Source organism: Nelumbo lutea, chromosome 5, assembly GCF_056320005.1.
Source record: "Nelumbo lutea isolate HS-2025 chromosome 5, American lotus-T2T, whole genome shotgun sequence".
Lineage (NCBI taxonomy): Eukaryota > Viridiplantae > Streptophyta > Magnoliopsida > Proteales > Nelumbonaceae > Nelumbo > Nelumbo lutea.
In genome coordinates, this window is record NC_142688.1 from 25,956,710 (window position 1) to 26,100,888 (window position 144,179).

The 144,179-nt window shown below is 39.8% G+C and overlaps 6 protein-coding genes and 2 long non-coding RNA genes across 14 annotated transcripts; 5 read left to right on the top strand and 3 right to left on the bottom strand.

Annotated features, from left to right (window-relative positions):
- Positions 1-9,234: 9,234 nt before the first annotated feature.
- On the top strand, positions 9,235-17,727 carry LOC148851162 (auxin response factor 5-like). Of its 2 annotated transcripts, none has more exons than XM_088947731.1 (15): positions 9,235-9,805; positions 9,958-10,233; positions 10,528-10,640; positions 12,030-12,128; positions 12,267-12,323; positions 12,478-12,630; positions 12,736-12,820; positions 13,022-13,112; positions 14,190-14,354; positions 14,471-14,593; positions 14,840-14,915; positions 15,041-15,176; positions 15,256-16,556; positions 16,866-17,056; positions 17,399-17,727. In XM_088947731.1, exons 2-15 carry the CDS (start codon positions 10,131-10,133, stop codon positions 17,553-17,555), a joined length of 2,850 nt encoding a protein of 949 aa, XP_088803857.1. In that variant the 5' UTR covers positions 9,235-9,805; positions 9,958-10,130; the 3' UTR covers positions 17,556-17,727. The 2 variants fall into 2 exon arrangements, with proteins under 2 accessions (XP_088803857.1, XP_088803856.1); XM_088947730.1 differs by having other exon boundaries at positions 9,397-9,657; positions 9,806-10,233.
- A 6,896-nt stretch (positions 17,728-24,623) lies between these two features.
- On the bottom strand, positions 24,624-27,090 carry LOC148851163 (putative methyltransferase At1g29790). The gene has a single exon (XM_088947157.1). The coding sequence runs from the start codon at positions 26,399-26,401 to the stop codon at positions 25,148-25,150; it is 1,254 nt and encodes a 417-aa protein (XP_088803283.1). The 5' UTR covers positions 26,402-27,090; the 3' UTR covers positions 24,624-25,147.
- Positions 27,091-58,892: 31,802 nt separating this feature from the next.
- MSRA5 (Peptide methionine sulfoxide reductase family protein) lies at positions 58,893-64,795 on the top strand. 2 transcript variants are annotated; one of them, XM_088945360.1, is made up of 4 exons: positions 58,893-59,415; positions 63,712-63,824; positions 63,908-64,052; positions 64,223-64,795. In XM_088945360.1, exons 1-4 carry the CDS (start codon positions 59,119-59,121, stop codon positions 64,418-64,420), a joined length of 753 nt encoding a protein of 250 aa, XP_088801486.1. In that variant the 5' UTR covers positions 58,893-59,118; the 3' UTR covers positions 64,421-64,795. The 2 variants fall into 2 exon arrangements, with proteins under 2 accessions (XP_088801486.1, XP_088801487.1); XM_088945361.1 differs by having other exon boundaries at positions 58,896-59,415; positions 64,259-64,795.
- A 2,914-nt stretch (positions 64,796-67,709) lies between these two features.
- LOC148851165 (uncharacterized) lies at positions 67,710-71,485 on the top strand. 2 transcript variants are annotated; one of them, XM_088947160.1, is made up of 3 exons: positions 67,710-67,917; positions 68,013-68,078; positions 71,135-71,485. In XM_088947160.1, the coding sequence occupies exons 1-3, from the start codon at positions 67,870-67,872 to the stop codon at positions 71,180-71,182; spliced, it is 162 nt and encodes a 53-aa protein (XP_088803286.1). In that variant the 5' UTR covers positions 67,710-67,869; the 3' UTR covers positions 71,183-71,485. The 2 variants fall into 2 exon arrangements, with proteins under 2 accessions (XP_088803286.1, XP_088803284.1); XM_088947158.1 differs by lacking the exon at positions 71,135-71,485 and adding an exon at positions 69,011-69,414 and having other exon boundaries at positions 67,754-67,917.
- Positions 71,486-80,559: 9,074 nt separating this feature from the next.
- Positions 80,560-85,724, top strand: LOC148851166 (peptidyl-prolyl cis-trans isomerase Pin1). Its single transcript, XM_088947161.1, has 2 exons — positions 80,560-81,017; positions 85,335-85,724. The coding sequence occupies exons 1-2, from the start codon at positions 80,786-80,788 to the stop codon at positions 85,457-85,459; spliced, it is 357 nt and encodes a 118-aa protein (XP_088803287.1). The 5' UTR covers positions 80,560-80,785; the 3' UTR covers positions 85,460-85,724.
- Positions 85,725-88,653: 2,929 nt separating this feature from the next.
- On the bottom strand, positions 88,654-92,136 carry LOC148851167 (uncharacterized). Its single transcript, XR_016099795.1, has 2 exons — positions 91,506-92,136; positions 88,654-88,921 (listed from the first exon to the last, which is right to left on the bottom strand). It is a non-coding gene; the product is annotated as an uncharacterized LOC148851167 (long non-coding RNA).
- Positions 92,137-102,774: 10,638 nt separating this feature from the next.
- Positions 102,775-118,856, bottom strand: LOC148851168 (zinc finger CCCH domain-containing protein 6-like). 4 transcript variants are annotated; one of them, XM_088946715.1, is made up of 6 exons: positions 118,254-118,653; positions 115,023-115,270; positions 104,245-104,454; positions 103,969-104,093; positions 103,710-103,873; positions 102,775-103,604 (listed from the first exon to the last, which is right to left on the bottom strand). In XM_088946715.1, exons 3-6 carry the CDS (start codon positions 104,353-104,355, stop codon positions 102,889-102,891), a joined length of 1,116 nt encoding a protein of 371 aa, XP_088802841.1. In that variant the 5' UTR covers positions 104,356-104,454; positions 115,023-115,270; positions 118,254-118,653; the 3' UTR covers positions 102,775-102,888. The 4 variants fall into 4 exon arrangements, with proteins under 4 accessions (XP_088802841.1, XP_088802840.1, XP_088802839.1 ...); XM_088946714.1 differs by having other exon boundaries at positions 102,775-103,873; positions 118,254-118,856; XM_088946713.1 differs by lacking the exon at positions 115,023-115,270 and having other exon boundaries at positions 118,254-118,621.
- Positions 118,857-132,747: 13,891 nt separating this feature from the next.
- Positions 132,748-133,524, top strand: LOC148851169 (uncharacterized). Its single transcript, XR_016098802.1, has 3 exons — positions 132,748-133,159; positions 133,279-133,306; positions 133,380-133,524. It is a non-coding gene; the product is annotated as an uncharacterized LOC148851169 (long non-coding RNA).
- The last annotated feature ends 10,655 nt before the right edge of the window (positions 133,525-144,179 follow it).

The window sequence follows — 144,179 nt, forward strand, 5'->3', positions numbered from 1 at the left end:
CATCAAACATTGTTGAGTTCACATCTCCTCCCCACAATGCATCCCCACTGTATTGGGAACATCTCCCAATGATGACATTATTAATTCTGGTATATCATGGGGAGATGTTCCCAATACATGATGGATATGCTCTGTGGGGCGGTCCCTTGTGGAGAGGAAACGTGATCTCAACATTGTTGACAAGTTGTCCCAGTGGGACTCACATTGCAAAGCCAAAAGTACACATGTCCGTTTTATAATAATTAAAACTAACTAGATAATAGCTGATCACCTAGAAATTATCTTCGGAGTAAATAAATAACAACTTCGCCACAGGTATGGAGTTGGTAATTTGGATGAATTAATCAAGCAAACAACCTATGTGCAACTCTTGGAAATTTCCCCCACGCCAAAGATTTCGAACTTTCAAAGTATTGATATTGTAAAGAATATTGGAAAAAAATTAAAGTACACATGGCAATGTACTTAAAAATGCATAGATAGAGTGGAATGGTTAGGGAACGCAGAATACATTATGAAAATTCATATGAAATCCTACAAAGGAATCAACAAGTTCAATTTTTGGGACATGACTGGCTATAAATAATTTATAAGGCATAAAGTTCAAGTATCGATATGATTCATATGAAAAAATCAGTATTGATCGAGCAGTTATAAGCTTCGATACTCTCACCAAGGTTTACATTCAGTCCACAAATACTGCTCATCCAGTATTATTAATTAATATTGACTGATGTATTAAACTCTACATATTTGAGGTATCGGCAAGACAGCAACCTACGTATCATATGATACGATGAAATGTTTATCACTATTTTGAACCTTTTCTACACCCTACATTACTGTAAATACATATAAAATGTAAGGCTTTTTTATTATATATATTTGTATTTGTGCACTTTCCAAACTCAATAATAGAAGAAATATGCTTTAGGAAATCACATCTAATATATATTAAAATAATGATTTTAGGCCAAAGCCCATGTGGCTCATTTATATTCAGACACCTATCATTCCAAAGATTTTAAAAAAATGGACATGTGTCAAATTCTGATCAGTGGTAGTTCAACAATAGAGTCCACTAGACACGTGTCAAAATCTTATTAGTGGTAGTTCAACAAAAGAGCCCATTAACATGGAGAGTGGAGCCTACCACCATGCATAATTGTGAGAAGTGGGAAGCTCCCACTTTCAATCATTTCCTAAAAAAAAAAGGAAACTGTGTTATTAATTAATGTTAACTATTAAACTAATTAATTAATTCGAGCTATTGATTATTAATAATAATTATTGTTAATTACTAATTAATTACTATTAACTACTTCTAATTAATTAATTCCATATATTAATTACTAATAATAATTACTCATTGATAATAATTAATTACTGAAAATTATTTCTTATAATAATTACTGCTAATAATTAATTAATGATAATTTATTACTCACAATATTGCTCATTATTAATTTGAAATGATGATTAATTAACGATAATTAAGAAATATTTTCATAATCATAATTAATAATTCGGAAATAATCATTTTATATTTATATTAACTCATATTAATTATTTTGAAAATAAATATTTAATGTTAACTATTTATATTATAATTATTATCAGAAATTATAACTCATACATTTATGTGAAATAATTAATTATATTATTATAAGTAATTATAATTAATAACATTATATTAGTTAGTATAATTATATTATTATTGTTATCAATAAATATAATTAATTATTTACAATACTAATGATGATAATTATTACTTCAGAATGTTAATTAAATAATGATAATTAATAAGTATTTTAATAATGTTAATTATTAATTGGGATATAATCATTTTATATTAATATTAATTCATATTAATTAATTTAGAAATATATAATTAGTGTTATTATTACAATTAATTAAAATTAATACTACTATTATAATTAATTCATTTATTATTGTCCAATAAATACTTCATTTAATGAAAGTTAAATTATAAAACTTTTTATTATTCAATATTGTTAAACTTAAAGAATTATAAAAGCAAATATTATTTTATGAATTAACTAAAAATCGCATTTATAACAAATTAATTACTTAATAAAAATTAAAATAAAATAAATAATAATAATAATAATACTTTAATATTACTTATTTCAAAATCAATATACACATAATGAGAAAATATTATAGTTAATAATAATATACTTATTATTATTATTACTGATTTCATAATTATTAATATATTATTAATCTACTAATAATATTAATTATTATTAAAAAATGTTAATAACAAAATATAATTACTTAAAATTATTTGCTGAAATTACCCATTTTAATTCGGATAGATAATTAATTAATAATTTTAATTTCTTAAAATTATTATTTACTAAATAATTTTAAATACTCTTTGACTAATGAATGTATTTTTGAATAATTAGTTTTTTATGTTCAATAAATTTTTTTACAAAAATCCAAATAATTTTTTATTTGCAATGCTAACCATTTTATTTTTCTCTTATTCAGATTTTCAAAAGATAAAAATAAATTAATTAATGATATTTTCCATTTTTTATCAAATTGTTGTCATTGATGATGATGAGTCAACTTTTTAAAAGGGATGAGTACTAATAATAACTAATGACTTCTAATTAATTAATTTCATCTATTAATTACTAATAATAATAACTCACTGATGATAATAGTTACTTATAATAATTACTGCTAATACTTAATTACTGATATTAAATAATTACTGATAATATTTCTCATTATTAAATCATATTAATTATTTTGAAAATAAATATTTAATGTTAATTATTTATATTAGAATCATTATCAGAAATTATAATTCATACATTTATATGAAATAAATAATTATATTATTATTAGTAATTATAACTAATACTTATATTAATTATTATTATTAATTATAATTAATTATTACTAATAATAATGATTTCTGATAAAATTTAATTACTGATTATAATTACTTATTGATAATTAATTCCTTAATTATTACTAATAATAATTATTATTAATTATTAGTAATTTATTAATAATTATCATTACTAATAACAATAATTATTACTTCAAAATGTTAATTAATTAATGATAATTAATTAGTATTTTAATAATATTAGTTATTAATCGGGATAAAATCATTTTATATTTATATTAATTCATATTAATTACTTTATAAATTTATAATTAGTGTTACTTATTTACATTATTATTATTATAAGTAATTATAATCAATACTATTATTATTCTCCAATAAATATTTCATTTGGTTAAAGTTAAATTATAAACTTTCAATTATCCATTATTGTTAAACTAAAAGAAATATAAAAGCAATTAGTATTTCAGGAATTAACTAAAAATAATAATTATAACAAATTAATTATTTCATCATCATCATCATCATCATCATCATCATCATCATCATCATAATAATAATAATAATAATAATAATAATAATAATAATAATAATAATAATAATAATATTTAATATTACTGAGTTCAAAATCAATACACATAATAAGAATATATTATTAGTAAATAATAGTAATAATAATATACTTATTATTATTACTGATTTTATAATTATTAATATATTATTAATCTATATTACTCAATAAAGACATGGAATAGAAAAATATTCAAATTGCTACTAAATGAATGAACTAAAAATCTATGAATATTCTAATTGACTTGAATTTGACACATCAACATGCCCAAAATTATAATTTCAACCTACATTTCCTATTTGTATCTCCCAATTCCCCTAATTCAAACATACCATTATGTTATGCACATGTTTCCCTACCTTTTTCCTAAAGATAAATTCTAGCAAGTCTATGTGTGTTGTGGGGAGCTTAGACTTAAAATCCGTAACTATGATCAACCAAAAGAAGCGTTGCCACCTAACTTGGGGGTGACTTCCATATTTAGGATGGTTCCATTATTCTCCTTTCTTTCATGTTTATTTTGTTGGATTGGCTTTGGAGTCTTGATTAAATTATCAATTGATTGTAGCCATACATGATGATTTGATTGTAGTCATATATCTTTCATCTCTTATTTCAAAGGATTAATGCATCTACAAATGTTGTTTGGCATGAATTGTTTTTCTTAGCAGCTCTTTGAATGATTTTCTTCTTCTTTGCCTCTTTGAATGGATATCATTTAAATGTTTTTTACCCTTTCATATGTCCCTAAATATTAAACAGTATTGGTGATATTGTTGTAAATATTCATCTAATTTTACTATTTTATAAATAAATTAATTATTAAAAAGTTATTGATACTTTTTTGGGAGTGGGTTTCTCAATAGGTCATTGATTTTTTATTGTTAAATAGTAAGTTTCAAATTAAATGATAGTGTAGTTGCCCCTTACTTAGTATGGGGTCATTGTCTAGATAAAACATGGTGAGTCTCTTAAATCAAATAAATAGACTACCCTAAATGTCTATTATAAATAATTAAATAATTAAATAATTCAAATTAAATCAAATAATTACTTGCTAAAAATTATTGAATTAAGTAAATAATAATAACAATCAATTATTTATAGAAATAATTAATAACAATAATAATCATCAAGTACTTAGTTAAGTAAATACTAAAAAATGAAATAACAAACATCAATTATCATTAATGTTTATTGAAAGCATGCCCCATAATAATTACTGAATACAATAATTAAACCTTAAATAAGAATCAATATTCATTAACAGTCATTAAAATTATTAAGCCAAATCAATAATTTTTATTCTTAAATGCAAAATATGAGTTAATAAATCTATTATATAATAATTATAGTCGGTTGGAAAAAATATTTTAAGTAAATATTTAAATAATTACAAATTTAGTTAATATTATTACTATATAACAAAAATTTTAAATTAAATACTAAAATAAATTAATAATAATAATAAGAAGAAGAATAAGAATAAGAATAATGGTTAAATTAAAGTAATAAATAGTTTGAGTTGAATTTAGTGACCCGTATAATTTTATAGGTTTGACATATAAGGGTCAATTTATGTGGTCCCATAGACTGTATGAGTGTCTTAAAAATGGCAGTTTATAAACAATAATAAAAAATAGTAACAATAATCATTAATGTTTATTCACATATCTATCTATCTATCTATCTATCTATCTATCTATCTATCTATATATATATATATAATTAACTTGGTCATTCACTAGTTAATGGTAAAGCAATATTAAATTTAATGATTAATTACTTTTTTTTCTTTTTTTATATCTTTTCTTGAATTTTTCTAGTTGTTTCCACAAATTAAGTATCTAGATATCCATGCATGAATGATGCTATCTAGGGGTGCTAATGGAATGGTTTTGAGTTGAACCCTGTCCAAATCAAAATCAATTTGGATGATTTGGACAGGCCAATAAGACATATTGAATTGGACCAATTCAGGCTTAATGATCCAAAGTATTTATTGGGTTGGATTAGACTTGATCCATCCATAATAGATTTATATTAGATTAGGTTGGATTGAACCAATGTCCGGTCCATTGATAGAAGATAAGAATACAGGTGTCAATAGATCAGGTTTGGATTAAAACCAATCTGAACAAATTGAACTGTCCAGATTGAAATATCTGGTCCAAAATGGTCCAAATTGGATCTGATCCATTTGTAATGAACTCATATTATTGGGTTGGACCAAACCCTGTACCCCTAATGCTATCAAAACAGCCCAATGTGGATGAAATGGCACTAAAATTCAGTCATTCCACCAGTGCCCTATGCAGGTAGGTTATACGTGTTCTGTGTCTACATCTACAAACCAAATTTGGATCTATCTTTTCTTAGGTATCTTATTTTGTTGGTAGGGCGAAGTAACTAAAGACTTGCATAAACTCGTATTTACTAAAATTTCTTGTTTTGTCATTTATTAAGAAGGATATTATGCATACATGTCGCTCGTATATATTAGTGAAGATTATAATGGTTGGTTATCAGATAGGTTAGTGTTGGTGTGTTTCCTTTTGTTTTGTGGTTGTTGGTCTCAGCTGTTTTTGGACTTTCTCTTTGTTGTTTCTTTGAATGAATTTTCTTACTACCAAAAGAAACTAAAGAAACCGGTTTAAAATTTTGAAGTAATTAGCTGTAATTTGCATTTTGAGTGACTGAATGTGTTGATGTTTTGACAAAGGACCCAATTGACAATTCCAGAGTGAGCTTGTGACCCGTAAAATGAACCAAATCATGGCTTCAGGTCTTAGGTGCAATAAATAGCTCCTCTTTATTGGGTGAAAGAAGTAGGGAACCCCACTAATCTGAAAAGCAGAACCACTTTCGTGGGGTTGGGCTTTTCTTGTTAAAATCTGCACCTTTTGTGGTTGAAGATGACGTACAACTTTCTAATAAGAAAAACCTGGTGTGAGCGGTGACCCTGTTTTTCTATTGAAGCAAGCAACAAGTCATAGAACTTCCCATACTTCATTCAAAATTTCAAACCCTAGGACTCCTATATCAGCTATTTATTTCAAGAGCCTACCTATTTTGAGTGAACTGCAAACAAGTCATACCTCTTAAGTCTTAACCAATTCACTAAGTAACTTAATCAATAATCCAACGTTTTCAAAAGAGTAAAAGAGTATTTATGGTGGGAAGTTCTATAAAGGGCGTGGTGTGGTTCAGTATCTAACCAGATTACCAGGGCAAATGCGGGGCATCCGTAGTCCCAAAACAATAGGGCCCTTGAGGCGTTGACCCTTCTCCAATGTGGTTTCAGAACCGGGTTGGAAAAAGCCCGGTGCTGGTCGGATCATGGTGGGCAGCCACAGCATTTTCAATTTTTTTTTTCTTTATTATCTTCGGAGCGGGATCCACCTTAGTATTGCAAATCGAATTTCTTTTAATACACAAAACGAGAAAAAGAAGAAGAAGAAGAAAAAAACACTTTCTACAAGAAATAGCAATCTTTCCCACTTGCAAAGGTATAAACCTTGGAAGTCTTGTAATTAATTTAAAACTCAAACCGGAGATGCATGGCCAAGTAGAAAACTGTCAAGTTGAGACCAAAACTGGAAAACCTGAAAAAGCAAAAGAGGGCCCAGAAAAAATGAGTAAACTTACTACAAGTCAATAGTCTATCTCATCATCATCATCGAAAAACAAAAAAGTAATCTACCTGTTTGCTGAAATAAAATATGTGGGCCTTGTACAAGTGAAGACGGGGAGAAGCCCTCAAAGCAGGCTTCAATTCCGGCCTACATAAGGGGATAAAAGACCCCAGACCCCTCCACCCCAATAGGTAGATGTAATTAGAGTGAGTGGGACAAAATGTTGTTCTATCTCATCTGAACCACATTGTCCCCTTGCATCTCTACATTATTCTGCCTTCATGTTCTCTCTTTCTCTCTCTCTCTCTCTCTTTTGTTGGTTCAGCTTTGTATGTCAGTAGCATCACAGGGGGAGGACCACACAATTCCTCTCTAACCCACAAAATTACTGCTTTTGTTCTTACACTAATAACAATCCTAATCATCTTAATCATTTGCTGCTCCTTTTCTCATGTCCTCCTCCCTTTTCCTTTTTAACCTTTTTACCCCTCTTCTATATACATTAAATTTTTAAGATCAACAGATGAGTTCTATATCCTAAGAGGTTATATTTATTATAGATGTATTTCCTATTTTTCATAAAAACATATAGTTAAATAATTAATACATGAATAATATGGATTTTTCATTATATGGAAATGCTTATTTTTTGAAAAAAAAAACTTTTTTAACCAATGTTTTGACTATACCATATACATTTGATCGAATTTTCAATCTTTTTTTTTTTAATTCTTGAATCCAAAATGTACTGTATTCGTACTTGTAGACTGTATTATTTAGTAACTACCGTTGGGAGTTGGGAGTTGAGAGTTGGGACCATAGAACTGTAGAAGCAGGAAAAAAGAAAAAAATCGGGTACCCGGGTGGAAGAGTGTAACTTAAGTTGGATTGTTTGGGATGTAACTAGTCAAGCCATCTATTGTGAAATATTAATGAGTTTCCAGCCTTATCTTACTTTATAGCTTTATAGTTATTTTTTCAGACTTTTTTGGAATAAAAGGATGGTGCTTTGCACTTTAGATACTCTTTTTGCGAAAATTTCGCTAGGTCGACCCCACATGATAGTATACAACACAAGCTACAGTGAAAAGGTACACAAGCTTTAAAACCTTCGAAGTGAGACTAGTCATGACTCATGAGTGGGGTGGTTCGGACTGGGAGCTATCTACTCAATTGGGCCAAGTCAAAGACATTTCTTCTTGGTCCAAGACCAGGCCCACTTGATGGAAGAGTCGTTGTCATCTCATCCTTATATCCATCAGATCTCTGAGACTAATTCACATGTGGGCCACTTGTCATAAGATGAACGGTTGTGGAATTTCGAACAGATTATTATAAATGCATGCACTTTTAGTGGAGAGTGTTTGTTTGGTTGTTACATTTTTGTTTTCTTTGTTTTTAAAGTTCCAACGCCCTTAGATTTGTGTGGGCTTGTGCTACGCATAACATAACACAGTTTTCCTTGCCTCACTGCCATCATGATTCATGAGTCTTGTATATATATATATATATAATTTCTCTACTCCGCGTGCCGCTCGACTTCAGCGCCAAACACGGATCGTCCGATCGTATTTCACATCCACACGCATGCGCTTATTCAGATTTCACCCCACAATATCAAAGTTGAATCCAACGACCAAAACTGTCATAAGTTTTAACATAACTATGGAATGTATGTATGTATATAGATGGAGTATGAACTGTAGACTCCATTGGATTAGAATCTTTGATGTCAAGCATGGATTAGCAGGTAAGTCAGCGTAACTCTTGACTTGGGTTGGGTTGCTTGATATCTTGGTAAGAATGTTTTTTTTTTTTTGGTGGAGTTATTGGTCAACAGATCGTGGGGTGGTGGGGTGGGGGGAGAAGAGGAAAATGTTGTTGAGTTGAGATGAAGCAGTGGATAGGGTTTCATGTACATAGCATGAGCATGAGGCGTGCATGCATACGAAGGACGCATCCGTCGGCGTCATAAGAAAGGGAGGACAACGTGTCGACTTTAGACGACGTACACCTCCTATTTATTTGTCGTGAATCACACGCGTGACGAACGGTCAAATTTCAGAAGCGAAAGCCAGGAGCCACAGCACTGTGTAGAGAGAGTATAGAGAGAAGAGAGAAAAGAAACTGCCATCAGAAGACAAAGAGCAGGTGAAGATCGGACCGAAACCGAAACAAAGGTCGAGATCGAGAAGGCCAACACCCTGCAAGCCTCGTAAAACACGTGCTAAAGTGCGCCTCCTTGACATTCTTTCCTACCCCACCCGGCCACCCCCACTTGTTTAAACTCTCTCTCTCTCTCTCTCTCTCTCTCTCTCTCGTACTGTTTTCGTGTTCTCTTCGTCTTCTGCTTTTTTTTTTTTCTTTTTTGCTTTCTCGCTCTTGCTCCCAGTTTAAAGCTGCAAAGGATTCTCTATAAACAGGAAGAGTGCGTATGATAAGAGAATGCGCACTGTTTTCTGTTCGGATCAAAGAGAAGGAGAGAGACGGAGGCTTATTGTTTCATTGACAGGCAAAGTTGGGAGAAAGGAATCAACATCATCACTCTTCATTGAAAGGTCGGTTTCTTTTCTCCTGGCACAAGATAAAAAGAAAAACAAGCACTCGAAAATTCGACCACTCATGCTTCGGTCCGCGTGCGTGATGCAAGCTTGCTTTTCTCTGATGGATTGTCCAAGACCAACTTAGATTTCAGTACTTTTGCAGGTTATGTTCCTAGTTCCTGGATTTTGAGTGTGGTGTTTTGTCGAATTGGATATTGCTTCTTCCCTGCTCTTTTGAAGAAAGATGAGATTTTGTGGGGTGAGTAGTGGAGTTCTCGGTTTTTTTCTAAAGAAACGTTAGATTTTGTGACGTAGGTTGGGGAAAATACTACGTCTTTTATTGGGAAGAAAGATGAGATTTTAGGACGTGGGTTGGTGTTTTATGGACTCAAATCAAATGAGGCTGTTTTGCAACTGTTATTTTGACCGGCGATGGTTGGAGTGAAGATGAGTTCTGCTTCGTGTTCTCTGATTTGGTAGAGATAAGCATGGCCTCTGTCGAAGAGAAGATTAAACCAGGAGGTTTGATAAATGGGACGGCAACTCTAATGGAGGAGATGAAGATTCTGAAGGAGTTTCAAGATCAGTCTAGTAAGTTCATTTCACAAAATGTGTTTTTGTTTTACATATAGTGTGCTTTACTTGTAAAGTTGTTTTGGCTTGCCTAGTAATAAATGCAGCTTCGTGGATATGAGCTTGCAATCATAAATGACAAACCAATAAGTTTGAGTTGGACATTTATGTTAATAAGATCAATCTCTCTGTACTTTTCCTTCTGCATCTGTCTTCGTTAAACTGTTCGGAGCTATCTCATGTTCATCACCCACTCTTCCATTTTGGTTTTCCAAAATTAGTTTTAATAGGTTTGCCTCTCGGTCGTTTCAGGTGTGAAGAAGACTATAAATTCCGAGCTTTGGCATGCTTGTGCTGGACCTCTCGTTTCTTTGCCTCAGGTCGGGAGCCTCGTATACTACTTCCCCCAAGGACACAGTGAACAGGTTTGCTCTCATCTGTTTCGTAGAATCATGTTTCAATGCTCTCTTGGAGATTATATACCGTCTAACAAATAAAGTTGACCAGAGGATACTATAATGTGATTATAAGGAACGACATTCATAAAAAAATGTGATTATAAGGAACGATTGCTGTATGACATTTAAGAAAGTAAATACGAAGAGATGTATAAAAAATCAAACATGATTAGAGACATACAGAGTGAGGTTAATATGGAGTAATATTAAAAAAAAATGCCAATTGTGCAATGCAATCATCATTTATGATTTAAGAGTTCTCCTTGTGCAAAATTTTGATGAATTAATGAAGAGCGAATAGATGGAGATGAGATTAACTTCATTGACCTTGACATTATCATGGTTGGTGAACTTCTTCCACTGAGGTTTGAAAAATACCAGCCTAAAAATTTCAAACCTGTCCAGGCTTCTTCCTTCCTTCAATCTTTACCAAATAACCCATTGTCCCTGTATTTTTGTCCACCATCCGCCCAAAAATTTCAATTCCCTCGAGGCTTCTTCCTCCCTTCATTCTCTATCATATGATCCATTGTCCCTGTCCTTTTCACCATAGAGGCCTCATCATCAGATGAGAATCATGCATTTAAGATACAATATGAGTCAGAACCCTGAAAGCAATTGTTTAGAAATTTCCAATTGGTTCATTTTGACATTAGGCACTTTTTTTCCTTTTCCTGACTGATCAACTAATACTTTTTTTTTTTTTTATCAATCTTAGCCGACTATTCAATTAGTCTTCTAAAGACTTTGTCTTTCTTGAACCACATTAACAAGGAACATCTGAGTGTTGTACCCTAATTAGGATTAAATTATGCCTTACCTTTTCTAGAAAGGGGGGGAGGGGGGGTTTCAATTGCCTTAGTTGTCCCCAGATGTATGTGGGTAGTTGTAAGTTGTAAAGTTCAATGTCATATATATAAAGACGAATATATTTCTATAAATATTTGTTTTTCAAGTTCAGCCCTCAACATTAATTGATCAGCAACATATGCAGAAGAATAATTAAGAAATACAAGTAAAAGGTAGAACCATCTAAGGCTTTAAATCTTATGATCAACCAAATGAATCAACTACCTTCTTCCCTTTTGCTTTGAAGAAAAATGCAAAGTATGAAATTCTATGGTTTGTCATCATTTTAACTCAGTTTATTTTGTCTTGTAGTATACTGTTGCTTATGTACTTAATTCTAAGTTCCTTGTCGTTGATACTTGACATAATCAGGGTTTGGTTTTCATTCTATTACATGCTTCAATTAGTTACATCAACTCATTTTTGAGTGGTGCTGACCCCAAATGGTTGGAATGAAGGCTGAGTTAAGTTGATTTGAGTTATCTCATTTTTAAGTTGTGATGGCAGGTGGCAGTTTCAACTAAAAGAACAATAACCTCACATATCCCCAACTACCCAAGTCTTCCATCCCAGTTGATGTGCCAGGTTCACAATGTTACATTGCATGTATGTGTTGTGAAATTATACTTCCTCAGTCTGATTTTATTTATTTTCTTTTAAATTTTGATTTATTGACCTGTCTGTGTGTTCTTGGAAGCTCTTTTTCTGATTTCCTCATCCTACTAAATGTAATTTCATCTTCAGGCAGACAAGGATACGGATGAGATCTATGCTCAAATGAGCCTGCAGCCTGTGAACTCTGTAAGCCAGTTGAAGTTTTCAATTACTAACAAACTACAATTTAATGCTGTTATAATTGAATGACTAAAAATTTGGGGTTCCTGAATGTAAGAGGCTCATGAATAGTTGACTTTTGGATAACCTTTATGTCTACAAATTCTTGTTACTTTATCAGGAAAAAGATGTATTCCCTATTCCAGATTTTGGATTAAAGCCAAGCAAGCATCCCAGTGAATTCTTCTGCAAGACTCTGACTGCAAGTGACACAAGTACACATGGTGGCTTCTCAGTTCCCCGAAGGGCAGCAGAAAAGCTTTTCCCACCATTGGTGAGGCCTTTACCTTGTTGAATAAGAAGCCTCATACTCTACTGGCAATGATTCATGGTGCAACCAAAAATTATAGCCATCTTATCCTTTTATTCTGTGTTCCAGGATTATACAATGCAGCCTCCAACTCAGGAACTTGTTGTCCGAGACTTGCATGACAATACATGGACATTTCGTCACATATACCGTGGTAAGGGTGATTTTTGAGATATTTTCTTTTTGTAATTCTTGTGCTTCTGCAATAAGATTTCTTTTGACATTTAGAAGGCGTAAGATGATCCCCCTGTGATTAATCTGTAGCATTTATACTTGTTCAATAAAGTTTTTAACTTGCTAGTGTCTATTTGTAATTCTGTCATATCAAATGATTTTTTTTTTCCCTCCAATGTAGGGCAGCCGAAACGACACCTCCTCACTACTGGTTGGAGTTTGTTTGTGGGTGCAAAAAGGCTTAGGGCTGGTGATGCTGTTCTATTTATCAGGTAATAACTAATGCTTCTGGGTGTCTAAGTTGAATTACTGTCTTTCATAAACAGATGAACTTCAAAACTGATATCAAATTTGTAATTTCATGTCTCTTTCCTTTCCTGTGGGAGAGCTAAATTTTGATTTGCAACCTTTTTGCTGCATTAACATTATGTTAATGATGAAGCAATTAGATTATGCCCACGATGTTTCTTCTTAGACCATTGAAGCCATTTATTTAGACCTACCAAATTAAAAGGAACTAATAACTTGATAGTCCCTGACTCCCTGATCACAAGGCTTAGTGGTCTTTTGGTTAGGTGACTTTACACAGGCAGCAATGCTAAAGTTATTTGGTAATCAATGTCAATGTCTCGATTTATTGTAACTGGGGAAAATTTGCAACTTTGATCCAAACACAGACCATGGCATATTTCTTGCTTCCCAAGTTGATTTGTCAGGGAGAAGAGGAGTGTGGATATTTTCACTGGAAAATATATAGATATTTCATGTCAATAAGACTTGTTGATTCTAATCAACATTTTTTTTTTCATGAATGTAATTTTCAAATTTGCTTCCTAGTTCTAAATTGCTGTCTTCAAGTATACAATTCTGTAATATATTCCAATATATTTCATGCCAATAAGTTTTGTTAATTCTAAACAACACTACATAGTTAATACTTGATAGAATTAAGGGATTTGTTTGTAAGATTCTAAAAAGTTTTTCTTCAGGGATATAATTTAATACTTATTTTTATACTTGAAAATTTCTATTTGCTTTAGCACATCAGGTCAAGTTAATGAAGTATATATGGTAGGGGTAGATACTTGTTCCAAATGCATGATTTTCAATCTTTATTGGAAATTCCATGAAGTCCAACCTATTGATGTCTTATGGTGGCATTTATACTTAGTTTCACGTTTAAATCCTTTTGCCAACTTTTATATGGTGGTTGAATGGTTCATTATCTCATTTATTCAAAGCACTGTGACATAATAGTTAGATTGAATTGTTTCTTGTATGGCACCAAGTGCATAGTGGCAAATACCTTTTGTCTCACTGTAGTGTATTCTTCTTGTTTGACAAAAAAGAGATGAGAAGTCACAGTTATTGCTGGGTGTGAGACGTGCAAACCGTCAGCAAACAGCATTGCCATCTTCTGTTCTCTCAGCTGATAGCATGCACATTGGAGTCCTTGCAGCTGCAGCTCATGCTGCTGCTAATAGAAGCCCATTTACCATTTTCTATAACCCTAGGTATGCTTGTTCTCTCTCTCTCTCTCTCTCTCTCTCTCTCTCTCTCTCTCTCCTTATATTTTTTTCATCATATTCCTTATATTTTTAGCATCATTTTATCTTGTGATTCTGTTTAGGGCATGCCCTTCTGAGTTCGTCATTCCCTTAGCTAAATACCAAAAAGCTGTATATGGCACCCAGGTGTCAATTGGGATGAGATTTGGAATGATGTTTGAAACAGAGGAGTCAGGCAAGCGCAGGTAATTGTTTAAATTACCAATCTTCCACATCCCACACTTCTTCCATCTCTGCCTTTTATCTTCATATACTTCTTGTATCCTGTTTGTAACTAGTTTTGTTTTTGTTTATTTTTTCAAGTCTTACCACTGTTGGAAAATGTAAATGGTCCCTTTCTATATGTTGTTGTTACTAATATATTTGTCCTGGTTATGATCTATGAGTATTTAATAGAGTTACATGGATTAACATTCTCTCCTTTTCTGCAGATATATGGGCACAATCATTGGTATTAGTGACTTGGATCCACTGCGGTGGCCTGGTTCCAAGTGGCGGAACCTACAGGTAAGTAATTCTAGTCCCAAAATACAAAATTTAAACAAGCTTGTGGTTCTGAGATTTCTTGAACCATGAATACATGGACTTGGTTTTGTTTTGGTACTTAACTGAATCTTTTGTCCCATAATCAGGTTGAATGGGATGAGCCTGGATGTGTTGAGAAGCATAACAGAGTGAGTTTATGGGAAATTGAGACCCCCGAAAGTCTTTTCATTTTCCCTTCTTTCCCTTCTGGTCTTAAACGACCATTACATCCTGGATTTGTAGGTAAGTACATGATCTTTGTTCTTTTGTAAGTAGGTGAGTTTTTGAGATTTTCTTCAATTGGCTGTTGGTGCTCTACCAGGAGCAGAGACTGAATGGGGAAACCTGATCAAAAGACCTTTTACACGGGTAGCAGGTGGGAATGATTTCCCATGCCCCCCAATTCCAAGTATAGGCTCTGAGTCACTCATGAAGATGCTACTTAAATCTCAAAGTGTTAATCATACTGGTGCCTTTTCTTCTGTTATACCACCTTGTGTAGTTAAGGCAGCTCCAGTACCAGAGGCAGAAACATTAAAACAGACATTAATCCAACAGAAACCTCATGTTGTTCCCTCAGAAAATTCTTTGCTGCAAACAAGGAACCCTCATCAGCAATGCCTTCATCAAACACAGATGGCAGATAGAAATTTTGCATCACAAACACGTATATCTGAAAAAGAGCAATCTCTAGATAAATTTGAAAATCAGTTACCACCGAAGATCCATACTGAGGAATTGGAAGTGGCACCTGTAGTTGCAACTAATCAGCTAAACCAGTTGACTGCCTCAGGAAAGTGCAGTGAAGACAAATTCATTGGGAGTGCTTTGAATCCTCAGAACCTTGCAAACCATCTATTACTATTGAACCAGGCTACACTTCAGTTACAGTCGGGTACCCTCCCACATATTGATGCACCACCATTGGACACAAATAACCTGAACAATTTACTCCCATACCCAGGTCTCCTATCATCTCAGCACTTGGATGCTGATGATTGGATGTTGCAAGCTTCCAATTCTCAGTCTCTTACTGGGATTTTTAAATCACCAGGACCTCTATCTGGATGTGATAAACAAGATACTTCAGTTATCTTCCCAGAAGCGGTTAATCCCATCTTGCCTCCTTTGGGTCAGGAAATGTGGGGCACGCAGCTCAATTATCTTAGGTATCTATCTCAAGGAGATCAGCTTACTACATGCACTCATCAAGATATGACTGCTCTTCCAAGTATTTCTAATTCATGTGGGTTAAGAGATTTCTCTGAGGAGAGTAACAATCAAAGTGAGCTTTATAATGGCTTTCATTTTGATGTGAGCAACTGTGGAAGTACTGTCATGGATCCTTCTGTGTCAAGCTCCATGCTGGAGCAATTTAACACATTGAAGGATGCCAATTTCCAGAACCCTTCTGATTGTCAGGTTGGTAACTTGAGTTCAAGCCAGGATGTTCAGTCTCAGATAACATCTGCCAGCCTTGCAGACTCTCATGGCTATTCTCTGCAAGAGATACCAGACAATTCGGGTGGCACATCTTCAAGCAATGTTGATTTTGATGAGGGTAGTCTTATGCAGAAAAGCTCGTGGCAACAAGTTTCTGCACCTCTGCGGACATATACAAAGGTATGTAACTGGAACCTCATACAAAATTTGTCATTTAGGATTGGATCTCCTTGGAAGAACATCAATCCACTGGGGCATTGTCCAGACATTTCTTGTACATATCTGAAGAGCCATTACCTGCTACCTAGTGTGTTGTACATTTGTCAACTTGCTAAATGGCTTTATACCGACTCTTTGTTTAGTACCTAAGGGCTATTTGTTTCAGATGATCATACTGTCAACTTGCTAAACGGATGATGATCTGGTTTCTTGTCCAAAAACATTATTTATTTGTATTCTTCAATTACTGAATTAATTTTGGTATGCCAGATCCAAAAGCTGGGATCAGTTGGGAGGTCAATTGATGTTACAAGGTTTAAAAACTATGAGGAACTACGATCTGCAATTGCCTGCATGTTTGGACTCGAGGGACTGCTTGATGACCCAAAAGGGTCAGGGTGGAAACTCGTGTATGTGGATTACGAGAATGACGTTCTTCTTGTAGGGGATGATCCATGGGAGTAAGTCTGAAGCTTCCTATTGCTAGTTTTTTGTAGATTGAAATTGAATGTGCAGAAAACAAACTAATTTTCTCCATTCAAACCTTAGGTGCATTTACTTGTGAAGACGAGCGTATTAAAAAAATGATCACAACCACACCATCTTAGATTTTTCTTGACAAACAATTTTTTATCCATTCAAAAGGCATACCTATATATAGCATGATTGAGGCCATTGAAGCCATTTTATTAGGCTTACTTCATTTGGTGTTCGTAGAACTCTGAAAGACTGCTTATATATAGGCATGATTCCAGTGTTATAGTCTCCCGTGATCCTGAGCAAGTGGATTTTTATGTATACAGGGAGTTCGTTAGCTGTGTCCGCTGCATCAGAATTCTGTCACCATCTGAAGTTCAGCAAATGAGTGAAGATGGAATGCAACTCTTTAACAACACCACATGCCAAGGGACTAAGAATTTATCAGATGGTGGTCACGTCTGGGATGGCACCACCCCCTGACTTTCAAGTCAATCAACTTAAAATGTGTACCTCAATGGAGGAAATTTCCCATTTGAGCTTGTTTTAAGCTGAACCAATCGAACATTCATTCTCAAATGATGAGTTGTCATCGAAGAATGTTGTATCAAAATATTATTCAGGTAAAGATAAAACTTTCATATACTGCGCACTATATCCACTATCCAGAATGTGTGTTTATTTTTGTTTCAAAGTTTGTATGGAACAAATGATATTAACTGTACTGTTGAGTTCAATCAAAAGGAAGGAAAAACAAAAGGTGAAAACAGATAAATTGGTAACTCCTTGTCTTTTTTAAGGCATATGCCATATAGCCTAGATATGAAATGAACAGAGTAGGTTACAGGGGTTGTTTGGACTTCAAATAACAGTAGTTTCTGATCGACAATCTTCTAACGCTTATTCTGGAGCCAACGTCCAAGATGAATACTAATGTCGTATAAGCTGAAGCTGGAAGTTATTGTTTTCCCCTAATTTATTACCACTAGGAAAATTTTGATGTTTGCATGGACTGTCCCCTCTGGATCGGCCATGCCTTGAGCTTTGACCCACAATCCATGAAGGGTTGACTTTTGAGCCGCAAACGGACGGGATTCCCGGCAACAAAAAAATGATGAGACTATCCAAGTAGAGATGGCAATTTAGTATTTTACCCGTGCTCTACCCGACTCTGAACTGTGGGCATATATGTTAAATATTAAATATATATAATACTATTTATATTACATATATGAAAATATATTTAAACATTATTTATATTTTAAAAATTCTTTTATTTTAAGTAAATATATTTCATTATTTTGAAAAAATCTTTTAATTAAAATTTTAGGGGCTTCAAGTCCCCCAACATGGTTTTTAAAACCGACCCGGTTCCGGTCAGGGGTCCGGTTACTGGGTCAAATGGTCTGACTGTTTGAATTGAATGCTCGGCCCGTTCTAACAAGAAAATCAAAAAATCAAAAAAATAAAAATGGTCAAAACCGTTCAAACGGTTAACCGCGACCGGCCAGTCTGGTTTTGAAAACAGTGGTCCCCAATGAGTCGGGGTGCTTGTCAAATGCTGAAAAACCAAAATAACTGAGGTGAACCAATGAAACCAAACTGAAAAATCTGGTTAACCAAACTAGTCAGTTTGGTTTCAGTCAAGGTTCAAAGTATCGTTCCGGGTCCCTTCCGATATGCCCCTACAATGGGTGTATTGGGGGTCTGACCGGTTCAATGGATGGAGGGGGTCCTAGACCGGATCCCCTGAATCAGTTTTGAAAAAATAATAAAAAAAAAGTAAAAAAACAAGTAACAAAACACCCGATACACCCCTACTGGTGTATCGATATTTTGAACCTTGGTTTCAGTTTGAAATTTTTGAAAAAATGAATGTGTATGTATTTGTCTCCTATAGAGAGATTAGGGTGGGGGACAAGGATTTATTTCAAAATCAGGGCAAGAGATGGGGAGTATGGTCCCTGCTCCGAACCAGCTCCCTTGCCATTCCTATGTCAAGCTTCCAAGCTCATTACTTGAGTCCCATCATGGCTTGAAAGAATGATCCTCCTATTTGTCTAACCACCACCAAAACCAAGTGAAGGCTTGTATTTAATTTGGAAAAGTATTGACAGGCCCAATGCAGATTTCTGATTTCCACTGAAGAGTTATAAATATTCAAAATATCAACAATCCACACTCTGCACCAATGCCCGCCCATAAATTGGCATCAATTCCAAATGGCACCTACCCCAACAATACTTTAGCCCTGGGCTGGGCTGAGCCGTCATTCTCTCTATTTAATTTTCATTGGCATTTCAAATAATAAGGGGAATGACGTTTTGTTCTTTATATTTTTTAGGTCTGATCAAAGGAATCAGGCCATCAACTCAAGGAGGTGATTATTATTTGATCAAAGGCCAAACTTCACTTACCCCCACTTAACTTCACCGTGTCACCGTGTAATATAGTTGAAAAACAGTGACAACTGACAAGGGTGAAAGTTCTGGATTAGTGTAGGTATACAGCAAGTAAAAATTTGTAAGGTGGGTTGGAGTGAGGTTTTCCCTTGATCAATCCTCCAATTACCTTTATGCCTCCTATTAAGCATTATCTCTATATTTTTAAGGTGGTCTTTGGCATTTCAGTCGTCTTTTCGTTGCATGAGTCATCAGAATGTTGAAGGAAACGGGCCAAAAAAAATGCAACATAATATGTTTGCTAATGCCCGTGTCCTTCTAAAAAATTAAAAACAAAAGCGATTTTACATTGCAGCAATGTCACAAAGAGCACTTCGAAGATTGGACTTGGGAGAATTGAAGGTGAGTTCAGGATTCAGGGTTAACCATGAACCATTTATGCACTGTCATTTGTCTGGCATTATCCGGATCAACGTAAAACTCTACCACCGGTTTGCATTTGTCCATATTTGCTTTCGGTATACAGACCAGTGTAAAACTCTACTACTCCCTATCTGTATTTTTACATGCTTGTTTTCAGTATAAAGTTTAAATCGATGTAAAGCTCTCCATCGGTTGAATTTTACTAAATACTATGTCAATTTTGTTGATGTATTATTTACATCATTTGTCACTTTAAAAAAGTTCCAATGATTCACTGAAATTTTAAGCCCATCTGCGTTAAATTCCATCAATGTACAAGTTTACATGGAAATACCCACTCTACTTGCCCTACTGGGTACTGATTGATATGAGGTAAAATAGCAGCAGCATTAAAACGGCAACCGTGCCAAACACCACCTAAGCATCTTATTTACCCACTCCTGTAGTCCTGTTACCTCTCTGTCTTCGTTATGGTCATGAATATCAAAAAGATATTCCATCGAAGAGCGTGAGATTGCTCCAGCTCCGCAATAGCCTGTCATTGGGGCCTTGACGCGTCGCCCACGAGTTGGGCCAATGCACGGGCTTTGTTCACCCCTAAAAAAATGGCCTTGACCAGTGGACAGATCAAATTAAATTCGTGTCTTAGTCTTACACAATACACATGCCAAGTTTGTGAATACAGACTAATTGGCTATGTGAGCTTGTTGAATTGCATCATGCGCTAATAAATCTATCCAATCAACTCAGAGAGGACTTCTAAAGATGCATGAACTGATAAAATCTTCACTTCTGCAACTATTGTAGATGGCTGGATTCTTGACTAAAGTTTCATACTCCTTGAATCAAAGCTTTCTATTGATTGTATTTAACCACAAGAACTTGTAGCCATGACAAGAGTGGTAGAAGAATTATGTGAAGCAGGATAGATTTTGACTCCTATCCTTTTCTCTCTCTAATGAAGCAAATAGGGCTGCTGATTTCTTGTCGAATGGATAAACTTATCCAAATGAGTTTCCTGGTCATAGGGGTGTCCATGAAAAATCAAATCAAGAAAATTGAACTGCAAAATGCGGTTAACTGAGCCAATCGATTCAATTTCGATTTAGAATTTTTGAAAAACCAAAAGACTGGTTTGGTTTTTGATTAACCTACAAAAAAACCAGTGATTAACCAAACCGACCAGTATATATTTATATGTATATTTTATATATATTTTTAATATATGTCACATATTTTCTATATATTATATATAAATATATACTTATATTATATTTATAATGATCTATTTATCAATATATTATATATTTATAAAATATTTATAATATAATATTATACATATATTTATATAATATATTATAAATATAAAAAACCGAAGAATCAAACCAGTCGAAAACCAAAACCGACGGACCGATTAACCATTGGTACCAATTCGGTTTCGGTTGAGAAAAATGAAAAAACCGATATCACCAGCTCGGATGGAATTATCTTGGCCCTCGACTCAACTCAACTAACTATTATCCCAAATATATAGGGTTAGCCACAGGAGTCCTGTTCCACCTTTCTACTCTGTTCAGTAACATATCCATTGTTTTATTTTGGGCCCTCAAATCAATTCTTACTACTTCGACCCAGTTCCTAGTTCTTCTAAATCCTTCGCATCTCCACTCTGGTTAGCTCCTTCGCAACCTAACTTTATAACTTAATGAATTAATTCATTCGAGACTGTGTAGTTCCTTCTAAGCTTGCACTCAAGTCAAAAGTGAGGATCCATGGAACGCAGCTCACACATGATTCCTTGCCCACTTTTCCAACTAGTGCAAGTAATGTATCGTGTAACTCATTAGCTGACACATTGTCACTAGCCCCGTGACAACGTGTAGCACTAGCTTGTATATGTCAAAAAATCCTTCACGGTTTTATTTTGATTGCAACAACCTAGTTACAACTAATGACTGCTTGCTGAGGAGAAAAAATAAACAAGTCTTGGATCAACATCCAAGTGTTCACCATACTGCTAAAACATCCAAATGCTAGGGCAGTAGGAGCCTTTTTAAATGATGATGAAGATTACCAAGTACCAAAAGAACCAAATATAGGATGAAAAATGTCAACTGATCAGGAAGAAAGAAAAATACTCAGACATACAGATCAGAAAGCAAAATAATTTGAAAATACCTCTTTGAATTGAAAGGGAAGATGCTGCAAGTCTGTAACATCAAGAAGCTTTTTCAGAAAACACATATATGGACAACCCTTCCCAGTCTTGGAAGTTTGGGGTAGACCAATTCCTCTCAGAATAGGTGCCTTTTGCTAGGAAGCTTTCTTAGAAAAGTCAACACTTGCGATTTACTTCAAAGAAAAAGGACTAATTGGTGTTTATCCCCGCACAGGTGCATCCTATGTAAGGATAATGGTGATAGCTGCAATCACTTACTGATATCCTGCTCCTTTGTTTCAGAGATAATGGAGTTGGTTTTTCTCTCTATTTGGTTGCAGGTGGACCTCCCCTATAAATGTGCAGAGCTTGCTACTTCTGTTAGAGGGTTAAAGACGAGAGGTAAAATTCTGTGGAGATGCATAAGAACAGCTATTTGTTGGACAGTTTGAGAGGAAAGGAATCAAAGAACCTTCCATGAAAAAAGAAAAATAAGGATGCCATCATCGAATCAATTTCTATTAGAGTGGCTCATTGGGTTAAGACTTGAAGCTATTTGGAGACTTCTCAGCAGGAGATATTATCAGGAATTAGAAAGAAGTGGCACGGTCATCTCCTTTGAAAACTATCCCTAATCCAGTTTGGTCCCCTCTGGCTATGGGGTTCACCAAATTGAATTTTGACGGTAGAAGTGAAGGAAATCCAGGCCTTCAGGTATAGAAGGAGTATTCAGGGATGAGGAATGACAAATTATTGCCATGTATTCTGGTCCTATTGAATGGGGGAATTCTCGAAGAGCTGAAATATTGACAGTGATTCTAGGCCGGCTATTAATTGGCTACAGAAGGAAGAGATCAGTTTGTGGAAGTACTTAAATGAGAAAAAGAAATTTAAACAGACATCCCAAAAGGCCAAAACATGGAAACTAAGTTTTAGTGGACTAAAGAGGAGTGTCAATTCTTTTGCAGACTCACTGGCCAAACAAGGGGTGGGAAGAGTTAGTCTTTTTGGGCAATGTTGTAATTTGAAGTGAGGGTTAAGAGATTTTACCCCTCCCCTTGTTGTATCTTATTCTCTTATTATTAATAAAAAGTTCTGTTAATTATAAAAAAAAAAAAGACTTGCATCAAAAAGACTTTGATGGGTCAAAATACCATTCTTGGATGAAAAATAATGCAGGACAATATGGAATAGGCCGGTAATAGGTGGGTTGTAAAACATATATTCAAGTAGAATTAGGTAACCTGAAATTACTTTCAAAACATAAGTCCAGTAAGGGCAACATGAAAATTTCTGCACCAGTACCGGTATACATGGTTATTTTGGAGCTTGGGTAAAAGTGTAATCTGTGATGTATAATTCTCTTGACGGACCAAAATTGGGATTCACGAGACATGTAGTATCCTTGTGGATATAACAAAATATTTTTTTATTTAACTCAAATTTTGAATTCCCATGACAAGAATGCTACAAATGAAAATATTTCAAACTACAGGAAAAAATCAAACAAGTTGAATAAAGTAGCACTGAGCAAAAACCCAGTTCTAAAAACCTGGAAGAAGTACAAAAAGGCATGAATAATAAGGGGGAATGGAAGATCACATTATTCATACAATTTAAGGTACAAGATCCTAGTCCATCAGTGCAACATTGGTTACCCAGGCCAGGTATCAGCTCACTCAAACTGGTCTTTTTTTCAATTACCTTACCTAAAAACCAATACTGATAGAAGATCATCAAAGCAAACAGTGTAAGCCTGCTGAAAAAGTAAGTCCAAGCCCAGAATACATGGAAAATTCAGATGGTCATTTGTTATGACAGTAATGAATGAACAGTGATGAAAGCTAAGCCTGAGAAGTTTTGCAGTGCTAAGAGTGTTTATTGCCTTTGGAGACTCTCAAAATTGGAACCATTAACCATACCAAGGGAGAAGACCTGGGAGAAGAAATGGAAGATGAAATGCACATATCTTAGATGGTGAGTGAGAAATTTTTGGGCTAGAATGTAAGATTGGGAGAACTGTATCTGATTAAAACATGAAATCGAGGGAAAAGTGTTTTCCAAGATGTGTGATGTGACATAGCTTCAGCTCCAATACAATATCATTTTGACCAACTTCATACCTTTTAATTTGCACATTAGTCCAAATGAACTCCATGCAACATAGAAGTGTTGAAGGCATGTCCATATGGACTAATGTGTGTGGAGAGAGTGTGTAGACAGCACAGACTATAGAATAGTGTCGAAAGCATGTCCATTTGCTTTTCATTTTTTGGGCCATTACCTGTGGTGTTAATGGTAAAATCTCGGGCTGGCAAGCATGAGAACATGGGTTTGAGTCTGAGGCAGCCACTTTGTGCAGAAAAATGCCAACGGTTAGGACCATATCCAGTCTACCCCTCCCAACACCCAGATAGCTGGGAGGGAGCGAGGGGGTTGATAACTAAAAAAATCATTGAAATCACTATAGATAAACAGCCTTTCAAGCATCCCAGGGAGAGACATAAGGTTCTGCCTCAGCCTAAAAGAAAAATGCATTAAACAAGAAGCACCATAAGCACATTAAAATGAAGTGCAACAACAGAAGAAGCTCTTTTCATAAATGCAATTGAAAAGCTACAGAAGCGCAATTAACACAAATAAAATGCAATTAAAAAAGGTACATGAACAGATGAACTCCTTGCTAAATCAAGAATATAACGTGCCTGGCCATATTTCATAGAAGTTAGTCAACTTTTCCCCTTTCATATATCTCGTGGTTTCAAGTATTCGATTCTCTTTCTCCAAGCAGCATGAGATGTTATACATCCAACATTTGTATTCATTTTGTGAATAAAACAGAAATATTGACATAAAACTGTCCAACTAACCTACTTCAATTATCCCCAACAAAAGATCTTGAATTATAGAATGGATATCTTTCCTCCACTGCCGGTTTGCAGTTAGGAACAGAAACAGCCAATGCTTCACTTATTTCACATGGAAAAGAAATTTCATGCAGATACTAAGCAATGAATTCACACAGAATCTGCGTGAACAAAGATAGAAATCAACAGCAGTGATACCTCTGTGCAAACACAAAGTTCATTCCATCAAACTCTAATGGGCTTCTGCAGAACAGCAGACAAGTAGACTTGCGACTTCCCTGTCCCAGCAGCATCGACCTTCTCCCCTACAACCCACTTCAGTTTCTTGTACCCAAACCTCTCAATCAACCGCGTCAGGATCCTCTTCCGCTCCTCATCTGCGCAGTAAAAATTATCCAACCAAAACAAGCCCCCAGCCCTCAAAATCCGATCTATGTCGAACATCAAGAATTCCATTTTCTCTGCACGACCGCCATCGCCCAATCCATTCATTGCATGAACCAGATCAAAGACATTGTCGTAGAAGGGGAATCTCTGATCTAAACTTAAAAACAACGGGAAAAGCCCTCTCGCAGCAATGAATTCGTTGAATGGGGCATCCACATTTAGAGTGGAAGTGATTACGGTCACACCTCTCTCTGCCATCCTTGCTGCAAAGCTGCCAGACCCGCCTCCAATATCAAGTCCAATTCTGATCCCCCCACTCCCCAGAGCCAATACATCGTCCACAAGAAAATCATTCTTACCTCTGGCCTTAATGAATCTCTGCCTTTCGGTCCCATTAACCAAATCAAAGCATCCAACACAATCCTTGCCAATTTTCTTACTATTCAGGCAATCAAAGCTCTTGCAACCAAGCCCACTCCAGCTAACAATCTTATCACTAGATGGTTTCCAAAGCGAAAGCGGAAAAGGAAAGAGACCCACCTTGGAGACGGACTTGGCAAGACAACGCCTCCTGGGTAGTGGCTCGCATCCCCTCAAAATCAGCTTCTGGGCGAGACTCCAATCGTCCGGGCAAGCACCGCCGAGCTTGTAACTCATGTACTGGGACAACACATCGATGGATTTCTCGCAGGAGTGGCCGACAGAAGCCACCATTTCGGTGATTCCAGTTCTGGAATCTTTGCCAAGCGGAAGAGAGTGGTGCTGAAGGAAGAGCTTTAACTCGTTTGCGATGTTGGGTCTTGAGATATCGATGTTCTCATAGCCGAGGAGCTCTTTCTCCATCTGAGCTAGTTTCCTCTGCGAAGAATCGATCTCTCTGAGGATCAAAGAAACTTGTTCGGAGATCAAAGAGATGTTCTTGTGAGCGTGGTGGACCGTTTGGTTTTGGGGGGAGGATGTAAAAGCATAGAGAGCGAAAAGATTGGTTGTGAGGACGGAGAAAAGCATGATAACATTGAGAGCTGAGGAACAAAGAGAAGCTCTTTTGAATCTGGCGGTTCCATCGCCTATTTTCAGAGAAACTGAACCCATTCTGGTTCTGCACTTCTTGTTGAATCTAGAGAGAGAGAGAGAGAGAGAGAGAGAGAAAGAGAGTATGCGTAAGTGGAACTATAGAAGCGAAACCAAGAATAAAGTAGAGAGTGAGTGCGTTTAGAAAGTTGTGAGATTTGAGGAAGCAAATGTCAGTCAGAAAAGGCTGAAAATAAAGAAAGATTATTGCTAAATAAGCAAAACAAATATAAACGCAGGACGGCAGGAGGTGGAGGGTCGAGGGTGCGAACTATGAAAAAACTTTCGATTGCAGGTACAATCGCTTTTAACGGTGGATGATAAATCCACGCCACCGTGAAATGGTGATTGTACCTAATTCAATAGGAGCGAGAGTTATCTCGCGAACTATGAACTATGAGCTGTGAACTGTGAAGTGTAAACTGTGAATAGATGGTTGTCGGTTGGGAGTTAATGGGAGCAAGAGCAACATACTAACGTCTGCCGCACACCAGGACCAGGAGGACGGCGAAAAGGGGAATAACCCCACTCTCCTCCACTAAAACAACGATCCATCCAAAGACAGGATCGGGCGGCCAGGATCAGCCAAGGCGGAAACCTGATACTGAGTCTTGTGTATTATATCAACTGGATTAGCAGTGACTGGAGAAGGAAGTCAAATTTCAGATTTGGGAATGGAGATGATATCTTTACTTTTTATTGCACTGCATTTGTCGTGCAGTTCCACTCGATGTATGAATTATGAAACTCTAAGTGCACCAGATCCGGGCTCGTCTCGTTGGTGATCGGTGGAAGGTGGTCCCCGCGACATGTGCAGCACTAATGGCAATGGCTTGTTTGTTTCCGACCCTCCGCTTCACGAGCAAAAGTTAGTAAGTCACCCAAAGGATTAAAATAATTAATTAATAATTGAAAAGGAATCCGTTTATTTATCTATTTCTTTTTAATAAATGACACCCCCCCCTTTTTTTTTGTCTTTTGAGTTTTGAGACTCGGCCCCTACCCTTTGCCGTGCATTATCAAACATTTTTAAATAACTAAAGTGCCCTTGTGATTCAAAAGAATATTTCACTCAATATTATTATGGATAAATTTCTTAAACTTATCATATGGTTTAGTTAACTGATTAACTGATTGATGTAGGGTGATTTGGCCCGACCTCGTAGCATAGGGACATGTGAACATGACCTGGCTTAAGTGATAATTCAGCGTGACAGTCTGCCAGTTATTCGGCGTAGCGAGCTTGCCGAGGGCCGGCCAAATGACTCGGCGGGTGTGACAGCTTGTTAAGAAGCAAGGCCCAGCTCGCCCCGAGCCTAAGGATGGAACACCCCGAGTTCCCCCATGCAAAGGGACTCGAGCTCCCCCTAAGGGACTCTGAGCTCTCCCTTCCTAAGAAGGAAGCACCCCAACTTTTGGCTAAGTGTACCGAGGGAGAAACACCTCGGGACAACACCATCAAGACTCCTGATCGTACTTGCTTAAGGCTCGCCTCTACTGTGGGCACCTTGGTGTACCTCGGCACCTCAGTGCAAGGCAAACCTACCCTAGGTAGTTCGGTGCACAGTAGCTCGGCAAACTGCAAGGAGATCTGCCTGACATACATTCCCGCCTGACATCCATACCTGCTGGATCCGGTGGCAGTGCTTGGATCCCTTGCCAGACAGCATTCTACCTGCCGCCTCTGAAAGGCATGAAACTCCTGACGAGTTTGTACCCTGCAATAGCAGCCTATAGCAGCAGCCTGCACCTACCACCCCGGCCCTAGCAGTGGCGGTTACGCCTGTGTGACCGAGCTCCGGTATAAAAAGGACCCTGACCCTCACGAAGCAGGGGTATTGAAGCTAAGCACTCTCAGCACTCTTAACTCTCTGTGTCTTCTTTAAGTTTCCTTAGAGTTCGAACTTAGCCATCGGAGTGTTCCCGTCAGGAGAGCTCCTCTGGAACCCTTCACCTTCCTCTTCCTCTCTGGTGTCGTCCGTCATAGCTAGGAGCCAACTCTCAGCCAGCTAAGAGTGCCCAGATTGTGCTGCATCATTTGGCGTCATCTGTGGGAACGCTTCAAAAGGCCTTCCTCTAACTTATGTGAAACCTTCTCCCAAGAACTCATCAGCAACACCTATGGCTTCCTCCAGCAATGCCAAACACCGGAACACCCCTGAGGAACAACCCCAGTTACCCACCGTCTGCATCGGGCAGTTCACCATCCCCCTCTCTGTGGACGGGGTTCCAAGTCTGAATGTGCCTCAGACGATAGCACCCGTGACTGTTCCACTGCCTTCTACAGTCGAAACAACCTTCGCTGAACCCTCCGGTGGACAGCCAAGGCCAGTTTAAGGATCTGATGTAGTGCATGCGAGCCATGCAGGCTCAGATGCAACCGTTCCAGCAACTCCAGTTCTACCAGCAGAACGTGTTGCACCAAGTTTCCCAACATCAGTATCAGCAACACTTTCCTTCACTCCCTCCTCGGCATCCAACTACACAGCCGACCAAGCCTCACCGCCGGAGTGAACTTCCTTCCCACCGAGGAGAGACTTCAGTATCATCCCATGAAAGGAAGGAAAGACCCTCTACCCCCGCCTCGCGGCCTGTAGTTAGGTTGGGGGCCTCCCATCCGGTTAGGTCGGTGTCGCCTCAACGCTCGCAGTTCGAACCTCCACTTTTCAAAAATCAGTTCGAAGTGTTGACCGACGACCTGGAACAAGGTCCCTCTGTTCGCAACCACCGACAGCACCAGTCGTCCGAGCTTTTCCCCGGGCCCATCGAGCTCAGTAATACCGAGGCCAGCGGCACCAATGCCGAGCCGGCTAAGAAGCAGCGAAGGTGTCGTTGAGCTCGCCAAACTGCCACACGCGACTTGCCCAAGCTCAGAGGCAAGGTAGAGGTAAGTTCGGGCGAGGTAAAAGCTACACCGCTTCTTTCAGTTCCCTCCCGCCTGTCACCGGAGCTCCTTGTTGTCCCTATGCCGAAGGACTTCAAGCTCCCCCCTGGACAAGTACAATGGATCCTTCGATCCCAATGACCACGTGGACGCCTTTCAGTCCCATATGCATCTAGCCAGAGCGAGCGAGTCTTGCATGTGTGTGGCCTTCTCCACCACTTTCAAAGGAGTAGCCCGCACTTGGTACCGAATCCTCGCACCAGGTTCAATAAGGAGCTGGGCGCAGTTCGTGCAAGTCTTCACCTTCCACTTTGTCACCAGTAAAAGGTGCTCGAGGACCCAAGAAAGCCTCCTCAACATAGTCTAGAGGGAAGGAGAGTCCATCCGGAACTACATCAAGCGGTTTAATGACGCTTGCCTGTAGATACCCGACCTAGACCCTACAGTTTGTTTCACTGCGGCCAAACACGCCATTACCCAAAAGGAGTTCAAATGGCACGTGGTGGTCAACCAACCCAAGACCGTGACCGAGATCCTCGAACTGGCAGACCAATTCATAGAGACTGAGGAGGAGATCAACCAAAAGGGCGAGCAGGCCCTTGAAAAAAGAAAAAGGGAACCAGAACCCTCGGCTCCAAGTGACAGCAAGAAGAAGAAGGACCAAGCTCAGGGGGCAAAGCCAATTTAGCCTTTCTGAGCTCCGACAGCAGAAAGGGATTATACGTCACTCAACACAAAGTGGGTCGAGATCCTCATGGCGGTCAAGGACGCCCCATATGTGAAGTGGCCACCTCGGCTTAAGGCTGATCCCAATGTTAGGAACAAAAACTTGTATTGTAGTTTTCATAGAGATCATGGTCATAGCACTGAAAACTGTAAGAACCTCCGTGATGAGATAGAAGAACTTATCCGTCACGGATATCTGAGAAATTTTGTACAACATAATAATAATAATAAAGCAGGTCAGCACGGGGAGCAGAGTAAAGAAGCTCCTGAGTCCAGCAGACAAGCAGAACAATCGTAGAGGTAGCCTCTCGATGAGAGACCAGTCCGGTCATGTAATTGTCGGAGGATCAATTGTCGTGGGCTACACTTCGGCAGCAGCTCAGTCATCAGCCCGCGAGGCTGCCAGGGAAGAGTTTAACCCCCCAAAGCGGCCAAGGATGGAAGAACCAATCTTCTTCACTGAAGACGATGCGCGAGGGGTCCATTACCCCCATGATGACGTGCTCGTCATGAAGATTAAGATCAACGACTTCGAGGTCAGACGCATCCTAGTCAACTCGGGCAGCTCAGAAGATATTCTCCTCAAGGCAGCCTTCGATCAGCTATAGCTCCAAGAAAGTGACCTGAAGCCCGCAATAGTAGGTCAGGCCTTTAGGGAGAGTCACTGTACCTGTGGAGGTCGGCACATGGTCTAGTGTGGTAAGGCTCAGCCACGAATTCTTGGTGATTGCGACCCCCTCCCCGTACAACGCAATAGTAGGTAGACCCATCACCCATCCCTTACAAGCAGTAGTCTCCACCTACCATCTGGCAATAAAGTTCTCTATAGACTTCAGAGTCAAAGTGACGCGAGGTGATAAGCTTGAGTCTCGCAAGTGCTACGTAGCTGCCCTCAAAGGAAAGGCCAAGGTAGCAAACGATCTCGAGCTAAAACGACCTACGGAGCAGTTCACGGAATGAGTCGCGCCTACCGAAGAGACCATCCCCATCTCGGCTTTGGCAAAGGACCCAGCTCGGGTACTTCAGATCGGTGCTTCCATTGAAGAACCCTTGCGATATCAACTGGTAAGTTTCTTACTCAAAAATTTAGATGTTTTTGCATGGTCAGCGGCAGAAATGCCCGGCATAGACCCCAACATTATAACTCATAGGCTCAACACTGATCCTGTAGTTAGGCCCGTTAGACAGAAGAAACACAACCTAGCCCCAAAGCGATGGAGGGCAGTCGATGAGGAGGTCGGGAAGCTCCTTATAGCCAATTTTATTAGGGAGGTTCATTACCCAAGCTGGGTAGCCAACCCCGTTCTGGTGAAAAAGGCCAGCAGTAAATGGCGCATGTGCATCGACTATACCGACCTGAACTAAGCTTGCCCAAAGGACTGCTTCCCACTTCCCAGGATCGACCGTCTAGTGGACGCAACCTTGGGGCATGAGTTGTTGAGATTCCTGGATGCCTATTCGGGCTACAATCAGATCAGGATGGACCCAGCTGATGAAGAAAAAACTACTTTCATAACCGAGTTCGGCCTGTACTATTACAAGGTCATGCCCTTCGGGTTGAAAAATGCTGGGGCCACTTTTCAAAGACTTGTAAACAATTTGTTTGAGCCACTAATTGGCAAAAAAGTAGAGTGCTATGTAGACGATATGGTCATTAAAACCCAATTTTCACATGATTTAATACAAGATTTGCATTCAGTTTTCAAAATTTTGCATAAATTTAATATGAAACTAAATCCCAACAAGTGTGTCTTTAGTGTCACCTCGGGTAAATTCCTAGGGTACATCGTTAATCGGCAAGGCATTGAGGCTAACCCGGACAAAATCAAAGCCATCCTAGAAATGAGACCATCCTGAAAATTAAATGAGGTCCAGAAGCTGAACGGCCGGTTAGCCGCTCTAAGCCGCTTTATGTCCAAGTCAACAGATCGCTGCCTGTCTTTCTTTAAGACCATAAAAAGCAAAGGCTTTGAATGGACCGAAGAGTGTCAGCTCGCGTTCGACGAGCTCAAAAGGCACCTCACTAGCATCCCAGTCTTAACTCGACCTGAAGTGGGTGATGTTTTAGAGCTATACCTCTCGGCAAGTGACAAGGTGGTCAGCTCGGTACTAAAAAGGGAAGTAGATCGGGTCCAATGGCCTGTCTATTATATTAGTAAAGTGTTGTAGGGAGCAAAGACAAGGTACCAAGAGATAGAAAAGTTAGCCTATGCACTGGTTATAGCAGCCCGAAAGCTCTGCATGTACTTCCAAGCTCACACCATCGTTTTCCTTACCAACAAACCCTTGAGGCAAGTTTTGCTCAAGTCCGAGGTCTCGGGGAGGTTGACAAAGTGGGCCATCGAGCTCAGCAAGTACGAACTCTAGTATAAAACCGTGAACTGCTATCAAGGCCCAAGCCTTGGTAGATTTTGTCGTAGAATGCACCTTTAGCTTCGAAGTCCCCAGGCCGGTGAAACACGAGGCCCCCAGTATGAGGGAGCTCGGGGTTCCGAGCCAGCTGAACTCGAGCATCGTGAAGTAGCAACCAGTGCAGCATCTCTCCTAGTTAGGCAAAGAACGAGTTAGGACGAGGAACCCTGGATCCTTCACATCGATGGCTCGTCAAACCGGTAGGGCAACGGAGCTAGGATTGTTTTGTACAGGCCAAGTGGTGTGAAACTAGAGTACGCACTACGCTTTGAGTTCGCGGCATCCAACAATGAAGTTGAGTATGAGGCACTACTAGCCAGGATGGATCTGGCAAGAGAAGTGAAAGCCAAACACATTGTCCTCTACAGCGATTCCCAGCTCGTGGTCAATCAGGCTATGGGTGAGTACGAAACTCGCGAGCCAACCATGGTAGCATACTTAGCCAAAGTGAGAGAAGCTCTGCTCAACTTTCGGTCACACTTCATCCAGCAAATCCCAAGGTCAGAGAACGTCGAGGCCGATGCCCTATCCCGGTTAGCCAGCACTGGTGATAACACCATGAGGACCGTGTATATAGAGAACTTGCCTTGGCCTAGCATTCTCAAGGGGGCAAAGGAGGTCACTCTCGTTGTTCAAGCAGAGCTGAGCTAGATTGATCCGCTCATGTGCTTCCTGCTACACGGGACCCTCCCCACAGATCGTAATGCCGCCAGGAGGGTAGAGCGTCAGGCAGCCAAATACATCATGATAGACGGACGACTGTACCAAAAATCCTACGCGCTTCCCTACCTGCGCTGCCTGCGACCCTCTAAAGCTAGGCTCGTCCTCCGCGATTCTCATGAGTACTTGTGCAGTGGACACTTGGGGGGTAGAGCCCTCACTCAGAAAGCACTATGACAGGAGTATTACTGGCCAACAATGAAGGCAGATGCAACCGAGCTCATAAAAAAATGTGACAAGTGTCAGAAGTAGGCCAACATCCACCACCGACCTGCCGTCGACCTAAAGTACCTCACTAGCCCGTGGCCATTCGCACAATGGGGGATTGACTTACTCGAGCCATTCCCACCAGCTATAGGACAAAGGAGGTTTCTGGCGGTGGCAGTCGACTATTTCACGAAGTGGGTCAAAGTTGAACCTCTTGCAACAATCACAGCCTGGAATGTGCAGAACTTCTTTTGGAAGAACATAGTGTGTCATTTCAGGTTACCTCGAGTACTGATCTTCGATAATGGTAAGTAGTTTGAAGACATCAAATTCTAAAATTGGTGCTGAGACATGGGAATTCAGCTGAACTTCACTTCGGTTGCACACCCTCAGGCAAATGGTTAGACGGAAGTCACAAACAGAGCTATTCTCCGTGGACTAAAGGCGCGACTAGACCGAGCTAAGGGACTATGGGCAGACGAGCTGCCCAACATATTGTGGGCCTATCGCACCACAGAAAAGACAGGTACAGGAGAAACCCCCTTTAACCTCACCTACGACACCGAAGCAGTCATTCCAGTCGAGATCGAAGTCCCTTCACTAAGAGTAGAAGCGCATGATGACAGGGCAAATTAAGATGAGTTACGCACCAATCTCGACTTGCTTGAAGAAGTATGGGACCTTACATACATTAGGACCGTGGCCTACCAGCAAAGGGTAGCTCGGTACTATAACACCAGGGTCAAAAAGCGAACTCTCTGCATTGTCAACGTGGTTCTCCATAAGGTTATAGCGCCTAAGTCCGGTGTTGGCAAGCTCGGTCCAAACTGGGAAGGACCCTATTGAGTAAAGCGATTACTCGAGGAAGGAACGTACGAGCTTGAAACCCTGGAAGGGGAACGAGTACCTCGAGCATGGAATATTGTCAACCTAAGGCAGTATTACCTATATATAACTGAGTGAACCACGAGTCACTCTCAGGGCTTAAGGGCCAAAACGCCGAGCTGGCAGAGACCTCGGCGCAATACAACCTAGTCTCTCCTATGCCATGGGAAAACACTGAGAGCAAGCCACGGGCCTCTCAGGGTTCAAGGGCCAAAACTCTGAACTAATAGACTCTAGCATAATAACCTAGCCACCCCTATGACACGAACAAATTCAAAGGAGCTAAGGCACCGAGCTGACCAAGGAGCTCGGCACCACAGTACGTGATGCATCGAGGGTGCAAGCAGACCAACGGATTCTGCAATGCTTAGCTCACCTCGGCATACGACCAACCAGAAGACAGTTCAGGCACATGCCTTACTATGCCTTATTGTCAATCACCTCGGTATATATTAGAGGACAGTTTGGGTACATGCCTTACTATGCTTTACTGTCAGTCACTTCGGTGTATGCCGGAGGACAGTTCGGGCACATACCTTACTATGCCTTATTGTCAATCACCTCGATGTGTGCTAGAGGACAGTTTGGGTACATGCCTTACTATGCTTTACTGTCAGTCACTTCGGTGTACGCCGGAGGACAGTTCGAGCACATGCCTTACTGTGCCCTACTATGTCAATCACCTCGCATATTCAACCATGATAGCTCGGATAAAACAACACTTGGTAAAGAAAGATCAATTTCATTAACAAGTAAGTTTTGTATAGTGAGCTTGCCAAAAAAAAAAAGAAAAAGAAAAACTGAGCTCGTAGGCTCGGAATATAAGGACAATCACTTTGGGGGTTCTTCGTCTCTGCATGAGACCTCCTCAGGAGCTTCGGGCTGGTCAGGGGCATCCGTTTCTTCATCGTCCTCCACCTCTGAATCTGAATCCTTTGTGGCTTAATGAGCTATTTCATCCGTGATTCGCGAGGTGGCGATGGAATTTGTGTAAAGCTCGGGGTACGTGTGCCTTATCAACCACCTGTTGAGCTTGAACCCCTTGCGGTAAGCCTCCCCCAGGACGACATCAAATTTATCAGACTGGGTGTACTCTGTGACAACCTTGACCTTCGTCTCCTCTATCACTTGAGTGAAGATCTTGGTCTTCTCTTCGAGGTCCGCCTTGAGGAACTCCACCTCATGCAGGAGGGCCTTCCGCCTCTACCCTGAGGGTGTCCAACTCGCCCCTCAGCACACCCTTCTCGTGTGCCAGCTCTGCTTTGAGAGCCTCCACCTCGACCCTCAGCATGTCCTTTTTGCGTGCTAGCTCGTCTCTCTCCACCGTCAGTGCCGTAATAATATTCCTTTGGCCCCTGGCGCCGCTCTCCAATCAGTGGATTTGCTCGCAGGCTGCCCGCAGATCGGTATGGGCAGCGCGGGAAGACTCCTCGGTGGTCAGAGCCCGCTTCAAGTTCCTCTCGGACTGAAGAGCAAGGGTGTGCACAACGGAGTTCTCCTGACAAAGGTAGTTAGTTAGTACCGAAGAGAAGTACATGCATAAGAGAAAAGGAAAGGAAAAATAAGAGAACTTACCACCATAGTGTGGGTGGCAGCCCGGGCTCCGAGCTGAGCAGGGTTAAGCATATCACCCCAAACTGAAATTTCCTTGGTGTAAATGGCCCATTTGCTTTTTCGAAGGCCGCACTAGGGGACCAAGATGCTTTGGCCCCCATCTGGGCTCCCCAAGCTGGAGATCATTGTCTCGGCTGTACGAATCGGCTCGACAGAGACTTTGGCTGCTACGTCAGCAGCCCTAGTGGCGACCTCTGGCTCGGTTGCCGCCTCATAGCGGGCTCGGTCGAAGTCTTGGGCTCCCTAGGTGGTATTTCCTCCAAGTCAATAATTGGAGGAGCCCTAGGGAGCTCGGGCTCGGAGGATGGAGCTGGTGGAAGCTTGGGCTCGGGGGTAGGGGCTGGAGGTGACTAGATACAGGCTCTCTTAGCAACCCGCTTCTTCCTTCCCTTCATGTGCTTGAAGAGCCGATCTCCCTTAAGTTTGTCTGCCTCCATGGGACCTGCAACAGAGCTCGGCATTAGTACTCAAGTAAAAGAAAGAAGCAGGCCAAACAACTAAGGCACTAACTACCTACCCGGACTCAAGCCGGCCTGGATGAGCATACTCTCGATGATGAAGTCCTTGAAACTACAACCGACCTCAGCCCACGATTGGAATGTCTCCCTGGTCTTCGTGTCGAGGATGATGCCAGGGTCTTGGATAGCCGCCCTCCAATGGGTAGGGAAGGGCCACCCCACAGGGTTCTGGACTACGAAGTAGTCCTGCTTCCAGGCTGGGATCTTGCTAGGAAGCTTATGCATCAACTTGAACCTCGAGCGAGGGGACAGGTAGTCGGTCCTCCTGTGCTCGGGGAGAATGCATGAAGCGCTCTTCTTGATGGTAAGGATAGAACAAAATATGTCCAAGTTAAGGGAGAGGACATACTCGTAGCAGAGGGAGATGGTCCCGACCACGTTATGGACCGAGTTCAGGTGAAGTTGGTCTATTGTAACATTGAAGTGATTCAAGACCTCCACTATGAATGGATGGAAGGGAAGGTGCAGCCCGGTTATGAGCTGCTCCCAGAAGATTACGACCTTGTCAGGGTCGTGCTCCCATGGGAAGTTACCCGTGGGAATACTATAGGTGTACTCCCTGGGCAGGTTGTACTATTGAATGAGTTGATGGAGCATCTTCAGGGTCATAGTGGAAGGCCCAAACCTATCCGGCATCCGAACTCGATGAGAGGTGGATGCCAAGTTACCCGAGGCCACCACGCCTCGGGGGACTGGACTCCGATAGGGTTATCCTGAGCCGAGGTACCCACCTCAGGCACCTCGGGCTCATCTAATTGACTATCGAAGGAAGACATAACAAAACTGAAGAAGAGCTAGGGTGACTCACCAAAAAGAGAAGGACCGGACTAGGAAGAACTGACCCGAGCTGAAGGCTTTAGACGTGAGCTCAAAACTACAGCTGAAGATTTGTGGCAATGGAAAATGACCAGGAGCCCCGCTATTTATAGTCACTATATGTGGGCATCAACGGTTGAGATTGAAATGATCTGACGGACCCCATGAAAAGCGGCTATGCGACCTTCGAGGCGAAATCAGTTTAGCGCATTTTATTACGTCCGCGGAGTCTATAACTCGCGTGATGTCCGTGCGTAGACTGTACGTGACCTATGTTGTGCCTGACAGAACCGAGCAGAAAATCGGTCCAACCTATGGTCTGACAGACAAGACAGTTTGGACTCCGAGCCAAATCCACCCGGTAGACTACGGACTCCCCACGCTAGGTCGACACCCCTAGCACGGGGAGTGGGGGGCAATTGATGTAGGGTGATTTGGCCTGACCTCGTAGCATAGGGGCACGTGGACATGACCTGGCTTAAGTGACAATTCAGCGTGATATCCTGGCAGCTACTCGGCGCAGTGAGCTCGTCGAGGCCCAGCCAAACGACTCAGCGAGTGTGACAGCTCATCAAGAAGCAAGGCCTAGCTCACCCCGAGCCTAAGGATGGAGCACCTCGAGTTCCCCCATGCAAAGGGACCCGAGCTCCTCCTGAGACCAAAGCTCCCCCTAAGGGACTCCGAGCTCTCCCTTCCTAAGAAGGAAGCACCCCAACTTTTGGCTAAGTGTCCTGAGGGAGAAACACCTCGGTACAACACCATCGAGACTCATGTTCGTACTTGCTTAAGGCTCGCCTCCAGTGCGGGCACCTCGATGTACCTCGGCACCTCAGTGCAAGGAAAACCTGCCCTAGGTGGTTCGGTGCACAGTAGCTTGGTAGATTGCAAGGAGATCTGCCTGACATCCGTTCCCGCCTGACATCTGTACCTACCATATCCAGTGGCAGTGCTCGGATCCCTTGCCAGGAGGCGTTCTGCTTGTCGTCTCTGAAAGGCATGGCACGCCTGACGAGTTCGTACCCTGCAATAGCAGCCTATAGCAGCAGCCTACACCTGCCACCCCTGCCCTGGCAGTAATAGCTAGGGCAGTGGCGGTTACGCCTGATGTGACCGAGCTCTGGTATAAAAAGGACCCCGACCCTCACGAAGCAGGGGTATTGAAGCTAAGCACTCTCAGCATTGTTAACTCTCTGTGTCTTCTTTAAGTTTCCTCTGAGTTCTAACTTAGCCATCAGAGTGTTCCCGCCGGGAGAGCTCCTCGAAAACCCTTCACCTTCCTCTTTCTCTCAGGTGTCGTCCGTCACAGCTAGGAGCCAACTCTCAGCCCGCTAGGAGTGCCTAAATTGTGCTGCATCATTTTGTTAAAAATTCACTAACATTATTCTTATTGTTTTTGACAATTGACTAATTCTACCCTTATCGTTAATATTTGTTAACTTTTTGTTACATGTGATATCACTGACTGATATATTAATTAAAAATTTCTAAAATACCCTTTCCACACTCATTCCTAAAAATACCCTTTGACTTTCCTAAAATACCATCCCTATAACCTTTTTCTTCATTACTTCTTTATCTATTTGAAAGGAAAACCCAAGAGCAAAGGTGTCGATCTTAGTTCCGGCAAAGAGATTTTAGTTTCAACATTCTCAGTTCCGATGAAAACCCACGAACTAAGATCTATACTAAGGTTGTGATCTTAGTTCCAACATGCTTAGTTCCAGCGGAAACCCAAGAATCACGCAATACCCTCTCTCTTCATGCTACCATTGATCCCAATATAACTAGTTGTTCTTATTGCTCTTGGATTTTCATAATACTTGTTCTTGTTTCTAACACCTTTTCATTTCAAAAAAAAAAAAAAACATTGAAGATGAGAGGGAAAGGGAGAGATCTGAGAGATTGGTTCTAGTGAAGAGATCTGAGAGATCTAGAGTGTAGATCTCTTCTCTAAAACCACCGAAACTGTCAAATCTATAGATCTCCCATATCTCTTCCTCTCCCTCTCGTTCTCTTCTTTGGAACTGATGAAGGAGGATTTGACCCGACCTCTCTATTACGTGACACGTGGCAGAAACAACAGCTCGGCAAAAGGGGCCAAGCCTAGGCGGGAACAAGGGGACACGAGCGGACTGAACTCCCTACCGGGGGCCCGAACTCACCCTTTGTAACAGCTCAGGATACACCTCACCGAACTGACCCACCTTGTAACAGTTCGGGATACACCTCGCCGAACTGACCCACCTTGTAACAGCTCGGGATACACCTCACCGAACTGACCCACCTTGTAACAGCTCGGGATACATTTCGCCGAACTGACCCACCTTGTAATAGCTCGGGATACACCTCGCCGAACTGACCCACCTTGTAACAGCTTGGGATACACCTCGCCGAACTGACCCACCTTGTAACAGCTCGGGATACACCTCGCCGAACTGACCTGCCCTATAGGTACCTCCGAGCTCAAGACCGCCTCGCTCAGCACTTCGCATCGCTTGGCACCAAAACCAAACAAGTCCTACCACGCCTGACACTAAGGAAGTTCGTGCCCAAGGACGTCGCGCCTGACTGACTTGGGATCTGACGTTTAGCGACAGCACCCTAAATGGCCACCTGCCACCGCCACTGACACCGCCACCTCCAGTTAGATGACGGTTAGGCAGTGACGGTTCTGTCTCAGCAGAAAGGACGACGGCCAAATTGACAAGCACAAGGGTAATCATACATGACCTGACAAGGGCCCCGGGACGAGTGCACAAAGAGATTATAAGAGCCCCCTGCTCCCCGACAGCGGAGGTATGCAAACTTTGCACTATCTGGTATTACCTTGCTTTTGAAGAATTCTAACTTGAGCTTCGGAGCCTCTACACCGGGTTCCCCCCGGAGCTTCCCCATCTCCTCCTACCCCGTTCAGAAGCAAGGCTGCGGACAGCTAAGACCGGCCGGATCGCGCTCCATCAGGAACCATAAGAACAATAGATCTCTCAAATCTCTCCCTCTCCCTCTTGTTCTCGGAATTGCTAGAACTATCGGAACTATAGATCTCTCTCTCTCCCATTCGCTCTCTTCTCCAGAACCGCCAAAAATGTAGATTTTTCAAATCTCACCTTCTCCCTCTCGTTCTCTTCTCTAGAACCACTGGAACTGTTAAATATGTAGATCTCCCAAATCTCTTCCTCTCCCTCTTGTTTTCTTCTCCGGAACCACCGGAACTATAGTGGTTTCGGAGAAGAGAACGAAAGGGTGAGGGAGAGATCTACATTTTTGGCGGTTCCGAAGAAGAAAATGGGCGGGAGAGGGAGAGATGCACTTTTTGAACATTTAAAGAAAAATGGAGGGAAAATTAGTCTTTTTCATATTTCTATTGACATACGTTATTGGCAAAAAAGGATTAGTCAATTGCCAAAAGGTAGTGTTAGTCAGTTTTTAAACAGTAAGGGTACACTTAGTCAATTAGCCAAATCATAAGGGTAATTTAAGAAATTTATCCTATTATTGAGGGAAAATTCGCTATTAGTACCTTGTACTTTTAGCCTAGTGCCACTTTGGTTCCTAAACTTTAGAATGCGATAATTCAGTACCCGAGCTTTCAAAACATGACAATCCAATACATGTTGTTAACTAGTTGTTAACTAGTTATTAAGTGGCATTTTAAAAAAACATAAATGCCCTTCGAATGCCATCTAATTTTTTTTATCAACCATCCAAATATTGGCAAAAAATTAAGTCTCAAAGCATTGCCTTTTCTATTCAAAAAAGTTCGGACCATCAAAATGCCCACTCAAACGTGACCCCAATTTTCTTAAATTGAAAATATAGAGATTTGGGACTACTAATTTTTTAGTAATTGATAAAGAAAATTAAATAACACTACTTGAAGGACATTTATATCTTTTTTAAATATCATTTAATAACTGGTTAACAACCAATTAACGACAGATACGAAATTATCACGTTTTAAAAATTTGAATACTAAATTACCGTGTTTTAAAGTTTAAGAACCAAAATAGCACCAAACATGATACTAATCGAGAATTTTCCTATAAAGACATTGAATTCATATCATGCCTATAATTATTAGTATTAATCAATCATTCATGAAAATTCAAATAAGGTACAGTAATTTAGGCAACGAAAGAAGTATAATAAATGCCTACCACATTACCCAAATTTCAAAATTATAAACCACGTAAAAGAAGATGGGACTGATATCGGCAATTGAAAATGTCTTCAGTAGTCGATACAAGCACATTAATTAGTCGGTTAGACGCTGTGTCATAAGTACTCCTCTCCAATCATGGACATGGTGCTTTTTTTTTTTTTTTTTTGTCATGGACATGGTGCTTTGGAGCAAATACACACTGACACACACACAGTCTATTTTGATCTGGGTATTTCTTATAAGAAGAGATGACCATATGATCTTGACAATAATCTATTAAAGATAAATCAGAAGAAATTGGGTTTTCTATAAAGTAAAGGATCGAGATTGGTCTGAGTTGTAATTTGGTTATGAGACAAATCAAAATCAAAATCACCTCATTTCTTGTTTCCCAGTGGTGATGCAAAATACCTCCAACTCTCTCTCCTCACACTGATTAATCATCTACCATTATATTACTCCACCATTGCAGTAATAGTGGCCAATGTTTTGGAAATGGTGTTTGTCAACTCTGAAATTTATACAGAAGTTAACCCGAACCACGTAGCCTTGGTACCTGGGCTAAATAGAAGAATGTGAAGTATAGAGTCCACAGCTAGCGCCATCACGAACTGACCATAAAACATCAATTGGGTGACAATGTTTGGTGAGGGTATTTCTCTAACCAGAAGGATACCAATCATGTACACATCTTCCATGTGGACTTTATGTGTATGGAATACCATGTTCAATCCTGACGTCTCTACATGCCAACGTATAGAAGAGTTGTAGATTATACGAATAATTGATGTATCCTTATCTTTACAATTCTTCTATTCTATCATGTTAAACATTATAAATAAAATTGAAAGCGGTTGCCCAGTAAGTGGGTTTTTCACTCACCTCTCAATAGTTTCATGGTATCAGAGCCTTTTCTTTACAACGTCTAAATCTATTTCTTCTATGATCTCTTATGGCATCTCAGGCCTCTCAAATTTTGGAAATTCAAGCACAATCTCAAAGTCCGCTTCAAACTCGATGAGTTTGTCCTCCCTTGTTATCTCCAATATTGCCAATCCGGTACCAATTATGTTTTGTGGAAGTCACTGCTATAACCCATTCTTCGTGGCCATCGACTGATGTCCATTGTAGATGGGTCCAACCCAGCTCCTGAAGAAACCAACCCGGAATTTGAGTCCTGGTATGAGTGTGATCAAATAATACTTTCCTGGATACAAGCCACTTTGTCAATCTCAGCTCTCCCTTACACTCCTATGCATGTGCCACTCTTCGTCAGCAACTGTATCGCCTGAAGAAAGGTACTCTCTCCATGGTTGATTATTTACAGAAATTTAAAGTTATTTGTGATTAATTGGCAACTTCTGGCTCTCTGGTATTAGATGATGAACTCCAAATATATATTTTGGATGGCTTTCCACCGTCATACCAACCCTTTGCAGCCAGAATACGTGGCAGGTCACGCTCAGATGCAGTAACACTTGAAGAACTGCATGATTTACTCATAGGAGAGGAACTCTCCCTTGTAGAGGACGTCACCTCCAATTCAACCTCTGCCTTTGCTACTAATAACTCCCACCATCCACAACAGTTTGGTCAAGGTGTTGCTACTGGATGCCCACCTCAACAGCAATGAAATATGGATCATAACTCTAAACGTCTAGGTTCAGGCCCACCAAGTATGAGCCCCACGGCCCATCGGCAGTATTCACAACTTGCTCCGTCTGGTTCAGGCATTGGACATGGGCATACGATGAGTTATCATCCATCTGGATCTACAAATCGATCCACTTGTCAGATTTGCAATAAACTTGGCCACACAGATATTGATTGTTTTCAACGCCTCAATCTGTCCTACCAGGGCCGTCGACCACCAGAAAAATTAATGGCCATGGTTGCCACTGCTCATGACTTTACTGATGACACCACCATGGTATTCCAACACCAGGGCATCTCACCATATTACACCAGATCTTGGTAACATACTTCACCCCTCCTCTTACTTAGGCTCAGATGAACTGAAAGTCGGAAATGGCCAAGGCTAGGTATCATGCATGCTGGACCCTCCACCATTTACTCACCGCACCCACCACATACCACTTTTCACCTTAAGAATATTTTGCATTGTCCCCAAGCCTCTGCTCATTTACTCTCAGTTTATCAATTTTCTAAGGACAATAATTGCTACTCTGTTTTTGATGAATATGGCTTTGTTGTGAAGGATAAGATGTCGGGAGTGACCCTACATCACAAAGCAACTGAGAATGGATTGTAACCTTTGAAGCCCATTTCAGCCCAATCACCCCATGCCCATAACCAGTAGCACATGTCGGCAGCCACCAGCCTAGTGATGTATAGCATCACCGCTTAGGACATCCATCACGTGACATTCAAGCCTCAATCTAGCTTCTTTATCTATCAAGCCTACTCATACTAATAATGTGTGTTCATCATGCTAATTTGGCAAGAGTCGTTGTTTACCTTTTCACTCTTCATCATGTCATTCAACAACCCCATTATTTTCTATTCATTGTGATATTTGGGGTCCCTCCCCTACTTTATTAGTTTCTAACTATCGTTATTACGTGCTTTTTATTAATGATTATACACACTATTATTGGATTTTTCCCATGCGATGTAAATATGATATCTTAGATATTTTTATTTTTTTTTAAAGCAAAAGTGGAGAATTTATTCAACACAGCATTTAAGATTTTACGCACGGATGGTAGTGGTGAATTCTCTAGCACCCCATTATCTGAATTTTTTTGTCACTCATGACATAATCCACCAACTTTCTTGCCCACATACCCAAGAACAAAATGGTATTGTTGAAAAAAAACACTGTCACATAGTTGAAACCGGACTCACTCTCCTTGCTCACTCATCCATGCCATGCCAATATTGGCTTGAAGCTTTCCACACAATACTTTATCTCATCAACCGTATGCCCCTATGTGATTCCTCTCGCCTTACCCCATTTGAATGTTTGTTCAACCGCCCTTCCAACTACATTCACCTTCGCTCTTCCGGATGCCTTTGTTTCCCATGGCTACGTCCCAATTGTCATCACAAGCTTGACTTTTGTTCTACTAAGTGCTTATTTCTTGGTTACAGCCAACACCACAAGGGGTATCGTTGTTTGGACATGTCCACCGGCAAAGTTTATCTCTCACGCCATATTGTTTTCGATGAACACACATTCCCTTCCTCACCTCGTTCCCCCGACTCCACCAACTCTATCGCTTCCCCTCTTGATTCTCTCTCTGATTGGTTACCCAACCATCGGCTCTCACCCCAGGCCTGGCCCACCAGCTTCTAATACTGTGTTGCCCAACCCAGTCCAAAAACACCCCCATCTATTAACGTATCCTCACCACCATCTCTTAACCCACCTCCACTCACCCGAACTCATCCCATGTGCACTTGGTTCCAACCTGGGATTTTTAAGCCCAAATTGTACAACAGTTGCTACCCTCTTCCCTTAGCCCTCCTAGTTGCCCATGTAGTGGAGCCCATTTTCTTTTCTCAAGCCCACAAACACCATGAATGGTGTGAGGCCATGGATCATTTCATTCACTCCAAGAACAAAGTACTTTGACTCTTGTTTCAACCCTATCACACATGAACGTTGTGGACTATAAATGGATTTGTCGTGCGAAGTAGAATCCCGATGGGTCTGTCAACAAATTTAAGGCCCGTCTTATTGCTAAGGGTTTTCTTCAATAGCCTGGTGTGGATTTCATCGAAACATTAAGCCTGGTGGTTAAGCACACCACCATTAGAGTTGTTTTATCTCTTGATGTCTCCAACAATTGATCACTTCATCAATTAGATGTTGAATGTGCCTTCTTGCATGGTGACATTCACGAAAAGGTATATATGGCATAGCCACCAGGTTACATTGATCCTGCTTGTCAATCCCATGTGTGTAAAATGCTCAAATTTATTTATGGGCTTCATCAAGCGCCACATGCATGGTATGAAAAGTTCAGCACTACACTTACAAACTTTGGCTTTTCAATCTCTACTTCGAATCCATCATTGTTCATTTATCATCATGGCCATATTACCATATATCTGTTGCTCTACGCCGATGACATAATTATTATAAGGAATAATTCTTCCTTCATCTCTTTATTAGTAGTAGCCCTTGGCAACCACTTTAAAGTGAAGGATTTGGGCTCCCTATCCTACTTTCTTGGAATCCAGGTCCACCGCAACACATAAGGTGCCACTCTTACTCAATCTAAGTACATCTTAGATCTTTTGCATTGGCTCAACATGGTTGACTGTAAACCCATGGTTACACCTGCATCTTCTGCTAAACTAGGTCATGATGACAGCCCACCACTAGTTGATCCTACCAGGTACAAGAGTATTGTCGGTGCCTTTCAATATGTGACTCTCACTAGGCCCGACATATCCTTTGTTGTGAACCTAACATGCCAATTTCTTCACTCACCCACTAAAGCCCATCTCATCATGGTAAAACAAATATTCCGTTACTTAAAAGGCACTATACATTATGGGCTCACTTTGCGTCCAGGTCCACTTTGACTTTTAGCCTACTGTGGTGTTGATTGGGTCGGGTGCCCTCTGGACTGATAGTCCACAAATGGCTTTTTTGTTTTTCTCAGCTTCAATCCTATCTCTTGGAGCGCTAAGAAACAACCAACAGTCGTTCGTTCCTCCACTGAAGCTGAATACCGTTGTCTTGTTCACACTGCTGCTGAACTCTACTAGCTTTGCTCTCTTTCATGAACTTCGTGTTCCTATACTTGCTACTACTCTCATTAGATGTGACAATGTCTTAGCCATTGCCATGACCACCAACCCTATTTTTCATGTCAGATCCAAGCATATAAAGGTAGACTATCATTATGTATGTGAAAAGGTTGCTTGTAAACAGCTTGAAGTTCAATATGTATCCTCATCGGACCAGCTAGCTTATATATTTTCTAAAGGCCTTTCATCCACTCGCCTTTCCTACCTGCTCTCCAAGCTGAACGTCGGCTCTCCTTCATTCCACTTGAGGGGGGATGATAACGGAGACCCACATGATGTACATACTCGTGATGCTTATCCAGTTCATGTAGATAATAGTGCTGACTCTCCCAAGCCCTAACGTCTCTACATGCCCAATATACGGAAGAGATGTAGATTATACAAACAGCCGATGTATCCTTATCCTTACAACCCTTGTATCCTATCATGTTAAACACTATAAATAAAATTGAAAGCGGCTGCCCAATAAGTGGGTTTTTCAGCCACCTAAATACATCGAAAGTCTCAACAATTTCAATATGTACCCTAAGGTTTGAGGCAACTGCTTATATATACTTACTTTGTTGAACTTTCAAATGTTAAGTATAATAGAAGGATAAAGTTGCCCTTCACTATTCGTTAATTTTTCAAAACATGCCATTGTTGTTCTTCTTTTCCTTCTTCCTTCCCTCTTCCTCTCTTCTCCATTGCTGCATACACAATTGAACAAGAGCAGGGGGTGCCCACCTTCTTTCCTATTTCTCCCTCTTTCTCATTCCCTCTCCCTTCCTCTTCTTCTTCTCCTTCTTCCTCTCTTTTCTTCCTCCCTTCCTCTTTGCTTCTGCTAAGGTTAGTGAACAAGAAATAACTTGCCCTTCTCTCTCTCTTTTCTTTCTCCCTTCACCAAACATTTAACTAATTTCTAAAACCAAATTAGGTGTGCTCCTACCTTTTTATGTAACTATTTTAAAATTTCCTCTCTTAGCTTAAGGTGCTCTTTGTAAAATTTAATCAAAACTGATTGCTCCACATTTCCTTTTCTTCAAGTAGAAGAAGAAGAAAGAGGGAGAGAAGGATTTGTAATGGGATGGGAGCAAGTTGGTTTTATGGAAGACAACATTATTAACGGTTCTAAGGCCCTGCTTGATTTCACTTAGAATAAGTACTTGTTAAGTGTTGCGACCACACATTAAGTGGTAATTAAGTGCTTATGCATGTTTGGTAAAAAAGTCACCAATAAGTATTTTTTTAGAAAAAGAAACACTTATAGAAAAAGTGACCTGATAGTTGCTTTTTTTTTTCAATGCTTATTGGAGAAGTGCTTATTCGAATAACATGAGACGACACAATCCCTAATATTTTTCTAATCCCCAAACTACCTCCACACAAGGGTTTTCTTCTCTCTTCTTCCATTCAAACTCTAAACACGTAGGGGGTGGCACACAATACCTGGTTTATGACTGGCGACGACCAATAGTGAGAAAAAATGACCGGCGAACCATTCATTTTGCCAATGACTACCGATTTATGCATTCATTGGTCGACTTGAACTATTTTTTTTGGGTTTTCTTAGAACCCGAAATTCGCCTTTTTGGTGTGTTCTCATATTTGTCTTGGGTGAGTTTAACGGTGACAACCCACCGTCCAGACACCATCAAAAGAAGGTTAGCTTGCCCAAATGAACCCCCTCTCTGTTGTTATTGTTGTTGTTGTTATTATTATTATTATTATTGTTGTTGTTGTTGTTGTTGTTAATTGGGTCCACATTGCATTCCACATGTGGGCCCATGTGGGCTCTCATGTGTCATGATGTGATGATGTGGCAATTTTTCATTGAAATATATCGTATAATATGTGAAAAGCATTGTTTATATGTGATGGAGGGTGATTTGGCCCGACCTCGCAACACGGGTACACGTGGGTGTGACCTTGCTCAAATAGTGACTCAGCATGACAGCGTAATGAGCGTGAGCATAACTCGGAGGGAAAGTCCCACCGAGTTCAGCTCGGCAACTCGCCGAGAGCCGCCTTACCCACACCTCCTCCCCGGGGTCAAGGCACTTCGGGGGGTCCCAAGTTCGGGGCGCCCCGACCCCTTTTAGGACCTGAGCTCCTCCCAATGGACCTTGGGCCACTCCCAGGCAATAACACACCGATCCTTCTCAGGACACCCCAAGGCACAGACACCTTGGGGAAGCTAGCTCAGCATAACCGACTACAAGCAGCCTGTCACTCAAAGGACAGCCCGGCCCAGGGTAATTCATGGGAGGGTAGTTCGGTATACCACAGGGGAACTTCCTGCTCGACCGCGGTACCCGACAAACCTGTGGACAGTAGGCTTGTCCCTCTCGCCGCGCCTGCCACCTTTAGAAAAGTGTCCCATACCTGACGGATGTGTACCCTGCAGCGACGGCCCTGCTCATGCCACCTCAGCGTTGCTTGTAACGGCTGTGGCAGACTGACAGTGGCAATTATACCTGCCCTGTCAGAAGTCAGAGGGCCTGAAGCAACGGGATTCAGTTATAAGGGGCTTATTCTCAAGGAACAAGGTATCTTCGAATCACCTGCATAACCTTTCACTCTTAGCCTTCGTTCTCCTTTTGCTTCTTGCACACAATACTAACTTAAGCATCGAAGCGTTCCCACCGGGAAACCCCCCGGGAGTTCTTCCTCTTTCCTCTCGTCTCAGGTACCTCTTAAGAGCCACGCGAGCGCCAGTTAGGAGTGACCGTACTGCGTTACATCATTTGGCGCCATCTGTGGGAAATGCTTAAAAAGGCCTTTCTCTTTAAACTTTCTCAGTTCTTTTCATCCTCAAAACAATCCAACGCTCATGGCTTCCTCTAGCAACATCGGACGAAGCACGGAAATGGATAATTCTAGGGAACAACCCCAGCTCCCTACTGTCTGTATCGGACAGTTCATCATCCCCCTCTCAGCGGACGAAATCCCCAGCTTGAATGTGCCTCTCGCAGTCGCACCTGTCGTCGCCTCACTCCCTGCTACAGTCGGAGCGACGTTCACCGAAACTTCGGTCGTGCCCCCAGCGGCCAGCTCAAACCAACTGGAGGACTTGATGCAGTGCATGTGGGCCACGCAGGCCCAAATGCAACAGTTCCAGCAATTTCAGCTCTATTAACAACACGTACTGCACCAGGTCTCCCAGTATCAGTATCAGCAGCAGTTCCCCCAGCTGCCTCAACCTTAATTGCAGCAGCCGCAGTTCCCACCTCGGCACCCAGCCTCGCGGCAAGCTAAGTCTCGCCACTAGGACGAGCGCCCCTCTGGCCAAGGAGAGGTCCCCCAAAACCTCCTAGAAAACTAGGCCTCCCCCTGCAGCAGACGAGAGAGACCGGCTACCCCGATCTCACCACGGGCGGACAGGTTGGGAGGACCCCAGCTCGCCAGGTCTACATCACCTCGGCAGTCGAAGTTTGAAACTCCGCTCCTTGGGAACCGGTTCGAGGTCCTGGCAATAGACTCCAAGCAGGACCCCTCTGTCCGCAGCCATCGCCAGCAGACCAGGCTACTTCCTACACAAACCATTTCGGACAGTGCAGAGGTGAGCAGCACGAACGCCGAGCCCACCAAGAGGCAGAGACGCCGCTGTCGAGCTCATCGGTCTGTCACTCGCGATTTGCCCGAACTCATGGGCAAAGAAGAGGTAAGCTCGGCCAAAGTCAAAGCTCCCCTCCTCTCAGTTCCATCCCCCCAGTCTTCCGAACTCCTGGCAGTCCCAATGCCCAAAGACTTCAAGCTCCCCCCTCTTGACAAGTATGACAGGTCGTTTGACCCAAAAGATCACGTAGATGCTTTTCAATAACAGATGCACCTGGCGCGAGCCAGTGAGTCGTGCATGTGTGTGGCCTTCTCCACTACTTTTAGGAGAGCAGCCCGCACGTGGTACCGAAACTTGGCACCTGGGTCGATAAGAAGTTGGGCGTAGTTCGCACAATCCTTCACGTCCCACTTCGTCACCAGCAAACGGTGTCCACGAACAGAAGAAAGCCTCCTCAGCATAGTGCAAAGAGAGGGAGAGTCCATCCGAGGCTATATCAAGCGGTTCAACGATGCTTGTATGCAGATACCGCGCCTGGACCCCACCGTACGCCTTGTAGCAGCCAAGAAAGGTGTGACACACAAAGAGTTCAAATGGCACATGGTCGTCAACCAACCAGCGACCATAACCGAGTTTCTAAAGCTTGTGGACAGGTTCATAGCCACCGAAGAGGAGATCAACCAAAAGGGCGAGGGTGCACCCGAAAAAAGAAAGAGGGAATGAGAGCTTTCTAGTCAAGGGGACAGTCGAAAGAAAAAGAACACAACTCGGGGGGAAGGCCGGGTCAGTTTTCTCAACCTCCTGTAGCGGACAGAGCCGATTACACCCCACTGAACGCGAAGCGGGCTGAAATCCTGATGGCAATCAAGGATGCCCCATACGTGAAGTGGCCACCCCGTATGAGGGGGAATCCCAATGAAAGAAATAAGAACTTGTATTGCAGTTTTCACAAAGATCACGGTCACAATACCAAGAGTTGTAAAAACCTCCGCGATGAGATAGCGGAGCTCATCCGTCGCGGGTACCTAAGAAACTTTGTACAAAATAATAATAATAGTAATAAAACAAGTCGGCAAGGGGAGCACAGTAAGGATGCCCCCGAGCCAAGCAGTAGGCCGTTCGAACAACTGCAGAGGCAGCCTCCGGGGGAGAGGCCAGTTAGGGGGACCATCCACATGATAGTGGGTGGTCCGATCGTTGTGGGTTGTACTTCAACAGCAGCTCGGGCGTCGGTTCGCAAGGCCACCTGGGAGGAGTAGAACCTCCCCAAAGTGGCCAAGGACAGAAGAGCCAATTTTCTTCATAGAATATTATGCGCGAGGGGTCCACTACCCCCACGACGGTGTGCTCGTAATAAAGCTAAGAATCAACGACTTTGAGGTTATGCGCATACTCGTCGACTCAGGCAACTCAGCCGACATCCTCTTCAAAGCTGCATTTGACCAGCTCCAGTTGCAGAGAGACAACCTGAAGCTCGCAAACACTCCTTTGGTAGGCTTCAGCGAAGAGGAAGTCTGGCCGCTTGGAAAAATAACAGTACCTGTGGAAGTCGACACGTGGCCTTGTGTGGTCAGATTCAAGCACGACTTCTTGGTGGTCGCGACCTCCTCCCCCTACAATGCCATAGTAGGTCGACCGATCACCCATGTCCTACGGGTGGTGGTCTCCACTTACCATTTGGCTATGAAGTTCCAACCGACTTCGGTGTGGAAGTAGCGTGAGGTGACCAGCTCGAGTCCCATAAGTGCTACGTCGCCGCCCTGAAGGAAAAAACCAAGGTAGTCGATGACCTCAAGCTGGAGCGGCCAATGGAGCAAGGCGAAGAATGAGCCGCGCCAACAGAAGAAACAGTTGCGGTTCTGACCTCAGCAGCGGACCCAACTCGAACGCTTCAGATCGGCGCTTCCATCCAGGAACCTCTACAATCAGAATTGGTAAGTTTCTTACTTCAAAATTTAGATATTTTTGCATGGTCCGCGGTAGAGATGCCCGATATAGACCCCGAACTCATAACTCACAAGCTGAACACTGATCCTGTAGTTAGGCCTATTAGACAGAAGAAACACAACCTAGCCCCGGAGCGGTGGAAAGCGGTTGACGAGGAGGTCGAAAAGCTCCTCGCAGCTGACTTCATAAAAGAAGTCCACTACCCGAGTTGGGTAGCCAACCTCGTCCTGGTAAAGAAGGCTAACGGCAAGTGGCGCATGTGCATCGACTACACCGACCTAAACCGAGCTTGCCCAAAAGACTGCTTCCCGCTCCCCAGAATTGACCAATTGGTAGACGCGACCTTAGGGCATGAGTTTCTAAGTTTCTTGGATGCTTATTTGGGCTATAACCAGATCAAGATGGACCCGGCGGACGAAGAAAAGACCGCCTTCATCACGGAATTTGGCCTATATTGTTACAAGGTTATGCCCTTCGGATTGAAAAACGCAGGGGCAACCTTTCAAAGGCTTGTAAATAAGTTGTTTGCACCATTAATCGGCAGAAAAGTAGAATGCTATGTAGACGATATGGTCGTCAAAACTCAATTCTCACATGAATTAATACAAGATTTGCATTCCGTTTTTGAAATTCTGCATAAATTTAATATGAGACTGAACCCAAACAAGTGTATGTTTGGTGTGACCTCGGGCAAGTTCCTAGGATACATCGTTAGCCGGTGCAGTATCGAGGCCAACCCGGATAAAATTAAGGCCATTTTAGATATGAGACCACCCCAGAAGTTGAAGGAGGTTCAGAGGTTGAATGGCCGTATAGCTGCCCTGAGCCACTTCATGTCTAAATTGGCAGACTGTTGTCTACCTTCTTTAAGGCAATTAAGAGCAAAAGGTTCGAATGGACCCAAGATTGCTAGCTAGTGTTTGACGAGCTCAAGAAATACCTCGCTAGTGTGCCGACCTTAACCTGGCCCGAGGAGGGCGATGTTTTAGAATTGTACCTCTCGGCGAGCAACGAAGTGGTCAGTTCAGTACTAATAAAGGAAGTAGATCAGGTTCAACGACCTATCTATTATGTTAGTAAAGTATTGCAGGGAGCAGAAACGAGATACCCGGAGATGGAAAAGCTAGCATACGCACTGATAATTGCAGCTCGGAAGCTCCGCCCGTACTTCCAAGCTCATACTATTATCGTCCTCACCGACAAACCTCTGAGGCATGTGTTGCTTAAGCCCGAGGTCTCTAATCGGTTGATGAAGTGGGTCGTTGAGCTCAGCGAGTATGACCTCCAGTACAAGCCATGAACTGCCGTTAAGGCCCAAGCCTTAGCAGATTTCATAGTCGAATGCACATTCAGCTCCGAAGTTCCTAGGACAGTTGAGCGCACGGCTCCCACCTTGGGTGAGTCCAAAGCTCCCGGGTCAGTCGAGTCTGAACCCCGTGAAGTAGCAGCCAGTGTGGCACCTCTCCTAGCTCGGCCAACCGCGAGCTGGGATGAGGAGCCCTGGATCCTTCACGCAGATGGCTCCTCGAACCAATAGGGCAGCGGTGCTGGAATAGTTTTGCACGGCCCAAGCATCGCGGCGTCTAACAATGAAGCAGAGTACGAGGCATTGATAGCTGGACTAGCCATAGCCAGAGAAGTAAAAGCAAAGCACATTGTTATCTACAGCGACTCCCAGCTCGTGGTTAACCAGGTCACCAGCGAATATGAAGCTCGCAAGCTAACCATGATTGCCTACTTGACCAAAGTTAGAGAGGCCCTACTCGACTTCCAAACACACTTTATCAAACAGATCCCTAGGTCGGAGAACGTTGAGGCCAACGCCCTGTCCAAGTTAGTCAGCACTGGCGACATCACCATGAGAATCGTGTACATAGAGGACATGTCTCGGCCTAGCATTCTCAGGGGGGCAAAGGAGGTCGCTCCCATCGTCCAAGCAGAGCTGAGCTGGATTGACCCACTTGCAAGCTTCTTGCTACATGGGACCCTCCTTGTAGATCGCAATGCAGCCAGAAGGGTGCAGCGCTAGGCAGCCAAATACGTCATGATAGGTGAGCGGCTGTACAGGAGATCCTACACGCTCCCCTATCTGTGTTGCTTGCGGCCTATCGAAGCCGAACTCGTACTCCGCGACACTCATGAGGGGTTGTGCGGCGGGCACTTGGGGGGCAGAGCCCTTGCCCATAAAGCACTTCGACAAGGGTATTATTGGCCAACAATGAAGGCATATGCCATTGAACTCGTTAAAAAATGTGACAAATGCCAGAGACATGCCAATATTCACCACCAACCCGCTACCGACCTCAAGTATCTCACTAGTCTGTGGCCCTTTGCACAATGGGGCATCGATCTACTCGGGTCATTCCTGCCAGCAATGGGTGGAAGGAAGTTCTTAGTGGTAGTAGTGGACTATTTCACCAAGTGGGTAGAAGTCGAACCCCTTGTAACAATAACAGCTCGTGATGTCCAAAATTTCTTTTGAAAAACATCGTATGCCGCCTCAGATTACCCTGAGTGTTGATTTTTGACAACGGAAAACAGTTCAAAGACATCAAATTCCAAGACTGGTGCCAAGATATGGGAATTCGACAGAACTTTACTTCAGTCGCACACCCTCAAGCAAATGGTCAGGCAGAAGTCACAAACAGAGCCATCCTCCGCGGATTAAAAGCACGATTGGACTGGGCTAAAGGATTGTGGGAAAATGAACTACCCAACGTTCTATGGGCATACCGGACCACGGAGAAGACCGCCATGGGAGAAACACCCTTCAATCTCACCTACGACACCGAAGCAGTGATTCCCGAAGAGATCGAAGTGCCTACGCTACAACTAGAGGCATACAGCGATAAGACAAACGAAGATGAGCTACGTACCAACCTCGACCTACTCGACGAAGTAAGGGACCTCATGTACATCAGGACAACAGCCTACCAGCAGAGAGTAGCTCGGTACTATAACGCAGGGCCAAGAAGCGGAACCTCCGCGTTGACGACCTGGTCCTTCGTAAAGTTATGGTGCCCAAGCCCGATGCTGGCAAGCTCAGATCCAACCGGGAAGGCCCTTACCGAGTGAAACGAGTGCTCGGGGAAGGAACATATGATCTCGAGACCCTCGAAGGGAAACAAGTACCTCGAGCATGGAATATTGTCAACCTAAGATAATACTATCTGTAAGAATCAAGTATGCCACGAGCCACTCCCAAAGCCTAAGGGCCAGAATACCGAGCTAACATGACCTCGGCACAACAAGACCCAGTCGCCTCTACGGCATGGGCAGACTCCGAGAGTGAGCCACGAGCCACTCCTCCAGCCTAAGAGCTGAAACACCGAACTAATGAAGAAACCTTAGCATCACACAAAATTGAGTCACCCCATCAGCATGAACTAAGTACTTGCAACACCTAAGGTGCAGGCAGCTCAGGCACGAACCTTACAACAAATAGCCGCCTTGGCATGCAAAGAGTTGGACCCACTGAGGATAATAGACGGCAACCTACCTCGGGTGCAGATAGGTCGGGCATGCGCTCTACTATGTCCCTCACCCTGACGTACACGAGGCTACCCCTACTAAACAGTTTGGGGTCGCAATGTCCGTTAAGGAACACCCACTTCGGAAGTCCAACTCGACAAGTTGACAGCTCGGAGTGAGACAACCATCTCGACAAAAATGAATTGCGCAAACTTTTGACAAAAGGAAAAAATTTCTTCATTTCGAAATATTCGTTACATAGATTTCATTAAGAACGCCTTGATTACAAGGAAGAAAATGGGAAAAGATTAAGGTACAAGCATAAAGAGCAAACTACTTCGGGAGCTCGTCACCTCTATTAGGGACCCCCTCGGGGACAGTATCTGGACCAGCATCCTCTGCTTCGTCTTCGGCGCCCTCATCTTCAGAATCGGGTCATCTTTTGACTGACGCACGATGTTGTCAGTAATCCGCGAAGTAGTGATGGCGCTCGTGTCTAGCTTGGGGTAGAGGTGCCTGATCAGCCACCGATTGAGCTTGAAGCCCTTACGGTAGGCCTCCGTCATCACGTCGTCGAATCTGGAAGAGTTGACATAGTCAATGACGGCTTGAGTCTTGGCCTCCTCGAGAGCACCCTTGAAGATTGCAATCTTCTCTTTTACGTCTTCCTGGAGGTATTTCACTTCACGCTCCAGCTTCCCCTTCGCCTCCTTGAGGCCTTGCACTTCAAGCTTCAAGGCATCCCGCTCAGCCTTGAGGCTGTTCACCTCGAGGCCAAAGGCCTCCAGACCGACCTTGAGGCCGTTCACCTCGGCTCTCAACTTGTCTTTGTCTCGGGCCAGCTCCCCCTTCTCTGCCATTAATGCCTCGATGAAGCTCTTCTGAGCCGAGGCACCACTCTCCAGGACGGTGGACCTGACAGCGAGCTGCCCTCAGCTCTCAGTATGGGCCGCACGAGATGACTTCTCAGCCTCCAAAGCCCGCCTCAGGTGCCGATCTGATTGGAGGGTAAAGGCGCGAATGGCGGTGTTCACCTGCAAAAGGGAAACCAGTAAAAAAAAGGAAGAAAGAAAAAAGAGGAAAGACTCACCACCATAGTATGAGTGGCAGCTCGGGCACCGAGTTGACTAGGAGTGAGTTCGGCCCACTCGGTGACCTCCCCCGGGTATGCAACCAGCTTACTCTTCTTTAGGCTACACTTGGGGTTCAGGACGGTTTGGCTCCCTTGACCCTCCGAGCTGGAAGTCATCATCTCCACATCACAAGTGGAACTCTCATAGGACTCGGCGGTAGCCTCGGCAGGAGAAGCCCTGGTAGTAGCAGCGTTGGCCTCGGCAACGCTTTCACTAGTAAGTCCGGTGGACTTGTCAACAGGATCGACAGACCTAACGGTAGGTCCCGTTGACACCTTGGGCCCCTTAGGCACTGCCCCTTCTTCCAAGTCAACAACAGGCACGACTACCACCTCGGGCCCCGAGGCTAAAGTCTGCGGAGGTTGGGGCTCGACTAAAGCTCGCGGGGACTCGACGCCCGCCTTCTTGGCTACACGTTTTTTCCTCTTCATTTGGCGGAAAAGCTTATGGTTGTCTATTTTCTCTGCCTCCATGGGACATGCAGCAAAACACGACATCAGCAACCTGAAGTAAACATATGGACAGAAAGCCAAAGTGAAGGAAAACCTACCTGGGCTCAAGCTCGCCTGGACAAGCTTCTCCTTAGAAGTGAAGTCTTTATAATTCAATCTGAGCTGAGCCAGTGACTGGAGCGCCTTCTTGGTCTTCCCGTCAAGGATGATGCCAGGGTCTTGAACAGGTATCCTCCAATCGATGGGGAAGGGCCACCCCGTACTACTCCAGACTACGAAGTAGTCCCGCTTCCAAGCTGGGACTTTGCTCGAGAACTTGTGCATGAGTTTGAAACCCAGGCGGGGGGATAGGTAATAGGACCCCCTATGCCTGGGGAGAACACCCGAAGCGCTCTTCTTTATAACCAAAATTGTGCTAAGGATATCTAGATCTATAGAGAGGAAGCAATCGAAGCAAAGAGAGATGGACCCCACCACATTCCGTATGGAGTTCGGGTGGAGTTGGTCCAAGGTGATGTTGAAGTGTATCAACACCTCAACGATCAGAGGGTGAAGAGGAAGTCGGAGCTCGGCTATCAATTGTTCCCTGAAGATCACAATCTCGTTGGGACCGTGCTCCCATGGGAAGTTGTCGGTGGGAAGGCTATATGAGAATTCCTTAGAGAGGCGGAACCTCTGTATGAGGTCCTGAAGCCTCTCCGAAGTCATTATAGAAGGGCCAAACTGGTCTGGCTCCCGACCTTGGTGGGAGGTGGACGCCAGGTGACTCGAAGCCACCCGTACTTCAGGTGGCTGGGCAGCAGAGGAGCCACCTCGAGTCGAGGTACCCACCTTGTGCTCATCGATAAGGCTATCTACACTAGACGATGACATAGTGAACGAAAGGGAATAAACAAATTGAAAAGGAGGGAGGGTAACCGGCTATAGGCGGCCTGTCACTCAAAGGACAGCCCGGCTCAGGGTAATTTGTGGAAGGGTAGTTCGGTATACCACAGGAGGACTCTACTCGACTGTCGTACCTGACAAATTTGTGGACAGCAGGCTTGTCCCTCTCGCCGCGCCTGCCACCTTTAGAAAGGTGTCCCGTACCTGACGGACGCATACACTGCAGCAACGGCCCTGCGCGTGCCACCTCAGCCTTGCTTGTAACGGCTATGGCAGACTGATAGTGGCGGTTATACCTGCCCTGTTAGAAGTTAGAGGGCCTGAAGCAACGGGATTCAGTTATAAGGGGCTTATTCTCAAGGAACAAGGTATCTTCGAATCACCTGCGTAACCTTTCACTCTTAGCCTTCGTTCTCCTTTTGCTTCTTGCACACAATACTAACTTAAGCATCAGAGCGTTCCCACTGGGAAACCCCTCGGGAGTTCTTCCTCTTTCCTCTTGTCTTAGGTACCTCTCAGGAGCCACGCGAGCACCAATTAGGAGTGACCGGATTGCGCTACATCAATATGTACAAGAGAAGTGAAGCTAAAATTGTCATTTATGCCAACATAAACACTTGTGGAGAAAGTAGCTCACCAAACAACCTTAAGTGATTATTAAAATAAGCACTCATAATAAGTACTTGTGCAACAAGTACTTATTTTAACAATCACTTCATTACCAAACTTAGCTTCAATAGAGGTAAATATATGGATTAAGAAAAAAAAATCTAATTTTTGCTATTGACGACCTTTAATAATTCAATAATGAAAGCACTCTTTATATTATATGGGACTAGATTAGAAGGCATATAGAAGTAGACCTCGAAATTATAGGATATATCCAAATAGTTTTGTAAAACCAAAGGGTATGTATGAGTAATTTACCCCTTATTTTTTTTAATTTGACATGAATTGATTGCTTTTTAGGGGATTTGGAAGCATATGAAATGTTGGGGGCTTTGGGGTTATAGATAATTAGTAAAGTAAAGAGTGGTTTTTTTCTTTCATTTTTTGGAAAAATTACAAAGACCCTTTGTATTAAGGAATTTGTGACAAATACCTCTTAAACTTTCATCTCTAACATGATAGAAATATATTACCAAAGTATCGATTCAAACTTTTCTTTTTCTTTTTTTTTCTTTACCCTTTTTTCTCTTACACCCTAAGCTGTGTTTGATTTGAAAGAAAAGGTAGGAAAAGAAAAGGAAAAATAGGAAAATCCATACAAAGGTCTCCACCAAACATAGCCTAAATGATAAAAAATACCTTCATTTTCTCCGTTCAAAACTAGGTAAAATAACAAGGGTCATTTTTCGCTACCAAGTCAGGTAAAATTTTGTCCTAACTATCAAACGGCCAAGATCTTTTGAGACAAGGAGGGTGCCAGGAGGATCTACCTGAGTTCAGAGACTTTTTCGGGTACGTGTTTTACGCCCGCTCAAATGAGAGCGACGATTCTGACTAAATAATAATTTGCCGGGAAATCAATCCGACCGTGACGAATCTCGGAGTTTCGCTGCGTTCTTCCTCAACTAAAGCAAATGAAACCGATGAAGGGAGATATCGTCCTCAGTCACCTTCTAGGGTTTGCTATTTTGAGCATCTTAACGGCAAACGGGGCTCTAAGTATTCGATTGCCCGATCGGATCACTGAAGGCGTAAAAGACTCCTCCACTCAGCCTCTGAAAACCGCTGTTTTTGCTCTCGGAAGCTTTTGGAGATCGGAAGCTGCCTTCGGATGCTTGGATGGCGTCATACGAACAACTGTTGGTTACGCCGGAGGAACTAAAACTAATCCGGAGTTCAGAAGCCTGGGCGATCATGCTGAATCTGTTCAGGTTATCTTTTCTTCTTTTCTTTCTTTCTGATTAGTACCCATTGGGCTTCTAGGATACTTCTATCCCTTGTGAAATCTAGGCGAATTAGATAGATTTTTTTATGGGTCTTTACGTTTATCTGGATTGAACGTCAATGAGTTATTGGAGATAAATTCATCACGTTTTTTCTCTTCCTCTATTTTTCTTGATGCTTTGCCCCACACTGTTTGGATTTAGTTTTAAGGAACCATTCTCTTTTCCGCTGATATCGATTTAGTGAAGAAGGCTATTTAATTGGACGCTCTCTTTGTTGATTGTGGAAGGCCCAATGGTAAAAAATTGAACAGGTAGACACTTATCCAACTGTTCGTTGCCTTCAAACGGACATTAGTCTTTTACTCTCTCCCATCCGCATCAATGGACGACATTAGCGTGTCATGTATCAGCTAAATTACGTTATGCTGTATCATTGAAGTTTAGTGGCAGCTTTTTCAACCTTTGTCTGACACCTTGTTTCATTTCTAACATGAGCTGGCTTAAACATCATAGGAGGGTAAACGGAAGGAAGTGGTCTGTGATGATTGTCCATTTTGGATTAACTCATTAAAACCTTACTCCAACTATCTGGGGTTGCCCCGATGCATCCTGTTTCATCATCCATCTCTATCACGTACCATATCTTTCACTAAATTGTGAATTTGTGGTTTCAGTGCTCTGCCCTGATCAGCTCCAGTGGTTGAGAGAAGATGTTCTTAAGGGGACATGTACATCAAGTTTGTTGACTGTAGTTTGCCCATTTGTGTTAAAAGCGGCGTTGTCAGTTCCATGTCTATAATCATCCTCAGGGGAGTTCTGAGGACACAGTCTGCCCGGTAACTAGTTTAGCTCTATGGTTGCTCAGTGAAGGAGCCAAGGTCGCTAATGATCTATATCTTAGTCGTCTCAAACTGTTCTATGTATATCTAGGCAGAAAATCAAATCGACAGGCAATACTTTTCTGATTTGTACTGTCTATACAGGTAGTTCTTGTGTGGAAATTTCCCCTTAGTATTGGATTTGGCATTTGACAAGTAATCAATTATTTTCTCACTATGTGGCTAGCTCACAGGTTTAGTATGCTAGTAGGAAAGAAGATTAAAACAATTTTAAACCCATCTCATGGTATTGACTCCTTACTTTACAAGATTAGGATGTATCCTTGACTTTGTTTAGTGTTGGGGAAAATGTTTAATTCTGAAATTGTGCTCTGATATTAAACTTCTCTCAACCATTGATATCATAACCAAAAGAAAAAAAAAAAAGAAGAAAGAAAAAAATCCTCTGTCATCACTGAATCCTTATTACAAGAGATTGATTTTCACCAAACCCATGAAGAATCTACATCTTAGGAGACTGAGAGACTCATAAGTGATCATAAGGTGGCTGCAGAATAAGAAGATGTTTTGTCAATCTACAAGAACGAAATGAAAAGTTTAAGTGCTTGATGAGAGATATAGATGTTAAAGTTCATTGGGTGCATTGGTCAACCAATGGTATAGCTGACTCCTCAGCAAAACAAGGGGTGGGGAGAAGAAAAGTGATAAAAAGGATGAAGGGTAGGGAAGAGAGTTTGGATAGGAAATAAGATGCTTTATCTCTATTTAATTTGCTTATTTGCACTTCTCTTTGTTTGCTTGTCTCATTAATAAAATAAAATTTACAGTTACTGATAAAAAAATCTACATTTTAGGGGACCATTTCCTGGTGTATGGTTGTTACTGTAGATTGACAGAACTTGTTAGTTCCACATTGAGATTGAGCCCCATTTCCCAACCTTTCTTTTTGGCATTTGCTCCTTCATGCTTTTGGCTGCTCATATATGTCATACAGCTATCTAATTCTGTTGTCCTCTGAATAAAATGATGTTTCTCTCTCTCTCTTTTTTTTTTTCCTTTTCCCACTTTCCTTTTCCAATAAGAGAAAAGAATGTATATTCATAGACTCTATACAACGATCATTGAGAGACACAGTTCACACTGTTGGTTTTGAAAGGGCCTCAGGATAGTACTGGTTCTTTTTACTATATAATGTACATGGTTATAATTCTCAAGGTAGGCAACCTCTCCCAAGATCTCAAATAGCCAGGACCATCATTGGTGATGACCCTTTTTATCTCCACATTCCATTCAGTGGAGGAAATATTGTGGCCTTTGTGTCTTTTCGGAGGGACTTGCTCAGGCTTGCAAAACATTACGTACAAGGAAATGCCTGCCAACCCTTGCACATTACTTATTGCAAATGAGCATTGGCAGTGCATAGTAAGCACAGAAGTTGGAAAAGATTCAGATGATTCCAAATAGAACTAACATGTCTTGGACAATTACCAGTACCACTTATATCATTAACATGCCTGCATAGGTTGGGGATATTGTGCTGACTGAAGAGGTTATGGCTGACACCAAATAGCAAAAGATAGATACCAATTTGCAGAGTTTCTTTTGGAAATACCTGCATAGAAAGAATTGCCAAATGGAGAGCTTGGTGCACAAGAGTTGATAGATTCCTATATTCCATTTTATAATTATTGAATCCAAGTGATTTTTCTTTTTATTGTTACTTTTATTGTTATTGGTATTTGTGAAGCTTGCTTGAATGTGCTACCAGTATAGGTGATTCATATGGTTGAGGCTATCAGTGAGCTGAGCCTATATGTATATGCATTTTTATACACCAAAAGAAAAATAAAGAAGTATTTGTTCCCAATCTCTGCAAAAGTGCTCAAACTTGTAACTATGAAGATCATTCAATATTGGCACCCAAAAGAATCAGCTATCTTTCTATTTTCTCTTTGATCATGTTTACTCAGGAGCTCTTTCTTTCAAGGTTATGATGGTTTTCTTTCTTAAATGGAAATGACCCATTTTTGCTTTCCATTAATCTGTAGAACACCTTTGCAAAGAAGCATCTAATTGTGTCTATTAACTCTATTCTGCATATCTTATCTTTACCTTCCATAGAGGGGTGCATTAAAAGCATTGCCAACAGATCTCTTTCCAATCATTAGCATGTCTACATAGCCGAGGGCAACAGACCACTTCACCCATGGTCGTCAAGGCGACGCCTAGGTGGGTGCCTAGGCAACAGGGCGCCCTTGGAGGCTCGCCTTGCCCAGTCGCCAAGCAGTTTTGCATACTGTGTAATAAAATACTTTTATATTGTTATTTTTTTTGAGATTATAATTATAAAGTAGACATTATTAAATTTTGTGTTTATAAACTAATTTCTATTTATTATTTTTCTTATTTGTTAGGGTTTAATCAACACAAACATTGTTAACTGCTGTATTGAACCCTCAATGACTTCAAAATATGAACCAATAAGTAAGGGAAGAACTTAAAATTTTGTCTAATCAACTCACTTCTTCTTCTTCTTCTTCTTTTTTGAATTTTCTTTCCTTTCTTCTTTTTCTTCTCATAACTATGTTGATTTTCTAGACTTAAACATGAAGTTTATAATGAAAACTATGGATAGTTATTAAAGAAAGATGGTTATGGAACCGCCTAGGTGACAAGGCGCCCCACTGTCACCTAGCCTTGTCTTGGCACCTTGAAAACTATGACTTCATCACAAACGATTTCATAGAAGTCTTTAACTATAACATCAGTAATAGAAACCACCCTGATCCTGCACCTGGTTGGGAAAGCTAAACGTTTAGTGGAACTTTTATACAACATGTGATGGCAGAAAGTCCTTCACTTGGACCAAAACTATAAATCTCCTGAAATCAGGTGAAAAATCATTATTATCCTTGAAACAGTTGTTCAATTAGATGATTGTGGTGCTAGGGTGCTAGGATTCTATGGTGTTTTAAAATTCCATACAATGTTTAAGGATTCTATATATGATGGTGGAAGAGTTTGGGCCTTGGTGCAACGGTTAGGTTGCTTCATTGTGACCTGAGTGACCAGGGTTCAAATCTTGGTAACAACCTCTCTGTGTATCTGCAGGGGTAACACTGTGTACACCTGTCTCTCTCAAGACGCTGCATTGGCAGGAACCTGATGCATTGGGCTGCCCTTTTATACTTTTTGTTTCCATGCTCATCTAAATGGGGCTAATGGCTAGTAGAACTGATGAACAAACTTCAATCGACTGATATTTTTTCTTCATGACTATTATTACCTAAACAAACATGCACTCACACACAAACAATAAATAAGTAGTTGATCCTTGCAGGCATCATAGTTCATGTGTTCTTGGCATGAACAAGGATGGTAGAGATCCATTTTACTGTGGCCATTAGTCTAGCCCAGTTCTAACAGCATACATGTTTTGCAGATTGAATATGATCCCAAGATTATTAATTTCAGGCAGCTTTTGGAGGTCTTTTGGTCTAGTCATGATTCTAGGCAAGTTTTTGGACAAGGTCCTGATGTGGGTAGCCAGTACAGGTAATATATTCATAACCTACATCAACATTTTCTGGCTTTATGTTATCCCAGTATTCAGTTAATGAAGTGTGCTATGTCTGCAGGTCAATAATCTTCACCAATGGTACTGAAGAGACTAGAATAGCTTCTGCAAGCAAAGAAAGGGAGCAGACAAGATCAAAGAGTAGTATTGTGACTACACAAATTCAACAACTGAGAATGTTTTATCCTGCAGAGCCTGAACACCAGGTACTACCTACTTGTTAATTTTCTTTTCCTTATGCAGATTTTCCTTGCATGAATGCAACTTGGTAAATACCCAGAATTAATCTGAATTGTAAAACACAAATTAAGTGTTTAGAATGCTTACCTTGGGCGTTGAAAATATTTACTGCTCATCCATGTTGCAACTTTGGCAGAAATTTGAACTGAAGAGAAATTATTTTCTCCTTCAGCTTATTGGCAACATGCCCGAAGAGGAACTTGTAAGATCAACTATAGCAGCAAAACTAAATGGCTATGCAGCAGAGCTTTGCCCTCCAAGGACCCAAAGGCAAATTGATGCCAAGATCAATGACATCCTTCGAAAAGGGTGGCCAATATTGAGAGACGTGTAGTTAAAGATAGGTTTTGAGTCTTTATGCTTAAGTTGGCAAGATAGAAGTCTGTTTGTTTCCCAAGTTGCCCCCTTGAGCTTGTTTCCCAAGCTGTGTTTGTTTTTTTTTTTTTTTTTGGCGGGGGGGAACTGATCTTCAAGTAATTGTTGCATGTCATATCTACTGTTGTACTAGTAATGCTGGTCAATGGGTGTCAGCAGCCATGCCATTGCAGTGAGTGCATAATTTTTTCTTGTGGTTTTGAAATCCAGAAAGTTTCAACGTTCTCTGTATTTGAGAGGTTGGAATTGAATGTCAAAATGGTAAATGTAACTTTCTTATCAGCTGTTCAAAGGAGTCTTGAGGAGTAAATATTTTTTTCAGTTTCACCAACAATATATCGTCTTCAGTATATTTTAAGAGAAAATGCAAATCCGCATTGCTTCCCCACCTCAAGAGCATTCTAAGTTATGATGCACTGATAATCCAGTTTCCAGTGTTTGAAGCTTGAACCATTTGATCAGTGGCAACTCTACCGGTAGGTTGATCACAGCAAAGTGATAAGCTGGACGACGTTACAGTTGCAGGTGGCAATGGCATGATGTTCTCTCTGCGAATTTGATCAATGTGCTACAAACTTGTGAAAATATTATTTATTACAGTGCCTGCCTTGGACCCATCTTATATTGAAAAGCAAAATCTGCATTGAACATCTTAGAGGATCTTGAAAATACCCATTAGGCCATTATAATGAGATGTGTATCTCTTGAGCAACCTTTTTCATACGTTGAGAGAGAGAGAGAGAGAGCGCACTAGCTCTTTGCAATCACTTTCCAAGATTAATAAGCCAATGCTTCTGCTATTTTGGCATTGCGTTCCTCCCCCAATCTTTCTTTTTTGCTACTACGGTTTGCTGACTAACACGCCAAAAGAATATTTGCCTATATTATCGTATCCACCATTAGACCTGTTCATGGGCCGAACAGCTCGATGAGTTGGGCTGGCCAATTCTAAGTCGGGCTTGGACATGATTTTAGACTTGTAGGCATGGGTTTGGGCTTTTTAAAAAACATCCAGCCTGACCCCGATTTGATAATATATATTATAAAATAAAAATATACATATAATAGTTTTTCTAACTTTTTTCAAATAATAGCGAGGTTTTTTTTTATTTTTGAATTTTGAGGGCTTTTAATATAAATAAATAAAACACTGCTTGTTGAATAAAAAAGAAAAAAATATTTTCATTTTTTTATACGAGGGTTAGGCTCGGGCTTGAATGTATTCTGTTTATACAGAGACAAAGAACGGCCTGTGAACATCTAATTGCTTCTATTCTCTAATCAACATCCACATTTTCTGCCCCATGGTCCAATTGCTTCTAGAAAGCTTTACCCCAACCATGCAGAGATTCCATTCTGGAGTTTTTTCTTTTTTTGAGTATTTTGGTGATACACCAGAATAAAGTCGTCTTCCTCTTAGCTCCTGACTTGCAATATAAAAGTTGAATAGAACATTAAGGCCTTATTTGGGAAGTATTTATCATGTTCTTTTATTTTCTAAGTAAATAAGACAATCACTGTTTTAGTTATAAAAAACATTATTAAAATGAGCAATTTTATTTCATCCAAGCAAAGTGCCAACCAGCTGGTCAGTAGGTCTCTGCTGGTTATAGCAGAGATTGGGACCAAATTTTGCTTACACTTGGGTTGGGGGATGGGCTATCCCTGTTTGTGTAGCGTTTCAAAAGGAAAAGGAAAAAAAATGGTTCCATCCAAGTGTTGTGTTGGCAACTTTTTTCCCATATGGAAAAATTACTTATTCACCTGGGAGATGGGTACATGAGTAAGTAATACTTAGGAAAATGTTTTTTGTGGATCTTACATAAATTTGAAAAAAAAAAATATGGGTATCTAAGTCAATGGAAACCAAAATCTTATAACTGATTTTCTCCCTCTCAAAATCTGAAAAATGAATAAATATTCAATTTAAGACACGTGTAACATATGTCATCATCATACATGAAACCTAAGGTGGCAAGTGAGTGCTCTCTAGGACGATCTCGAAAATAAAAGAGAGACGGAGGTGTTGCGTTCATCAAAACAATGATAGATAGTGAGTGCTCTCTAGGACGATCTCGAAAATAAAAGAGAGACAGAGGTGTTGCGTTCATCAAAACAATGATACATGTACGGTCGTTAATTAGTCGGATAAGACATCTCATTTAAGAGTTGTGGAAGATAATCTTCTTCACTATGGTTTATTAGCATCAGTGCTTTTAAAGCGCTGTTGACCCTGATGGTCACACTGTTTGGCCTGAAAACTGTAGGCAATCAATTCCGTTTTACATTAAACTCGGTCTTCGACCAGTTGAATTGGTTAATGGTTCTTGACACGGACAGTTGAATTATTGATCTATTCAACAGTTTTGGATTTTTTTTTTTATTTTAATTTGTTTAAATTTGTCTAGGCAATTCATTCAAATCAGATGATGGAACTGTAAATCCAAAACCGGTGGCCAAAACGATTCCAATTTTAAATCAGTTTTTTAAATCTTGATCAACATTTTAGTTGCCAAATGCAAGACAATAATCTTCTTTCACTTTGGTCATCTATCATTATACAAGAAATGATCACCGAGTATAGTTTAATGGATTTAGCCCTAAGGGGCCTTCCAAAAAATTTAGATTGGAACGTGAAAACCCAAACTCCACTTGCTCCATCCCTATGCCTAGCGTCTTTGGTTTGGCGCTGAACCCTGGCCATCTGGGTATTGATATGTGAAATCTGGTTCCATTACGTCGGTCGTTTGGGCTTTGGCGCATCCTTCACCCATCCATTGTTCACCCTCACTCTTGGCCAATGGCAAGTCCAACTTTAACTGGTCGAGTTAGAAACGAGAGTTGTTGGTACTAGACTACTAGTCAACTAATATTGTGCGGGGCAATTGAAAGTGGTCACTCCTCCGGTTCATTCGGTTTGATTCATCATTCAAGTATTCTATTCCCTATTCGCCTTAGATTTATTTACGGGCTGGGTTTTGCCTTTTTATAAATAGAAAATTATCAGGTCTAAGTTCAAGTTCAATCCCATCAGAATCCGAGTCTGACTCTATAGTCTATATAAAGTTCGAAGTCCGACTTTGACAAATATTTTATTATATATTAATTATATATTATTTAATATTATCGAGCCGGATTTATTTGAAAAAATCGAATCCGCCCGAAAAATAATCGAACCCGATTTTTGGAGCGCGGGCCCGCGAGCCGTGGGAAAGGATATGATAGTCGTATGAGAATTTCATAGGGATGGTTTTGTAATTTAGGTAGAGCTGGAAAAGCTCAAAAACAGTTGTTACTAGCGTAGGGGCTAGGGCTGAGTTCTTGGAGGTTTTGCTCCATTTTTCTATCTTGACTCTTGAGGAGCTCTCCTTCTCTAATTCATTTTAGCTCCGACTCGTCAAAGGTTCCATGGCGCCGCCTCCTGGTCCTTACTCCGGTACCAGCACCCTCGCTCTGGTAATCTGTCTACTATTCTGATTTCTCTTCCTCTAAACCCGTTGTGTTTCACCGATTCTTCAACTTCCCCCCTTTTGTTTTCCCTACTGTTGCAGGTGGCTCGTGCTTCAGCCTTCACGTTCGGTATCGTTTATGGAAGCTTGAAGCTCAAGTATCTCAAGGTACTCCGGTCGTCACTATTGGAATTTTAATTGCACATGTGTTGATGCCACTTTAATCAGATCTACCGGTATTGCTGATTTTGAATGATCTAAACTGGTTTTTGCTGGAAATTGAAATTCTTTTCAGTGATATTGTTTGAAAAAATTTAAGCTTTGACCTTCTAGCAAGGATTGGTGGTTGATTAGATCGTATGGCTGTGGGATTTATTTTATTTTTTTATATCTGGAGTGTTGTTAAAAATATGTTGTTGTCGTACATATTATACCATCAATGTATTTTTTTTCCTTTTTATTTTATGTATTTGCTACATCGATTGGATTTGAGTTTTTTTTTTTTTTTCTTGATAAGATCGATTAGATTCGAGTGTTGAGTGCACGGGTTCGACTTAGCTATTTGATCGAAGTTAATGTCAGTTAATTTGGTACGTGCTGCTGTATATGTAAGGTTTGGTTCTTGACAATGGTATAATTACAGCATTTCTGCCTCCAAGGCGATGCTTTGGAAGCTGCTTTATCGATTAGATTAGAGGAACCGAGTCCAGAAGACCTTCAGTTGACTGATCTTACTTTATTGTACACCTACATTAGTAAATTGCTCAGGGAAAAAGAAGCTAGTAAGTGCCTGGTGTGATTTTACCCTATTTTGATGGACGCAATGCCACTAGGATGGAAAAAGCTAGGTTTTCGTTTAGCTCTCTGATTCTCGGTACCATAGATTAACGTTGAAATTTCTGTAAGTGTTCTTTGGGAAATGGATCGGCTTGTCATTTACTGAATAAATGGTTTTGCACATTGTATCTACCCTAGCCAAGTTTCCCAAGCTATTTTCAAATTCTAGTGATGTGAGAAAAAATGTTCATAAGGTCTAAGTACTAAATTTGTCATATTGATTGTGCTTGTTGGGTTTTCTTACTCGATGATGTGAAATGCAGAATAGTGAAAGACCAAGGGCAAGTGCAATAACTGGAAGTGTCTCTCTTAGGTAGCAGCTTTTTTCAGAGTGACAAAAGGGCTTTTATGATATCCATGTAGGACCTGGTAGAGAATTGTGCAAGTACAATAACCGGAAGTGTCATTCTTTTACAGTGGATAGACGAAAGGCAGTCTAGGTAGTGTAACCTTGCTTGACTTGTCAAACCCAAATCATTGGCATTTTAAACCTCTATGTGTATTTCGATTAGGGTGGCCTTGAAGTTGGAAGCAAAATTTGAATTGTAAGTTCCACAAATATCCAGATTCCATCATTTGGGCACATTTTCTGGCACTACTTTCTTAGGACAAATGCAGAAAAAAACCATGATTCGTTTTATGGATAACATAAAAATCATTAATACTACATGTTAATGGAATTAGGATACCATCCCACGTCTATTCGTTTCATATGTGGAATCAAAAACTCAAATTTATTCAATTCCATGATCAAATGCAGTCCTAATGTCTGGTTCAGATGATTCAAGCTCTCGAGTTTTTGCACTTGGGGAAGCAATCTCATGTATGATTGCTTTGAAATCTTTCTCCCTTATCTATAGTTGGCAGGCTTTCTCTTTTGGGAAGTTATCTTTACTTTCTTTAACAGCATATTTGCACTGGAATAACTTGATCCAAATTAGAGCATTTTTTATTAAGAATTCAGCATGTACACTTGATTTTGGCTTCCTGAGGCTAGCAGATCTTGCACAGAACCGTTAAAATTGTCCAGAACCTAAGAGTGAAAGGATATGGAAAGTAATAAAATTCCTAATGATAAAAAAGTAATAAAATTCCTAAAAAATGGTAAATTTTGAAATATTATATATAAAGTTGTTATGTTTTTGTCAAGGTAAGTGTTGTCACTGTTTTTTCATACATATTTTCTGAAAATTTATACTTCTTATATTATGGTGCCACAAGCATTTGAATCCTTGTTGAATTGGGTTAACATAATCTTTTACCAACCTGGCTAAGATTGTGCTGGTATGTTTCATACATCTTGAAATTGTTTACCATACCTAGTTATTAAAGTTCACCCAAGTCAATGCTAGGCTAGTTCATTGCCTCCAGTTTCGTTGCCTGGTGATGATACAAAAAGTCTTGATCTTAGAATGTGAAATATACCTATTTAACTCGATCCATTTGGAAGAGGAAGAATTGTCCTGTTTGGTTGGACATTTTAAACCATGCATGGCATACATCTAAGACTAAGTAAATTTTACAGAAAATAAAAGTTGTGGATCAACCGGTTCTTATGATCTATCCTTTGTATTTACAGTTTTTCACTGTTTCCTAGATAACCGGGAAATGAGAACTCATGAAAGATGTATCAATTGGACGGGATGTCAAACAAGTTATTAATAAGATGCTAATTGCTAAATTTTCTTTTGCCATAGTTACAAAAGCTTGGGTCCAAACCTGGAGAGAGAGTAAAGAAACCACCTTCTAGGTCTTAGTGTTGTCTCGTCATCTCCATCACTTGTATCATTAGAAGAAATCAGTTTCAACTTATCATTATTATTTTCATTTGACCTTATTGCATATAACTATATTTTAAACACATAGTTTCTGTACTTTTCAATCAAAAGATGCAAAGCTTCCTGCTGCTCAGTTTTCTCTGATTTGGTTGACCAGCATTTAGTTTCGTATTTGGTGAATGTTATTACATCTCGTCATGTATTATGTATGCCGTGCTAAGCTAACCAATGCGATTTAGTCAATGCTCTTGTGATGTGAAGCTCTAACATGGTTATGTGAATGTGGAAATTTTTACTTCCTTTGACACATTGTCTTATTAAGAGTACCACATCCAACCAATCAATTCTAAGGTCTCCTGCTGGTTGTAGTGGAGGAGACCCGGAATTGAATCCTGTCTTCAGGGTTGGCAGGCACGGGGTTTTGGGGGAAGTGACAAAGTGTTGGTAGGTATTGTATAGCCCCTTTGCCTAACCCCAAAAGAAAAAAATCAATGCTAACAGTTTTTAGCGAATAAAATGATTATTTAGAAGAATAATCATCACTTTTTGCAGCAAATTTTGTAGACAAGATGCTTATTTTTTAAGCATGTATCCTTGGTTTTTTTGCAGGCAAAAGCAAAGTCACGTAGTAAGGCAGAGGCTAAGGCTCATCATTGAAAAAAAAGATGGCTACCATTGTTGATTTTTCAATCCAAATAATGCATAACGATATAGAACTACAGAAGTGATTTCCCTTGTGTAAAGTTTAGTTAACAATTTGATTTCTTTCACATCTCTGCAATTTTGTTGAAGTCATTTTGCGTGCCAAAACATGTTTACGGCCGTTATATCCTTCATTGTTTGGTAGCACAGTAAAAGATAATGTTCAAGGGATACCTTCTCATCCCTCCTTTTAGAAAAAGGAAATAACCTTTTTTTTTTTTTTTTATAAATTATGGCTATCTCCTATTTGAATCTTCATTTCAGATGTTTTACGTTTGCTGGATTATATGGCCTATGGCTTCCTATTTACAATCGAAAAGCATTCAGAAGATGCTTAAAAATGGATTTTGGAGGGTGTTATAGGACTCAATCAAGACGGTATATATATTAGGGTCGTTTTGTTTGAATAAAATTGGAATTGGAGTTGAACTTCATTGGAATCGGAATTATCTATTTCTCCCGCCCGTTTGGTTCAGATGCGAATAGGAATCAGCTGGAATAGATTCTCATTTTCAAGGCCAAATGGACGGTTAGATCATTTGTATCCCAGACTCATTCTGCTTAAAAGAATCGCCATCTGAGTTATGATGATTCTCTTTTGAAGCCAATAACTTCTAAGAATCAGTTTTTGAAATGAGTTTTTGTTTTTTTGCCAAAAAAGATCAACTTACATTAATGAGTTGAAAGATGATACATGGGGTACAAAGAGGTAATTGATTCTGTAACTGTAAGCCTATTTCCCTCTTATGCGATTTCACAGCGAGTGCCATATCATTATTTTTTTTTCTATTTATACAGTATATTTTTTATAAACCGAAAGACCATGAAGATCCAACACTTGATCGTATGTACCCCAATCAGTTGCATACTTGATTGTAGTTGTTTACAGTATGTATTATAGCCCAGGCATCACAAAATACTAAGGGCCCGTTTGGTGCATTCTTTTGTGTGATCTTTTGATTGTTTATAAGTTGGGAAGATCGATTTTTTGTCTATTCCCATTTGACTTGCGGAAGATCTAGTCGCCAAAAGACGGAGCGCTGAAAAGATGCGAGATGCCCATTTCGGGTTGATTTCGGGAAGCTTCAAATGAAGCTTTCCATGTCTTTTGCATTTTATTCTTGCGCAGAAAGACACGAAAAGATGCATGGAAGGACGTGTCTACCAAACATGCTTCGGGCTGCTCAGATCTTTATGCAAAAGCTCAATGCGTCTTTTGCATGTTAGAACAATTAGAAGATCTTCCCAAAAAGATGTGCCAAACAGGCCCTAAGATATTGACAACCTTCCTTTTATTTAGGGTCTGTTTGGTTTGCAGTGTGAATTGGAATGGTCATTCCCATAGTCTGTTTGGTTCAGACAAGAATGAGAATGGGAATTGAAATCAGTAGGAATGGGATTTCATTCCCAAGGAAGGTGTAGGGAATGGCCATTCACTCAAATGGGAGAATGTCATTCCAGCATAAATGAGAATGAGATTCTGACCCAACTAAATAGTTTGAATCAAAATAGCCATTCCAGCATGAATTGCTACTTCATTAAAGTGAAAATACTTAAATTTCAAATATACTAGTAATTAAGCACGTGCATTACACGTGAGAAATTTTTCATATTAATTACTTAAATTTTAGATATATCATAATTAAGATAAAAAAAATGAAAACTAACAAAAGTAAGAATATGATTAAAAAATTAACTCAAATGCCTGTAATAAATGTGCACGTGCATTGCATGTGGAAGTTTTAAATTACAATAGCAATTATTATTACTATTATTATTATTAATTTTTTATTTCATTTTTGCCACAAATAAAAATAAATTTTATTTTAACAATTATTTTTATTTATTATGATGAATATATAACATTATAAATGTTCTCAAATGCGACAGAATTTTATACTTTTTCATTATTTGTATTATATTTTTTTTTAAATATTTATTATTCAATTATGACATCATGAGTTTCTTTGAGAAGTTGGATCATTGACCCACCATCTAGATAAGAAAATAGCTTTACTTTTGGATTTTTTATAAATTATATATCATCTACATTATATAAATAATTTTTACTTAACATACTTAATTTTTGTTTGACATAATTAATATATAATTTTTTATATATTCTTTTGATTACTTATACTTTTTTATTTTTTAAAGATCTATTATTTAACTATTATATCATCGATTAATGCATTTGACCCAAACCACTAACCCACAACTCAAAAAGGAAAATAATTTGATTTCTAGGTTGACACTAAATTTTATATTACATTTCTATCATTGATAATGAATGTATAATATTAGAGATGTGCCCAATATTTATTTTTATGAATATATAACATTACATATGTGCCCAAATATTTTCTATTTTTGTTATTATTTATATTTTATAATTTTAAAAATTTTATTATTTGACGATGACATCATTTCATTTATACGTTGATTTTAACTTTGGCATTCCATTTTCATCATTAATAAAATTTATTTTTACATTTCATACATATTTTTATTTGGTATAATGAATATGCAATATTAGAGATATGTCCAATTCTTTTTATTCTTTTTATTTTTTATATTATATATTTTAATTTTTTATTATTTAATTATGACATCATTTATTAACCCACTTGACCCAAAATGGTTGAATTGCTTACCCACCATTGTGAGGGAAGAAAATAGTTTTTTTTTCAAAATATTTATTTTTATAAAATTAAAATTAATTTTTTTGGATAAAACATTTCTTATCCATTAATAGTTTATTTCTAATTGGTTTTAAATTTAACATTTCATTTCCATCATTAATAAAAGCATTTCTTATTTATCATACTTACTATTGTTTAATATGTCAAATATATTATGTTAAAAATGTTCCCAATTTTTTAATTTCTATATTTTTTGCATTTTGTCTATTTTTAATTTTATTATTTAATTATGACAACATGGATTGACCTATTTGACACGAAATGGTTTAATTTCTTACCACTGCCTAGATGAAAACACTATTTTTTGGGTAGATTTTAAAAGTATGTTTTTATGTTATTGGAATTATTAATTTATTATGTATAGATTTAATTAATAGAATTTAATGATGAGAAGAAATAAAAATGCCTTAAATATATGATTCAATGAAGGTGAATGCAAATTAATATCTTAAGTGTTGGATTTAATGAGAATAAATTGAATGCATTAAATATCTTATAATTGTATATTTTCTATGGTTTTAATATTAATAATTGATTACCCTTTTGCCCTCATTTTTATCAATAAATTTAAATATGAAAAGGTAAATTTTGTCCTGAAAAAAATTTTAGAAATATTACTAAGGCTATTCGTGCTTTTTAAAGTAGTATAGATATATTTTTTTCTCTTTCCTCATTAAGTCTACATAAAATTAAAATGAAAATAAACTATTTTGTGCACTCACAACCAGAGAACATATCTGTAAACCATTAACTCACTAAAAACAAAGACAATGAACTTCTTTTCTTTTTTTTACTCCTAAATAGATCAAATGAACTTACTTATCACAGAAGATATATAGTAACATTAGAACCCTAGAAACAAATAAACAATAACCATGAATGAAAGATTATGGTAGAAAGATTCTTAATCTTAGTTCAAAATACGCAAGGATGTTAAAAACTAAAAACAGCGTGAAAACGAAAAACATTGAAAAGAAATGAAACAAATGATAACTATCTTATAGTAGCTTACAAATGGGTTGTTGATGAGGCAGACATGTACAAATGTTGGTAATATAACAGAAAAGAAGCTCAAGCTTCATGTGTACAGAACAGAAGGAGAAGAGAGACTGGTCTAGAATGAGACACGCTAATGTTGATCACCAGTGTGTTCCGGAGTTATTTTAATGGGGTAGGGTTGCTGAGAGAGAAGGGGGTTGAAAGGGGAGGGAAGGCTAATTGGTTGGGTTTGGCAGAACTCAAAAGAGCGCTGAGTTGTTTTGGATTTTTCTCACAAATTCACCCATTAAATTAGATGCCACAATTAATTTTAAAAAGGGTACATTTTTTAAACTACCATTATGGTTTAGTTAATTGACTAAGTGTATCCTGGTGTTTGAAATTTGACTGATGCTATCACTACTATTTTTGATAATTGACTAGCTCCACCCTTACAATTTGCATTCGTTAAATTTGTATACACGTGACACACACACACGCACGCATATATACATAGATACATATATATATATATGTAGAAAGATTCTTAATCTTAGTTCAGAATACGCAAGGATGTTAAAAGCTAAAAACAGCATGAAAACGAAAAACATTGAAAAGAAATGAAACAAATGATAACTATCTTATAGTAGCTTACAAATGGGTTGTTGATGAGGCAGACATGTACAAATGTTGGTAATATAACAGAAAAGAAGCTCAAGCTTCATGTGTACAGAACAGAAGGAGAAGAGAGACTGGTCTAGAATGAGACACGCTAATGTTGATCACCAGTGTGTTCCGGAGTTATTTCAATGGGGTAGGGTTGCTGAGAGAGAAGGGGGTTGAAAGGGGAGGGAAGGCTAATTGGTTGGGTTTGGCAGAACTCAAAAGAGCGCTGAGTTGTTTTGGATTTTTCTCACAAATCCGCCCATTAAATTAGATGCCACAATTAATTTTAAAAAGGGTACATTTTTTAAAATACCATTATGGTTTAGTTAATTGACTAAGTGTATCCTGGTGTTTGAAATTTGACTGATGCTATCACTACTATTTTTGATAATTGACTAGCTCTACCCTTACAGTTTGCATTCGTTAAATTTGTATACACGTGACACACACACACACACGCGCATATATACAGATATATATATATATAGTTTACCTTTACTGTCTTCTTCCTTTCAACAGTAAACCGAGCTGGTTCGGTCCTTAAGGCACGGTTCTCACTTAGGATTGACCAACCCTCATCGAGCCCAATTTTCTTAGGATTTCTCAGACTTCATAGAAGATGAAAATGGCTCTGCGCCTCATGCTTTGGTTCTTCTTATCTTCATTAGTGATACTATTATGGCTTAAAGAAGCACCGGCTGTAGAAGCAACATACTTGGCGAAGCCTAGGTGCCAAGACAGATGTGGGGATGTCAGTATTCCCTTCCCCTTCGGCATTGGAAACCCATGCTCCAAAAGAAATCAGTTTTCGATAACTTGCAATCGATCTTCTACCCACCCCAAACCCTTCCTAAGCTTAAGTCCATGGACGCATCAATTTAGAAGGAAGCCCATTTTTATTCTCACAAAGTGGCAATTTCTTCGTGGCAATCGGGTGCAACAACCGTGCTCTCGTCCATAACCATCAAGACAACAAAATATTAGGTTGCATCTCGACTTGTTCAAGCAGAGACATCGACGAGAAGGGTTGTTGTGGCATCAACTATTGTCATACCCCAATTCCATGGTCACTGCGGATCATAGATGTGACAATTTTACCCGATTCCATTTTGAAAAATTAGAAGAAAGAGGATAATGATAGGGAGATATTCCAGTAAGGAACCCATATCTGACTATCTCTCAAGGAACCCATATCTGAGATATGAGAGATACTCAGATCTGAGATCTGGTCATCATCCGCCGTTCTGGTAGTTCCTGTGGTTCTGGTAGTTCTGGCGAAGAAAATGAGGAGAAGGAGAGATCCGAGTAACCTATAGTAGAGGGTAAAATAGCCTCTTTCACATCTCCATTGACACACGTTAATGACAAAGAAGGATTAATCAATTGTTAGAAGCGTCAATCAATTTTCAAATAATAGGGGACTAGGGGTACATTTAGTCAATTAGCTAAACCATAACACTTCAATAGAATCTCTCTCTCCTTCAAAGGGAGGATGATTCTTGGGTCCACACTGAAGAAGAGATTGATTGAGAAGTCACTCTTTACATTATAGAGGTATTTACTTCTTTAGCAAGCAATTCAAGAACTTGGGATCATGTTAATATGTAGGGGTGAGCATTCTGTTAAAAACCGAATTGAATAAACCAAAATTTAAAAAACTGAACTTTTCGGTTCAATTTTCGGTTAAAACCAAATTTGAATAATATATACTCTATTATATATATTATAACATATAGTATATATATTGTATGTTATAAAATATATATTATGAAATCAATTTTCAGTATATTATATATTAATATATAAATATATAATATATTATATATCATATATAATAATAATAAGTTTGATTAATTTAGTTAACCGAAATTCTAATTCTAAAAATCGAAACCGAAAACTAATTTAACAAAAAACCAAAAAAAAATGAACCAAAAAAATCAAAACCGAAAATTTTGATTCGGTTTTTCAGTTTTAGCCGAATAGTGCTCACTCCCATTAACACGTCACGCCAACAACCTATCCCTCTTTTATCAAAGCTTTTAAGGTGGGTCCAAACGTTATGAGAGTTGTTCAGCATGCCTTCACTCATTGATCCGGATTATTTTTCCCTTGTTATCCAAAATTATCCGTCAATGTATCCTCCTTAGGGTGTGTTTGTTTGCAATGTAACTATAGACTAAGGTAAATAAACACTCCAGTCCGTATTTGCTCACGTTTTGATAGAGTGTAGTTTTATATGAAAATCTATGCTTACATTGATAATCACACTTTTCCCTATACAACGATTAACAATTTTAAACCAATCGGTGTTGAACTCTATCAATGTACTTTTACATCGATAAATATTTACATCATTTAAACACAACCTTTTGGAATGAAATCTTTTTTATACAAAAATGAAAAAAAAAATCCATGCAACATAGATGGTCTTACAAATGTTTTATAGAATTTTTCTTTTTAGCAAAATTGTATTCATCTATCACATAAAATTTCAGATGCACCCCTACATTTTGCCCATTCTATTTTAATTCTTTGGTTTAGATTCTCCACAATCTCTTTTTTATCATGAACTAGTAAATGTGCACATGTGTTGCACATGTCAATTTAATAATAATAATAATAACAATAACATCATGCCCAAACTTTTTTAGACAGTTTTTTAATATTTTTTGTACTTTATATACATTTTTTAATTGTAACATCACGGGTTGGCCCATGTGGCTTGGATGTTCAATAATCCCTTACCCCCCCAATAGAAGGGTGGTTTATTTGCTATTCAATTTCAATTTTTATATTATGCTTTGATAATTAATATGCTTATTACAAAGGATATATGATATTAGAGACACACCCAAAATTGTATAATTTCTTGTGTTTACATTTATTTTAGAAATATTGATATTTCATAATGACATCATGGATTGGTTGACCTATTTTATTGAGATAGTTGAACCAATGACCCACCTCTTGAATGAGGAAACAAGTTTGTTTCCTTGTTAATTTTAAATTTTGTGATTTCCATCATTAATAAATATAATTCTTGCTCATTATGCTTACTTTTTCTTCAATATAATGAATATATAATATTAGTGTTTTCTAATTTTTATAATATATATTTTAATTTTTTATATTCTATATATTTTTGTATTTTTATTTAATTATGACATCATGGATTGACTTATCACCATGTGTGATCTAACTCATCTATATTTTTCGCATACTTATTTTTGTTTTGATATGACCAATATATAACATTAAAGATGTACTATTTTTTAACAAAGTTTCCTTATTTTCTATGTTTTGTATTTTATCTATTTTTTAAGTTTTTATTGTTTAATTTTGGTGTCATGGGTTGGTCCATTTGACCCAAAATTGTTGAACTTCTTACCACCACCTATTTTGTTTATGGATTCATTTTAAAAATATAAATTTTCATACCATTAAAATTATTATGTATAGATTTAATTAACGAGATTTAGTGGTAAGAGACATAAGTGCCTTAAATAAAGGATTCATTAAGGGGGAATGAGAGTTAATATCTTGAATGTGGGACTTAATGAAAGGGAATTGAATAAATTTAACAATAGTACTAAAATTACATTTTATGTAAGGGTTACATTTCAAAAATAAGGGTATTTAGTTAAGAAAATTTCTAAAAACTTAACACTCTACTGGTACTTTTTATAGTAGTATATTAAAATGGCATCACACATAATTATATTTATAATATAAATATAAATTAAAATATATATTTTATACATATACTTTTTTTATCATATATTATAATATATTTTATAAGAAAAATCTGCCAAAAAGATATAATAATGAAAGAACTTTGACCAATCAAAGCCCACCTCTGAATTTTGATAAATACCACCTGGTTGGTCACAAGTTTTTTCAAATATCATGTCTTTTCGATAGCATAATCAAGCTTGATTTTATTTATATTAAACATAATGTATTTAAATCAGCCCACTTGACCCATGATCAGCTCATATAAATTTACAAAACAGCATTCGCCACAAAAGCCCATCAATGATCCTAGTCCAATAGATGGTATCATCATGAAAATTAGTTGGGATCTCTTGCCTGCCAACAAATACACTCCAACACCCTACCAACATAATTGGACAGGGAGAGGAGATCCCAACTCCATGAAAACATCATGAGTGTTGCTTGTATTGTAAATAAGGGTACAATTGGATTAAATCATGATTTAGTTTGATCTGAAATCTTGTCTTATTTTGTTGGATTGAAATATCATCCAAAATTTCAAATTAGATTGGATTGAATTTGGATCACCCTTTATTCGATTTTATCACACACATACACACATAAATACATATTATTTTTTTATTTTTATTTATATAAAATGGGAAATTCCCGATTAGTACCTTGTATTTTGTGTATAGTGCCACTTTAGTCCGACACAAATACTCTTTGAATGTTATTTAATTTTCTTTATCAACCATTTAAACATTGATAAAAAAAATTAACAATCCTAAATCCTTGTTTCTTCCATTCAAGAAAGTTCCAGTTATGTTGGAATGGGCATTCTGTTTGACTCCAACTTTCTTAAATAGAAAAGATAAGGATTTAAGACTATTAATTTATTTTTGTCAATGTTTAGATAATTGACAAAAAAAAATTAGATGACCCTTAAGAATATTTGTATCTTTTTAAATTGTCAGATTAACAGCTGATTATCACGTTTTAAAGTTGAAGACGAAAGTGATACTATACCAAATTTGGGTACCAAAGGGAGTTTTCTCTTATATTTTTTATAATTTATTAAAAATTGAAAATTAAATGAAAATAAATCAGATTCAGATATCCGACATCTTAACGGATTCGGATTCGAAAAATGTTTGTGAGATTCAATGGGATTTTTAGATGGGGGGTTTATGATTTTATTTTATCGGATCGGATCGATCCGATCCGTTTCCAGCCCTTAATGACACCTGTTGACATATGGATTGGTGCTGCACAGCTCAACTGATGTGAAGATAAGCGCGAACCAGACGTCTTCTCTTGCGCCGCCCGCATCGCTTCAATTCAAAGTAGAGCTTCCTGTCCCGTCGGTGCCATTTGATTTGAGGAAAGGGGAAGAAAACAAATATAGGAAGAGGAGGAGATCGATCCTCACCGTAAGAGGAAGAGAACTCCGGTCTTATCGTCGGATCCAAGCCAGAAAAACAGGAAGAAAATCAGAATGGCTTCAAATCAGGTGAGGGCCTCACACATCCTCATTAAGCACCAAGGCTCCAGAAGGAAGGCTTCATGGAAGGATCCAGAAGGCGACGTTATCAGGAAAACCACAAGAGATAGTGCTGTCTCTCAGCTTAAATCCCTCAGGGAGGACATCATCACCGGCAAAGCCAAGTTCGAGGACGTCGCTTCTCGTTATTCGGATTGCAGCTCTGCCAAACGCGGCGGCGATCTAGGTCTTTTTCTTTTCCTTTTCATTCTTACTCTGATTTTTGGATCATGAGTTAGGGTTTCTTCTAAGTGGCTTGGACTTTGCTTGATTACTTTTTCTTCCCTCTGGAGTGGTGAAGCTCGCATATTTATTTTCTGTTTTTATTCTTGCTTCTGGAATGATCACCGTAGCTGAATTTAACTGTTTGATTAGAGAGGTGGAGTTTTTGATTGATGCTTTGATGGTCAGATGTTTCCTTTTCTTATCTTCTGACTGACTCATGCTTGTTGAAGATTAATCTGTTTATACTTTGAAATGGAAATCGAGGGTTTGGTAATTGTTGATTGGAATGTATTCTTTTCTCCGTGTTGTTCATTGAAGGCGATTTAAGTGGTTGTTTTGCTCGGAGTGTAGTCGTAGGAGGTCGGTTTTCTTAAATGTGAAATGTATGAAGGAGGGTTTTAATTGTATGGAGAAATTCATTTAGGTTCTTCTCTAGTGACAAAATGTTTCTAATTTATTGCTTATGCATCTAAAGGATGGTTTTAATTGTATGGTTTTAATTTTCATATCTTTCATGGAATTAGAGCAGGTTGGGAAAAATGGAGGGGTGCATCTTGACTTCTGTGTCATAGGAGAATACCACTTGGATTAAAGGGAAAATTCTATAGAACAGTTGTAAGGCCAGTAATATTGTATGGAGGAGTGTTAGGGGGTCAAGAAACAACATGTTCAGAAATGAGTGTGCAGAAATGCGAATGATAAGATGGATGAGTGGAAAACTAGAAGGGTAGGATAGGATTAGGAATGAAGGCCATCCATAGAAACCTAGAAGTAGCTCCGATAGTGATCAAATAAGATGAGAGAGAATAGGTTAAGATGGTTTGGTCATGCGCATAGAAGGCCACCAACAACTCCGGTTAGAAGAAGCGATTTGTTACAAGTGGAAGGGGCAAGAAGAGCTAGGGGTATACCAAAACGGACATGGGTAGAAGCAGTAACAAAGGATTTAAGTACTAATAATTTAAAAGTGGATATGACCTTAAATAGAATGGATTGGCGAAACAGGATCTATGTAGCTGACCCCATATAGTTGGGATGATGCATGGATGATGATGATATCTTTCATAGAAATGGATTTGTCTACCAGTGGTTGAGCTTGCACTCTATCATTCTTCTTTCCCATGGAATTTTATTATTTCATTTCAGTTGGAATTAGTTATTTAGTTGTGCTCTTTCTCAAGATGTCATGCCACGTTCAGTACTTGAGTTTTAAATCTAATGATTGACATCCATCTGTACCACATAAAGCTGCTATTTACTACATAAATCAGGTATTTTTTGGATAATGGTGGCTCAGATTTTGCTGGCAATATTTTCTGAAGTGATCATTGTTCATATTTGTTTTCCCTCCAACATATGACATTCCTAATACATTCTGATAAAAATATTTCTTGTCAGTCTCCTTTCCATCTGATTGTGTTGAACTGCAGTCAGTGCCCTCATGTGTTGAGTACATCTCTCCTCCTAATGTATCATAAAATTAGGTTCAATTAAGCCTTTTGTTGACTGCATTTTATGTAGTTTTCCTTCATTTGAACCAGGCATGTGAGGATATGGTGCTACAGACTTAGATATATTTTCTGTCATTTGGGTGTACATTTTGGTAATTAGTAATGTTCTGAGTGCTACTTCTGCTGTTGCTTTGACAAAATGCTTATATGACTATTTCTTGTGAACTGTGGCTACTTTGAACAAACCTTGTTTTAGTAAGTAAAGGGTGAGAGTTCATACCATAGTTTTGAAAACCGGACCGGACTGGATAATCGAACTGTTTGGCTGGGAATAGGTCAGGTCACCAGTTCCGTTTGGCCTTGAACCATTATTTTGCTAAAAACCATTGAAATGGTCAGAGAACCCCTGATCCGGGTGGTTGAACCGCTAAACCGTTTGACCTGGTCAGCAGTTCATGGCGTACTAAAATATTTATTTTTTTATTTCAAAGATCATTAGCAGAGAAAAAAAATGATGTAAAGATGGGGGAGGGACTAAGATGATATCACTAAGATGAGAGAGAGAGGGAGAGCAGAAATGGTCGGGAAAAATTTGCCGCTGCTTTCTGTTGCCACCAGCCCACCACTTCTGCTGCCGCCACCGCCGGTGAACATCATCGGTGAGTATCTCTTCCTCCTCCTCCTCCTCCTCCTCCTCCTCCTCCTCCTTTTTCTTCCTTCCTTTCTTCTTTCTTTTCTTTCCTGTCCCAGCTGACAGCAACTCCCACTTCTTTCCTGTCCCATACATACATATCATCTTTTTTATACCCTAATAGGTCAAATAGATTAAACTGCCCGAACCGTTCGACCCTCGCTGACCCGGAAACCAGTGGTCAAAGCGGTTCCGTTTCTGGATTGATTTTTAAAACCTTGGTTCATACTTAAAATTCCCTCTGGTTCATTGGTATTGGGGATCTGTGTTACAGAATACAATCATGAACATCACTAGTTTGGGATTTATTATTTTTATGTCTAATCAGGTGCATCTGTTTTGGTAAAAAAGTATGTTAAGGCTATACCTTGTTTTAGGTCAATTAAGTTGGAAATTTTTGTAGTCATTCCTTGGTAAGAAGTTAATTGTAAAGAACTCTCTGAATTGGCTATCTGTGCCATTCAGAAATATATTTTCTACCAAAGAAAAGAACAAAATAAATTTTCATTGAATCCAAGTTCTGAAAGGTGGATTGACTTGACCTATAGATTGAGATGCAGAGTTACTCTGTTGAGCCATTGGCAACCCCAGTTTACTGCCTTGTGCCTTTTTTGTTGGCACCTTTTCCTCTTTATTTCCATTTATTTGAATTGCATGGACTCCATATGATGAGGATGTCTTGTTTTCTAGAATTTCATCTGAACCCAAGTTGACACAGTGATATTAAAGGAAAAAAGCTTAATTTTTTGGGTATTGTTGTGATATATAGAATAGAGTCTTACTGATCTAGGCTCCGTTTGGGAGTGTTTGTTGGCCCGAACGGGCTTTTGAAAAAGTCACTTTTTGAAACATGCTTTTTTAATGCAAGAGCCCTTTTTGTGCTTTTTCACCAAACAGATTTTTGATGGGCTTTTGGAGGAGAGAAATGCTAGACTATTTAACAACAAAGAACTAAAAGCAGAAATCCTCATTGAGTTAATTGAGGTTAAGGTTGCTCATTTGGTAATGATATCTGATGAATTTCACGGCATATGCATGGACAACATTCTTAGAGGATGATGGCATGTAATAGCTAATTTTGTTGCTGATAGGCCACGGAGAGTAATCACTTGGCACCCTCCTGAAGCTGGTAGTCTTGAATTAAATTTTGATGGATGTTCTCTGGGTAACCCAGGTGAATCAGGTGTGGGAGGAGTGGTAAGAGACCAAGGTGGGAACATAGCCCTAAACTTTTCAGGTGGGATTTGTTTTTGCAACGCCCTAACAGCAGAACTGAAGGCTCTAGTTCAAGGCCATAAACTGTTAAACTACACAGAATTGGAGGGATGTGCTAACAGATATTTGGTTTGGGATGCCTTCTTTCTGGGAACTGCTCGTTCGGGTGGATTCCCAAATGTGCCAATTCCCTAGCTGACACTCTGACAGCTTGGCCAGAGCAGGTGTTTCAGACAAAGGTATGATTGGGGGATTCTAGGTCCAGGGGCCTTATTGGAACAGGGTTGCTTTTGCTAGGCTGTGTTTCTGTATGATCAGCTTTTTTCTGTTTGTCCCTGATGCCTATTTTAGCAGTTCAGGTCTTGTTTCTCATTATTAATAAAGTTATGTTAATTTTCATTAAAAAACAGCGATATTGACATGCTTGGTTGTATGGAATTGTCCATTTACTTATTTGAGTTTAGACTTTAGAAAGTAGAAATGCTTAGGCCAACCCAATGTGGCTGGGACAAGGCTTTGTTGAGTTGTGTCAAAAAATGTAGAAATGGTCACTAATTCACCAGGGGATAATATCCCTTTACTTTTTTATGAATTGCGCATACATATCTCAACTTTTTAGTTTGTTAGTATTCCTCCTTCATTGGGATCATATATTTGTCTTTGTTTGAAATGCTTGAAATGCAAAGTCGCACTTGGAGCTATATACACGGTACACAGACCCAATCTTGACCTCTTTAATGGGACAAATGCTTGATGCCTTGCCGAATCTTTGGAGATTACTGTCTCGGGTGGTGCTAAAATCAATAATCCACTCAGTGTAGTTGTGCCATTCTTGGTTTTTATCTGCCTGGACCGTAGGTATATGCTATTGCACTAGCGTGAATTGGCCCTCATCCAAAATCTGTCGCAATGATTCTTGCAGGTCCTTTTTCCAAGGGCCAGATGCAGAAGGCTTTTGAAGAAGCAACATATGCTCTTAAAGTAAGCGAGATTAGTGACATTGTTGATACTGACAGCGGCGTCCATATCATCATGAGAACTGGTTGATTTATCAATATGTACTGGATGGCTACATGGTTCAGTGTGCATTCCGCAAACACAGACATCTTCAATTACTGTTGGCTCATTCTCATCATCGGGAACAACTGAATTGAGACATTGATCCATTCCATTGTCACGTTTGTAACCATTTTAATTTTGTCAAATTGGATTCACTCATAAAATGTCAGAACTGTATTCTTGAACAAGACAAATTCGAAACAGCAGTAGCTGTGATATTGTTGGATTCGCATGGAGTGGATTTCTTTCAGTATATGATATTGTTGAATTCGCATGGAGAAAGCATTCATCCATGACGATAAAATATATGTTGGTTACGAACCGGACAAGATTGGACCATGCCCATCAGACTCATCCCATTATTCTGTTGTTATCATATAAATCACCAAACAAAATTTCTACAGGTATGGGGTGGTTGTGACAAGTCTCTAGGCAGATACAGTCAAGTTGCGACTGATACAGATGACAGGTTACCAAAAATCCTCAATAGGGTCTTCAGACTGAGTTGACAACCCGAAACGGTGTCAAGTCACTGACACCTCATTTGGGTTTATGTTATTGTCAATGTTGCATTTCTTTCCACGCCTCCTACAGTCAACGGCTTTAAGCTAAGACGACTCCTGCCCCCGAAACCTCAAGATATGAATCCATAGCTTCCCAGGTGCCCAGCTCTTTCTGATTCCTTTGATGCCAATGGATATAGCTTTTCTTTGTACAAGAAAAAACACGATATTGCTTTTCTGTAGATATGCACAAGCATGTAGAAGTGAATGAAGAAAGGAATATTCGGTTATAGTGCACCCTTCTGACTGCTTTTAAGCTTTTAATACAGGGCGAAGGCTTTTAAAACTGGAGCGGACAAGGGGGATTGTTTCCGGCCTCGGGGGTTGAATGGTCTGATTGTCTGGTGAGGCCTTGAATGGTCTGACTGTTTGGAATGATGGTCCGTTTTGATACAAAAAATCATTGTTCGGGACCTTTGGATCAACGGTTTGATGATTTGGCTGTCTGAGTCAACGGTTTACCAATCAAATCAATGGTTTTTGACAAAAAAAAAAAATGGTTTTAAAGCAAAATGTAACCGTTCAGCTGACAATGAATGTATCAACCAGCTTTTGTTACCAGCCGGCAGCCGGCCCGGTTTTGAAAATATAATAACAATGAGTGCATCAACAAGCTTTCTACGTCAATTCAAATGTTTTAGTCAGTCCTTACGATCTCTTTCTGATGATAATCCTTATACCTTCTTGGTTCATTCTCTCAGTCTTAACTGATCACGACATTTTCTTGAGCAAACAGCAAATTCATTTGAGACATTGACTTCGCTTACCGTGTTCTCGTAGTAAATTTGATCCGGCGAATACTTTATAAACTTTGTCTAGCGTTTACTTAGTTTTCCTGGTAACATTTGAATTGACCTCTTTGTTAGGTTGCATTTGGTTGCACCTAAAACAAATGGTCTTTTGAAAAGAAACTATATTCCTAATTTTCCCAATGTTTGACTAGAAAAACAATCCTCAATAAATTTGCCAAAAAAAAATCCTCAATAGGTAAAGTATAAATTAGGGTTGCAAGATATTAATCAAGAGGACCAACACTATTCAGAGAATGAATTATGAAAAATTAGGAAAATTATTTTCTCACAATTAATGCTCAAATTTAGAACATGCTTATTCTCCATAGCCGTTTGACATGCAACCAAACACCATAAAATAGTACTTTCTTGGAAGACATTCCTTTATTTGATAACAACCAAATGAAGCCACAACCAATGAAAAATAAAATCTTATATATTTTCTCTTATTTCAAGGTTGCTTCACTGAATCACCATTGTTATCAATAAATCCAATACACGAGGCATCTGCATTCTTCAATGCCTGAATTTTCGATTTGAGTTATTTACATACTAGGTGCTTTTTTTTTTTTTCTGATAGATTATTGGGTGCTGTATTAATTTGGATATCTGAATCAACGTTCCATTGAGCTATTTTGCACAATGTTGTGACTTGTGAGTTGTAACAAGTGTAAAAGCTGGCATTTCTTCGATGCTGAACTTCTAACCTGATAAAATTGATAAAAAAGACAACCGACTATCTTTTGCCTACTCGCCCATGATTATTGAGGGATGATTGCATGAACTTGTGGGTCTATAACTTTGGAGGAGAAGCTCTGAGGTGCGTCTGAAGACAGTCTTTAGAACGTTATTTGTCCCCACTTAGTTTCATTGAATTTGCTGTTGGGTTATAGGCAAAACCATTCCCAGGATACAACAGAGCCTTGGGCGAGAATTTGCAATCAACAAAGTTGAAAAATCTCCGAAGAAACCTTCTATGAGACTGTAACAAACCGGACTGAGAGAGAGAAAATGGATTTCGAAAATGTGTATTTTTGAAGTCTGATTCATGTTCCTTAAATAGTTTATGAAAATGTATGAAGAAAATGTAGGTGCTGGTTCAGAAAAGGCACCTTAAACAGTCACAATTTCAACGGTCAGCATCGCACCAAAACCAAAGCCGCCCTTCACGAGCCACACGGGTGCAAGCAAAGTGCGCCTCATTGCACCACACACACGTGCGCATACGCCTGTGCGCGCATTGCATGGTATTAAATCCCCATACTCTCCTTTACTATTTCTAAGGAGCATAAATCAGTTCCTATTAAAATTCTGAAAACAAAGCTTATAATTTTCCAATGTGGGATAAGTTCAAAACTGGATTTTGTAAGAGAAAAACTAATTTTTCAATCAAGTGTGCAAGTGCAATTTCTCATGTCATTGACCAATCAGACCCATTGGATTTAATCTCTTATGAGACTAAAATCCAACACTTTTGGGCTCCAAAACAAGTTGCAAAGTAGAAGATCAGGAAAACTCTTAAATGACCCCCTTAAGAGGCTAATAGAATGCTAATGCCAAGCAGCTAGCAAGGCTGCAATTCATAGGTGCCACCTTCCAATATGGATTCATGCTTGTGTACCCCATCCCCATTTGGGATGCGACTGCAGTCTGTACTGCATCAACAGCATTGTCAATTGTTGGAGTTCTACCATTCTATTCATGGGTAGATTCATATGTAATGATTTTGGTCTGATGTCAGCATGCACCCTGTTTTACCCAATGTTATCCATTGTTTGTCTTCGTGACAGGAGAACTGTTCCAGTATTTGAAGCAGAGAATCAAAATATGAAAGAAAAAGCCACTCATTCAATTTATCTTTCCCAAAATTAGATGGTTAAATGGTACAATTTTCTCTCATTGTGAATGAAAATTTGTTTGTAATATCAAAAACATAGAAGTCAAGCTCATAAACATATTGACCGTATGTTATTTCTTTCGCCAGAACAGAAAACTCTAGCACCAGGCATTGATCCAATGAGTGTTGAAGATGAATAACCAACGGATAACTATTTTTCAAGGCAAAGTCACTGGATTTTCTCTTCTGCTTTCCTTGGCTGAAAGGGAGGAATGTCAACATCAATATACATGGTTTTTCAACATGCAAGCTCGTGGTTTGATATTGATGCAAAAGGACAGCTGCAAACATAATATTGCATACAAAAACAGACAAAGCAAATTCACTACTTTGGAGGATCAGATTATATCCAAGTCACGTTCAAAAGAAAACATAAAAAATGTCTCTTTTTAAATCAAAATAAAAATAGTTGAAAGAAAAAAGACGGATGGGAACATCAAAGTATCACACCCATATTACATGCCAACAAAGATAACATACTAAAGTAAGTATCTAAAGCGAGACTGTTAAAATGGAAGAGTGCAAGACTAGAAAAGATAAAATGAGAAACCAGTTCATTTATGGGAGCCTTGGGATTTTGGAAATCCTCCAATATGTGCCAATATGAGGGGAAGTCAACCAAGATGGTCTGTAATGCATATATAATGAAGAACACCAACAGCATCAATAACAAGTTATGCAAGTTGAGGATTCTGAAAAGTTGGGAAACCGAAAAGGGTGTCCTTAGAAGTGTAGATTGCAGAAAGAACCGAGGACATAAAAATATGAGAAAATGAAAGAAAAAAAGGTCAATACAGCTGCAATTGGGATTAAATGATTGGAGTGAGGCTCAGTCAAGTCAAAAGTTGAGGTATATTCCATTACCCATGTTTATTCCTATTGACTGAATAATTTGCCACTTCATTATCAGATTCTGTTCAATTTGACAGTGAAAACCAGACAAATGTTAAGAAGCACACTATCTCATTAACCTGTAAAAGACACTACATTCCAGGTTGCGGCTCAGACTCGGGTTGAATCAGTGACTGGTGACATCATTAATTAAGTTAATAATAAATAAAAATCATAAAAATTAATGACAATTGTAAAACATAATAAGAAAGGCAAAACAAAATGTTCATACCTTTTTTTTTTGTTGGTTGATGCATATAATTTGATATTAAGAAATGAAAAAATAAAAATGCATGAGGTACAATCATCTTTGGTTTTGCCTGTTTCAGTAATATCCCATGAGGTACAGTCAAAATGCATACTCCTAATGATTTGCAGGAGAAATTTACCAGATCTAGAAAATATATCCTTTTTTGGGTACCATGATTACTTGTTCTAACATAGTTTCTTAAGCATTGGGCTTATTTCAACCTTTCTCACTGATGGATAACCCCTCTTCTACTCTCTTGTATGATTATTATTTTTTATAATTTTGTATTGTGTATGCAAAGTTTTTTTTCTTAATTTCTTTATTTGATCATTTTGTTGAAATTTCAATTTAAAATGAACATTTGGCCAAATATGAAGTACAATTATGGTTAATATATCCCATAGGAAAAGAGAAGACATAATTGTCCCTCTCAAAGTCCACACAAGCCTCCATGTAGAATCTAACACAGAAAAGGGGAGAAATACATTTAGTTCTTATTTCTGGTTCTCATGAATTAACTTTAAGAATATTCTTACAAGTTTCAACTAACGTACCCTATTATTTACTCATTTTAGATGAGAAATTATTATTATATTAAAAAAAAAATAGTTCCACTACTAGATGGGATCATTAACTAGCTCCATTGTGTAAGGGATAAGTCTAAGGGCCATTTGCATAAAAATAACTTCCTGCATCTACAAAAAGATGGTCTACTGTCTGGTGCATTCCAACTTCTAGGAAGACTGCATGGACCTCATGAAACCCTTTCTCAACCTCACAATGACACTCTCTTCCAATTTGTAGTTTTGTACTTGTATTAGTACCTTCTCAAACAATTACTGCTTTAAGAATACAGAGTACTATGATTTGGGTATTTAGTAATACACTCGGTTCCAAGATAGCTATGCCAATATAAAATCAGCACTGATGTTGAATGTAGATGTAAAAGTGTCAGGCATGGCGACCCCAGACACTCAAACATGCATGCTAGCACATCAATAAATCCCTATAATGTAGGAAGGTAATTTCTTGTGTACACTTTAGTTCATAGTCAACAGGCATCAATCTATATGCAACTCCAAGAACCTTTTTGTCTTTTTGATGCACAGTGAGATGCATACGGAAAATGAAGAATCCCGGCCAGATCATTTGGGTAATTTCAGTAAAATTAAAATCTAGATTAGCCATCATTTTAGTTAGTATCAACTATCAAAGCCATAAAGAAGGGCTGCTACTTGTAAAAGAAAGTGAATTTGGGATATGGTCTTTGTTATTCAGATTGAACAATAAGCATGCAAAAATAAATACCTTCACCGAACCAAGAAAAACCTCGATCAGAAAATAAACTATGAACATACAAATGTTCCCTTATCAAGCCACAAAAAGACCAAGTTTTAGGCCATAAACACTATGAGGATTAGGTAAGGAAACAATAAACAAAACAGGGCGGTATACATACAAAATTCAACAGTCAGTCATTGACTATTGAAGCAAAGGAAATAATAGGATGAGATACATAAACCAACGAACAACAGAACCAAAATCAACAGAGCTAGACTCTTTCGACAAAATGCCTCAAACAAGGCAGCAATCAACAACCATTAGAATTCAAATAAAGAATCAGAGAAAGAAAGCAAAGTACCTTGGTGCCAGGGACACGCTAGTGGAGCTCCTCTTCGGGGACGAAGACAGGCCAGGCCGCACCAGCCTCGCGAAACATTTGTTCGGTCTCGAGGAGTTGCCCCTTCTCCAGTATCATGCATCGTCCTTATGCTCTGGCCCGAGGTGGACGTGGCATTGAAAACCTCTCCAGTACCATTCACGAATTTTACAGTTATCTGTGGTGGATGGTCGTCGGTCCGTCGCTTTACTACCAACTGACAGGCCGGCCGGTTCGACTCCTTGGCCTTCCGAGCATTGCATTGAGCCAGGAACTCCATGCACGCTGCAGTTCGTAGGTCCAGCGCATTGAATTCGATCCTCACCTTCGATAATCGATAGAAACTTCAACATCCTGCCTCTTGCTTACTTATTGAATCACATGCACCTGAAACCGACCAGTTTTTTTTTTTTTTTCTCTCTCTCATTAATTCCTTGTAGAAAACTTTTACCCTGCCGAAAAGTTTCTTCAAAGATGGCATTCTTAAATTCCCCGTTCGTTCTTATATCGAAATCAAAAGTTAGGCAAAAACAAAAGCTCTTTTATGTCTCCATCAATTTTCTCCTCTATCCAATTTCAGGGATTACAAGCTCTTTTGAATCCTGAAATGGATGCAATAATCAGGAAGATCATCAGTTTTCTTAGAAGGTGCCGTTTGGCAAATGACGTGACAGTCAAAATACGAAGTGAGATTTAGTGCATGTGCATCTTTTCTGTGTGAAGATGCATGAAAAAAGTCGAAAATTTTTATTTGGAGTTTTGCGAAAATAGCTGGGTTTCATGTATTTTTCTGGAGTGATGTCTTTTGGCAGTTAGATGTTTTCCAATCATACGGAAAAAGATGAACAGCCTGCGTGAAAAGATGCTTCATACGGGCCAAAGGGTATTCACACAATCACATTTGACCACTCTGTTAAAAAAAAGGGGTAAATTGCATATTAGTAGTTTGCAATTTGTGCCTAGTCTCATTGGTCCTTTAATTTTAAAACATGTCAATTAATTTAGTATTTAAATTTTCAAAATGTTTCAGTTTAATTCAAAATGTTTTATGAAAATAACTTATGTCATCTAATTTTTTTTATCAAACATCCAAATGTTCAAATACAGATGAGCACCTTGTCCAACTGTATGGCCAATCGCCATCGGCAATGCCCTGTGACTCCACCCAGCTTCTTCCTTGATGGAATCGCCTCCATCGAGCACATTCAACACTATGAAGCATTCTAGCCAATGGCACAAGCATCCTAGACAGATAATCCACACAAAACTAAGATAAAAGGAAAATATTATCACTATATGTATATATAGATGAGCAAGAAAGCAACCAAGATGAAATGATCCATGCCCCTCTCCTCCGGAATATTATCACTATATGTACATATAGATGAGCAAGAAATTAAGCAATCAAGATGAAATGATCCAATTTGAAAATACAGCTCTATCAGGGGATTCCACGTTCCAAGAATTCACAGAAAATTATGAAAATCAGAAATTGAAAAAAAAAAAGGTGGAATGGGAAAAAAATTATCAGAATATATGATGAGTTGAAATCTTCTACCAACAAAAACTGGAATCCACCATAAAAGCTAGACCCACCATGTATGAGGTGTGCCGTATATCAGTTTGAGATCATATTGAGAGAGGGTTAGAACGTGTTTTTGTTGGCAGGTGATTCGGACTCGATATACGATAGAGGAGTCTTGGATGCTATCCATCTCTTTATAAATCTCTGAATTCAGAATCTCTTACGTGGTATGCCTTATGGAACGTTAGCCTTCTCAGCAGTACTGCTCCTCCCACAGAGATTCAAAATTTCCTATCAGTTTTTGATGAGAAGTGCTAAATTGTAAAATCCTAAGGATCAATTTTTGAACTACCCTTATGGTTTAACTAATTGACTAAGTGTATCCTTATCTTGTTTGAAAATTGACTAATGATATTCTTATTAATTCTGACAATTGACTAATACTTCCCTTACCGTTAGTGTCCGTTAATGGAAAGACGAAAAAAAATATTTTACCCTTTATTCTTCTTCAAAATTTCAAAATAAAAACTTCAAACCTACAAAAGGTTTACCCGGTTAATTCAAAACTTACAACAGTGGAAAAACAAAGACGGTCATTCAGAGCTCTCTCTCTCTCTCTCTCTGCAATGGACATTCTCAGGAACCTTCTCATTGGATGATGAATCGCAGTTGGCCGACAACCATTGGCATTCATTGGAGAATTCAGTCCCCACGGTCGCCGGCCTCAATTGAATGGCTGAGGCTCATCAATCAGATGGCAAGCGGAGGGATGGAATGGAAAGACGTTGTCTGTTATGTACAAAATGCGGCTCGGTCCCCATTGTGGACTGGTCGTTGCTGAAGTCGAGCAGAAAGCTTTAAGCTTTCCTGCCCTTATCCCACCTTTAGAAGCAATCCTTTCATCAGATCACCCAGCAGCTGCATTAGAACTCATGAAACACCACTTCACTAGAAACAGGAACACCACCTAGCCGGAAATTGTAGGAGCTCAAAAAACCTTGTAATTGCTGGTTTCGGTAGTGGCACCCATGACACCCACTCCTTAGCCGATAGCTGCTTCGTCACCTGGAGAGAGATGGAACAATGGAATCAAATGGTTAGAAGGGTCTAAAGAGCTCAAACAACCTTGCGACTGCTGGTTTCAGTAGTGGCGCCCCCTCCTTAGCCGATAGCTGCTTTGTCGCCTAGAGCTGCCAAAGAGTTGATGAAGAGATGGATGCAGTTCCAGCTAAGAAGGCATCAAAGACGGAAGACATTATGGCCAGAAAACAATGAACAGGGTTTGAGACATTGCCGTCGCCGGAGATTCTTTATAATTGAGGAGGACATATTAGGAAAAAAGCTACTGGGTTCAAAGTTAGGAACTTGGCAATAGTGTTAAGTGGCATGAGTTTGTAATTAAATTGTTGAATTGGGTTTAAAAATCAAAACCAAGGATGGTTTCTTTTGTTTCATCAGAATTTAGAAGTGGTGACGGCCTGTGAGATTTGGTGTAGTTTTTCCACCAAATCATTGTACACATCGTTCCAGACATCCCACCATTTCTTCACAAGCATTGTTAAGAAGAAGAGAAATTCAATTAACAAAACATCAACCCACGAGCTATCAAGTAAGAAATGATTGAAAGAAATTGCATAAACACTTACCTTTGCACAACAATGAACGACCTTCACTTTGTCAAGCTCTGCATTCTCAGGGTGACGCCACAACATTGCCAAGACCATATTCCAGAAGAACATATTCCAGAATTCTTAACTCTGCAGACAGGGTTGGAGGAGTGACTTTCAAGGTTTTCAGGAGATCGTCGCAGCTAGTTGGAGGAGTGACTTAGCTGATAGCTGCTTTGTCGCCTGCGCTCGGTTTGAGAAAATGAACAGGACTGGGCAGTGGGTTTTGCTAGGACTGAGCGGTGGGTTTTGAGAACTCGTGATACAGTGGCGATGGTGGAACACCTCCAAGAAAATGGTGAGGAATCACCGATGACTAGGGGAAGGAGAGGAAGAAGAAGGAGAAGAGAGAAAGAGAAGAAAGAGAAGAAAGAAGAAGAGGGTTTGGAGTCTTTGTTTTTCCAGGAAGAGAGAGCACTCTGAATTCTTTTCAAACTCAGACGGTGCCGGTGTCGGAGACGCTGTTCCGAACCAGTGAACCAACCTATGTGATGCTCATTTCAAACCTCTGGAGATGTTGGCCAGTCATTCTGTCGGAGCTGGTGCAGGTGCTGGTGCCGATGTTGAAAGTTATAATAAGGATAAATTGAGTATTTTAGGAAGTTATAACAGTCCTGTGATATACATTTGAATGGTTTTTGAGGGAACATTAACAACAAAGAAGGTATTAGTCAATTGTTATAAATATTAAAGGTAATTTTTAGTCAATTTTCAAACAATAAAGATATACTTAATCAATTTAATAAATTTTTAAGGATAGTTTAAGAAATTTACCTAAATCCTAATTATGTGCTCTAAAATTCGTGAAAATTACAAATTAAGTAGGAGAGGAGTAACCTGCTTTATCAGAACTTGTCTAGCACCATGCTTCATGATTGAGAATAGAGGCTTGAAGGAGATGAGAATGCCCACAAGACGAGAGAGTAGTTTCTCTTACCCACCTGGGACAGTAGTACTGCTTTCCTTCTTCGAAAGCAGCCATATTTCCTCCGAAGCCCAGCATAACAGTGAAATAAATTAAGAAAACACAGAACTCATTTGAGACCCTGGCCGACAACAGCGGGCTACTACATTAAAGTTTGGAAAGGCAGCTCCTCAATTAAATATGAAGTTGGATAATCTTCGAATTTTCACCCGCTACAAAAATCATTTCTATCTCCCTGGGTTCGATAACGAATGAATTCCCTTTGATTCAATCTTGAATTTTGAGAAAAAAAAGTTGATTTGTGGTGTCTTATTTCGAAAGGTAATGGATATTGTTAATGGTAAAAACTATATTAAGACGTTTTCAGAGTTTTGGTATTAGATTGTTATGTTTTAAAATTCAGGTATTAATATGCAATTTATCTCAAAAAAAATATTAAAATGGCGTTTTATTGTTTAGTAGGAGGAATTGATTTGTATGAATTGCTTCCTCATGATTCATGAATTACCATGTTTGAGGCTTTTGAGGAATCGCTGATTTCATAACAAAAAAAAGTTTTGTAGAAAATAATATTTAATGTAATATTTTCTAGAAAAAATATATATAGGTGTTTCTCCATTATTGTGCACTAGACAATGCGCCTAAAAACATATATCAATCCTAAAAATTCAGATCTGCGCCTTACAGAAGGGTATCGGGAGATGTTCCTAATACATGGAGAGAATGTGCTGTGAGACGTTGTGGGGCATAGATGTGAACTCCAATCCTGGGGAACTATCTCCCTCGACTTCCAAAATTAGGCCTGCCAACTTGTTCTTGTAACCACCGATTTTGGGATGGGATCATTAGTGTCTGTTTGGGAGGGCTTTGATATAAGCCGTGTTTGGTGAAAATTTGAAAAGCCAATATTGGCGTTCCCAATAAACAAACCATAAAGTGAAGCTTATCCAAAACACAGGTGATCAATGACGACGGTTCAATCACTGTAACTCAATTCAATGCATCAGCCCTGTCAAACGGGCTTATTACATGTAAGTACCTTGTAATTTGGGGATGGTGACACTTAGACTCAGTTTGGAAGGAATACAATATAAATGCAAATATGTACGTGTAAAATCTTATATTTTGTATTATTTTATATGTATTTATACTGTATATATTTACATTTATACTCTTTTCAAACTGAACCTTATGGTCTAAACTCTTTAATATGACATTTTAGCATCTTGAACTTAGGGAGTAATTCCGTTGAACCAAGATTATGTTGATAATGATATTATGAAAATGCCCATGCTGATTCTATTTTCTCACATGTCATCTTCTTCTTCCTTAAACATCCCAGCTCTATCTCTCTCCTCCTCTTTTAATTATCTTCCCTCTGCCTTTTCTCCTCCATTATTTCCCCACTGCTGTAACTAAGTTCACCCCAATTTTCTCCCCTTTCCTCTCTCTACAACAAACCTCAAAACAGCAGAGCACCCGCTGCAACTAAGTTCAGCCCGCTATCTTTGTTAAAATATAGGAAAAGAAAGATATACGTGTTGTTCCATTCCGCCAAGACCCACTATCTGTTCCTCACCTCTCTGCTTGCTATTCTTCATGTTGTTCTTCCTTTGTGTATACTACTCTGGAGCTACCAATGGTAGTTTCATCAAGGCTGAGCCGAAGAGATACTAGCCGAGGATGGGTACAACCACCAACATAACCCTTGTTGCTTTCGTTGGACTTGGACAAGAGATTGAAGTGAAGGATATTTTTCGGCTTTTCACATTATGTGCTCAAAATGACTGACAAAGTGCTAAGGGATGGATTTGAGTGTATATTTTCCAAAATTTAGGGTACTAAAATGTCACACTTGAAAATTAAGTCTCTTAATTGTCATTATCCATAAAGAATAAGATACTTATCTGGCTGTGCCCCTAAACAGAAATCAGTAATAGATTCCAATACTAAGGGTCCATTTGGTTCATAGTTGGAATCTGAATGGCTTATTCCCCCTACCTGTTTGGTTCAGATAAGAATTGAAATCAGATTATGATTGATGATGTTTGGTTCATCAAGAGGTTGGAATCAGAAACAACCATGATTTCTAATTTTACCCCTAACAAAAAACATATAAAGAGATAAAAATCCATGAAAATCCAAATCCAATACAATCCAATTAACATGTAAGGAGATAAACATATAATTTGAGATTCAATTAACATATAAAGAGATTAAAAAACATGAAAAAAAATAAAAATGTACATATTGTTTTTGTGCGTGAAAAAAAGAAGGGGGATTTAATTACATCAATTAATAAAATAACTAGATATTGATAAATGAAAAGTTAGATCAAACACTGATACATCTCAAAATATCTTACACTTGTACATGTGGAGGGATAAATACTGATCTCAAATCCACATGGATCCAACCCTCGCCTTGCATCAAATATGCACTTGCTTTGGATAAACTCATTTATTGTTTCTATTTGGTTGAACTTGCCTCAACTCTAAAACATATAACTTCATTTTATTGCTCGCAGAGGAAGTAGGTCTTTATGCCCAAACAGAACTAGGTAGGGGTGAGCACTATTCAGTTAAAACTGAAAAACTAAACCAAAAATTTTGGTTTGTTTTTTTTTTTTCTGTTAAATCATTTCGTTTAATTCGGTTTTTGGTTAATTTGGTTTTTAGAATTAAAAATTCAGTTAACCGAATTAATCAAAATTTCCATATATATATATGTAATATAATATATTATATGCTTATATATTAATATATAATAAAATGAAATTTGATTTCATAATATATATTTTATAACATATAATAATATATATAATAGAGTATATATTATTAAATTTTGGTTTTAACTGAAAACCAAACCGAAAATTTTGGTTTCGGTTATTTTAGTTTTTCTATAATTCAGTTTCAATTCAGTTTTTAACCAAATAAACTGAATGCTCACCCCTAACCACAGAGATCATTGTTTGCTCATTCATACTTCATTTTTCTCCTATTGTTAACAAGAATATTAGTCATATAACATTTAGAGCCTCTAGTCCTGCATCTCTAAATTAAAGTTCATTCTCTTACAGCACAACAATGGCCTAGACCCTCAAAAGAGATCATCATATAGGCATAGTTCATATTTTCCTATAGGGTAAGTTACATGAAGGTATCCGTACTTTGGGGTTAGTAACAGATAAGTACCTTGAATTTTCAATTGCAACACTTGAGTCCATTTGTTATTATTAAAATGGACACTTGGGTCCATTTGTTATTATTCCATCAATTAAACATTACATAATTTCAAAAATACCCTTCTCATGTATTTTTAAGATCATTATGCGGAATAAAATCATCACCAGAGAATGCCATCGTCGGAAAATTTGAATATATAATTTACTATCCATGTGAGAACGTCATCATGGGGAGACATTCAGTTACTTGAGAATGATCTCAGAAATATACAAGAAGGGTATTTGGACGTTATGCAATGTTTACCTAACAGAATATTAACGGATGGAACTAAGTGTGTATTTTTGAAAGTTCAGGGTACTCATTATCTATTTATCACTATCCCCAGAGTACAGGGTACCTCCTATCTATAATTTACCCTTTCCTATATCACCTAAATATTACCAACTTCATCTAGTGGCTTTGAAATTGTATATAGTTCATTTGCTTTTACATTAGCAACTTACATCTGTTGAACCAGTTCAATAGACAAGAACAAGAAGCCATTTCATGGCTTGCAAAATTTTGACCTTATATTGCTTTGAAAATTAGATCAAAAGCAAAAGAATTGTGTGTAGTTTTAACATTTGAGAAAACAGAAAACAAGGAATTAATCACTAACTTATACTTGAAAAAAGAATTTGTTGCAAGGTCTGAACTGTCAGCCTATGTTGCCATATAGTCTGCATTAACTTACCTATTAACTACATAAAGAAGAAGGTGGCATGGGGTTTTTGTTATACATCAATTCTGAATTAAAATCTACCAGTTAAATATTTACACATAAATGATTATCATCCACTAACTATAACATCTAATCTTGCCAGGTTGCAAGGTTTAGACTAGAATAGGAGATCTTCAATGCTCTAATAGAGAAGCTTGATTTGCATCATAATCAAGGGAGTGGTTTTAGAAAATCTGGATTTGGATGCAACATAGAGAAGCTTAAGGCTTCACAAATATCCGATTAATAGTTTATTAGTTTCTAGAATTAAAAAAAAGAAAGAAAGAAAAGATGATACCATTTTAAACAAGAGATGAAATTCCTTGTAAATTGTCTATACAATTGATACAAGATCAATGTTGTTTATCCAACATTGATCCCAAAATTTCTTCAACCAGTGCAATCAGATGGATAAGAAGTATTTGTAGGAGCAATGAAGGCTTTTCATTATGAAATCAATGGAATTTTGGCCTCCTTGTCAATCTTGGGTCAAATTGGATTCCTTAAAGATAAATTTAACTGCCAACTAGAAAGTGACCGCCTAACACCCAACCTCCTCGCCTCGGCCTTTAACTTTTTAAAACCTTGACCAAACTATATCATGGTACATCTCCTAAAATTTTATTCAAATATTATTTGCATTTTTTATACTGAACATTGTTATAGAGTAGAAACTCTTTTACAGTCATGTTTGGGAGTGTTTATGTTAAAAATAAGTGCTTAAAAACAAGTGGTTATTCACATTAGCACTTTTTGGCACCTAACTTTTTCAAGTGCTTATATTAAAAAATAAGCATTTGTTTCACATTGGGTGTTTGGTAGTCTTTTTCTCCAATAAGCACTTAAATAAGCATTTGTGACTATTTTATCCTTCATTTTTTTTTTCAAATTTTATGAAAACACTTTTATAAAAGTACTTTTTTATGAAAGAACTTTTATAAAGGTACTTTCGTAAAAGTACAAAACACTTTTATAAAAGTACTTTTTTATGAAAGAACTTTTATAAAAGCACTTTTATAAAGGTACTTTAAAAGTACTTTTACGAAAGTACCTTTATAAAAGTACTTCTGTAAAAACACTTGCGAAAGTACTTTTATGAAAGCACTTATACGAAAACACTTTTATAAAAGCAATTTTATAAAAGTTCTTTTACAAAAACACTTTTACAAAAGTAATTTTATAGAAGTATGTTTACAAAAGCATTTTTATGAAAATAATTTTATAAAATTCAACTAGGGATAATTTTATAAGTGGTATTTTAAAATTCAACTAGGGATAATTTTGAAAAAAAAATTGAATAAGTGCTTATTGTATAAGTGCTTAATAAAACTGGAAATTTGAGCTTAAAAAATAAGCCACTATTTTTAAAATAAGCACTTATTCCGGGCTTTTTTTTTCCCTAAAACCAATAAGTGCTTAATGGTGTGGTCCTGGCCCAAATAAGCACTTATTTTTAAGCACTCCCAAATATGGCCTATGTATGAGTCGGCCAAGATTAGCAGTAACTTTATTTTTTCAATCCTTTCTTGCATACATAGGATGTTTATAGCCAAACTCAAGATCTACGTACAAATACACATCCATAGGACACTACATCCATGCACCAAGAACATCTCCCTATGAATGATAACTTAGGGGTCGTTTGACAAGTCTTTTTGGGAAGATCTAGTAGCTTTGACAATCAAAAGATGCATTGAGCTTTTGCATTAAGATATGAGCAGCCTGAAGTCTGTTTGGTTAAGGCACGCCTTTCCACGCATCTTTTTGTCTGAAGGCAAATAGAAAAAAATGCAAAAACTCCATTTGGAGCATCCTGAAAATCACCCGTTTTAGGCTTCTTGGGTCTGTTTGGCGCATCAACTTTTTGTGGCTAAACTTACCGCAAACCAAACGAAAAAAGACCAAATCGTAGTCTGCCGAACTTGTAAACAGCCGACAGACTTCACAGAAAGACACACCAAACGGAGCCTTAGATATTCAAATGTTGTTCTATAGTGTCTTGTGAATAGGCTTATGGGTTCCAGATCCAGACTCACCAAACTAGCTGGTTCAGCTGCTTTGAAATGCTCCTCATAAGCTTTTCAAAGAAGTTGGAAGTAGACAGGCCTTTAAACGACTGACAGCCAATTTGGGCTGCCTGGATGTTTCAATAAACATAGCTTGTAGGCTGTCCCAAGGATCAAAATATCAACTCGTGTATGGACTTTGTGTATCAGTGTATTGATACAAGCCGATAATCATCTTTTATTTATTTATGGTATTAACAAACTATAAGGGCCCCCGCAACCTCACCAAATTTTCAAAGCTCCCATACCCCTTTTGTATTGGCATTTTGATACGTCTCTATGGTGACTTTTGATCCTTGGGCTGTCCACGTAAAGTCCACCTCAAAAAGCCAACAGCCATTGTACTTCAGCCCTCTGAAACGGGGCTTTAGTCAATTCAGCATGGGCTCTCAGCTAAGAAATTTGGAGAGAATATCGGGTGGTACCTCGTCCAAGTTCGTCATAATTCACCATTGTCCAAGAAAGTCTTTTAAGTGCTGCGGCCACGGTTGGCGGCAGCTCTTTTCCTTTGTATGAATCTGTCGGAGCAGCATCATTAGTTCATTACTTGAGACCATGGTCCATCCAATATCTTGGGCCGCCTGAGACTACGAGACAAGAGCATTAAATTCAAGTCTGTGAACATCCAACATCTCGATGCTTCCAGAAGGCCAGAGCTCTTGTTTCATCACCGTCTCCATTAATGAAGAGAGAACCACATCATGAGAAATACAAGCAAGAAAAAACTCCCAATAGAGGCTGATATTATTAGGAATGCACCTTGGGTGAGACTAATCGGAGGCTGACCTGACCCAACCCAAATTTTTTGCATGGATTGGGCCTAAGTTTTCGGGTTGTGGACTAGGCCTGGGTTAGAAACTTGGGCCTGACATAAACTTGGATTGGATTTGATTTGAGATCAATAACCCAAGCCTGTCCAAACAAATTCATATTATATTTCAGGCCCACCCAACCTACCCAAAGACTGACCAAAACTGGCCTTACCCAACCTGTTAAACTTGGATTGGGCCAGCCTCGTCGTGCCTGAGGTTTGCACCTTTAGAGTTGGGCTTGAGTGCCTTCAACCCAATCTGATCTACCCGAGTTGCACCCCTGGCTGACATTGCAACCGAGGAAAAACCAGTGAAAGAAGGATGGATTCTATTTACTGAGAAATGAATGTTTAAAGTAAGATGCCCTGGTATCGTTATAAATTCCTCTGGAAATAATTACATGCAGCAACTCTCAACGGCACTCATTACGACCTTCCTGTTATTTCCCTGTCCAATTTCATTCTTTTGGCACTTTGTGTCTCCTGCACGCTGCTGGTTCTTTGCTGAAGCGAGGAATCATGCTGATAAGCACAATTGGCCCCGTGCCGACATCCCCTTGAGCTGTTGAAGTAGATACATGGTTTTGGGATCTTGGGTTTTGATTCCCTTGGTTTTGTGCTCTGTACTGGTTCTTGGTTTGCACCCAAACTATGGTGGTTATGACGGTTACCAAAATGAGGAAGGGTAGGTTCCTGAACATCTTGTCTTTCTCCTCCATGTTGTTGAATCAGGTTTTTGTAATAATTTAAATCTTTCACAGGAGGCACTTTTGGAACAGTATTAGAGATGGGAATAACTCCAGAAGGGGGCGGCCGTGAATTCAAGTTGGCTACTACTGCAGTGGTCGCAGGATAGAAGCCCCCTGTTGCAGGAGCTGTTGAAAAGGGCACTTCAGATTCTATCCTGCTAATATGGACAGAATGTGGAGATGCCTGTGGGACGGATGGGGTCACTGGTGGTGATCTCGGCTTCACTGCCATTTGTGGATTGAGGGGTTTTCCATGATCTGTGACCAACTTCTCGATCAGTTTTGGATTACTCAATATTTTAACGAGCAATTCATGATCAATCAAACTTCCCTGCTCGTTACTCCGCATGATAGAAGTAAATGCTGCAGAGGCCGCAGCAACTACATCGGGTTCTACACCAGGAACAGTCATAGAAGCAGGTTTTTCATTGGCCATAGGCTTTGGAGAAACAGGTAAGTTGCATTTAGAGGAGTGCACGGATCCAGGAACCAACAAACCTTGTGGAAAAACTGGCTGCTGCACACTAATGGGAGTGGTAGTTGGAACCACAGAATTGGACGATTGATCAGCTGCATCTTCATCCTCAATGGGTATAATGGGAATAAGAAGAACTTCATTATCATCCTGACTATAGTTTTCTATGTCCGCTGAAACAGAGGGACTGTACAGAGATGAACAAATGAAACATAGCTTGAGAATGAACCACAACCACAAATAGAGAAGCTCGCAAAGAGGTAAGAAAGAAAGACATTGCACCTTGGAGGAATGGAAGAAGGGCGAGGATAAACTGCTTCAAGTACTCGCATCTCTCGCTGATTTTGAACCTCTGCCTCTTTGCTTTCTTCTCCAGCCACCACTTGCCAATTGAGATTCAACATAAACTGTGCAATTAGAGAAGCAAACAGAATTTTATATTAAACATTGCAATTCAGTCTTTGTGTCAACTTTTACCACAGGAACAAAAACAAGTCAAGCACATAAAACTTTGCCACAAATTGTGAAGATGGCAATCGACATCAAAGACTGGCTTACTTTGGGAGGACATTTCCATTTGACAAGAGGAATCTGGGATAATTCTTTCTTCAACTGGTTAGCAGGATGAGCTCCTTCAAACCCAGGAGGAAGTTGGTCATCAGAGTTCATCCCAGTTGAGTGCAGCAGCCATGATGTCTTAGCTTGGAGGTGATCTTGAGCTCCAATTCCAACTTGTGAAGGAGAATCCTCGGATAAGAACAACCTCACCTGCAATAAATTCTTACAATTTATAGTGATAAAAACATAAATTGGTCTAGCTAGCATAAATTCTAAGGAAACACACAGAACTGAAAAGATGAGGTGTTGTGTACATCAAAAGAATCCACCATCTAAATCCTATTAGAATTACTTAAAGGACAGCAAATAAAGAGACGTGATCCCTGAACCAATCACCACGCAACCCCCCTCCCCCCTTATGGCAGTAACCTTTCAGTCCATACTGGTCACATACTTTCTGACCATTAGAACTGAAAAGGTCTTCTAGATTTTCGGTTGCAAGCCATCATAAAGTTTGTTATGTAATCTTTACATGGATCCAAGAGGACCAAGACTGATAGCAGAACTGCTTCACCCTTCAAAGAACAAAACTAAAACGAAACCAGCTATCCATCATGGCAACTATCACATCTAGAATAAGCCATCCCAAATGATCTCAAACTCCAAAACCACTTCTATTTCAAGTGCAAGGTAGACAACATGAAGACTCATGCTAGATGGACCTATAAATAAACAGAGAACATGCCATAATTCCAAGAAAACTTGAGATTGAAAATGATGATCCAAAATGTGCAAGAAAATCCAAAAATCCACCCACCAAAAATAAATTTCGGCTTTCCACCTAAAGAAAATAACACTTTGTAATTTAACAGAAATTACTTTCCAGTTCCTCCACAACTTTTTTCTTATATATTGGGCTGGCATCTTTGTAACCCAAAAAGGATAATCATGTAATTCCCGGTTTAGGTGCCACAGTGAAACTGTAGTCTATTTATTTCTTTTGTAATCATCGTCCTACATATAAATAATATAGCTAGCGCAACCAGCCTAATCTTCTGGCCTCTCTCAATCTTTTCTCTCTTCCCCCTTTCTCTTCTCTTCTCCTCTCTTTCTCCTCTTTTCTTTTATTTTTTCCTCACCACAACAAGATGGTATCAGAGCAGGAAGTTGGAATCTTGTTTCTCCTTGCTGATCGTGACTTGCCCTCTTCATTTTCTAGAATGAAACTAGAATAGACAGCAATCGAACAGGTCCGAATACCCTATGCTTGCTTTCTCTTCCTCCATCCTGCCTGGAGCTCCTACAATCAATACTAGACTGCCGTAGATATTTACTCTGGAAGGATTAAAGGAGACTCAAATCAGTTCTCCATTCTATCTTACCTTTTCTGGACTGGGGAATTACAGTTACAGATCAGACTGGTCTAGAACAGCTTCTTTATGGTTTTTTAATTTAGTTCTTGATAGAAACACCAAAAACAGATTCAGTTCTGTGGTGGCTGAATGGTGTAGAGGAGTTTTGGTCTCTTTTGTGGATCCAGGGATCCAAATCAAAGTGGGTGTGCACCCTTGCAGGTCATGAGTGACCTGGTTGTGTCAGTAGACTGCACTGCAGTAATTTCTTGGTAATCGTGTGGCCTAAGTAATCCAGGGATGGTCTGTATGACCTATAAGTGTGATACAACTACTTTATCACATTCATTGATGATTTCTCCAGATACACCTGGGTCTATCCTATGCATTCCGGGGAAGAAGTTCTAAAACCTGTACATGATTTTCAGCACATGATATTTATATAGCTTCAAACTGAAATCCAAGTTTTCCAATCTAATAATGCAAAGGAGTACTTCTATGGCAGTCTTACAGAATTCTTTGCTTCTCGTGGTTCTCTCCACCATTGCTCATGTGCCAAAACTCCTCAACAAAATAGGGTTGCAGAAAGGAAGAATCATCATCTCCTTAAAGTTGCTAGGGGGATGCTCTTGCATATGCATGTACTGGAGAGGTTTTGGATTGATGTTGTTATTGGTTGCCTACATTATAAACTGTATGCCATCTCAGTTGTTGGAATATAAGGCTCCACATTTCCCATATCCATGCATGTCTTTGGTTGTCGGTGTTTTGTCCATAATTTGTCTCATACTCGTGGCAAACTTAATCCAAAAGCAATTCCTTGTGTTTTTCTTGGTTATCCCTTATCTCAGAAGGGATATCGATGTTTTGACCCAGGGTTCATGAAATACTTCACTTCCATGGATGTATCTTTCTTTGAGAACAAGCCTTTATTTTTGGTTCCTCCTCAAGAGGAGAGAAAAGTTGAGGAGAAACAAGTTCTCTTACTTCCTCTTCCTAACCCTCCTCCATTCTATGTCTTTCTTCAACATTAGAAAGGCCAGGGCCAGCAAAGTTCAAGGGTCGTGGAATAGCCTAGCTCCTAAAGCTAACCAACGCCATCAAATTCTCAAGGAACAAATCCCTCCCATCCAGGTACTATAATTGCTATTGATATTCTTGAATCTATTGACATTGGCACCTTTGGTTGTGATTTGGACCTTCCTATTGCAAAGAGGAAAGGCGTTAGATCATGTACCACTCACCATCCCATGGCCCATTTTTTGTCTTATGAGAAAATCTCACCCTTGTTTCGTGCTTTCCTTTCAGTTGTTAACAGTGTTGCTCTTCCGAAGAGTGTTGTGGGGCTTTATTAGTTCCTAAATGGACAGATGCAATGAAAGAAGAGATAAATGCCTTACATAAAAATGGTACGTGGGAGTTGGTGGATCTTCCTGAAAGAAAGGAACCAGTTGAATGCAAATGGGTGTTCTTTGTGAAACACAAAGCAGATTGCATAGTAAAAGGGTATAAAGCCCAGTTGGTTGCTAAGGGGTTTACACAGGTGTATGGAGTAGACTATGCGAAGACTTTTGTTCTAGTAGCAAAGATGAACTCCATTAGGGTTTTACTTTCTTTGGTTGCAAATATGGATTGGGAACTTCATAAGTTAGATATCAAGAATGCTTTTTTTAAATGGTGATTTGGTGGAAGAGGTCTACATGGTTCAACAACTTGGTTTTTGTGCTGAAGGCAGTCAAAAGAAAGTTTGCAGATTGAAGAAGTCTTTGTATGGCCTAAAACAGTCTCCAAGGGGTTGATTCAACATATTCCATTTAGTTGTGTAGCATATGGGATTCAAATAGTGCCAAACTGACCATACCCTCTTTGTGAAGAAGAAGCAAGGGAAAACTATTGTCGTGATAGTTTTTTTTTTTTTTTTGGAAAAAAGGTAATTTTATTGATGAAGAAAACAGCATACAAATTACAAAGGGCCTTTCCACTAAAGCCCAAAACCAAGAGTACAAAGAAATTTAGATCTCCGCAGCCAGTAGTTGGGATCCTAAAGTCCTTGGTTGAAGCTCCTAAAGTCCGTGATAGTCTATGTAGATGTAATAGTCATTACTGGTGATTGGACATCAGAGATACAAAAACCAAAGTTCTTGGTCACAATTTGAAGTGAAGGATCTAAATCCATTACATTACTTTCTTGGAATTGAAGTTTCCCACTCACAACAAGGGATCCTCATTTCCCAAAGGAAGTATAACCTAGATCTCTTAAGGGATACAAGGAAGTTAGGGGGAAAACCAACTAACACCCCTACAGATGTGAATCATAAGCTTGGTGGCTGTCAAGGGAAACCTATAAGAGATGTTAAACAATACCAAAGGCTTGTAGGGAGGCTCTTATACTTATCTATGACTCGACCTGACATTGCTTATGCTGTGAGTGTTCTTAGTTTATGCATGCACCTAAGGCTAGGGGTGTTCATGAAAAAAACGAAAAACCAAGCCAAAACGAACAAATTGGTTCGACTTTGGTTTAGATTTTTGTAAAAAATAGATTTTCGGTTCGATTTCAGTTAACCTAGAAAAAATCGGTGGTTAACCGAACCGACCGGTATATATAATATGTATATGTTTTTACCAATTATATGTATAAATATTTACTTCCAAAATCTATTCCCACCTAATGTTAAAAGTGTCTGACATACGCATTTACTCCAATGCATGCCATTGTACCTACAACTACACTCTACACTAAACTATCATAGCAATTCATAGCCTCATAGGCTATCATACCACTTCATAGACTGCCAATCTGTCACACCTAAACAATCTAAAAAAAAAGTTAATTAGCTTTTCTTTGTCATTCACCACTCTATCAAACACATAACATATCTATTTCTAATTTATGGAGCAAACTCTCATGTCTCTATCACAGAAGCTCATAGTTCTGGTGAGGCAACAATGAAAGGAGTGAAGAATCCCCATACAGCCATACATTCAGGCTTGGAACTATGGCTCTCAAGGAAATTAAAAGGTACGATTAAGAGCACCAAGCTCTTGATCTAAAAGCTTTTTCTCCTTTGACTGGTTTGTGAGATCGCTCAAACTTCAACTAGTGGGATTGTTTGAAGATACTAACATGTACGTTGTATGCCATTCACAAGAAAGTTACAGTTTTTTCCAAAGTTGAGCTGCAAGAAGAATCAAAAGAGGACTTGTTAGGTTGTTCACTCTTTGATTCATGTATAGTATTTGGTACTATATTTTTTTCTCCATATTTTTCAACGATGATCTAAAAGTGAAGAAATAGACTTTTTTTTGTTTATTTTAGTAACTTTCTGTTCTTTTTTTTTTCACTCTCCTTTACATTTCTTTACTCTTAAAAAACCGAAAACCAAAGAACTGAACCAATCAAAAACCGAAACCGGTCAACTAGTTAACCGATTGATTCAGTTCGATTTCAATTTAGAGAATTTTAAAAACTGGTGGTACCAGTTCGGTTTCAAAAAAGAGCCCACGGTTAGGCACCCCTACCTAAGACTACTCACCTAGAGGCAACAAAGAGAGTGCTCGGATATCTAAAGCAATTCCCAAGAACATGGCTCCTCTTCAAGAAGCATGGGCATATGAAAGTCGAAGTCTATACAAATACTAACTAGGTTGGTTAATGGATGATAGAAAATCCACTAGTGACTATTGTACCTTTTTTGTGGGAGGAAATACTGTTACTTGGCGAAGTAAGAAACAAAGAGTTGTGGCCAGATCTAATGACAGGGAAAATACAGGGCCATGTCCCATGGTGTTGCAAAAGCTCTATGGATTAAGAACTTGTTAAGTGAATTGGGATTTACAGTTGAGTATGTCACTCTATTGCAACAATGATGTCATCATCAATATTGCAACCAATCCTGTCCTCCATGACAGAACAAAGCACATTGAAGCGGACAAACACTTCATTAGGGAGAAATTAGAGAAGGGGGAGGTGTACGCTTCCTATATAGCTCCAAAGACCAATTCACAGATGTTCTTACAAAGGGTCTTCATCATTCGCGACATAATGTGCTTTGTGACAAATTGGGGATGATTGATATCTACACCTCAACTTGAGGGTGAGTGATATAATTCTTGGTTTATGTGCCACAAGGGCACTTTAGTCTTTTCATTTCTTTTATAATTGCTGCCCTACATATAAATAATATAGCTGGCGCCGCTAGCCTAATCTTTTGGCCTCTCTCAAAATTTTCTCTCTTCTCCTCTTTTCTTTTATTTTTTCCTCATCACAACAAGAGATGAGAAATTCTGTTCTGAGAACATCTGACATCTAGATCCCTCTCAAAACCTCTTTTTTACAATTGGAAGGTCGTCTTTGTCCACTATCACCTAAAGCCTCTAATTAACAAAGTCATACTGCAAAGTTTCCTATCCTTGAATATCAAAATCACATTCAGCATTTTACAGAAGGATCACAACTCAAGAGATTCATAGGATTTTCTATTGCAGGTGATCCTCTTCTTCAGTGCCTCAATAATGATGCTGCTCGATTTTAAAATTTAAAATAGATGCATGGTTGCCACATAGATTGAGGCTGATCATCGGGCTTACCATTATCGGTACAACATCCAGGACCAAGGTATCAGTGGCAGTTGAAGCCTTTCTAAAAGTAGAAAAGGAAACATGACCAGACATATCTTTGTAGGTGTTCTTCAGTTTTGGATGTTAAAGTCATTACAAAGATCACCACAGAAGCCCTATTGAATCCATCAACACCAATGACAAGGAAAATAGATGCTACAGTCTAAGGTTATTTCAACAATTTGAGTGAATACCAAGGTTTAAAATATCGATACAGGCCAATACGCCGGTAGGGGCATATCAGCCTGTATCGAAGCTCGCCCACCCTTTTTTTCTTTGAAACTGGTTCAGAGGGGTCAGTCTAAGGCTGGTCTACCCCCTGAACCAGGTCGCACCCCGATATGAACCCTGTAGGGGCATATCGTTAAGCCCCCGATATGATATGATACACCCGATACGGGGTGTACCGTATCGAAATTTTGAACCTTGGTGACTACACATCAACATGAAGAGAGTAATCAACTAATGGATAATTGTGCTACAGGAATGGTGATGCAATGGAGGTTTCCCATTTCATGAAACCTTCCAATCAAGAAAGGGTTTCAGAGATGGAGCATTTAGTTTTGGGAAAATCTATTACACCGGAAAGACATGGTAGTGGAAGAACTTTGACCAATCAAAGCACCCCCGTGAATAGTGATGAACACCACCTGATCGGTCACCTCTTTTATGATACCAGTTGATTGGATCTAAGTTTTACCGGTATCATAGTCGAACTCTTTAGTTTTACCTGTTTCTTGCTTTCATGAGCCAGATCTTTCATGCACTGTTATCTTTGGGGTTCAAGGATTCACCCCATCACCCCCCCCCCCCAAAAAAAAAAACAAGAAAGAAAGAAAGAAAAACAATAAAAGGCACACACACCAAAGGGAAAAAAAAAATTCTGTAATTTGTTAGCCAATAAAGTCTGTCCCCTTCACCAAAAGTAAATGTTTTATTATATATTAACAGATAAGAGTAGAAATTATACTAGTAATAATATACTACAGATAGTTCCAAGATCATTTCCCCTTTGATTGTTCATATCACTTTGTACATAATTTCATCATCTAAAACTGAGTCATAACATGAATGTCAATAAAACTGAGATCATTTTAGAATTTCAACACATAAACTCCTTTCAACTTGTTACTAGAATTTGGTTGGTGAACTTTTTTTTTTATCAGTAAATAAATTCCTTTATTTAATTAAAAGTTACTGTGAGAGTACAAGGCAAATCATCTTTAAATGACCCAGGTTACAACATATTACAGAATTTCCCAAAATAAGGTGGGTCTATCAGCTCCCTGCTTTTCTAGAGTATCCACCATGCTATTTGCTTCCCTTTTGACCCAATCAAAGCTGAAACTGAATTTTCTTGCTAGTAAACCAATTTTTCTGGAGATGAACCTGAGCTTTCAAGGTGCTAAATCTATTTGTTTTGTTCAATTTACAACTAATAGTGAATCCCCTTCAATTTCCAGCTCTCTTACTCCTATCTGCTCAGCAAGTTTCAAACCTTGTAAGAGCCTGAGTTACAGCCTGAATTGAGTCTTCAAACCCAATTGGTCCAGAGAATAGTGCCACAACTTCTCCTTGATGATTCCGAATAACTCCCCCTATCCCAAATTTGGCTGGTGAACTTTTAACACCCAAAGGTTATGAAGAAACCAAAATGAAATGATTTACTTTTACAAGCCTTCCAAGATCCCCCCTTCCCCCAACTAGACAACACATCAATTACTGAATACAATTACAGACTGATGAATTGCCATATGCAATTAAATGTCTAAATTCAAACACCTATAATATCAGAGATTCACAATATAATACATAGGATATGTGGATGGAAACATTAAAAAAAATAAGATATCCATTAACATAACCCAACACCATCCTCCATGTGCTTGAAGCCAAGACACTTCTGCCTCTTTACCTCCTCTTATACCACGTTCTAATTAATATACCACAAGATAAATTTACCCCACAAATCCAAACCAAAACCCCAAGCTACCCAACCCAAAATTTCTGCTCCAGCAGTCAATCTGTTAAAGGCAACAAAAAAGATTTGCAACTATGGCAAACCAGTGGCAACAAGAACACCTGGGAATTCATTTTATTTTTACCTACTATGGTGATGTGGTAATATCATCACAAAGCATCTCATGTTTCTCATTATAGACTCTTCATCCATGTACAGACCTAACCTTTGGCATTTTTGCATAAGTGACCGCTCTCAGACACAAACCTTCATTCTGAGGCTTGTCAGCCCAAGATTTTACCATTATACCAAGCAATAGACCCTTCTGCTGGACAGCAACAAAATCAATTAAACCACAATGACAAATGCACCCAAAAAAATGTTAAAAGGAGACTAAAAGATGGAGAAAATTGATTTCCATAACAGTATTTATACAATAGCACCACAAGTTTAGCTCAACCTTTAGAAACTAATTGTTTGATGCCTTAAAGTTGTGCTTGACCATAATAACAGCATATTTAATCCCCTATCAATTTGATAAGCAGATAAGTGTAGTGTTTGTCCCAGGCATGCGCAACCATCTCAAATCTGTACTTCTGTAGTATCAATTAAACTTAAAAGTTTAAAGTTGCTTGTCTGTCAGAGCTTTATCTCCTTGGATCTCATCCAGTAAGTTCCATTTAGGGAAACCTCAAAGCCTCCAAAGCATCAGAACTCCTTGCATCTCCTAAGGCCTCACTTAGTAATTTAAACTGATGAACCATTCAACTGAATTAGTCGTACTTTCATGAAATATGAACAGTCTGGATGTCTCGATGCATCATTTGTCACCTTGTTTTCAACAACCTCAAGTTTGATTGTACAAAGGAACATTATGGGAGATCATTTCTAATTCTATGCACATATAAATAAATGATTTGTAGATAGCAAGTAACCCAGCTATAGTGGTAATCTGAAGTAAGAAGAAAGAAGTTCCAGCAATAAGAGAGAGAAAACAAAGAGAGAGAAGAGAGAAGGGGTGTAGAGAACTAAGGAAGAAGAAGATGATCCTCCTCCATTCTTCACCATTGTATCTCTGCAACCTTCTCTACAAAGAGTATCATGTTTCCCCTTTCTTCTGCTCTCTTATACTCTCCTCTTTTTTTTTACCTATTTGCCTTCTGCATGAAGAAACTTAATTCTACTCACGGGAGAAAACCACCTACAGCCTTGTTCATGAAATTTGGCTGATTATGGTTCCTTGCACCATTAACTTTTGAATCTATGCAGTGAGAAAAACCATCTACATCCTTATTTCTGAAACTTAGCTGATTACATTCCCTACTTTAAGTAATATTTAAAAAAGGGTTATTTATTTGTTTATTCCATCTGGTTTCTCTCAAACTAAGGAGGGAATGCACTGAAAATTATATAGTTATAATTTATTTAGTCTACCTCGTTTATTTATCAAAAGGTTTTCTCTGCTCCTAGTAATGTAATTAAGAGAATTTTTGCATGATATCCTCAATAGGGTTTGCCCAAATACTAAAAAGCCAAGTTGCTAATCTAATTGGGTGAATTTCCTGGCTTGTAAAGTGCGAGAACACAGGTATGAGTTCAAGAGCAGTCACTTTGTGCCAAAAATGCCAAATGTTAGGACTGTATCCAGTCCATCCCTCTCAAAACCCCAGATAACTGGGATTAACATTGGGTATGGCTTTTTTAAATAAGGTGAGTTGGAGTGGGATATCTTCTTTTTTCATGTTTTGAAAGTAAGAAACTAAGTAGCACTAATAGTACTAAACTTCTAGAATCTGAGAAAATAATATCATAATCTATAGAAATTTCATTATCCTCCTCACAAATTTTCTTAACAAAATATGCTAACAAATAGAGACTCCTCCATGGAATGTCTATGGGCCAATGAATTGGGCAAGTCATTCATCTTGGTGCATAAACCTTGTCTAGTCTTTTGGACATAAGCACCATATTATTCAAATGTGATCAAATAATACAAATATAATAAGTGCCAAGAGTATCTTTAAAAAAAATCCAAGGAGTGAATGATATGTCCTTTTGTCTTTCTATGAATATCACCGTTAAACATCATGTCACGGAGCCAACAATAAAATAGAGGTTCTACTTAGCTTCATATATCAAAATTCAGCTCTTTGATACCAACTGTTACTGCAATCTATGGGACTACTGTAACTTCTTTCTTTCTCCCCTTTGTAACCATTAAGCACCAGCTCATCATTTAATAAACCAAAAACAGTAAATAACTGATATGTGAAGAACAAAAGGTAGCCCACTAAACTATGTTTCAGATGAAGTGCATTGGCCAACTATGGATAAAAAACCTGTCACAGATCTTTTCAATGATCTACACCCAAAGTAAACATCCCAATAATGGCAATGTCACAACCCTCCTTTTCCTGATTGATACGTCACAACTGAATCCCAGAAAAGCAGAATTTTCTCTGGATACAAAAAATTGAACTAGAGCAACCAAAATGCAATCTCTCTATGAAATAGCCATATGCCGGAAAATACAGTCAAGACAATATCAACAAGCTGAAAAGCTCAACCAGATAATAATATATTTTAAGAACTATAAAAGATCAGACAAACTTATTGCATGTAAAACAGATGATGCCAGCTATCAGTTTTTATTCTCTACAAAGATGTATAGGTTTTATCAATGGGCCAGGGATCACAAAAGCAAGCTTGAAGCACAAATCTTAAGTAGAAATGCTGAGTAACTGAAAAATCTGGAGCAAACTAAAAGAGCATCATCCTGAGAATTAAGCATTTAAAATGCAAAAGGAACAATGAAAAGTATATTTCCATAAAGTCAAGTAACCAACGTCTAAAAGAAGCTCCAAAAAGGATGATGCCAACAGGAACGCAGATCCTCCAATCCGCTTTCAAGTGGCCTTCATCAGGTTAGATAGAGTCAAATACTGCAATGGACTCATCTGGCTTCCACTATGCCTGGCCAATGCAAATAAGTTGGGTACTCGATTGGGACACACTGGAATCATTAATGCAGGTGCTCTTGCAGTCTTGCATTATAGGACAAATGAAATGCCTGCATTGACAGGTACCTACACCTCTGTGCATGAATTCATGAAATGGCAAATTAGTCAAAGTCCATAAGGTGGCCATTGCAAAACTCCATGGATCAAATGTAAGGCCTCTATATTTCTTTGTAGTTTAATTGCCACCCACATATATAGTTTAAAAGACAACTAACCACAGGTTTAGATTTCAAACACCTCCAAGTAGTTCTAGTATAGAAAAGGCAATCTTGAGTTCACAGACATAAGCATCTGTAGTTAGATTAAGGCACATTTTAAAATAATGTTTTATCATCCAATTATTATATAAATAAAATTAATTTCTTTAGCTAGCTAATTAGTGCAGTTGTCCATGAAGCTTTGTTCCAACTTGGATTAGTTGAATGCTTTTTAGAACTATGACATTCATAGCTATACCCATGCAATGAAGCTTTTTATTATTTATTAGCTTTAGATATGGAATTCTTTTTTTAACATGGTTGAGCATCTACATCCCTATTTTATGCATGTGTCACACAAGATGTGCAAGAAAATTTCAGTATCTGAACTAGCATTGCAATCGCAATTATAGTCATTCAGGTACGTGAAGTTTAGAACTAAAGGAAGCTTCAGAGAAAAATGCCCTGAAGTTCAACCTAGAGGCTAATGCCTGAGGTATAAGATACATGGCTCACATTTTGAGATGTCTTATGTTAAGGACTCATGTCTCAATCATTAATTGATGTAAGCTTCTCATAACCAAATTGAATTAAAGATAAATTGCAAGTTTTCAACTTTTGTGAGTTTATATTTTTTAGACTAACACTTAATTTGTTATACTCGACATATTTAGGGTTTTTAAAACACTTTTGAAGTTTCACTTTCCACTAAGAACTTTATCAAATGAGTGGAAGGGTTTACAGGAATGCAATATGGCATTTTTAATCATTCATCAAAAAATACATTACATTTATGTTTACTTGACATTAAGAATTTTGTCATGAGTTCAAATGGTTCACGTAAAAAAAAAAGAGTTAAAAGCTTCATAAATTAATAAAAAGATCATCTTTCTTTAGTAATTACTTTTCAACCAATTGTTGAAATTGAAATCTGTGAGTTCTGCAACTATTCATGTAACTGCTATGCATAAGTGCTTTTAAATGTGGTAATGCATACAAAAACATATTCTTTTTATGCACATTTCTGTATTTATTCCAATATTAGTTATCAAACAAAACTTAAACTCAAGCATCTCAAGGACCTGGTTATGCTCTGCTTTTTAAAATGTTGATTGACACATGTTGAGTGGTTTCCTTGACTTCTCTTGTCTGAAAGCCACCATCCTCCAAGGCATCCCTATAATAATCTCGAATTTGGATATATGATAGAGTTGTCGTAAAGGAAAGGGCATCAGGTGATACGAAGAATATCATCAACTATGGCCACATTTTTGTGTTTACAGCATCTCATCAAGTAATTGACAGGATTCTTGGTTAGATTCCACTTTGGTTCCATAGTTTTTTATTTAGTTATCCATGCAAGATCCAAATCTGGTGTCCCCCAGTTTTCTCAGAGATTGAGCTCCAATTTACATATCTAAGAATTAAAATAGCTGCTCCTGATATCAATTATCAAATTGATAGCATATACAACCTCTACATCAATTTCAGCTCAAAGTTTCAGAACGGTTGTTAAAATTGAGTTTTAAATCTGTCCATTGAAAATGCGCTTTCATATGCATACATATTTTGCACTTCTAACCTCAGTTTCTTAAACACTGCTTAACCAATCAAGCAGCAGTACTTTAGAGGTTGATGTGTAAATGATATTTCCAATATTTTGCTTTCTTCATTTTATGATGTTCAGCTTAACTGTATAAATAATAAGCTTAGGCTTGCTTCGAATTGTATCATGGTATCTCCTGGGCATTAGCTCAGCATAAGAGTGGTTCTGATAATACTTTTAAAGCATTTAATCCCATCATACACCATCGTTTCTTTTTTCTGCTGTTACTTACTGATAGTGGCAATGAATGTAATGGTTTCTTAACTTACAAAAAATCAACGGTTAAACATCTCCATTAGCCATAGATTTTCTGTTGTTCCAGTTCATAGCCTCAGCATTTCAGCCTAGGCTTCCACTTCCCATTGTTGTTAGCACATTAAAAGTGGTTGTTAAAGATCTTCAGCAACCATAATAGTTCAGCCTTTCAGTGCAAAGCATCAATATTTTCAGCCAAATCTCCCATTCTTCCTTTCTTATTAACTTACAAAAGTAGCAATTAAACATCTTCATTAGCCATATTTTTCTGCTGTTCCAAAACCTCAATACGTTTAGCCTTAATTAGGCTACCAGTCATATTAGATCCCCAAAATTCTTTTCCATCATATCTCCCTGCTCTTTAACAATTGTTTCCAATGACATTAAAATTGAATACAGAAAGATATTCGAACTTCTTTGGCTTAATGTTAAGCAAAATTTGAATCTTCCATTGAGGAAAGAGAAGACACAGCAATTTGGAAGAACCACTGAGACAATGTAATGATGATAAAGATATCTGACGACCGATTCGTGGGAGGAGAAAAATGACTCGTACGGTTGACAGTTCTTTGAAAAGCAAAGGAAAACTAAAAAAACAGATGGGGAGGAGAATTAAGAAGAAAAGGCTCTTAAACAATAAAAACTAGGATTTTCTAGGAGGTACCGAATCTTTAATTCTTGCATAAAAAATTTGAAAGCCATAAAAGAGACAGAAATGGCAGTAGGAGGACAAAAAAAATCTAGCTTCGGAGAAAGGTACAAATCAAACAACACCGATAAAGCTATAATCCTCGCTAAAATGCAGAGAAAATTCATATTTGAATTATTGTATTGAGAAAGAAGATAGACTTCTTCATTGAAACGCCAAGGGACCTGTAATAGTTCTTTTGTGCAACAATGATAACTGGAATTGAACACATAAGACACACTCAAAATCAACCATACACGCATTAAAGTATTTCTCCAAATAAACATTTTGATGAAGATATCGCATTTTACCTGACAAAGGTTTACATCTGGAGCCCAAGATACCCTTTTTGATTTCTGCGTTCCCCGCATATTAACAGAAAAAAATCCCGCACTTGTTCCCGCTTCGATTGTCAACAAACTAAATGTAATCAAGGACGATATTTTACGACGGATCGATGAGATTCAAAAGCCCTATTCTACTATTTCGATTCAAAGTATTAACAATTTAATGTGAATAAAAGCCCTAATCTTCTCACTGGTTCCGATCTTTTTCTAGGAAAACGAAGTGCAGATAGGGAGAAGGATAAAGAGATTGATCTACAAAGAAGTGGAGATTCAAGGGAAACCCAAACCCTAGATGGTTCCGGCTTTCGATTCCCTATACTTTTCTTATTTTCTTTTATTTTTATTTGTTAATATTTGTATCCCTGCTTTTTTTTTTTTTTTTGTTGTCTAACGTGTATATTATATAGATATGTGAATAAATAAATGTATTTTCCGCTCTATCATCCTAATCACAAGTTAAAAAGCTCGAGAGATTACGAGAAGTAGGAATAAATATTTAGTTTGTTTATTTATTTGTGGTTTTCATTTGATTGACGATTTTCACAGTTAGTTTGAAACCATAATCTCGCGACTTTCTCTCATTTTTCTCGTTATATATATAGTAATTAATTTCTCCTGATGAGGCGTCGTGGCATCGTCGGTTATGGACAATACACGTAGACTCATTACGTGGTTGAAGTGGCAATTGGCCACGCCACTTTTCTTTTCTCTATTTCTTTTTTATGAGTGATAGATGATGGATTCACATTTACCATCTTATAGCGATGACGTGGGCCCCTATCCATTTGGCATGTGATGGAGCGAGATCCGGCTAGTCTTAGTTGTCCGCGGCCTTGCTTTTGAACAGGGTAGCAGGGAACCTGAAACGGAGGAGATGGGAAAGCTCCGGGGGGAATCCGGTGTAGAGGCTCCGAAGCTCAAGTTAGAATCCTTCAAAAGCAAGGTAATACCAGATAGCACAGAGTTTGCATACCTTGTTTGTCGGGGGGCAGGGGGCTCTTCTAATCACTTCGTGCATTCGTCCCGAGGCCCTTATCAGGTCGGGTATGATTACCCTTGTGTTTGTCAATTCGACCGTCGTCCTTTCTGCTGAGACAGAACCGTCACTGCCTAACCGTCTTTCTAACTGGAGATTGCGGTGTCAGTGGCGGCAGCAGGTGGACGTTTAGAATGCGGCCGCCAAACGTCAGATCCCAAGTCAGTTAGGCGCGGCGCCCTCGGGCACGGACTTCCTTAGTGTCATGCATGGTACGACTTGTTTGGTTTTGGTGCCCAAAAGGTGATGCGAAGTGTTGAGCGAGGCGGTCTTGAGCTCGGAGGTATCTATAGGGCAGGTCTGTTCGACGAGGTGTATCCCGAACTGTTACAATGTGGGTCAGTTCGGCGAAGTGTATCCCGAGCTGTTACAGGGTCAGTTCGGCGAAGTGTATCCCGAGCTGTTACAAGGTGGGTCAGTTCGGCGAAGTGTATCCCGAGCTGTTACAAAGTGGGTCAGTTCGGCGAAATGTGTCCCGAACTGTTACAAAGTGGGTCAGTTCGGCGAAGTGTGTCCCGAGCTGTTACAAGGTGGGTCAGTTCGGCGAAGTGTATCCCGGGCTGTTACAAAGGGTGAGTTCGGGCCCCCGGTAGGGAGTTCAGTCCGCTCGTCCCCTTGTTCCCGCCAAGGCTTGGCCCCTTTTGCCGAGCTGTTGTTTCTGCCACGTGTCACGTAATAGAGAGGTCGGGCCAAATCTTCCTTCATCAATTGCCCCCCACTCCTTGCGCCGGGGGTCTTGCCATGGTGCGGGGAGTTTCGTGAGGTAGCAGGTGGATTTGTCCCGTCCTTCGAATCTTCACTGTGCGAGTTGCTTTTGCTAGGGTTCTTTCGGTTTCCGAGAAGGCTGGAAACGTGCTTACTCAAGAATGCTGGTGGTTGTGACAGCGCGCATTTTAAATTTCAAACCAATTCGCGCCGCTGGGACGTGACAACGGATCATTTCAAAAAGGCACGCCACTGCTGTACGTGCGCGGGCGACTGTCAGGGAGACGTGCGGCGCGTCAGTTTCGGAAAGACGCGTGTCGAAGCGACGTCGGTTTCAAAAAGACGTGCGCTGACGTTTCACTTTTTTCGGAAAGACGTGCGCCAATCACGTCTCGACCTTAAGGGTCGTGCGGTCAGTAAGAACGTGGGTCGTCGGATCGTCTTCGATCTGCACGGTCGATTCTTGGTTACTGTAGCTATAAATAGTGGGGGACCTGTCGATTTGTCACTTCTGCGGTTTGTCTACTGAGTTCGCGTCCAACCTTTCAGCTTGCGTCCAAGTCTTTTCCAGCTCGCGTCCAAGTCTTTTCCAGCTCGCATCAAGGCTGGTTATATAGTCTTCACGGTTCTTTGGCTTGTTCTTCAAACTTTCCGGTGAGTACTTTCCTGAATCCATCTTTTCCCCAATGTCTAGTTTTAATAGCTCAGATGATTCTTTGAGTAGGGTCGGCGTAGGTTCCACCAACCAAGCCGTGTCCCCCGACTACCTCAGTGATCCTGAGGTGGAGCTTGAGGATTATGAACCAGTAGGCCGAGTCGCTTCGGGCAGTTTGGCGTCTACTTCCCGCCGAGGTCGGATGCTAGACAAGTTTGGTCCTTCGACCATGACGCATGAGGGGCTTCAATCCATACTTATGTCTTACAATCTTCCTGGGGGTACACATGTTTTATTCCTTCGGGTAGCTTTCCTTGGGAACATGGTCCTGACGAGATCGTGATTTTTCGAGAACAGCTCGCTGCGGGGTTGCGACTTCCTTTCCATCCCCTTCTCGTCGAAGTCATAAACCACTTCGGTGTCACCATTGGCCAACTTCATCCGAACTCTATTCGGAACCTGGTGGGGACAGTTTCCCTTTTTTGCGAGCAGAACTTCCCCTTGGACTTACAGATATTCTCCTCTATCTTGATGCTCAAGAGACAGGCGGGTTCTCTTTCTGGGGGGAGACGGGCGTATTACCTTTCTCCTTGCCACGGTTTTAAGCTTCTACACGATTTTCCTAATAAGGTCCTGGCGTGGAAGCGGGACTACTTCGGCGTGCGAAGTGCACAAGGATGGCCCTTTCAGACCGGGTGGGGTGAGGCCGCTCCCGATTTAGGCGTGACTCTCGATAAAGAGACGGTGAAGGGCCTCCGGCAATGGGCACGGCAAGGTTTAAAGTGCCACCACTAAACAGAGGCCAAGCTTATTGCAGCCGGCCTAAGTTCGGGTAGGTTTCTAGCTATGTGGTTTTCTTGCTTGCTTTGTTCTTTTCGTTTTTTCTGATGTCGAACTCGTTTCTGCAAGTGTAATGGACGCAGAGAGAACTCGTAGGGGGCGTTTGTTCCAAGGTATGAAGAGGAGGAAGCGGGTCGCCAAGCGAACTCGTACCGAGCTGCCCCTGGATGAGGAGCCCCAAGTTACAGACCATACGCCGGAGGATCTGCCGAGGGAGCCCGAAGTGACTCCACCGATGCACGAAACTGCCGGGGCACCTTACGCTGAGACCACTCATACGGGCGCTCCTGCATACTCAAGTGCCCCTGCTCACTCCGGGTCCGCTCATACGCGGGCTGGGCCCTCGGGCTCGGGAGCTCAAGGGGAGTTTAGGAGCGTGTTGACGCCCAACTACGCTCTTCAGAAGAGTAGGGACGCTACTTTCCCTGAGGAGGTCGCGGCGTGGACCGATCTTCCCTTGAATCAGGTCGCTTGCCGCGCCGTAACACATGCCATGGTGGTAAGTTAGGTTCCATCTTCCTTTTTTTATTCTGTTGCTTCTGCTGTTATTTGCTCACTTGTTTCTTTTGGTAGGTGAATTCTTCAATTCATGCCTTGGCGGCCCAAGTGGAGAGGAGCTCGCGACAGGCGCGAGCTGCTGAGGCTGCCGCTCATGCTGCTGAAGAAGCTTTCCGTGCTGCAGAGGCAAATACCTGGGCTGCTGAGGCGGCTGCTTACGCTGTTGAAGAGGCTGCTCATGTCGCGACAGCCAGGCAGGCGAGGTCTCAGCGTGACGCCGAGGCCATGGGGGTAGTTGTCAAGCATATGGCGGACTTGAAGTTGGATTTGCAGCATCAAATCGAATATCTTCAGGAGGACATCAGGGAGAGAACACAGATTTTTTCCCAAGGCATTGAAGACGCCAAGAAGAAGGCAGTTGAGGACTACATTGCCTCTCCGCGTTTTGACGATCTGATGGTGGATTCTTACAGGAGGGGGTTCAAGTTGAGCCGGTGGATGATCCGGAATACGTACCCCGACCTCGATGCTGCCGATGGCGAGCCGGACTCTGAAGGAGAGGCAGGGCCTTCGGGTGTTGTTGAAGTGCCTTCTGATGGCGAAGAAGTGGCTCCGGGCATGTAATTTTTTTTTTGTAAGTCCTTTCTGATGGCCAATGTATTGTTTCTTGCAATGGAATATATATGTCTTTTTCCCCAAGTGTTCTTCTTCCCCGAACTGATTCTTTGTCTATGCCACTTTGTCCGGGTTATTATACTTCCGCGGTCTGTTCTGCCGTGAACTGGTTTTTTGCCGAGCTGATAATATGCTCGACTTCTTTGCTTGTTTACGCCGAGGTTCCTCTTGGCTTGCATCGTGGCACATAGGACCTGATATCGTCCACTTCGCTTGGTGGTTTATAGGTAGTATCGCCTTAAGTTCACGATGTTCCACGCTCGAGGTACTCGTTTGCCTTCTAAGGTTTCGAGTTCGTATGCCCCCCCGAGCGCTCTTTTTACTTTATAGGGCCCTTCCCAGTTAGGTCCAAGCTTGCCCACGTCGGGTTCGGGCACTATAATCTTACGAAGGACCAGGTCGTCGACTCGGAAGCTTCGTTGCTTTACTCTGCTATTGTAGTAGCGAGCTACCTGTTGCTGGTACGCCGCTGTTCGGATATGCGCAAGGTCCCTTACCTCGTCCAGTAGGTCAAGGTTGGTACGTAACTCATCTCCGTTCGTCCGATCGTCGTATGTTTCTAATCGCAATGTTGGTATTTCGATTTCCGCCGGGATCACTGCTTCAGTGCCGTAGGTGAGGTTGAAGGGGGTTTCTCCCGTGGCGATTTTTTGGTAGTTCGGTGAGCCCATAAGACACTTGGTAGCTCTTCGGCCCACAATCCCTTAGCTCGATCCAGACGTGCTTTCAATCCGCCTAGGATGGCTCTGTTCATTACTTCCGTCTAACCGTTTGCCTGCGGGTGCACAACTGACGTGAAGTTTTGCCGAATCCCCCTGTTCTGGCACCACTCTTGGAACTTGATATCCTCGAACTGCTTGTTGTTATCGGAGATTAGTACCCGAGGTAACCCGAACCGACGTACTATGTTCTTCCAAAAGAAGTTCTGTATGTTTCGAGCCGTAACAGTTGCCAGAGGTTCGGCTTCTATCCACTTCGTAAAGTAATCTACTGCAACAACTAGGAATTTTCTTCCACCTGTTGCTGGTGGGAATGGCCCCAGGAGGTCGATGCCCCATTGTGCAAAGGGCCACGGGCTGGCGAGGTATTTGAGGTCGGAGGCAGGTTGATGGTGGATATTGGCGTGCTTTTGACACTTGTCACATTTTCTGACGAGCTCGACAGCTTCTGCCTTCATCGTTGGCCAGTAGTATCCTTGTCGAAGTGCTTTTTGGACGAGTGCTTTGCCCCCCAAGTGTCTGCCGCACAGGACTTCATGAGTGTCGCGGAGTACGAACTCGGCTTCGGCAGGTCGCAGGCAACGCAAGTAGGGGAGCGTGTAGGACCATCGGTATAACCGTTCGTCTATTATGACGTATTTGGCTGCTTGGCGCTGCACCCTCTTGGCCGCATTGCGTTCTGCAGGGAGGGTTCCGCCTATCAAGAAGATCACGAGTGGGTCGATCCAGCTCGGCTCTGCCTCCAATACGGGAGCAACCTCCTCTGTCCCCCCGAGAATACTAGGCCGAGGTAAGTCCTCTATGTACACAGTTCTCATATTGTTGTGACTTGTACTGGCTAACCGGGACAGGGCGTCGGCCTCAGTGTTCTCTGACCTCGGGATTTGCCTGATGATGTGTGACTGGAAGTTGAGCAGGGCTTCTTTTACTTTGGCCAAATATGCGATCATGGAGAGCTCGCGTGCTTCGTACTCGCCTGTAACTTGGTTGACCACAAGCTGAGAGTCGCTGCAGATGACCAAGTGTTTTGCCTTTACCTTTCGCGCTAGGTCCAACCCGGCGATCAGTGCTTCGTACTCTGCCTCGTTGTTGGATGCCGCGAACTCAAAGCGTAGTGCGTATTCTAATTTTGTGCCGCCCGGGCCGCACAAGACTATTCCAGCTCCGCTGCCTTGCCGGTTCGAGGAACCATACCTGTGAAGGATCCAGGGCTCCTCATCCCAGTTCGCGCTTCGCCTGACCAGGAGAGATGCCACACTAGCTGCTACTTCATGGGGTTCGAACTCTATGGGCTCGGGATCTCCGGGTTCGCCCAAGTTGGGGACCTCGGGCTCGACCTGTGGGGCTTCGTGGCTGAAAGTGCACTCGGCGATAAAATCTGCCAAAGCTTGGGCCTTAATAGCGGTTCTTGGTTTGTACTGGAGGTCGTACTCGCTGAGTTCGATGGCCCATTTCGTCAGTCGACCGGAAACCTCGGGTTAGAGTAAAACTTGTCTAAGAGGTTTGTCAGTCAGGACGATGACGGTGTGAGCTTGGAAGTATGGGCGGAGTTTTCGAGCTACTGTCACTAGGGCGTATGCTAGTTTTTCTATCTGCGGGTACCTTGCCTCTGCTCCCTGCAAAATTTTACTAACATAATAGATGGGTCGCTGGACCCGGTCTGTTTCTTTTATTAGTACCGAACTGACCACCTCGTCGCTTGCCGAGAGGTACAGTTCTAAGACTTCGCCCACCTCGGGCCGGGCTAAGGTTGGCACACTAGCGAGGTAACCTTTTAGCTCGTCGAACGCGAGCTGGCAGTCCTGGGTCCACTCGAACCCTTTGCCTTTGATTGCCTTGAAGAAGGGTAGGCAGCGGTCTGCTGATTTGGACATGAAGCGGCTTAGAGCGGCTATGCGGTCATTTAGCCTCTGAACCTCTTTTACTTTCTGAGGTGGTCTCATATCTAGAATGGTTTTTATTTTGTCCGGGTTGGCCTCAATACCGCGCCGATTGACAATGTACCCTAGGAACTTGCCCGAGGTGACGCCGAAGACACATTTGTTGGGGTTCAATTTCATGCTAAACTGACGCAGGATTTGGAAGACAGAATCTAAATCTTGTATTAATTCTTGTGAAAACTGAGTCTTGACGACCATGTCGTCTACATAGCACTCTATCTTCGTACCAATCAGGGGCCGAAAATAGCCTATTTACAAGTCTTTGGAAAGTCGCCCCGACATTTTTTAGTCCGAAGGGAATGACCTTGTAGCAATACAGGCCGAACTCGATTATGAAGCTGGTTTTTTCCTCATCGGATGGGTCCATCTTAACTTGGTTGTAGCCCGAGTAGGCATTCAGGAAGCTTAGCAACTTGTTTCCCAAGGTCGCGTCCACTAGGCGGTCAATTCTGGGGAGGGGGAAGCAATCTTTCGGGCAAGCTCGGTTCAGGTCGGTGTAGTCGATGCACATGCACCACTTGCCGCTTGCCTTTTTTACCAACACCGGGTTGGCCACCCAGCTCGGGTAATGGACTTACCTTATGAAGTTTGCTGCGAGGAGCTTCTTGACCTCCTCATCGACCGCCCTCCAGCGTTCTGGGGCTAAGTTGCGTTTCTTCTGTCTAACGGGTCTGACTACAGGGTCAATATTAAGTTTGTGAGTTATCAGGCCAGGGCTAATGCCGGGCATGTCGGCCGCGGACCAAGCAAAAATATCTAAATTTTGAAGTAAAAAACTCACCAGTTCGGTTCATAGGGGATCCTCGATGGAAGCTCCGATCTGAAGTGTGCGAGCTGGGTCCGTAGCCCGAAGTCGGGATTGCGACCGTTTCCTCCGTGGGCGAAGCTCGTTCCTCGCCTTGCTCCGTAGGCCGCTCCAGTTCGAGGTCGTCGACCGCCTTGGTTTTTCCCTTCAGGGTGGCAACATAACACTTGCGGGACTCGAGCTGGTCGCCCCGCGCTACCCCTACACCGAAGTCCATAGGGAACTTCATGGCCAAATAATAGGTGGAGACCACCGCCCGTAGGATATGCGTGATCGGCCGCCCTATTATGGCATTGTATGGGGAGGGGGTCACAACTACCAGGAAATCATGGCTGAGTCTGACTGCACAAGGCCATGTGCCGACTTCCACAGGGATGATTATTTTTCCGAGGGGTCTGACTTCCTCTCCGCTGAAACCCACCAGGGGAGTGTTCGCGGGCTTCAGCTCGCTCTTCTGTAACTGCAGCTGGTCAAATGCTGATTTGAAGAGGATGTCCGCTGAGCTGCCCGAATCTACGAGTACGCGCCTGACTTCGAAGTCGCTGATCCTTAGTTTAATGACAAGCGCGTCATCATGGGGGTAGTGGACCCCTCTCGCGTCGTCCTCCGTGAAGAAGATTGGCTCTTCGGTCTTTGGTCTCTTTGGGGGGTTCCGTTCTTCGAGGGCCGCTTCGCGAACTGAAGTCCGGGCTGCTGCCGAGGTACACCCTACTACCACCGAAACTCCCGCTATTACATGGATGGTTCCCCGAACCGGACTCTCTTCCGGAGGCTGCTTCTACAACGATTCGGTAGGTCTGTTGCTAGACTCGGGGGCATCCTTTTCGTGCTCCCCTTGCCGACCTGCCTTATTGTTATTATTGTTGTGCTGTACAAAGTTTCTCAAGTATCCGCGACGGATGAGCCCCTCTATCTCGTCCCGGAGGTTATTACACTGCTCGGTACTATGACCATGGTCTCTATAGAAACTACAATACAAATTCTTATTTCTCTCGTTCGGATTTCCCTTTAGGCGAGGTGGCCACTTCACATATGGGGCGTCTTTGATCGTCATTAAGATCTCCGTCCGCTTCGTGTTTAACAGCGTGTAGTCCGTCCGAACCGCTAGGGGAGCTCAGAACGACTGGTTCGGCTTCGGCTCCCGGGTCGGGTTTTTTCTGTCCACCAGTTTGGAGAGCTCGCCTTCTCTCTTTCTTTTCTCATTCCCACCTTCGGTCAGTTGGTTGATTTCTTCCTCTGTCCTCATGAACTTATCCACGAGCTTAAGGAACTCGACCACGGTTGCGGGCTGGTTTGCCACCATGTGCCATTTGAATTCTTTGTGCGTCACCCCTCTTTTGGCCGCCGCGAGCTGCACTGCGGGGTCCAACCGCGGTATCTGCAAGCATGCTTCATTGAATCGCTTGATGTAGCCCCTGATGGATTCTCCTTCTCTTTGGACTACTCCGAAGATGCTTTCCTCTGTTCTGGGGCACCGTTGGCTGGTGACGAAGTGTGCGGTGAAGACCTGCACGAACTAGGCCCAACACTTTATTGACCCGGGGGCCAGGTTCCTGTACCAAGTGCGGGCTACCCCCTTGAGGGTGGTGGTAAAGGCCACGCACATGCACGATTCGCTGGTCCTGGCGAGGTGCATTTGGGACTGAAAGGCGTCAATGTGGTCGTTGGGGTCGAAGGACCCGTCGTACTTGTCCAGAGGTGGGAGCTTGAAGTCTCTGGGTAAGGGGATCGCCAGGAGTTCTGATGCGAGGAGGGAAGGAACCGAGAGGATCGGGGCAACCCCTACCTCGTCCGAGCTCGTGTCTTTGCCTCTGAATTCCGACAAGGCACGGGTGGCGGTTCGACGACTTCGTCGGCGCCTTCGCTGCTGAGCGGGCCTTGTACTGGCGCTGCTGGCCTCCGTGTTACCGAGCTCGATGGGCCCGGAATGCTGGTAGTTTGCCGCCAGGGTGTCGAATCGGTTTTCAGTGAGCGGGAGCTCGGGCTTGGAGCGCCGGGGTGTCGACCTCGCGGGCGAGGTTCCCGATCTGCCTGCGGGTTGCGAGGCGGGGATGACATTTTTCTCTCTTCGGCCTAGGGACGAGGCCTGGCTGTTAGGGGGGTTCTGGGGCCCGGAGGCCTTCGCCTGGTGCGGGCGTCCATCCTGCGGGGAGGCCTTGACTGGCCTCGGAGCGGGGTGGTGAGGTGGAAGTAGTGGTTGGTTCAGTGGCAGTTGGGGGAACTGCTGTTGATAGTGATACTGGGAGATGTTGTGCAGTACTTGGTGCTGGTGAAGCTGGTGCTGCTGGAACTGTTGCATTTGGGCTTGCATTGCCCGCATGCACTGCATCAGGTCGTCCAACCGGTTTTGGCTGGCTGCTAGAGGGACGACAGTCGATTCAGTGAAGGTTGTCTCGATGGGGAGAGGAAAGGGGATGCTTGTGGTAAGAGGGTTTACGGGTGCCACTGCTTGTGGCGCGTTCAAGCTGGGGATCCCATCCACCGAAAGGGGGATGGTGAACTGTCCAACGCACACCACGGGGACTTGAAGTTGTTCCCCGATGGCGTTTGTCTCCATGCCACGTTCGGTGTTGCTGGAGGAGGCCATGAGTGTTGGGTTTTTTGAAGAAAAGGGGTTATGGAAGTTTGGAGGGAGGCTTTTTAAAGCTTTCCCACAGACGACGCCAATCGATGGAGCGTGATCCGGCCGGTCTTAGCTATCTGCGGCCTTGCTTCTGAACGGGGTAGCAGGGAACCTGAAACGGAGGAGATGGGGAAGCTCCGGGGGGAACCCGATGTAGAGGTTCCAAAGCTCAAGTTAGAATCCTTCAAAAGCAAGGTAATACCAGATAGCGCAGAGTTTGCATACCTCGTTTGTCGGGGGGCAGGGGGCTCTTATAATCACTTCGTGCACTCGTCCCGAGGCCCTTTTCAGGTCGGGTATGATTACCCTTGTGCTTGTCAATTCGGCCATCGTCCTTTCTGTTGAGACAAAACCGTCACTGCCTAACCGTCTTTCTAACTGGAGATGGCGGTGTCAGTGGCGGCGGCAGGTGGCCGTTTAGAGTGCTGCCGCCAAACGTCAGATCCCAAGTCAGGCGCGGCGCCCTCGGGCACAGACTTCGTTAGTGTCAGGCATGGTACGACTTGTTTGGTTTTGGTGCCCAGAAGGTGATGCGAAGTGCTGAGCGAGGCGGTCTTGAGCTCGGAGGTATCTATAGGGTAGGTCAGTTCGGTGAGGTGTATCCCGAACTGTTACAAGGTGGGTCAGTTCGACGAAGTGTATCCCGAGCTATTACAGGGTCAGTTTGGTGAAGTGTATCCCGAGCTGTTACAAGGTGGGTCAATTCGGCGAAGTGTATCCCGAACTGTTACAAAGTGGGTCAGTTCGCCGAAGTGTGTCTCGAGCTGTTACAAGGTGGGTCAGTTCGGCAAAGTGTATCCCGGGCTGTTACAAAGGGTGAGTTCGGGCCCCCGGTAGGGAGTTCAGTCCGCTCGTGTCCCCCTGTTCTCGCCTAGGCTTGGCCCCTTTTGCCGAGCTGTTGTTTCTGTCACATGTCACGTAATAGAGAAGTCGGGGCAAATCTTCCTTCATCAGCATGCATCATCATGCTGTGCAGCGGGTTGTGTGTGTGTGCTTTTTTTCTTTTCTTTTTTCAGCTCCCAAATTGTTAAAAAGTGAAAAATCGTATGCTCCCGATGGAATAGCGTTGGGCTAAAACCATGCATCACGAGTTTGTAAGGTAAAGTGAATCTATAATAATGCATGATATGATTTTACAGTTTTAGTGATGGTTTTTAAAACCGGACTGGATCGGACGGAAAAACTGGGTCGGGTGATTGATTCTGTTTTTTTTCAAAATTGGATTTTTTTTCAAAAATAATTGATTTTGATCAATAAACCGTTGACTCGGGCAATTAATTGTTCGAATCGTTCAAATGATTTTGATCATTTTTAGTTTTAAAATTTTAATTTTTTTTTGGAACAGTCAGATCATTCAACCGGTAACCATACTCCTGATCAATTCAGTCTCCGAATCGATTTTAAAAACCATAATTTTAATCTAACACTGCCACGTGGAATAGTTGCATTTTCTCCATGAAATCGAGATATCTGTTTACGGATTAAAATAGATGAATGGATTATTAGTGGAATAGTTGCATTTTCATAAAATGTTTTTTCATTTGATATCATTGGTGTTATTGCCACGTAGGTGTTTTTCAATGCCATATGAGTATATTATTGTTAACAACAATAGAAAAACATGAAAATACCAAAAAGGGCGGTGAGTGAAACTCACCCCCCTGTTTTCTTTTGTTTTGGGGGGTATACCAAAACAAGGGGGACTTAAGAGCAAGAAAAAAATTACAAGAGGAATTTTTGGGGTTTTGGAGAGGTTAGTACTGTTAGAGAGGTAAGTGGTCTGGTTCCTTGACACTATTGTGTTTTCTTCCTGTTTATGATTGTGAAAATTTTTGTCATGTTATGGTCGTGGATGTTTCCCGTGTGTGGGGTTTAACCACGAAAAAAAATTGGTGCCTTGATTGTCTTCTATATTAATTCTCTCTTAAAGCTATGGTATTTACTGCATTTCCAGATTGTTTCTTTTTTATTTACGCATTTCTATATTATTTCTTTTTTCTGATTCGAGGGATCACTTTATAATAGTCCACAAACAGGATGTTTATAGATCACTCGGACCACGCATTTTCTAATTTCTAAGGTGTGGTTCAAGAAAATGTTTTTTGGAAAACGGCTAACCAGACCATAGACGTTTTTCCAAAAACAGATTTCAAATGTGATGCTGATGTAACGTTGATTTTTGAAGAAATGACATTGATGTCAAACACCTACTTTGGTGGTGTTTGGTAGGGGTGGATTTGAGTCGAGACGAGCGGAATAGTACCAAGCTTAAGCTCGGCTTGAGACCGTTCTACAAGGCTCAACCTCAGTTCGAGCTAGAACCTTGAGCTTGAGCTCGGCTCGAGTCAACAATTCATAAGCTCGAGCTCGACTCGATTCGAGCTTGATTTTGAAAAAAATATTTTATAAAAATAAAATATTATATATATAAATATTTTTTATTTGATATTTAAAAAAATAAGAATTATAATATATTTTATTATATATTATTTTCTATATATATATATATATATATATATATATATATATTCGAGCCGGATTGCGAGCCTCACGAGCCGAGCTCTAGTATGCTCAAGCTCAACTCGTTTAATAGTTGAGCCAATGAATTGGGCTCGAGCTCGAGTAGCTTGTGAAAAGCTCGGCTCGTTACCACCCCTAGTGTTTGGTTCTGTGACTGTTTACTTGAAAAATGGTGCCAATTCATTACCATGTAGGTATTTATCCTAAAATGCTATTTTCATAGTGTTTGATAAGATGGTCTATTAAATAAATGTTTCTTAGTTTGTGTGAGAGCCAACTCTTGGGGGAACACCATTTTTAATGTTTTCTCCAACACAGCTTATGTGGCACTTAATGGCGCATAACTATCAAATAATACCATATAAATGTTTATCAACCAATTTTTTATTCTTTAAGATAAATAACATTTATTAAAAAAATCCACATTACTAATTAAACAACCCTTTTGTAGTAAATGTTTTTTAAGTACTAAGGTAAATTCACTCAATAAAAGGAGTAACTATCCATGTGTGAGGTGTGATCAAAGAAATTCCAATTTTAACCATAATATGAGTTGCTGAATTACAAATGTGAGAACAGTTGAGAATTGAACAACGTTCAAGGGTATAGAAATGAATCAAGTGATATATTACACGCTTGAACGTGCCATCCTATTGGAGATCCAACAAGATACCGCATTTTTTTAGGGAAAATTCTTGATCAATACCTTGAACTTTAGGGATTATCTCAAGTTAGTCCCCTAATTTTCAACCATGTCTTTGTAGTATCCTAAATTTTCAAAATGTGTCTAATAGGTCTCTACCATTAACAGTTTGTTGATTAATTTTGAAAAAATCAAAATTACCCTTCGAAGATATTGTTCATTGTCTTCTACCTAGAGACTGAAGGCACTATTCATTATTTCCCAATTCTGCACTTTAAACTAACTCAACTACTTTGTTTCTAGAGATACTAAGCCCACTAGGACTTCGATTTTCAATTGCGATTTAGAAAGACAACGCAGGAAGGTGAATAGCAGAACTAAGGAATGTGAATGTTCCGAAATCTAACAAGATAAAATTGTTGTATCAAAGAAGGGTAACAACCCTTTTGATCTTATAAGCTGCCTGCTATGCTCCCATTGTTCGGTTGTAGGATCAACACCAGTTGGGTTATGAGCACATGTATGAAGAACCAAGCTCTTCAAGTAGGCCTGCAAGCAGTCAATAGTATAAGAAAACCCAAGCATACTACTTTTCAAGGTAAGAACTATCAAAGGTAATTTAAGTACAGTCCCAAACATGAGACCATAAAATCCAAACCTTGGAAGTTCAATCCACGTGTGGTTGGATCATAATAACGATAAGACTTCATAGACAACCCTGCCATGGTCTGTGGAATATATTGTATGCCGCAGTTAAATTAAAGTATTCATTCAAAAAATCATTGAGTGAAAAGGTTAAGCTCTTTACATTGTGATAATGTTTTTTCAGAAATTCAACTCCAACCGGTCCAAGAATGCAGAGATCGATATCAGAGAAAGATCCAAGAAATCACAAAGATGATGAGGATTGAGGAGGGTGTTTGGGAAGTCGTTTTAAGGGGTCTTCCAGGCTTTTCAAAACTCGAAAAACCTTGTACTGAGCTTTTTCATTTGGCAACCACCAAAAGATACAAAGCCAAAAAGATAGACCCCTAAAAAACTCGAGAAAGCGGAAAACTATACAAAATCCAAAAGCTTCACTTGAGGCTTCTGGTGTTTTGAGCTTATGAGATCTTTCTTCATTCGAAAAAAAACCCTTGTTTCACTCTCACATTCCACCACCGAGGAATCTGAACACAGAGGCCTCCTAAACAAACAAACCTCTGCACCAGGTACGGAGTCCTCCTTCCTCTTCTTTCTTCCTTCTTTTCCCTTTAGTTTTCCTCTTTCATCTCTGGTCCGAATCTCTACTCTCTACCTAATTTATGTTTTTCCATGATTCTCTTCGTAGCATTCTTCCTGTTCATCAAAGCTTCTAGGTTCGTGCAATCTTCATGATTCTCTTTTTTTTTTTGTATGTTTATTTTATGGTTTCCATTGTTCATTTTGTAGGTGATACAATTCCAAGCGGCCACTTGAATAGTCATGTGACAAAGTGTAGTTCTTTTCATCTTAAATTTATAAATTATGCATCATAGTGTTGTGTTCTTATTGTCAATTTCTTTTAGACAGGGTTCAAATAAAATTCCTTTTCTCATTCTTTATTTCTCCCTGTTTATTTTCTTAAATGTTAAATCTTTATATTTTCTTATCCCTCCTATTTTCTAATTCTAATAAACTTGAAACAAACTCTACATGTCCTCTGTGTCTTTTCTTTTCAATATACTAGAAATCGATCCTAATACCCCAATAAGGAAAAAACAGTAACATTGATCCACTAAATCATTGATAATTTGTTGTTTTGTTTGTATACAATAAATGGATTGCTATGCTATACATGGTTTTTTGGTTTGTTTGTATGCTAGAGATGGTTTCCCATAGGAAAACTCTATGAAGAAATTAAATGGCAGCATAGGAAATTAAGCAATTCAAGAAAAAAATCACTACTAGAAATGTGTTTAGCAACATTAATTGATCTTACACATGCATACAAGTCAAAAGCAGAAGGAAGGTAAGTATATGAGGAATAATACCTTCACTTTGAACAGTGACAAACTCCAACCTGTTTGAGTTGCAAAACTACATCCAAACCACCATTAATAGTCACTGAAATTTCCTCTTACATTGAAAAAAGATAGAACACAAGGTGGTGATTATCTAACATGAGAAATGAAGAGAATGCTAAACAAAGTAAAAGAAATGAAGAGAATGATGAATAATAGTTTGGTTTCTAAAATCTGAATACACCAACCATGAAAAAAATAGGAAATAAAAGACCAATTGACCAACCTACAAATGGTGTTTACTGTGTTAATGGAGAGAGAGAGGGGAGGGGGGAGATTCAACACCATTCAACACCACCAACATTGAAATTAAAATTTTTCAAACATTCAACACCAAATAAAATGTACTAAATTAAAAAATAATACATTTAACTTCAAAACAACCATTTCATAGTTTATTATGACATCATAAAACATTCAAGTAGTCTGACTTGATTGAGATCGACTTGTCAAGAGGCTTTCCTGCAAAAATTAAAGTAATTATCGATTACAAATACAAATAAGAATCACGAAATTCTTGAACATTAATAATCAAATTAAGAAGCATATTTAATACCTCATCAACATCAGAATCATATTCAATTGTGTGGTAATATGCATCTCTAACTTTTGAATGAACACCTAAAAAGAAAAGCAATAAAATAAAATTAAAGGCATCAAATTAGATATACATAAAAAAAACTAATAGTTTATAATATTAATTCCAATACCTTGTACTTGCTTCAATAACCAATTTTGAGCACACATTAACGCTTCCAAAGTTTTAACATGAAGTCTACTGCGATGATGACTCACCAATCTACCACCGGTATTGAAAGCAGACTCGGAAGCCACAGTTGAAATGGGAATAGCTAAAATGTCCCTAGCAATCTTCTGCAATGTTGGATACTTGATTTCATTGGACTTCCACTAAGCCAATATATCAAAATCTGGATCTCTTGGCAAGATTTTCTGTTCCAAATAATGATCCAACTTAGATTTCATTGTCGTATCATCAGAATCGTCAATAAATGAATCATACCCATAGAGAAAATTGAAATCTATAGAATCATTCATTGTTGGACAATGAGACGAAGATGAAGAAATTCCCTTCCACTGATGAGTATTCTTGCTAGAGTTTGATCTTGATTGATACTCATTGAGTAAATCACAACAAAGTTGACGAATCCTCATAATTTCATCTGAAACAAAACTTCCATAAAGTTTAGGAAAGAAATACTCTAATAGCTTCAACTTGAAACTTGAAGCCAAAACACATTCTACGGCCTTTACTCCATGAATGATGCACCAATATTTATCAAATTTAGCCAACATACTTGATGCCATTGTTCTAATAATCTCATTAGAACATAGGAGCCACTGAGATAATGAAAGTCCAATCTCACAAATCAATGGAAAGAACTTGTTTGTCGTTGGATATTTAGTCCAAGAAAATATTTTAATCACATTATAAAATACTTGCAACCTCTCACAAATCTCCTTAGCTAAATTTCAATCCTTATTAGTTGGCAAGCATTTATACAAAGGCTCTCATTGTTTCAACTGATGAAATACATCTTTATAAATTAAAGCAACACCAAGCATCAAGTATGTCGAGTTCCATTGAGTCTTACAATCAAGAATCATTTTTTTTGAGCTTGATATTTGCAACTGACGTGCTGCTTCTCTAAAAACTTGCTCTCTTTTGGGTGATGCTACCCAAAAAGCCACACTATTTCTAACCCTTTCTGTGCCTTTTCCAATGATCCCCAATCCATCTTGGACAATTAAATTGAGAATATGAGCATAACAACGCACGTGAAACAATTTTCCATCTAACATAAGTGCACCAGTGTTAAGATTACCCAAGATAATCTCAACGAGGGAATCATTAGTGGAGCAATTATCAACTGTTATTGTCGACAATTTCCTATCAATATTCTAATCCATCATGCAATCGACTAAAACATTAGAAAGTGCTTTTGAAGTGTGTGGACAAGGCATATAAACAAACCTAAAAATGCAATATTAATTTACTAGTAAGAACAAGTCTCAAATATTTGTTTTAAAATCAAACTACTAATAATACAAAAAGAATTTTGACTCTGTCTTAAGAAAATTAAATTTTAAAGTAACGTGTTGAAAACTAAATACCTCATAATCCGACTTTGCATTTCCTAATTATCATCAATGAAATGCGCCATGATAGCCATAAAGCCTTTCTTTTGGTTGCTAGTCGTCCACATATCAGTAGTTATTGCAACCCTACTAGGATTCTTCTCCAAAAAGTGCAATGTTTTTTATTTCTCATTGTCATATATCTTCAAAATGTCACTTTTGATAGTATTTCGAGAAGGAACCTTAAACAGAGGTTGAAGACTAGTTGTGTATTTCCTAAATCTACAATGTTCAACTATTGAAAGTGGGTATTCATGTAAAATTATCATGGAGGCTAAGTCTTTTCTTGAACCATCTTGATCAAAATGATAATTACTAACACAAACTTTCCCATCAACCTTTCTTTGTTCTTTTACTAGAACATGTTGCTTTATATCTTCATAAGACCTTCTTGGATAAGTCTTATAATGGTCATGCAAATGAGTTGTCTCACTTTTACTATTGCCTCCAAGCTTTTTATGACAATAATTACACTCCGCCTTATCCACTCCATTCACTTTTATCTTTTTGAAATGATTCCAAACAACATATGTTAATTTCCTTTTTACACCAACAGCATTGGGGGCTTAACCAGTTGAGTCTGAATCATCAACCAAATTTTCATTAGAATTTTGAGTGGGAAATTCAACGGGTGACTCACTTGGAGAACCAATTGGAGTTGATAAAGCTGGAGTTTGAGAGTGTTCAAGTTCAACCCCAATTGGAGATTGATTGCTACCAATAGGTGTCTCCGATTTAGAACTTTTAGCTTGAGTTCCATATTTTAAAACTGGAGAAAAATTAAAAAGCAAAAAATCCCATCAATTATAAATCTAAAAAAAAAACCTAACACCAAACATGAATTAAATAATAAGTATATCTGAATATGGTGACCCTCGATTAATGAATACCAAATTATCAATACCAACTTATATCAAAATATCAAATGCAAAAACACAAACCCAATGTGAATTAAAAATTTCTAGAATATGATAAAACTAAAAATTATAATGACATAAGCAATTCAATGATTATTCAAATTATAAAATAATAAACAATAAAATTAATGTTTTGATAAAATAACATATAGTAAGTTGGTAATAGGCTAACAGCCTAACAAAGATGGGGAGATCTGAAGGGTGATTTGAGTTTGACCCATACTGCATTTCATGGTTCAGCTCATAGCCTCATACTACATTTCAGAGTTCGGGTCATTCTGCATCTTAGGGAGATTTGAAGACTAAAATCTGAAGGGTGATTATTCATTTGGGTTGGCTCATAGCCTCATACTATTGCATTTCAACCAAGGTTCGGCTGGAAGCCTGAAATTGCATTTGAGCATTTCATTTGGGTTCAGCTCATACTCTCAACATTTCATTTGGGTTCGGCTGAAACTGCATTTGAACTTGAACTCTGAAGTTTGACGTAAGAACTATAACAGATAATTAGGATTTATTTTCTAGAGTCTAGAATATAATGGAAAATTGGAGATCAATAAAAGTTGAGAGAAAGACTGAGACTAAGAGTATGAAAGACTGAAACTAAGAGAGAGAGAGAGAGAGAGAGAGAGAGAGAGAGAGAGAGAGAGAGAGAGAGGGACCATTGGGGCTTGGGAGAGTTTATGTCGATGATGACTGATGAAAGAGATGGAGGTCAGAGGTCGGCGAATCAGCATCGATGACGAAGACGAAGTCTCTTCCTTAGTTCTATGGCCTCTATCGAGACTTGAGACTCGAGTATCTCTTCCTCTCCTCTGTTCAATGTCCGGTGGGCGAGTGGGCAGTGGTGACAATCAGTGACGGCGATCGGCGGTCGACGGTTAGCGAATCAACAACAAAGATGAAGCTAGGGTTAATTGGTTCTGTGGTTTAGTCGCCTCACGCCTCTCTTGAGTCTTGAATCTGTCGAAGAATGAAGACACGATTACTTGAGGGTTAAGGTTTTCTAACTTTTCTTCAAATTCTATTTTAGTTTTTACTGTTTTATGAATAAATTAATAATTATTATACTCATATACTATATTATATATGATATATATAATATAATATAATATAATATATATAATATTAACCAGGGATGGGTCGAGGCGGGGATTGCATTCCCTGTCCCCATCCCCGTCCCCGATCGGGGATTCATGGGTAGCCCCATCCTTGACCCCGACCCCGCCAAGGTACTCCCCATCCCCGACCCGATGGGGTCGGGGAGCCCGAGTACCTGTCGGGGATGGGGAAAATTGCTACCCCTAGGTGTATTTCCATTTAAATGCTCAACACTTATTTGTTGTGCTATATGTGTTTCTGAACGGTCTTTGGGTCTGTTTGCCTTCTAAGAAGATCTATGAAAAATAATTGCAACCAAATGGTCTTTGGTCTTTGAAGATCTACCTATGAAAGTTCATTAGTCTTTTAAGGTTTTGAGCTTTTGGAAGATTTTCTTAAAAAGACTTGCCAAACACCTCCGATATCTCCAAGGTCGATCTTTGAAGACCGAGGAACTTCTCATTTGCTTTGTTTAGAGGCATATTCCATTGCAGATAATTCATATTATGATTTTGTTTAGGTATACTGTTGCCCACGAAAGGTAGAAGACAATGAACAATGTCTTATTTCAAACGATAGTTTTGATTTTTTAAGAGTTTTAAGTGGCACATGTCATCACGTGATTAGATAACTGATGGACCGTTAATGATAGGGACCTATTAGACACATTTTGAAAGTTCAAGGTACTATAAATTGTAAAGACATGTTTGAAAGTTGAAGGACAAACTTAAGACAACCCCTGACAACTGACTTGAGACAACCCCTAAAGTTTAGGGTATCGATCATGAATTTTCCCCTAGGTGTATTTCCATTTAAATGCTCAACACTTATTTGTTGTGCTATATGTGTTTCCAAACGGTCTTTGGGTCTGTTTGCCTTTTAAGAAGATCTATGAAAAATAATTGCAACCAAATGGTCTTTGGTCTTTGAAGATATCTACCTATGAAAGTTCATTAGTCTTTTAAGGTTTTGAGCTTTTGGAAGATTTTCTTAAAAAGACTTGCCAAACACCTCCGATATCTCCAAGGTCGATCTTTGAAGACCGAGGAACTTCTCATTTTGCTTTGTTTAGAGGCATATTCCATTGTAGATAATCCATATTATGATTTTGTTTAGGTATACTGTTGCCCACGAAAGGTAGAAGACAATGAGCAATGTCTTATTTCAAACGATAGTTTTGACTTTTTAAGAGTTTTAAGTGGCACATGTCATCACATGATTAGATAACTGATGGACCGTTAATGATAGGGACCTATTAGACACAGTTTGAAAGTTCAAGGTACTGTAAACTGTAAGGACATGTTTGAAAGTTTGAGGACAAACTTAAGACAACCCCTGACAACTGACTCGAGACAACCCCTAAAGTTTAGGGTATTGATCATGAATTTTTCCCTTTTTAAGAAAAATCCGATAATAAATAAAGCCATGGATTCCAATGCATACATGTAACATTTAGTCTGCAATATGATTAATGGTGATTTTTGATGTCAATTTATAAGCGGGCATTAATGTATAAAATGGTGATTTTTGACATTTTGAATTTTTATAACTGTGCAGTAGAAATCACAAATCTGCATTAGACCTATCCGTACTTCTCTGTAATAAAATTTGCCTTTGTCTTAAAAAAAACATCATGTGTGTGACGGCTAACACCTACGAATCGAACCTACCCATTTTGATTTTCTTTGCATTTGTTGGGTTTCATTTTTTTAAAATTTTTCGGTCAAGCCGTCAAGGCATTTGGTTGATTTGATAATCAAGTATATTTCTCTTTTTTCATCGTGATTACAGCTAATTCTTTATTTGAATATCGTGGGAGAACAGGCTAGGTCTGGTTTGAAACAGGTCAGTCAATGGTTAAATCTGATTTTGGACAGGGTGTACATGTGACATGCCGGGAGAGGTAAGAAATTAGGTTGCTGTTGAGTGTTGGGCCTATAATTCTACAACCATTGCATAAGTGCATAACTGGTTATTATTTGTTAATGGAATCGGCTCTGACCTAATAAAACCTGATTATATTTTACATCAATAATACCTTGTAATACAGCAATAAATCTCCATCTGAAAAGAGTTTGGATCTGCTGAGTTAGATGAGTCAATCCCTTCTAAAGTGAAGTTCCTGTAATGGGGAAGGGAAAAATTCCAATCAGATTGAAGGATGGTTCATAGAAATACATATTAGATGTATACCATGTACCTGGTTTTCACCAAAATCTCCTGAGTTTGGGACAACTTTCACAAAGAGGATATGACATACAAATAAGCAGTGGAGTTTACAACATCAATGATGATCAGAAGGGTTAGTAGGTAGTTTAAGACAAATGAACAAGGTACAGTGCTCATTGTTTGCCTATACGTAGATGATTTGATCTCTGCTTACCGGGAATAATCAGTTGATGAATAAAGAATTTAGGGAGGCTATGATTGGTCAATTTGAGATGACAGATTTAGGGTTATGATTGGTCCTACTTTCTTGCCATTGAAGTGTCCCAAAACCCAAACAGAGAAAGGTATATTTATCTCACAAATAAAATATGCTAACGATATTTTGAAAAGATTCAAGATGGACGCTTGTAATCCAATTTAGGCACCAATTGAAGGAGACTGTATCAGCCCCCCACAACGTCCCACACCACATCTCCGCCGTGAAATCCAATTTGAGAACATCTCCCGATGATGACGGTGGGGATGTGCTGTGGGACGTTGTGGGGTAAATTTCACATGCTTTAAAAGGTTAGTAGGTAGTTTAAGATACTTGATTTCTACTAGACCAAATATTGTATATAGGGTTGGAATTATTAGCATATTTATGGAATCCCCAAACCAATCACACTTGCAGGCTGCAAAAAGAATTTTACGCTATGTAAAATGTACACAAGATATATAGTGGTATTTTCTACTCTGTTGTAATTGAGAAATCTGAATTGGTAGGATACATTGATAGTAATTGGGTTGGAGATATCGAGAAGAGGAAAAGTACGAGTGGTTGCACCTTCTACAGCAGAAGTGGAATATATATTACAATAGCTTACTCTGCTACACAAGTGATATGGCTAAGGCGGATGCTTAATGAAATACATCATCACAAGCAGAATGTTCCAACAAATTAAGAAAATAAGTTGGCAATTGCACCATCAAACAATCCAGCTTTTCATGGAAGAAGGGATCTAGTGAAAGACAAAGAGGTTGTCCTTGAGTTTTGTCAATCAGAAGATCAAATTGTAGAAAAGGCCGATAGGTTTGACCAGCTAAAGAAGATGTTGGGAATGAATGGTAACATTTGAAGATCTCGATTTAAGAGAGGCTGTTAAGAAATAGTAAATCGAGAAAACCCGAGTACTAGTTTGTTTCATATTAGGAGAAGTTTCTTTTGCGCGGTCAATCTCTTTTAGTCAGTGTCAAGTTATTTTGTTAGAATAGGACTTTAATTGTGATGTTTTATTAGTATGAACTATGAAAGGAGTTGATGGAGCGCGATCCGGCTGGTCTTAGCAGTCCGCTGCCTTGCTTCCGAACGGGGTAGCAGGGAACCTGAAACGGAGGAGATGGGAAAGTTTCGGGGGGAACCTGGTGTAGAGGCTCCGAAGCTCAAGTTAGAATCCTTCAAAAGCAAGGTAGTGCCAGATAGCGCAAAGTTTGCATACCTCCGTTGTCAGGGGGCAGGGGGCTCTTATAGTCACTTTGTGTACTCGTCCCGAGGCCCTTGTCAGATCGGGTATGATTACCCTTGTGCTTGTCAATTCGGCCGTCGTCCTTTCTACTGAGACAGAACCGTCACTGCCTAACCGTCTAACTGGAGATGGCGGTGTCAGTGGCGGTGGCAGGTGGCCGTTTAGAGTGCTGCTGCCAAACGTTAGATCCCAAGTCAGTCAGGCGTGGCGCCCTCGGGCACGGATTTCCCTAGTGTCAAGCATGGTACGACTTGTTTGGTTTTGGTGCCCAGAAGGTGATGCGAAGTGCTGAGCGAGGCGGTCTTGAGCTCGAAGGTATCTATAGGGCAGGTCAGTTCGGCAAAGTGTATCCCGAGCTGTTACAAGGTGGGTCAGTTCGGCGAAGTGTATCCCGAGCTGTTACAAGGTGGCAGTTTCGGCGAAGTGTATCCCGAGCTGTTACAAGGTGGCAGTTTCGGCGAAGTGTATCCCGAGCTGTTACAAGGTGGGTCAGTTCGGCGAAGTGTATCCCGAGCTGTTACAAGGTGGGTCAGTTCGGCGAAGTGTATCCCCTTGTTCCCGCCTAGGCTTGGCCCCTTTTGCCGAACTGTTGTTTCTGCCACGTGTCACATAATAGAGAGGTCGGGCCAAATCTTCCTTCATCAGGAGTGGTCTTTTTACCAAGTGTAAGGGAGAGTAAGTCTAATAAAGGATCATTTATTTCTTCTCTACAAAACCTCCTCTATTATAACTGTGCTTGAGTTTTCAATTTTTGTTTAATGAATCAATTTGTTTTCAAATCAAATCAAATCAGATCAAATGATTTTGATTTGTTTTTGCAACTCACAATAAGAAAAAGTGGAAGAAAACAAGAACAAGTGAAAACAATTTACATCGATAAACACCTAAGTTGCATTTGCATTTGGATTAGTTTTCTCTATTTGTTCATTAGTGTCGCCGCCCGCCACTGCTATCCGCTGCCGCCTCCGCCTTTGGCAATGTTGCCGGAGGTGGCCGGAGGCAGAGGTGCACAGAGACAGCAGCATTGGGCAGAGGAATGACCACCAGTGCCAGCGCTGCCACCTTTGCCTCTGGCTACCTCCGACAACGTTGGCGGAGGCGGAGGCGGCAGCGGACGATGGCGCTGGTAAACAAATGGCAAGAATAAGATGATGAATCCCAATCACAAAAGGCTGAAAGTCGTCAAAGGTCCCACAAGAATGCCAGATAAGATTTTGTACATTACAACTAGAAAATCTCTTTGTGGGGAAGGTGAGTTGGTTTCCCATTTGGCTCAAAAGGGAATTCAGGCATGGCCTGCAGCATTAACCCAGGTGGGCTCATGCTGTACCAGGCCGTGGGCGATATGATATTTTAGAAAAAATCTGAAAAAAAATATAAATAGAAAATTGAAAAAACTTGCAATTTTATTCCATATAAATTTTAATATATACAATTTTAAGATTTTACTCCATGCTGTGTAACCCAAGCCCAGCATGGTATGACTTACTACAGTGACGGGGCTGGGCCTAATATTACCCAAGTCGTACTGAACCGTGCTGGCCCACGAATGGTCTGACCCACTTTACAATTCTAACTCTCCATAGTCCTTTCTGCTCAACTGAAGAAGACAGAGAATACAGTTTTAATCGAAAGACAAAAGTAATATTTCTTTTCTTTTCTTTTTCTTTTTTCTGTAATGGAGGCTTTTATCCTGTATTGTCGAAGGCTCAAAAGTAAGACTAAAATATTGGGTGTATTGCATCTATATCCAATCCAAGGTCATAGATACATCAGGGTTTGGGGTTTTGAACATTTTGGATGATAGAAAGCATCCCTCTAAACTTGTTTGAGAATTATTCAGGCTGATAAAATGAAAAAAAAAAGAGTATCAGCCTATTGATGCAAACCAATATCTCATTTCTTGTGTCGGTATGTATTGATATTTTGATCATCAAGGCCCAATGTACGTTGGACTTGAGACTAGGCCAAGTTTTTGTTATTCAATCATTTCAAATTAAAATTTGATAAAAACATATATTTATATATATATATATATATATATATATATATATTGCATTTATTTATGTATATATGTCTGTGAACCGAAAATCCATAAAATTACGGGATGGATCGGTTCAAGTTCAAGTTGGACCAGCCCAATTTGCACCCGCATCAACAGGAACTCAAGGATGTAAACCAAATGGTACAGGTTGGCGAAGGATAAGATATTCAAGCTTCGTATGTTAAGGTAAATTAATAGCACCTCCACACAAAAAACAAAAAAAAGAAGACTCCACTAAGTTATATGAGTTCAGATCGGTCTCTTACAGCGCATCTCCGCCTTGTATTAGAAATATT

What these genes read in the sequence shown, in the direction of transcription:
- LOC148851162 (XM_088947731.1), top strand. Translation starts at nt 10,131, where the DNA reads ATGGCCTCTGTCGAAGAGAAGATTAAACCAGGAGGTTTGATAAATGGG. An exon ending in AAAAGCTTTTCCCACCATTG is followed by an intron (nt 12,631 to 12,735) that starts GTGAGGCCTTTA and finishes TCTGTGTTCCAG; the next exon opens with GATTATACAATGCAGCCTCC. An exon ending in GTAGGGGATGATCCATGGGA is followed by an intron (nt 17,057 to 17,398) that starts GTAAGTCTGAAG and finishes TTATGTATACAG; the next exon opens with GGAGTTCGTTAGCTGTGTCC.
- LOC148851163 (XM_088947157.1), bottom strand. Translation starts at nt 26,401, where the DNA reads ATGGGTTCAGTTTCTCTGAAAATAGGCGATGGAACCGCCAGATTCAAA.
- MSRA5 (XM_088945360.1), top strand. Translation starts at nt 59,119, where the DNA reads ATGAAACCGATGAAGGGAGATATCGTCCTCAGTCACCTTCTAGGGTTT. An exon ending in ATCATGCTGAATCTGTTCAG is followed by an intron (nt 59,416 to 63,711) that starts GTTATCTTTTCT and finishes CATGTTTTGCAG; the next exon opens with ATTGAATATGATCCCAAGAT. An exon ending in CTGCAGAGCCTGAACACCAG is followed by an intron (nt 64,053 to 64,222) that starts GTACTACCTACT and finishes CAACTTTGGCAG; the next exon opens with AAATTTGAACTGAAGAGAAA.
- LOC148851165 (XM_088947158.1), top strand. Translation starts at nt 67,870, where the DNA reads ATGGCGCCGCCTCCTGGTCCTTACTCCGGTACCAGCACCCTCGCTCTG. An exon ending in GTACCAGCACCCTCGCTCTG is followed by an intron (nt 67,918 to 68,012) that starts GTAATCTGTCTA and finishes CTACTGTTGCAG; the next exon opens with GTGGCTCGTGCTTCAGCCTT. An exon ending in TGAAGCTCAAGTATCTCAAG is followed by an intron (nt 68,079 to 69,010) that starts GTACTCCGGTCG and finishes TGTGAAATGCAG; the next exon opens with AATAGTGAAAGACCAAGGGC.
- LOC148851166 (XM_088947161.1), top strand. Translation starts at nt 80,786, where the DNA reads ATGGCTTCAAATCAGGTGAGGGCCTCACACATCCTCATTAAGCACCAA. An exon ending in CAAACGCGGCGGCGATCTAG is followed by an intron (nt 81,018 to 85,334) that starts GTCTTTTTCTTT and finishes TGATTCTTGCAG; the next exon opens with GTCCTTTTTCCAAGGGCCAG.
- LOC148851168 (XM_088946712.1), bottom strand. Translation starts at nt 118,313, where the DNA reads ATGCGGGGAACGCAGAAATCAAAAAGGGTATCTTGGGCTCCAGATGTA. An exon ending in AATGGAAATGTCCTCCCAAA is followed by an intron (nt 104,094 to 104,244) that starts GTAAGCCAGTCT and finishes CTAATTGCACAG; the next exon opens with TTTATGTTGAATCTCAATTG. An exon ending in CCTTCTTCCATTCCTCCAAG is followed by an intron (nt 103,874 to 103,968) that starts GTGCAATGTCTT and finishes ATCTCTGTACAG; the next exon opens with TCCCTCTGTTTCAGCGGACA.